Source organism: Geotrypetes seraphini, chromosome 1 (assembly GCF_902459505.1).
Source record: "Geotrypetes seraphini chromosome 1, aGeoSer1.1, whole genome shotgun sequence".
Lineage (NCBI taxonomy): Eukaryota > Metazoa > Chordata > Amphibia > Gymnophiona > Dermophiidae > Geotrypetes > Geotrypetes seraphini.
This window is the reverse complement of record NC_047084.1, coordinates 421605824-421750002: the sequence shown is the minus strand read 5'-3', so window position 1 is coordinate 421750002 and position 144179 is coordinate 421605824.

Here is a 144179-nt window from a genome sequence, read left to right as displayed (position 1 = left end):
ATGGGTTTTGGATGTATTTCTAAATGACCTAGGCCTTCAAAATGCCACTGAACGACCAAAGCTAAACAGGGCATTTTGGGAGGCGTGTCGAGGGCGGGAGTTGGGCGGAACGTGGGTCGTACAGCATGTATAACCGAAAGTTTTACAACAGAGCTTAGACGGAACTTGGACGTTATGACTTAGACCATGTAAAACATGATCTAAGTCACAAAAATCCACCTAAAGTCACCAGATAAGCACTGCAAACACATAAAACAGACCGCCACACACTACCCCAGTGATCACCAACCCCCCATAAAAATTTTAATCATAACTTTAAAATTCAGCCTACAGACCACCATTACTTGGCCGCCTGGCATAGGAAAGCCTAGTCATCCAGCACAGAGGCAGCTTAAGTCATCTTGGGGGTGGGTTAGGAACTTATGGATAGGAAGACCCATGCTCATAAGCCCCTGTAATCACTGCATTGATACTTAAACATGTGCACTCCCCTATACACCACAAAACCCTTTTATACTGGCATATATGTGGCTCCTGCAGCCATAAAGGCTATTGGGGTGGTAGATAAGTGGGTCTAGGGGATTCTGGAGGTGGTTTGGGGGGCTCACCGTAACCTATAAGGGAGCTGTAGGGAGGAGAAGACATGACATCCTTTTTGTTAAGTTCACAGCAGTGCCCTGTAAGGTGGCATGTCTGGGTGTGCAATCCATCACTTTGCAGACCCTGCCCACGTCCAGCAGGGCTTGTTCTAGGCATTGTGGACTTGGACAGAAAGTTGGACGAAAATGTGGTATAAAGATAGATGATTTAGTGGCTTGGACGATCAGATTGGCAGGACATATAATTAGATGATTTTTGAAATGAAAAAAATTTGGACGTATCTTTCAAAAATGTGTCTTAAGCTGTTTTTTTACTTTGGATGACTTGCGAGATGGACATAAACGGTATTAGACGTCCCTTTCAATTATGCCCCTCCACGCATTTATAAATGAGTACTTTAAATATTAACATACTAAACTGACTAAAAAAGGAGGTTTTTCTGCCTATGAGGTTTCTCCTGAGTTATAGCCTACCTGCACATGTATAGTTCAGATGGGCTGGAGTCTGAGGCTTTTCCTCCTCTTCTGAATAAAGTTGGTTTGAGTGTGTGTATATACATGTGATTGAGGCCATTGAACATTCCTTTCTGAGAATCCAGGATTATACAATTAAAATAAAAAAGGTGGGTAGGTTGTAAACCCCACTATTTATCCATCTCTATTGAGAATATTGGCCATTTAAACCTACTATCTGTTTCTGGTGTTTCAACCAGTCCTTAGTTCATAATACGATGTTACCTCCTATCCCTTGACTTTCTCATTTCCTCAGAAGTCTTTCATGAGTTATTTTGTCAAATGCTTTTTGAAAATCCAAATACATAATATTAACTGGCTCACCTTTATCCACACGTTCATTCACCCCTTCAAAGAAATGCAATAGATTGGTGAGGCAAAATTTCCCTTGACTAAATCCATGTTGGCTTTCTCTCATTAATCCACGTTTACGTCTATGTTCTATCATTTTGTTCTTTATTATAGTAATTGGCACCAAATGGTGTGCACTCTTTCTGAAGAGTTTGCTCCGTATTTCTAGTTGTCCCCGCAGAAAGTATGGTTTTCCCCTGTGTTAGTGCCAGCTTCAACTCTCCCTCTGACATCACTTACTTTTCACAGGACCAGGAATTGACTTAAGGGACTGGGACTTGTATACTGCCTTTCTATAGTTTTATAACCACACTCAAAACAGTTTACATACAGGTACTTCAAGCATTTTCCTGTCTGTCTCTGTGGGCTCACAATCTATCTAATGTACCTGGAGCAGTGGAGGATTACCGGTAAGTGACTTGCCCAGAGTCACAAGGAGTAGCGTGGGTTTGAATCCACAACCTCAGGGTGCTGAGGCTGTAGCTTTAACCGCTGCACCACAAGGGTGCAATCAGCTGGGGTGAGCATGGGTGACAACTAGAAGAGGTTCAGAATGCATTTCAGAGACCCACACACACACACTACCAGAGGGAATGCCGGGCCTGGGCTCCAGCTTCCTTCACTATGCCACTGTGCACACTGGAAAACTGCACACTTTCAATAGAGTGCATACTATTAACACCTTATGAAATAGCCAAAATGTTATTTCTGGTGGCATTTCAAATGAATTCAAAATGCATATTTACTGACTACCATAAACTGGGCACAGCATACCTTATGTTATGATTTCCAGCACATTGACTCCGATTCTATATAAGTTGCCTATAAAAATATATGCCGTCTAGTGCGGAGCTAAGCGTAATTCTATAATTGCGCTTAGGTACAATGTACATAGAATCATGCTTAGTGCCGCCCAAGAAGCATTTGGTGTTGCTAGGTGTCCTTTTAGCTGCATCGTATTTATGCCAGAGTTTTCTTGGCCTGCATTTAAGTTAGGAGCAAAGTGGTACCTAAGTCAAATATAGGCACCTAACTCCAACACATGCACGCAGTCCACCCCCTAACCATGCCCAGTTTTAGGTAAGCGCTGTGGACAAGATGCCTAAGGTTAAGAGAAAAAAATGATTGACTTAACGCCGATTCAATTCAAACTATCCTGTAATATCTTTTGAATACACCGGAGATCTTCAGAATGCCACCCATTCAATTAGATCAATGAGATCAAGCAGGTCAGAGTGGCAGCACTCCTCACAAGTTTCCCTTTTTTGGGGGTGTATATTCATATTAATTTCATTCGTGCTATAATTTAATAAATGTACTTTAAAAGTGAAAAAGTGTTTGACTATATTTCATCTTTTCATCCGTTGGTTGCATAAATATTAATTCGCTATATATCAAAGACTTAGCTTGTTCAAAATTGTTGCTGCACCATTCCCCCTCCGACGCGTTTCATACTTCTTCAGGGTCGGGGTTACTGTAAGTGCAAAAACTTTAAGCTATTCGCTTATTCCATAACACCGCTGATGTCAAAAGTTTGAGAATCACGCCTACCAAGTTAGGTGCCTGCCATTTAATTCCAATTAACATCAATTATGAAGTGTTAAGTGCCAATTTAAGGCCATTAATCAATCAAGTTAGGCATCGTCTTCAGAGAGGCTGATGTAGGGGAAGATTCTCAAAACTTCATGGTAAAAACTGATGGGTCACCATCGCAGCCGTTATTGTAGTGATTTCAAAAAGGTGAGTCATTCTCAAAAAAACTGCGCATGCAAATGAGGTTGGCAGAGAGTAGCAAAGGTTTGATAAATTTACTTGCGATGAGTCACTGGTGATAGCGATTGGCACATGTGTAAAATACGCCACAAAAGAGGCGTAAAAGTGAGCATGTGCCAGGAAAAGCAACACCATAAGTACACATATTATGTGCGTGCCTTATTGGAACATAATAGGCGTGCCAGTGCTATTGGATGAAGGGGATGGGAGGGGAGATGCAAACATCAGTTTTCAACTACTATATTTATTTATTAAAAAATTTATAGACCGCATACAGCTATGCGGTTTCCATATTACATACATAAAATCTTGTTTCCCTACAATTATCACATATAACATAGACATGTCAAGACAACATCGTTAATCATCCCTGTTATAATAGGGATAGAGCACAAATTCAATCAATTCAGAAGTACAAACAAGCTTTAAATCATACATAGATGTCAGAAAAATTCTAGAAGGCTATTATCAACTGTAAATCTTGTAATTTGTTTTTAATGTCAAATTTTATCATGAGCCACAGCCAGAAACACATAAACAGGGGGCATGCATGACTACTTTATGTGAATGTAAAAAAAATCTGTTTGTTTCATTAGCCAAAGTGAAAACATGCCTGAGATGCACTTTTCACTGTGCTGGCATCCTCGGACTAGTCGCTGATTTTTGCTTGCTGAAATCCGACACCATGCTTGGGGAATCACTTGACAATGACGGAAAATCAACCGGAGTGCTCATTTAAATATTGATCAGCCCATTTGCATGGCAGAATCAGAGACTGCTAGAAAGCTTGGAAAAGACATTTTGATAATCCACCACTAAAATACATGCACAATAAACAAGCTGGAACCAGTTTAGCAACCGTGTTAAAGGCAATGTTAAGTTTTGAGAATCTTCCCCGTAAGCACCTAACTTTAGGCAGACGTTATATCATTTTTTCCATTATAAGTAAATTAATTTGTGTAAGTCCTTTGCACAGTCTTTTAAACAGGTTTTATAATCTATTTTATACTAGACTTGAATGATTTCTTATACTATTTAATTGTCACTTCATTAGTGACACTGGGTTATTGATTGGTAGGAATATGTGGTGAAGTGTTTGTTTTTTTTTGCATGCACCAACAGGCAAAGATAATAGCATGCAAATGAGCACAGAAGATAAAGTATATATGCAGTTTACATAAACACTTATCTTAACACTAAAACATTTGCAAAGCAGCTAGCTCAAGTAGTTTATCAATGAGCTAACAGGTAATAAGATGTTCTGCATAAATTAGCATTCCACTACCTTATTAGTACAGCTTTTGTGTGTAAAGTATGTGCATTAAGGGGGATAATTCTATAACATAGTTGCTAACATTTTGCACTAATTATGTGCAGAACTGTTTAGAATAATGGCATTTATTGACATATGTGTATACAGCGTATACGAGGAGGGTGCTGAAAAGTTCTCCGCCCAACCAACCAACTTCCTAAATTCTGAGTGTTATTTTGCCACTGTAGCTGAAAAGAGTGCTATCTTATTTTGTTAAGTGTAAATTTGCAAAAACAAAATTGTATTAAGACTACGTGCTCCTTTTATCAAGGTGCGCTGGCGGGGTTAGCGCGTCAGACACTTCATCATGCATTAACCCCTGCGGCAAGCCCCAAAACGAATGCCTCATCAATGGAGGCGTTAGCGACTAGCGCGGCAGGCAGTTGAACGCGCGGTATTCTGCGCGTTAAACCCCTTCCACACCTTGATAAAAGGATCCCTATGTTCAGGCTAGAGCAGGGATCTCAAGTCCCTCCTTGAGGACCGCAATCCAGTCGGGTTTTCAAGATATGCATGAGATCTATGTGCATGCACTGCTTTCAGTGTATATTCATTGGGAGTGTGTGGCGCGGTGGTTGAAGCTACCGCCTCAGCACCCTGGGGTTGTGGGTTCAAACCCCGCACTGATCCTTGTGACCCTGGGCAAGTCACTTAATCCTCCATAGCCCCAGGTACGTTAGATAGATTGTGAGCCCACCGGGACAGATAGGGAAAATGCTTGAGTACCTGATTGTAAAAACGCTTAGAAAACCTTGATAGGCGGTATATAAAATCCTAATAAACTTAAACTTAAAAAAGAAATCCTGAAAACCCGACTGGATTGCGGCCCCCGAGGAGGGACTTTGAGATCCCTGGACTAGAGACACTAAGGCCCATATTCTGTAAATGGTGCCATATATTAGGAGGGGGGGAAACCAGAAGACAACAAATCATCCGCTGAACACAAACAGACAATACCACAGTGAAGGAGATGCAAACCAATGGACTATAATTACATAGAAACATAGAAATAGACGGCAGATAAGGGCCCACGGCCCATCTAGTCTGCCCACCTTAATGTCCCTCCCCTACCTTTGCCCTGTGAATAGATCCCATGTGCCGATCCCATTTGGCCTTAAAATCAGGCACGTTGCTGGCCTCAATCACCTGTAGTGGAAGACTATTCCAGCGATCAACCACTCTTTCAGTGAAAAAGAATTTCCTGGTGTCACCTCGTAGTTTCCCGCCCCTGATTTTCAACAGATGCCCTCTTGTTGTCGTGGGACCCTTGAAAAAGAAGATATCTTCCTCCGCCTCGATGCGGCCCGTAAGATACTTGAACGTCTCGATCATGTCCCCCCTCTCTCTGCGCTCCTCGAGCGAGTATAGCTGTAATTTGTCAAGCCGTTTTTCGTATGGTAGATCCTTGAGTCCCGAGACCATCCGGGTGGCCATTCTTTGCACCGACTCCAGTCTCAGCACATCCTTGCGATAATGCGGCCTCCAGAATTGCACACAGTATTCCAAGTGGGGCCTCACCATGGATCTATACAATGGCATAATGACTTCCGCCTTACGACTGACGAAACCCCTTCGTATGCAGCCCATGATTTGTCTTGCCTTGGACGAAGCCTGCTCCACTTGATTGGCAGACTTCATGTCCTCACTGACGATTACCCCCAAGTCTCGTTCTGCTAACGTTTTTGCTAGGATCTCGCCATTAAGGGTATAAGACTTGCATGGATTCTGGCTGCCCAGGTGCATAACTTTGCATTTTTTGGCATTGAAGTTGAGTTGCCATAATTGAGGAAATTTATTTAGTGATTATAAATGACAACACGATTTGTGTTTCGGCCAAAGGCCTGCATCAACCTATCTGTCTCATCACTTCAAATTTCCAGGCACAACTTGTATACGTAGGCCCTGTTTCTATAACCGGTGTCCATGTTACAGACGCCGGTTAGAGAATCGGGTTAGAGTAGACGCAGCCGCTACACTTATTGTGGCAAGGGATCTCCCTGCCGCAATAAGTATGGCGGCCGCCTGTCCGATTGCCGGCAGGAGAGTGCCCAACCCCTACTGCCGGAATACCACTCCCTCCAAAACTCCCGATCGCTGGCAGGAGGGTGCCCAACCCATCCTGCTGGAAAGCCGCACCCCCCTCCAGACCCCCCAAGCTAATGCCCCCCCTGCACTACCACCCCCTCGATGGGTGTTAGCGCAGGGGGGGCACTAGTGTGGGGGGTATGGAGGTGGTGCAGCTTTCCAGCAGGAGGGGTTAGGCACCCTTCTTCCAGTGATTCAGAGTTTCGGGGGGGGGGGTGGCGTTCCGGCAAGAGGGGTTGGGCACCCTCCTACTGGTGATCAGACATGCGGCCACAGCCACTATACTTATCGCGGAAGGGAGATCCCTTGCTGCGATAAATATAGCGGCCGCGTCTACTTACAATGCTGACCTACATTGTAAACGTCTCTTCCTTTAGTAGGGAGATGCATAGGGCCGCCTAGGTTTGCCTAGGCTTCCGGAGGCACCTTCAATATAGGCGGCCTGCCTGGGCAGCATTTTTTAAAAAGCATGCATCCCGATTGGCTGATTAGACAGCTGTAGGACACCTACAGCTGCCTAAAATCAGGACGCACTTTGCAGAATCAGGGCCGTAGTGCCTACTTGTTCGCTTTTCCATCCTTGAACAGCTGTATCTACAAGAGATTCCTTGATTGAACATTATCATTCCAAACAGGCAGATGGAATAAATGTTTAACCAACTTTATTTCAAACGTACTCTCTTATCAATCTTCTAGGAAGTCAATCAAAACTTATCTCTTTGATAAATTTCTCTGACTTCCACTTCTGCCTTGATGTATTTCTAAAATACTTCCAAACTAATTTGATTAACCTTAACATGCTAATGTAATTTTGAAAGTTTTCTGTAATATCGTTGTCTGTATACAATCTCTTCCTCTGTAAACTGCTCTGAACTGTTTGTGGTATTGCGGTATATAAAAATAAAGTTATTAGTAGTAGTAGTAGTATATTTGGAGCCAGTAGGCATCTAGATCGTATTTACCTGGAATTGTTCCTACAGCATGGTGTCTAATGGCACCTAAGATCAAAGTAGGCATGGTTAGGCGCAGATATGACCTTAGGCACCACTGGGCGCAATTATCCTGGAAACTTAGATGTTGGTGATGTAGGCCTTTAAAAACCTGGTCTACATTACTGGCACCTAAGTTTTTTTCTTAGGTGCCGGTAGCCACAATTCTGTTAATGGTGCCTATGTGTGATCGACACATAGAAACATGATGGCAGATAAAGGCCAAATGGCCCGTCCAGTCTGCCCATCCATTGTAACCATTATCTCTTCCTCTCTCAAAGAGATCCCAAGTGCCTATCTCATGCCTTCTTGAATTCAGACACAGTCTGTCTCCACCACCTCTTCCACCCTTTCTGTAACAAAGTATTTCCTTAGATTAATCCTAAGCCTATCACTTCTTAACTTCATCCTATTCCCTCATTCCAGAGCTTCCTTTCAAATGAAAGAGACTCAACATATGTGCATTTATGCCATGTGTTGAGACTAAAGGTCTTTAGGTACTTTAGTTTAGGTATTTAAACATCTCTTTCATATCTCCCTTCTCCCTCCTTTCCTCCAAAGTATACATATTGAGATCTTTAAGTACCATTTTAGTATCCTTCCTCTGGACTGACTCCATCCTTTTTATATCTTTTGGAAGGTATGGCCTCTAGAATTGTATACAATATTCTAAAAGATGTCTCACCAGAGTTTTATATAGGGGCATCAATACCTCCTTTTACCTACTGGCCATATGTCTTCCTATACACCCTAGCATTCTTCTACCTTTCGCCGTCACATTTTCAACCTGTTTGGCCACCTTAAGATCATCACATACAATCACACCCAAGTCCCGCTCTTATGTCGTGCACATAAGTTCTTCATCCCCTAAACTGTACTATTCCTTCGGGTTTTTGCAGCCCAAATGCATGACCTTGCATTTCTTAGCATTAAATTTTAGCTACCAATTTTCAGACCATTCTTCAAGCTTTGCTAGGTCTTTCTTCGTGTTATTCACACCATCCGGTGTGTCTACTCTATTGCATATTCTGGTATCATCTGCAAAGAGGCAAATCTTAACTGACAGCCCTTCAGCAATATCGCTTACAAAAATGTTTAAAAGAACAGGCCCAAGAACAGAACCTTGAGGCACACCAATGGTAACATCGCTTTCCTCAGAGCGATCTCCACTGACCGCTATACTCTGTCATATTCCACTCAACCCGTTCCTAACCAGCCCATCACTTTAGGGTCCATCCCGAGGCAACTCAGTTTATTTATTAGACATCTATGTGGAACACTGTAAAAAGCTTTACACCCAGGGCTGTATTAACAAATAGGCCCAGTAGGCACGTGCCTAGGGCCCAAACTTGTCAGGGGGGCCCGCTGAAGGAGGGCAAACAACAGCGACTCTGCTTTTTTTTTCAGACGGCAATGGCAGCCCCCATCTCCCTCCCCCCCAGGAGAAGCAGCATGGCGTGCGCGGGTTCTCCCCCACTTCTGCCACATAAATTGGGGGGGGGTCACATCAATCCATCCTTCCACCTGTGCTGCACAGCATCTGCTGTTACTCACGCTCATGCTGCCGCGGTGGGAGGAAGATGGCGGATGGTTTGATGCCGCTGCACACTGAGGGCGGGTTGGGCAATCTTCCTGCACTCGGGGTTCAAGTCGGAGGCCCGCACCAAGACACGCTCCTATGGCAGTTCAGCTAGGATGACAGCACAGCGCCTCTGGCTGAGAGCTACATGGAGCATCAGGTGGGTGACGGTGATACGCTGCAGGGCATCGCGCTCAAGTATGGAGTGACGATGTAACAAATAAAAAGGGCAAATAAACTGTTTACTACTGATTGAATATTTTTGCGCAGAACTTAAGGGAGAGAGAGAGAAGGGGCAGGGAAGATATGAAGTGGGGACTGGAGAAGGGGCAAATGATGGAAGTGGGAATAAGGGGAGAGAGAGAAGGGGGCATATGATGGAAGTGGGCAGAAGGGGAGAGAGAGAGAGAAGAGAGCAAACGGATGTCAGTTGAGATGAGAGGGGAGAGCAAATGCTGAATGGAAGAACATATACTGAATGGAACAAATGCTGAATGGGGAAAGAGAACACATACTGGATGGAAAGAAGGGATAAAGAAAAAGGGCAGAAATAGGGCATATGATGGATGGGGGAAGAAATCAGAGTTAGTGAGATAGTGGAAGGAGTGAAGGAAAGGGGTGGCAAGCTGTGAGTAGACACAGTGAAAAGTGGGAAACTGAGGGCTGAATAGTAAGAAAGAATTTAATTTAGACAGAGGCAGGAAATAGAGATTGAAGACCAGAGAAGGAAAGGGAAGAGAGAGATGCCAGAGATAGGGGGGAGGGAAGTAGAGATGGAAGGAGAGAGATGCCAGACCATGAGGGGATCAGAGGGAAGATGTGGATGCCAGACCAAAGGTGTGTGTGTGGGAGGGAGGGGGGGAATGGAAAGGAAAGGGAGACAGTTTCTGGAAGAGACATAGAAAGAGAGCAGATGCCTTACAGAAGAGGCAGAGAGAGGGCACACAGTGGATGGAAGGAAGAGAATGATGAGAAGATGGGGAAAGCAGAAACCAAACAACAAAGGTCGGAAAAAAAATTCTATTTCTTTTATTTATTTATTTTTGCTTTAGTATAAAGTATTATTGTAGTTGTGTTGATAATCGTTTATTAATAGAAAATGGAAATAAGGTGATCCTGTTTATTGGACTAATTTTAATACTTTTTTTTTTTTTTTACTAATTCAGAGACCATAACTCCTTTCCTCAGGTCAAGATAGGGATATTGTAACAGCAGTATAGTTTACTGACCTGAAGAAAGAGGTTTTAACTTCTGAAAGCTAATTGAGAAATGTATTAGTCCAATAAAATGACGGGTGCTAAATTTTTTTTGCACCTAGCCAAATGCAAAATATAAATTGGTGGGCTTCCCAAAGCCCTGCCAACTGAAGATCTCTTCCTCTAGGAGGGAAGGGGGGATTTGTTCAGAGATGTTTGGAGGTTGCATAGAAGAAAAACTGTACACTGGCACTGGTATGGTAATCTTTGTTGTTTGTTTTGAATTTTAAAATAAAAGAAATAAAGTGGAAATAAAGAAGAAAATAAGAAAATGGGGCGGGGCATGGTGGGGCACGGGGGCCCAGTGGACTTGTGTGCCTAGGGGCCCTCGACGAATTACTCCTGTCCTGTTTATACCACATCTAGCACACTCCCTCTATCCAATTCTCTGGTTACCTAGTCAAAGAAATTGATCAGATTTGTCTAACAAGACCTACCTCTAGTGAATCCATGTTGCCTCCGATCCTGTAATTCACTGGATTCCTGAAACTCCACCATTCTCTGTTTTAAAAGTGATACCATTAATTTGCTTACCACAGAAGTCCTTCTTACTAGCCTGTAATTCCCAACTTCTTCCTTACTTCCACTTTTGTGTAGTGGGATAACATCCACCCTTCTCCAGTCCTCCAATACCACTCCCGACTCTAGAGAAGCATTGAAGAGGTTAGTCATCGGAGCCACCAGAACTTCCCTAAGTTCCTTCAGCACCCTCGGATATACACCATCCAGCCCCATTGCTTTGTCTATCAATAATTTAGCTAGCTCTTCAAGAACACAATCCTCTGAAAATCAATCAGGGTCTACAATTTTTAAGTTTTATTAAAATTTGATATAATCACCTATTCCAAGGTTTCTAGGTGAAATACAAAAATAAAAACTGAACAATGTTAAAATACATAAATATAGTTTTGGGTTTACCAAACGTACAGGAACATTAGGGTAGGTATGGAAGAACTACATTTGTTAAAAGAAAAGAAAACACTCAAGATAAGAACAAAGGGGGAGGGGTTAGGAAAGATAAGAGAATAACTTTTATCTCTTACAGAAATCAATGGTTAGGTTCTAAGCTATCTCCCTATTCGTGTTTGTCTTCTGTGATCCCGCTACTGGTGTTTCACCCGTGAACATATAACAGAAATATTTGGTAAGCAATTCAGCCTTTTCTTTATCATCTTCTACATATTTCTCCACTTCACTTTTGAGTCTCACAATGCTACTTTTGCACTTTTTCCTATCACTGATATACCTAAAAAATGTCTTGTCTCCCCGTTTTACTGTCAGCTATTTTTTTTTCCATTTATATCTTTGCTTTCCTGACTACAAGACCAGCTTCTCTTAACTTTCCCATATATTTTTGCCTGTCTTCCTCTTTCTTTAATCTTGTGTAGTTTATGAAAACTGACATCTTATTCCTTCCTTCTCAGCCACTACTTTTGAAAACCAAAGCGGCCTTCTTTTCCTCTTACTTTTACTTACTTGCTTCACAAAAAGGTTTGTCGCCCTTTCAGTTTTGCCCACTGCATTTCTACTCCTTCTAGACGTTCCCATCCAGACAACAATTCCTTGACATAATCCCCCATCCGAACAAAGTTAGTATTTTTAAAGTCTAGAACCTTTACTCTTGAATGAGCCCTCTCTATACATGTTTATAGAATCTGGTCCTAAATTCTTGGGAGAGAAAATACAAATGTTTCTAGTTATTCCTAAAGGGACACATTTTAGGTGAAATAAGTTTCTAGACTAAGAACATAAGAATAGCCTTACTGGGTCAGACCAATGATCCATCAAGCCCAGTAGCCCGTTCTCATGGTGGCCAATCCAGGTGCCTAGTACCTGGCCAAAACCCAAGGAGTAGCAACATTCCATGCTACCGATCAGGGCAAACAGTGGCTTCCCCCATGTCTTTCTCAATAACAGACTATGGACTTTTCCTTCAGGAACTTGTGCAAACCTTTCTTAAAACCAGCTATGCTATCCACTCTTAAAACCAGCAATAGAAGCAACTTTTCAATTAAGATTTTCTTTAAATGATTGATTTCCTTACAGAATGCTAGATATATGTTTTATGAACTGTCATAACTGAGATTTTTTTTTTGGGGGGTGGGAGGAAGATAGAGGAGTCCCATTAATTATTGGTAGTTATACTACCTTCGTCTGTGTGTTGATTATCTGTATTAATGGTTTTATTTCTCTATGCAATGTAACTATTACTGTATGGGACAATGTTGGTTCCTATATAAGGTAATCTGTTATGATCTGTTTGTTATTCATAATTTCATAATAAAACTTATTGAACTAAGAAAAAAAAAGTTACTTCTTGAACCATAAGTGCATTTAGTCAGGCTTTTAATGAGTTTCACAGAAGTGTTATCTACTCATTATTCTATTTAAGTCCCAATGTAATATACCACTTCAACTTCCTAGCAGAGCAAAGAGGTTTGAAAAGTTAATATAAACTCAAAGGAAAGAACTCCAAATAACAACAGGAAAGAAAACATATTCAAACCAAATATCCCCCCTCCTTTATACCTAACAATTATTCATAAGCAAAAGAAATCATGAAATATTCCCAACCACCCCACCCCGCCCTGAACAAAAGGTAAAAAATTTATATTTATTCTATGCAGTAATTACGATCTTTACAGTATCTTGTTGCTCCCAAATAAACTGAAATTTCTTAAAATTTACCTGCTGCATGGTAAAACATTTTAATAATGTTGTCAACGAACTAATTAGTATGAAACAATGCTGTCATCTGGTGATGTTAATAATATTCAATAATCACCCTTGCATTTATTTACTATAAAACAAACTTAAAATATTCAAAAACCAAGGCCCTGTTTTACTAAGGTGGGCTAACCAATTAGCGCGTGCTAATCGATTTAGCATGCACTAAACCAGGGGTGTCAAACCTGCAGCCCGAGGGCCACATCCGTTCCCATGAAATATTTTGTGCGGCCCCGGTCGAGAGTGATGCAGTGTTTTCCTCTGCTGCCCCTGGGTGTTTATAGTCTTGCCGGCTCCCTCCTCTGTCTTACTGCAGCGTTTGCACATTTGTGCGGCCCCAGAAATATTTTTATGGGCCAATGTGGCCCAGGAAAGCCAAAAGGTTGGACACCCCTGCACTAAACGCTAACACGTGCATGTTAGTCTATGGATGTGTTAGCGTTTAGCACATGCTAATTCAATTAGCAACCCCCTCATTCTTAGACTGAGGTAAAAGGTATCCCTCTTGAAATAAGTTTTATTTTGTAGTCCTGCACACCGAGGGTTAAACTGATACCTTCCCCCAGGAGAAGGAGTGATTTACATAAACAAAATAATAATATATAATAATATGGTATAACCTTGGAATAAAAATATTCATTAAACATATAATAAAATAAATATAAAGAAGCACTAAGGATTCAAAATTGAATATAGAAATAAAATTTAATAAACAAATGCTGTAGATCAAATCTAAACAAAGAAATTCTACTTCCCCTCTGTAAAGTTCTTCTTTTTCTCCAGATTTGGGTATTTGAGGCTTTAAGTTCTTTCTATGTAGGGGTACCACGTAGGCGCGCTGTTGCTAACAGAATCTCTTCCTGGAACCAACCTACTACTCTGATTTAAACAAACCAATAAGGGAAAACCTTATCCTAATCTAATAACCCAAAAGTTGCCTAGAATACTTCCTAAGCTAGAAAAAAAACCCCAGATAATTGATATTCCCTATACTTTTTCCCTCCCCATAATTTCCTATATCTCAAAACACAAATAAAACCCAATTCTCAATAAACTTTACAGGAGATATTACCAATTTAAAATTTCCAAAGCAGTTTATCAACTTTTCTTCACCAATATTCCCTCACAACAATACTCAGAAATCTCACAGACTATTTCTAACACCCAATAGTCTCACAGATAAAACAATTCCTCACATCCGCCAGAAATAAATGTTTCAAACTTGGATAAATACCAAAATCTATGAATCAAACCTCAACTTCAACCAAAACCTACAATTCTTATTCAAAATTCAATAAAATCAACTATAATTACCTTCACAAGAGCCACACAAGCCAAAACACCTCCTCACAGAACCAAGTCACCCTCCCTACTGTCAAATCTAACAGTTAGAATGTTCACCCAGCTGATGCTGATCTCTGTTGAGGATAGCAAACCAGTGCAGGAAATCAGCAACAGAAAACCTCAGAACTGCACCAATACAAACAATACACAAACCAAATTTCTCAAAATAGGAAAAAATACAGATCTTACATTCCAGACTTTCTTTACTTTAAAAACCCTTTAAAATCTTCTTTAAACCCTGTTTTTCACACTCGAGTAACTTTTAAACTTTTAACCCTGGTTACATTAGTAAAAGAGGGGGCAAGTTCCATTAAATCAGTGGTCTGAAACTCATGGCCCGGGAGCCACATGCGGCCCACCAGGTACTATTTTGAGGCCCTCGGTGTGTTTATCATAATCACAAAAGTAAAATAAATGAGTTTTTTGATCATATGTCTCATTAGCTATAAATTACAATACTATTATTAAGACTTAGCCAAAATGAAATGTTTATAAATTATAAAGAATTTTACCTCATGCAAAACTGTCATTTCTTTAATAAGACATTAACTATTTTTTCTGAGGCCCTCCAAGTACCTACAAATCCAAAATGTGGCCCTGCAAAGGGTTTGAGTTTGAGACCACTGCATTAAATGATATAGTGTTGTTGTGAAGTGCTCAAACCCTCAACCATAATGCCAAGTGATATAGCATGGCGATGGTTGCCAATGAGACCATCATTGCCTTCACAGTCTCATACCATCAAATCAAATTAAATATACTCTGTGTGAACTTATACTAAAACATATCATAACCACTTATCTGAGACTCCTTAGTGGTGATGTCAATTTCTAACAGCCGCACCGGACTATTGTTGAATCCTTAGTGATAAAAGTAATACTGCTTCAGTGCTGTCCCAATTTCCCCGACCTCCCTATTCGAGTTTCATGAGATAATGCTTCTTTAGGAGAGGACCCCATTCACAGGCTTCCTCGACCGGGACTGGCAGACAGCTTCGACATTTTAATAGACAGCAAAGATAATAGATAGATAAGATAGCGTATCAGGAGTCAGAAAATAAGGGGACTAATTTAAAGAAGTTGCATATGAGGTCAGAATTGTGCTTGGGAATTCTCAGCTAGGGTAAGAGTGGATAAACGTGTCCTGCTATAGTATGTGTACCTGGTATCATTCATGTATACAGTATATAATCAAGTTAGTTTACTTCTTCCATTAAAGGGCTGGTTGAAAAGCAAAACTTTCACCTGCTTCCTGAAGTGGAGATAGTCTTTTGAACCCCCAGAGACCCAAATATAGAAAAAAACGTAAAAAAATGTTTTTGAACGTTCACATGTTGTTATAGGAGGCTTGTGATCCCTAAATCAGTGTTTTTTTTTTTTATTTTGACATTTTAGTAACTTTTGGGGAGGATGTTGTAAAATTGCAACGCTGGGCCTGTAAGGTAGCAGAATTTCAATAGTGTCACTCTCTCTCTGAACACATGTAAGGAATAATTAAAAGTTTATTTGTACTTTACAGCTTATAAAGACCCACCTAAGTTTATGTATATACACAACAACAATAGTATAATAAAGAAAAAAGTAATTTTTATTATCAATTTAATACAAAAAATGAGTATCATATAAAAACGCAAATTTTTCCCTGTGAAGCGCCCATTGACTTCTATCAGCGGTAATCAAGAAATTTCGTGTTTTTGCACAAAAAATTTCATGTTAGCGCAAATACGGGTAAAAACGGCCACGCTATGAAATAGCACTTGTGCTATCTTCATAGCACGGTTTTGTGAATCGAGCCCTATATGTGCATGTTTTATTTGTTCATTTATTCAGTTATGGTAGTTCCAAAAACAGTTATTTTGCTCTGAAAAGCACAGGCGAACATTGCACTTCCTGCAAAGTGTGTTGGTATAGCCTTTTGCACAGTGTCGGCACCGTCCTCTATCGGCTTTGATGGGAAAATGTCCAATCATGTCCTTGCAAACTTCCTTTGGAGGGTGTGCATTTGACTTTTTGGCTGTCATGGCAGCTGAAGAACCTCCATCATCTGTAAACTGCCTCTTTTTGGAAGTCAAGGTGCCCCCTCTTGATGAAACTGGGCTTGCAGATGGTCGCCCTCGCTTTGACACTGTCCCAGCCGTTCCGATCAGGATAAGAGAAGATGCCAACTGGGCCTGAAACATTCTCCTGTTTAGCATCTGTTTCTTTGGGATATCCAAAGCTTTGCAGTCCCTTTTGTACAGGAGCCAAGCATTGATCACAGCTAGGTTAATGGTGTGCCAGAAGATGTAAAGGTACCAGCGGTAGGACTTCAGTGGAAACTTGTATTTTGCTGCAAATGAGTCTAACAAATCCACTCCGCCCATGAATTTGTTATAGGCAGCCACGATATAAGGCCTCTCAACTTCAACAAATCTTTTGGCAGTTTTGTCCCAGCGTTGAATCTTCTCCACTGGTTGTGGGCCAGCAAAGGAAGACACAAGTGTAACCTGTCTGTTGTCAAACCATTTCACAGCACAAATGTTGTGATTTGACTCCACTCTGACATCAAAGCTTCCTCTTCCCTTTTTCTTCAAGCTTTTCTCATCCTCAAGATTACAGTTTGGAAGGCGCACTTGTCTGGCTGTTCCTGTGTAATGAATTCCACAATCCAGCAGCCTAACTATCAATGGGATGCTGGTGAAAAAGTTGTCTGCATAGATCTTGTAGTTGTGACTATGTGGAAGTGTGGAAGCAAGTTTCATCACAACATCCCCTGATAGTCCAAGTTCAGATCTTGCCCGTATTCCATTCACACTGCCTTGGTACACATCAAAATCACAAAGTATACCAGAGATTCCAGTCCTTGCCCACAGCTTGAACCCCCATGGGTTTGGCTTGCCACGCATGTACTGTTTGATGCTGCTGAATTTCCCCCTGAAAGGGATCATCATTTCATCAACAGAGTTATGTTCTTCAGGGACCACTTTTAGGCATTTCTCTCTGAAAGCATCAAGCCATGGTCTGAGTTTCCAGAGTTTGTCACTTTTTTGTTCCATCTCAGACACGGTTAGATTGTTCACAAAATGTAATGATGTCAACAGAGACTGGAATCTGTTTCGTGACATTACATCAGCGACAGGACTGTATCTTGTGTCTGCTTCCCAGTACATACGGACTCCAGGCATTTGGACAAGACCCATCTTCAGATACATGCCAATCATCTGCTCTATTTCCTTTGTGTTTGTGTTTATAGATGATCCTTTCTTCTGAAAACTGTACTGATTTGTGTTATCTGCCAGAGCGTTGATCATATCTTCTGTCACAAACTTCTGAAAGTACTCCAGTGGTGTGCAGAGGGAATGGACATCATTACTCCAAAGCAGGCAACAGGGTTGTATGACTTCATGGCCAGATAAACAGACCTATTTACACATTCAACCATCCAATGGTGTTGCAGAACTGAACAATAGGTTCTATTAGTAATGTACATGAAGTTTTAAAAAGAAAAAAAATGGGGGAGGGTTTATTTTGTAGCCTTAAATGTGATGTTGTAATATTACAACACTGGGTCTCAGGGGAGTGCAGACAAAACCTTGCTATCACTTTGACCCACTGTTGTAAAATTACAACATAGAAATAACCAGCTCTAAATCTCTTAAAATCAGTATATTCAATGATGTCATAAAATCTGCATGATCTACACATATTAATGATCACATAAAAAAATATTTCAAGCTTTTTACTTACTTTAGTCCTGATGTATCCCGTCCAAAACAACAAGATGATATACTCCAAAGCAGGCAACAGGGTTGTATGACTTCATGGCCAGATAAACAGACCTATTTACACATTCAACCATCCAATGGTGTTGCAGAACTGAACAATAGGTTCTATTAGTAATGTACATGAAGTTTTAAAAAGAAAAAAAATGGGGGAGGGTTTATTTTGTAGCCTTAAATGTGATGTTGTAATATTACAACACTGGGTCTCTGGGTGTTAAGCAAAGCCTTTCAGGGAGTGCATTCAAAAGTGTGGGGGCTACTCCGGAGAAAGATTGCTGGTAGGTATCACATCGTGTGATATCCTTTGGAGAGGGTGCGATTAGGGCCTAGGAGATATATATAGGGAGATCCTGTTTTTCAAGTACTCTGAGCCATTTTCTTTGAGGACCTTGAAGATCAGATAGATTTTAAAATTCTGCCCTATATTGTACTGGTAGTTAGTGAAGTTTTTGCTAAACTGGTGTGATATGGTCACATCTCTTACAACCTTCTGTTAGTTTTGCTGCAGCGAACTGGTACAGACCCTCTGCACTCAGGCCAGTGTAGAGTGCATTACTGTAATCCAGTCTTGATGTTGTTATGGCATGCATAACTGAGACAAGATTTGCCTTCTCAGTGCAAGGAGAGAGGCAGTGTAGTTGTTGCAAATAATAGAAACTACTTATGAAGATTGCTTGAATTTGAGAGATTAGAGTAAGAGTTAAATTTAGCAATATTCCAAGGTTCCTGACTCTTCAGCTGTGGCATATGAGACCCCAACAAGACCATGTGATGGTAATCTAGAGATCTCAAGGTGCATGACAGAGAGTATGGAATAGTTAGGGATGACAGGATGGAGCACCTTTTACTTTTTTCTTCTTATTTTGCCAACTTTCTTTGGACTGTGACATATGATCTCCCATACGGGGATTATTTTTTGGTTGCCTTATTCTTCCCATAAAGGTCTTTTGATATTATTTCTTGTAATATTGATCTCTGTTTCCCTTTCAAGGGGCATTACCTATGATTGCATTTTTTTAAAAAGCCAATAAAAATGCCATTTGTTTCATAAATAGCAATTAAATAAAAAATAAAAAAACTGTTTTAACAAATAAATGTTTTTATTAAATTGTTATTTGGGTTCTTCCCCCTCCCTTTGTATCTACCGTTTTTATTCTTTGCTATTGCTATTTGTTATGGATCCTTGCTTCTGTTTTTGTTTCTTTTCTTGTTTAATAGGGGGAAAACACCAGGAGATTAAAGGCTTAGACATCCCTAATCCCTTCAGTAAAGCAATGAAGAAAGAGCCTGATTCTATAAACAGTGCCTACATCAGGGATGTCTAACTAAATTCCAAGCACAACTTTTTTTTTTTTTTTTAAAATAGGTTAAATTGGCATGGTAAATGATCAAGCCATTAAAAAGCAATTAAAAAAAAAGACTCAAAAACATTAATTTAAGTTATGCATGAGTATAGGGCCCACATTAAAAAAGGATGAAGATGGCTATGTGTGAATTATTTTTGCTGTTTGCACTTTTGTAGAATCGTCTTTTTAGCATTTGCCGAGGACTTCCATTTACAATGGATCCCTACAAAGAGAAGACCAAGCTACAGAAACCTGGCAAAGAGTGTCCATAGCTGAATATTGAGGCCTAACATGGATCAGCATACTGTACAACACTAGGACTATTTCTTCATTGGATACCACAAGAGAACTGATTGACTGGATTGACTGTTGCCACCAGCCTACAATGACAGAGTGAATTTGATGAAACTGGACCTTAAACCTTTACAGCTTGTTTTGTTTTTCATGCTTGTTGATTTAGAGTTTTACCCCCCTCTTCTATTAAACTGCACTAGTAGTTTGTAGCACAGAGAGCCGCGCTGCTTCCAACGCTCGTAGGAACTCTATGAGTGTCAGGAGCAGCGCAGACTAATCAGCGCAGCTCACCAGGCTAAAAACTGCTATTGCAATTTCATAGAAGGCGGGGTTAATATTTTCTTTAGCACTTATGAAGTACTGTTTTATGTGTATTACTGGAAAGATTACTAAGGTTGTGCAATGACAAGACAGTGAATGGCCCATTGAAAGCCGGTATGTAGTTTCATTCTAATATCCCGGTGCCTACCACAAGAAAGCCCAGCAAAGCCTAAGCATGCCTAGGCACCACTAAGCATAATTCTATAAGTGGTGCCTAGCAGTTGATTGACAACCGTGCCGATTGGCACCTAAAATGTAGGCATGATTAGGTGCCATTTATAGAATCAGGCCAAAATTACTATTGTTGTCTAAGCCCAGTAATAGATGTAAATGTAAATGGGTGCATGTCCCCTTTCTGAAGTGAGGGGCACATGTATATCTTTCTACCTGCCATAGACTCACTCAAAATGTACCCGGACCACACCTCCTTGAGAGATACATATTTTTGAGTTTTGGATTTGCATATTTCCGATTTATTGAGATTTAGATGCATGGCAATGTATGCATCTTTATGCCAGTTTCTGCATATCCTAAATGCATATAGGATTCTAAAATTATCACCATATTTGTAATGTAATATGTCCATTGTATTATGTTGTTTTATTGAAATATGTGTTGCATGAGAAGTCTGTAATTTGTTATTTTTTATTTGGATGTTTCATTGTACTCCACATAGAATCAACAAAAACAAGAAGATCCAAGTTTCCAAAGGAAATGAAGAACAAGTCCAAACAAACGAGACTGTGGAAACCCAACATTCTCGAACCTTAGAGTAATTTTATTCAATAAAAACTGTTATAAAAATGCAATACACATTTGTCTTTTAGAAGGACCCAACACGGGCCGTGTTTTGGCTAAACTCACCTTCCTCAGGGATCCAAGATGTAAAGAACCAGTCTTTAACAGATGTGGAAAAAGTATACAAATTCCAATTTGAGAAGAACGAAATGCTGAGTGCGAAGTGCAGTGTTGAGGCCTCTTTATAGAGGACTCCACATAGAATTGCAGGATATGCGGAATATACATTTTTTAAATAAATAAAATATCACAGGGAGACATGCATGTAGCTGGTGCTTAGGGGAAGTATGGGCAGAACTCATACATATGCAGCTTACAGAATAAGTTACATATGTATCTCCAGCGGTTAGGTACTAACATATGCTGGCAAAAGTTCTCATGCCCAGATTTATTTTGATGAACATATTTAAGCAGTCATTTTAGTATTCTATAAAGGAACCTAGGTTCCCAACATACCTATATTCAGTTATGCAGATGACTTTACGATCATCATCCCATTTGCTAATTCTCTCTCGGAAGTTACTCCCAAAGCATCAGAAGCACTAAATTTGATGGAGCAATGGATGTCAGAATTCAAACTGAAACTTAATTCAGAAAAAACAAAATTTTTTGTAGCTTCGCCACATCCGCTTGACATCAAAACACCACTATGCATCAATATACTTAATTATCCTATTCAGACTACTATGAAGGTATTGGGTGTAACACTAGATCAATGCCTAACCATGAAAGACCAAGCGGACTCCTTGATCAAAAAGGCTTTTTTCACTTTCTGGAAACTTTGATCCTTGAGAGCATATTTTGATATGTCAGCATTTAGAATTCTGGTACAATCCCTTGTACTGAGTCAACTTGATTACTGTAACACCTCCTATTTAGCAATTTCCCAAAAGAATATGCGACGATTACAATTAATACAAAATTACATTACATTACATTACATTAGGGATTTCTATTCCGCCTGTGCCTTGCCGTTCTAGGCGGATTACAATATAGAAAATATCTGGGACATTCCAGTAGAATTACATTTCAGGATAGGAGTAAGTTACAGGAACAGTGAAGAGTTATGATATTACAATTTCACAGAAGATATTACTTATTACAGAAGATAATACATATAGCAGAAGATAATGCATTTTACAGAGGTAATACATGTCAACTCGATCAGTTAAGTCGGGTGTAGTGTAGAAGAGTTACAGTATACAGTGGTGCCTCACACAACGAACTTAATTCGTTCCAGGAGCAAGTTTGTTATGCGAAAAGTTCGTTATGTGAAACGCGTTTTCCCATAACAATACATGTTAAAAAAAATAATTCGTTCTGTAGCATAAAATATGCTAAGATGACATAAAAAAAGATAAATTTTTGGTTATTATTTTTATTTAGATACATCTAAAAACATAATTGTTTTTTAAAACAACACACATTTTTTAAATTTAAAGACAGACTAAGTAAAGTCTAATTTTACAGTGAGAGAGGGCAGATTCTCAGCGGCAAAAACTGGGACTTAACTGTTCATTTTTTTTTTTTTCTACCGTGTTTCCCCGATGATAAGGCAGGGCCATCAAATAAGACAGCCCCCCCTTTTTAGAAAAAAATGTAAAATAAGGCACCCCCCCGCAAATAAGCCACCCACCGATACCTGCGCTTACCCGAATCGGGTGGTACGGTGGGTGACTCCGTGTGGTCCCTGGCACCCCAACACGATCGGGGCAAGAGGGAGCTCAAGCCCTCTTGCCCCCCCGACTCCCCGACACGATCGGGGCAAAAGGGAGCTCAAGCCCTCTTGCCCCCCCGACTCCCCGACACGATCGGGGCAAGAGGGAGCTCAAGCCCTCTTGCCCCCCCGACTCCCCGACACGATCGGGGCAAAAGGGAGCTCAAGCCCTCTTGCCCCCCCGACTCCCCGACACGATCGGGGCAAAAGGGAGCCCAAGCCCTCTTGCCCCCCCGACTCCCCGACACGATCGGGGCAAGAGGGAGCTCAAGCCCTCTTGCCCCCCCGACTCCCCGACACGATCGGGGCAAAAGGGAGCTCAAGCCCTCTTGCCCCCCCGACTCCCCGACACGATCGGGGCAAGAGGGAGCTCAAGCCCTCTTGCCCCCCCGACTCCCCGACACGATCGGGGCAAAAGGGAGCCCAAGCCCTCTTGCCCCGCCGATTCCCCAACTCCCCGACAATATCGGGCCAGGAGGGAGCCCAAGTCCTCCTGGCCACGGCGACCCCCTAACCCCACCCTGCACTACATTACGGGCAGGAGGGATCCCAGGCCCTCCTGCCCTCGACGCAAACCCCCCCTCCCCCCAACGACCGCCCCCCCTGCCCCCAGGAGGGACCTAAGGCTCCCGGGCCTATTCTGATTGGCCCAGGCGCCTTAGGCCCCACCAGTAGGCGGAGCTTTGGGACGGATGGGCCAATCCGGCCTCATTCCGTCGTTGGCTGCCTGCCGGACAGGCGGGTTTGGCTCCCGTCTGTCCGGCCAACTACAGAAAGGTACGGGGAAGGGGGTTGGGGGTGTCGTGGGGGTCGGCCAGGGGGGTCGCGGGTCGGCTGGGAGGGCGGTCGGAGGTTCTTGGGGGGGGCGGTCGTTGGGGGGAGGGGGGGTTTGCGTCGAGGGCAGGAGGGCCTGGGATCCCTCCTGCCCGTAATGTAGTGCAGGGTGGGGTTAGGGGGTCGCCGTGGCCAGGAGGACTTGGGCTCCCTCCTGGCCCGATATTGTCGGGGAGTTGGGGAATCGGCGGGGCAAGAGGGCTTGGGCTCCTTTTTGCCCCGATCGTGTCGGGGAGTCGGGGGGGCAAGAGGGAGCCAGGCGGAGAGAGGGCAGTTAAGCGCAGTGCCTGCGCGGAAGGATGCAGCTCGGGCGACTTCGTTGTGTGAAACGAAGTTCGTTGTACGAATCAAGACATAAAGTTCGTTGTGCGCAGCGTGCGCTGTGCGAGGCGTCCGTTGTGTGAGGCACCACTGTATTCTTGATCACAGACAAAGAGATAATATGGATGAGTGATTCCGAAGTCGTTGAATGGGAACTCATTGGGCGGTGGTTAGAGTGATGGGAGATATTTTTTAAACAGTAGTGTTTTTATTTCTTTGCGGAACTCTTTTATGTCTGTTGTTTTGGTCAGTAATTTAGAGATGTCAGAGTCTATTTTGGCTGCCTGTGTCCCCAGGAGGTTGTCGTAGAGTTTCTTACGACAAGTACCGTTGAGTGGTGGATAGGTGAAGAGGTTCTGTGTTCTCCTTTTTCTTGGTGGGTGGTAGTAGTGAAAACGGTTATTTAGGTAACTGGGTGCCGTGCCATGGGTTACTTTGAAGATGAGACAGTAGAGTTTGAATTGTGTTCTTGCTTTTATTGGTAGCCAGTGAGATTCTAGGTATGCATTGGTAATGTGGTCGTATTTGCGGAGTGAATATATGAGTCTGAGGGCTGTGTTCTGGATGGTCTGTAGTTTTTTTATTGTGTTGGTCGGGCAGGGTAAGTAGAGGCTGTTGCAATAGTCGACGATACTTAGTACCAGGGATTGGACAATGATCCTGAATTGGTCTTTTTTAAAGAATTTTCTGATTTTTCTTAAATTTCGCATTGTGAAGAATGCTTTTTGGGTGATTTTTTGGATTTGTGTTTGCATTGTACAGCATCTGTCTAAGTGTATTCCAAGGATTTTGAGGGAGTTCTGTATAGGGTACTTGATTGAGTTTACTTCCAGTTCTGTTAGGGATGGTTTTTTGTCTTTCTCTAGTAATAAGAATTTGGTTTTGTCAGAGTTCAGCTTCAACTTGTGATCTATCATCCATTTATCCACTGTTTCCAATGTAGTTTTCAGGCGTTCTGTGGAGATTGGGTTATGTATGTCGAATGGAAGGAGGATGGTAATGTCGTCCGCGTAGCTGAGAGAAGTAATATTTTGGGCGTCTAGGGTGGTGCCTAGGGAGGATATGAATAGGTTGAAAAGTGTGGGAGAGAGGGGAGAGCCTTGTGGTACTCCACATGGATTGGACCATGGTTCAGATAGAATGTCTTTAGATTTGACTCTGTATGTTCTATTTTTGAGGAAGCCTTTGAACCAGTTATGAACTTTACCTGAAATTCCTATTGCGTCTATTATCAAAATGCAGCGGTCAAACTGATTTTCAGTCTGAGGAAGTTTGACCACGTGACACCTTATCACCGACAGCTACATTGGCTACCGATGGAGGCACGTGTAAAGTTTAAGTTCGCCTGTTTCTGCTTTAAAGCACTATATGGTCTAGCCGCTAAATACATAACTGACCTTTTTTCCTTCTCAGCCAACAGACATAAGAGAAGCACACACTTGAACTTCGTTTCCCCCCCAGTTAGAGGATGTAAACTCAAAAGACACCACCAATACCTTCTCTCACATCAAGCAGCACTATGGGGTAAGGATCTAGAACAATTGCTCACGCCTTCCAGTTATGGGGAATTTAGGAAACGCCTAAAAACACATCTGTTCCTGAAGTATCTAGACAGCTGACCCGTACAATTCTTTCTCGTCAATAACAGTTCCCTTGAACTGTAAACCACTATCTTTCACCTCTGTTAAGTTCTTTCAATTTGTACCATCTCTGTTGAGATCTTTCAATTTGTACCATCTTTTAATTTTTGTAAACCGCATAGAACTTCACAGTCCTGCGGTATATAAACTGTTATTATTATTATAGACCAGTGGCCTCAAATGCAAACTCTTTGCAGGGCCACATTTTAGATTTGTAGGTACTTGAAGGGCCGCAGAAAAAATAGTTAATGTCTTATTAAAGAAATGACAACTTTGCATGAGGTAGAACTCATTATAGTTTATAAATCTTTCCTTAATTGCTTCTGATAATTTCAGCTATACACAGCTGAAAGCAGTACAACATGCAGAAAGTGAAAAATTATCAAAGTATCAACTACAAGAGACAAGATTTTGGATCAACTATTTTGAGGCCCTCGGTATTATAAAGAATGATTCTTAATGAAAACTTGTGCCTTAACCTTTTCCTATCGTGTGTCCCGGATGACGGAACATTCCAAAAATGTCGTTGCCATCATGGATAAACAGTCTGTATGGACTAATAAAGAGCCAGGAACACAAAATATTTGAATTTACAGACTTATGACTTATTTACATTATGTTTACAATAACCATAAATGATAACAGTGAATAATACAAAACTTTGCTAAAATAATTACGATTGGAACCAGCATAAAGTAAAATTTATTACGATAGGAAAAGATTAAGTGTCTGGCGGTCATGTTCGCAACCGCCTTCAGCTCTCACCTCCTCCAGCACTGGACACACGCACAAGCTACACTGCCTCCAATGGTTACCTTACTTTCTGGAACTTTGCCCACTTCACTGCTGTAACCTCATGCAAGCGCTTTCCTGCGTCTATACACGATTTTCCTCTCCACTCCACTCACAATTGTGTACAGATGCAGGAAAGTACTTGCATGAAGTTACAGCGACCGCCGGACGCGACCGCAGGATACTTATGGCATAGGTTTTCCATAATGAATCATTCTTTATAATACCGAGGGCCCCAAAATAGTACCTGGCAGGCCACAGCTGTCCATGGGCTGCGAGTTTGAGACCACTGATAGGCAGTAGGTTTCTACCAGATGTCTTGCAGATACCTAATTATAGCTGCCCAGTTATAGAGCTGACCTCTAAAAACACAGTTAGGACATGACCACCAAGGCATTCTTTTACAAAAGTGAGGCAAAGATTTGAGGTTACAAGAATAAATACATTAATTAATCTATTTATTTTAAAAATAACCCACTCAATCTAAAAATCCTTGATGGCTCACAAACAATACATTCATAATTTAAAAACTGCTAAAGTGCACATATCTAAAATCAAAGTAATTAATATAGACTATAACCAAAAAATTAGGAGAACAAAATATATCAACTAAATTGTAGATTTTTCAGTCCAATAAGCATCTAAACCTAAGAAAAATCTCACTATTTGCAAAGAAAATATTTTGTGAAGTGCTCAGTATGATATATCAGCCAAGTAAACAGCGGTATAGTTAGATTATCATAGCACCAGCCCAACTTGACCAATCCAATAGTCAGGGGAAAGAATGTAAAACAGCATTTCAACCAATCAAACAATGAGGGCCAAACAAAGAGGGCAGTGAAACTCCGCATAGCAGAACACCTGAGATGCATTCGTCGTGGAAGAATGGAAGTGTCATTAGTAGCTCATTGGCAGGAGAAATATCACACTATTTCAGACTTGAAGAGAAGATCCCTCCTCCTGATGAAGCTATGAATGAAACACGAAATCGTGTAGAGGAAGAGGAAACATTATAAATTTTTAGACCTTTTAGCTTGTAACACAGTAACATAGTAAATGACGGCAGATAAAGACCCGAGTGGTCCATCCAGTCTGCCCAACCATAAATTAATTTAGCTTAAATGGCCCCTTTTCTTAGATATTTCTGGGCCAGAAACTCAGAGTCCCACCCAGTAGTGTGCTTAGGTTCTATCTACTGGACTCTCCATCAAAGCTCACTCCAGCCCATCTTAACCATCCTAGCCATCGAAACCCTCCCCAGCCCGTCCTCAACTGAATGTTCATATATGGGACACACGTTTTGTTTCTCATTTGGGGATTGATAAGCCTGGCATAGCAACGATGTTAACCAGCAGCTTCCAACCAGGATAGAACTGAAAAATCTTTAACAAGACTGAGATAAGTTTCTTCTTTTTTTCTATTTTTTTCTTGGTTGATATGCTGTTTTACATTCTTTCCCCTGACGGATTGGTCAGGTTGGGCTGGTGCTATGATGTTCTAACTATACTGTTTTGCTTGGCTGGTATATCATACTGAGCACTTCACAAAATATTTTCTTTGCAAATAGTGAGATTTTTCTTAGGTTTAGATGGAAATCAAAATAATGCCATCTTGCTGTATTTTTAACCCAATAAACAAACAAGTAAACAAATATACTTGCTTTTCAATAAAAACCAAAATATATAAATATCACACACTGTACATTACTATCTCAAACTTCTTCCTCGTTGTTATTGATCACAACCATAACATTGCAGAGGCAAAAATGTTTTCAGTTTTTGTAATCAATAAAATCATGCCATTTTTGTCATCTCAAGGGGCATTCCAAAGTTTTGGACCCTGAATTTTAAACATGGTGGCTCTGTTATCCTTCAGGCTTATAATACAGTAGTATGAGAGTTTTAATGTTTAGTCAATAGATCACAATACTCTAGACAGCTGATAAATCCTAAGATTGGCAGCAACAATAGATGAAAACTTTATTCAAAGCTTTATAAACAATACTTACAATTTTAAAACAATCCATGTTTAATCGATAACAAATGTACCCCCTCCCCCTTTTACTAAAGCACATAGCGGTTAGTAGCACAGGAAGCCATCCTGAATGCTGTGCGCTGCTCCTGACACCCATAGGAACTCTATGAGCATCGGGAGAAGTGCGGAGCATTTAGCGTGGCTTCCTGTGCCACTAACCGCTATGTGTTTTAGTAAAGGGGGGGGATGTAGTATTTTCAAAGCTGCAGTAATGTACAAAAAAAGTGGAAGATCTCCCCTGATATAGAGCAGTCAGTCACAAATTTGGCTTGGAGCTTTGGCAACTGAGATGGGGAGTGGGAGGGGAGGGGGAGGACAAAGGAGAAGAGGAAGGAAGGAGAAGGGACATTAGAGCAGGAAGGGAAAGGATTAAAATGGGAAGCAGGATTGACCAATAGGCAGGGGATATCTGTAAATGGGGATACTAGGTGGGGAAGGAGGGCATGAGGAAAGACTGCACAAGGAAACCAGCAAAGAACATGCGGGGTAAAATGCATGGCAGCATGGTGTTGGTCTATATAACAGAAAGATTTTTGGATATCTGATCCATGGTAATATAGGTCCAGGGAGGAACAAAAAAGCAAAAAGTGGAAGTGGAAGAAAAATACTTACCCACTACTTCCAGCAAAAGAATGGAGGATTACCACTGGTATGGCACTGAGTGTGTTGGTTTGCCCATGTTCTTGGCTGGGGTAAGTCCACAGCCTCCGATGGCTGGTTATGGTTTTTGAGGTTTCTGCCACATGGCCACGCGGCCACACTACCATGCATTGTGGGCTAGAGATACTACAGAGGGAGGGGGATCAGTCCATTAACGGATGCAGATCATGGGGAGCGTGTGGTGCAGTGGTTAGATCTACAGGTTCAAATCCCGCACTGCCCCTTGTGACCCTGGACAAGTCACTTAATCCAAAACAAAACAAAAAAATATATAGCAATTCAACTCTAAAAGATTTTTTGAAAATCATTTCATGCAATACTGCAACTACTGAATTTAATATAAGGAAGAAAAAAGCCTCAGAACCCCGTCTTGCTGAAAGACTGGAAAGGGTAAGTACCTCCTTAAACAGCGTTGATAAATGCTTGTTAAATTTTGAATGAAGTGATATAAACGTGCCCCAGGTACTAACCCCTCTCCCTTTTACAAAACTGTAGTGTGATTTTTAGCCATGGTGGTAGAATTCTGAACATCAGAGTTTCTACCATCACTTCTGGTGCTAAAAAACGCTCCACAGTTTTGTAAAAGGGGGGATAAAATAGAAATACATAGACAAAAGTTAAATTGAACCAACAAGAAGCTGGACTCTGCATACAATGCAACACCACAGAAACAGTGACCCTAAAGCAATAAATAAATAGAAAATTTTTGTTCTACCATTGTCTTTGCTGGTTTCTGCTTTCTTCATCTTCTTGTTACTCTCTTCCTTTCATCCACTATCTGCCATCTCTCTGCCCCTATATGGCATCTTCTCTCCTTCGAAGCCCCTTCCAGAAATTATATGCCTCCCTCTTCCATCTCTCCTTTCACCCTCATTGGTCTGGCATCTCTCTCCTCTCCTTCCCTCTCCCACACCTCTCATCTGCAATCCCTTTCCCTTTTTCCCTCATTTTCCTTTTCAATTTATTTTCTGCATCCATCTACATTACGTTCTTACTACCCTCTCATCAATTTCCTTTTTTATTGTCTACCTCCATACAGCTCACCACCTCTTTCCCTCACCCCCTCCAGTATTTCCCTAACTCAATCCTTTTCCCCCATCATGTGCCCTCCTTTTATTTATCCCCTCCTTCCATCATGTGCCCTCTTTCTCCACCCCTTCCATCTAGTACCTTCTCTTCTCTCTGTCCACTTTCATTGCCTGCTCCCCTCTTTCTCTCCTCCCATTTCCTTCCTGCATTTGCTCCCTTATCTATCCCATCCGCACTTCCATCCAGCATAGGTTTCCCCTCTACCCTCCCCACTACCATCCAATGTCTTCCCTTTCTCTCTCCATCCACCCGTCTTCAATCAGCATCTGCCCCCTTTCTTTCCCTCCAATCCAATTACATCCAGTATCCTTTCCCCTTATGCCTCTCTCCCCTTTCCCTGTACACCAATTCCATCAGTATCACCCTTCCATATCATCCTACCCCCTTTCTCTCCCTCCACCACTCTTCTATACCAGAAGTCCTGCTTCCTTCTCTCCCTTCATGCAGCAAGGTCCCGCGATGAGTACGTCTGCTGGCTCTGCTCCAGAAGAAGTAAGTTACGTCGGAGGGGGTGGATCTGGCAGATGCAGTCATCACAACTCCCTGCTTCTGCCGGGTCCACCCCCTCCAACGTAACTTACTTCTTCCGGAGCAGAGCCGGCAGACGTACTCATTGCGGGACCTTCCTGCACCTCAGCTCGGCTGCTAACTCTGCTCCAGAGCAAGTACATCGGAGGGGGTGCACCGGAAGCTGCGCTGAGGTGCAGGTATTTTTCAACAGTAGGGCAGGACGTTCCGGACCGCTATGTACCCCCATAGGGCGTGCATCTGGGCTGACCGCTCCCCCCCCCTTGGTACCTTGATAGTCAAGAGGAAAAAACCCTGCTCTAAATCCCTCAATCCCTAAAGCTAAGCCAGTTCAGCAGACAGAGAATAGGATTTTAGGCAAAGTAAAACAAGCAGGGGTAAAACAAGAGAGCCATCCACCAGGAAACCTAGTAGGGAGGGCTCCCAAACCACAGTCTAATTGCCATTATTCCTTTCCCAAGAGCAGAGAAATTTCCCTGCAAAACCAAGCTGTGAAACAGAGAATCAACCCAGAAATGGGCAGGGCTACACATGGGAAGCTGCAAGCACATAAGCCTTCAGATGTGAAGCAGAAGGGAAATAAATTAACCCCAGCTGAGGTTAGGGAGGGGAGCAGAACATCACATACAGCTCGAGGCTGGACCTTCCCTCCCCAGCAGAAGAAAGACAATTTTTTGCCATCTAAAAAAAGACAAACCAGCAGCTAAGGACTGGGACCTTGCAGAGGGGTTTGTCATAGGAAGGGCAAGGCTATGATACAGAGGGGGAAGGGGAAGCTTGGCCAGCCAGTTCTTCTATCTACCCTGAAGGTGGAGGGGAATGGGAAAATGTAAATGCAGAAAGCATGAAAATAGCTGATTGCGATTGTGATACAAGTAGTATGGGCTGAGATAGCCCTACTAATATTCCAGAATAATATAATTTGCCAGAAGAAGGCATGGAGTTGTAATGTAACTGCCCACCAGCACTGCTCTTTGCAAACGTTTCTCCAGCCAGAATATTAAATGAGCTAGGAACTTAAACAGCACTTAAATTAAGTTGAAAAGGCCATTTAAAAAATAGAAAAGCATGTTAAAAGGTAAAATGCAGATACCTCTGGCACCTTAAAAAACAGCAACTGCATCACATCTATGGAGGTGCTTTACGATGCCTAAAGCTACTGTAGGTTTAGCTAATGTTGGAAGTGGCGTTAGGCATTATAAATTGCCTCTGCAGGTGCAATTCACATAAAAGGTAGGCAATGTAAATGAAGGCCTTGAAAATACTGGCCTACATATCTGGCACCTATCTTTTCTGAAGCCACCGTTCTATAAATGGCGCCATTGTTTGATTGAAATTCGATCTATGTCCATTTTTAAGGCGGCCATTGACCATGGCACCATTTATAGAATCTGGGCCTGAGTTACTATTGCACATTATACTTGTTAATACGTGTTTAACAAACTCTCCCCACAGTTAGTAAAATTACATAAAAGCATTCCTGTAATATCATTCTAGAACCATCATCGGTAGACTTCAGACTCTCTGGGACCATGAATTTATTCCCAGTCCTCTTGCAAGACCTGTCAGTGACTGCATTAGCCCACATAATCATGATTTTATTTTTCCCCACTGTTACCAAAGATGTCAAGTCAGACAGTTAAATGGATTACGTTATTTCTTTTTCTTTTTTCTTTTAATTTCAGACAGTTAAAGGGCTTGTTTTTATTTCCCAATAGCATTTCTTCAAAGAGAATTCATAGCTTTAGATGTCTGTTTAATGACAACATAAAAAGAAATCTAAGCACATTCTATGTTTGATTTTAATTTTTATCAGTTGACTTTATATTTCTTATGGCAGCAGTAAATGTTCCAAAGTACTGCATATACTTAACATATACAATAAGATTACTTCAACAGAAGGCTTTCAAGAGCAAATATTCCAATTATAGAAAGATTGCAAGTGGGAGATCTGACAAGATAGTGGAGAGGTACCGGTAACCATCATTCTAAAATAACATTGAGGTAGCCACAGAGGCAACAATTTTCAGTCATATATTGGTAAAATAGCATTTTATTCACAGAAATAGGCTTTTTCAAACACCTCACCCTCCATATAGAACAACACAGTCAATTTTTCTCTCACTATAAGGAGGCATTTATACAAGAAGGGTTATATTAGAGAATACAATAAGTAATTCCTTCTGCCGGAACACCTGAAACAACCCCTCCAACTGTGATAGGCAGGAGGGATGCCCATTCCCTTATGTCAGCAGGCCCCCTATAATCCATGACCCCCCCCCCCCCAGGACCTGAAAACTCTACCCCCAAACCCCGACATCCCCCCATACCTTTTGTAGTATGGTGGGCCAGAGTGATGTCTTTCCCGGTGCATCCTAAGACTCAGATTGGCCAGATACCAAAGACCATGGGCATGACCTTTGGTATCTGCCAATCTGAGTCTTAGGTCACTCCCAATGCATCCCTAGAATGTACTATGAAGGAGGTGTAAGACTCTGTTTGGCCCAGGTGCCCAAGGCTCCTCCTATGGGGGGGACCCTTAGACTCCTGGGCCAATAAGAGCCTTAGGCCCCTCCCTGATGCATCCCAGGATGCATTGTGAAGAGGTGGGCCTGGCAGCCAGAAGGAGTATGCATCCCTCTGGCTCGCCATACTACAAAAGGTACAGGAGGGGTTGGGGTGGAAGAGTTGAATCTGGAAGGGTCATAGATTGGGTGGGTCTTGGGTTTGGGAGGGAGCCTGCTGGCAGGAGGGAGTGGGCATCCCTCCTGCCTATCACAGTTTGGGGTTTGTTTTGGGGGTTATGGTAGGAGGGAGTGGGCATCCCTCCTGCCAGGGGACTTCAAGGGGTGGAGTTTGGGGGTGACATTAGGAGGAACCGGGCATCCTTCTGGTGTTGAGGGGGTCACTGCTGCCACTCAGATGATCACAGCATGGAGATTCCCTTGTTGCAATCAGATCAGCGGCAACGTGATTGCCCCCCTTGCCACAGGTGCCGGTTAGAGAGTTAGAGAATCAGGGTATTATGTGGGACCTCTTAGGGCATTTGCTATTCTATATAGGATGCCGGTGTGCTTCTTAGGTGGCTGCAGAAACGAGTATCCTATACAGAATTTCTCCCTTTCTGTGTTAATTGGATAGCATAGCTACATTGCTATATGCTAACCAATTCGCAAGTATGCCCTTATCACCTACAAAATAGGTAGTAATAGGGGCTCACATGCTAATGGGCTATGGCTATGGCTATTAATAGAAAAAAAATAAAAAATCAGCAATTCGGGCATTTTATCCATGCAATAAAAATGACCTTAGCATGTGCTTACACAGGTTATTCCCACAGTTTGTTAAAAGGGCCCTAAAATAATGACACAAAATCTTTAATTTCAAAAGCAACTATCAAGATCAGATGACATCAGAAAATATTTTTAAACAGCTGAAGCAACCATGTCAGGATCTGAAAATAAATATATGGGACATCATGCTCGTAAACCAACTGCGAATAACAGCTGACAAGTACCCTGAATTTTAATTTTACACTTACCTGAATCCATGAGAAAATGCAAAGGTCCTAATGCTATCATATATAAATCTCAAGGGAGAATAAACGATAGAGGTGTGGTGTGGGCGGGACTAGGGCAGGCATATGATTTGGATGTTTTTCTCCAATAATCAAACATTTTACAACACGTTGAAGCCACAATATGGATATTTGAGGCTGGACCCGTTTTAACAATGAATAAGTGCCAAAAGGTACCCTAACTGAAGGGATGAAGGCATTCTTCTCCCCCCCCCCAACACACACACTGCTCCATGGTCATTGACCCCCCCCAGCGTGCCTGCTCCATGGTCATTGACCCCCCCCCCAGCGTGCCTGATTTTAAGGCCAAATGGGATCTATTCACTAGGCAAAAGTAGGGGAGGGTCATTAGGTGGGCAGACTAGATGGGCCGTGGCCCTTATCTGCCGTCTATTTCTATGTTTCTATGTTTCATTCACCAAAAATGTGAATGAGACAGTATATAGCTGACTGTTTGATAGCTTCAAATGTTATGGCCAGCCCTAGTAAAGCAGCAAGTAGCCCAGTTGGCAGTGTAGAGAACTACAGAGATGGGGACTCAGGCCCATATCCCACTCTAACTACTACACTTATGATATATTATATGAGCCTTCCAAAACCTACCAAAATCTCACCGTATGTACATATTTATTTCTTTATTTCGATTTCTATCCCGTTCTCCCAGAAGCTTAGAACTTTACAAGTAGACATTCCCAATCGTTTGAAAACAGGCTAGTCATGACAACACATAGGTTACAGTATACAATAACAGAGCTTATTCTAGAGACCAGACTGGTCATAGCGAAGAGTACTAGAAGTGTTTTGAGGAGGCAGTTTTTAATGGCCCAATTGGCAGAAGAGGAAGGTCTTTACTGCTCTGCGGAAGGTCATTAGTGAGTCTAGCGATCTGATCTGTGTGGGTAGTCGGTTCCATAGCTGAGGTAGGATCTTTTGTACGCCGTACTCATTCGGAGGGATCTCCCTGCAGGAATGCTGAGTCTTTGTTCTGCTTTGGAGCGGAGGGGGCAGTTATATAGGTAACACCTGAAGGCATGAGAGTATTGGTGTGGTGTATAGTTGGGTCCAGTAAGTAATATTAATTCTGGGCCCCCAAAATGCACTAGGTCTTATTTCCGGGGGGTATGCACATGATCATCTTTCACTTCTTCTCCTTCACCCCAATTCTTCCCTCTTTCCTTTCTCTGCACCACATGTGCAGCATCTTTCCTCCCCTCCCTCCCATCCCCCTGTTCAGCAGAAATTTGCCCAGCTTCTATCCATCCCTCCCATGTGCAGCATAACCTTGCTCAGCTTCTATCCTTCTCACCCTCCCATCCCTCGTGCAGCAAAATCCTTGCTCATCTTCTATCCATCTTTCCCTCCCTTCCTCCCATTCCTTGTGCAGCAGAACCCTTGAGCATTCCCCACTCCCCCACGCAGCTGAACCCCTGCCGACCCTCCATCCTTCCCTCCCCGCCCACCGTGAGTGGCCGTACCTTCATTGAAAGCAGTGTTGGGTTGGCAGCACTCTAAACAGGCTGCTTCGACCTTGTCTGTCAGGGATTTCACTCTACCGCATTACCGATGACATCATCAGTAACACAGCAGAGTGAAATCCCTAACAGACAAGGCCGAAGCAGCCTGTTTAGAGTGCTGCCAGCCTGATGCTGCTTTTGATGAAAGTAAGGCTCACTCAGTCGGCGGGGAGGGAAGGATGGAGGGTCAGCAGGGCAGATGGCTGTTCAGTGGGGGACGGGGGCGCGTCCGGTGGGGGGGGATTGAACAGTTGCTGCTGGCGAATCCCGGGACTAGGGCTTATTTTTGGGGTAGGGCTTATATTAAGACCTACCCCGAAAATGACACTAGGGCTTATTTTGGGGGTAGGTTTTATTTTCAGGGAAACATGGTAGAAGGGGGTTATGTTGAGATGTATACATGGGCTTTTTTATGTAAAGTGTACTGCAGTGCCCCCTAGGGTGGCCCATTACTCTGCTAGGATGTCTATGTAGCCAGTCTACCCCTTCCCCACAAAAAAAACCAACCACAAACCAAGCCCCTCCTACATCCCAATGACTTGTTTGGTATATTTTTCTTTCTTTCTTTTTTTTTTCAGAGTTCAAAAAGATAGATGCACTTAGGACAAACACATCTGAGAAATTAACATTTTTGAAACAAGACAGACAATTTTCTGTTTTGAAAATGGTCATGTTCACTATTGGATTTTTATATGTGTTCCATAAAACATCCACACTTGGATTTGGACCTCATATCAAAAATTCCTCTCATATTATTATCAGCTAATTACCGTATTTTTGCGGATATAACGCGCGCGTTATACGCGTTTTTACGTACCGCGCATACCCTTCGCGCGTTATATGCCTGAGCGCGGTATACAAATTTTTTTTTACATATTTCACACCCCGCCCGACGCCCGATTCATCATCCGGAAGGACGCTCGCACCCCCACCGCTCGCACCCCCACCCCGAAGGACCGCCGACTCCCCGACAATATCGGGCCAGGAGGGAGCCCAAACCCTCCTGGCCACGGCGACCCCCTACCCCCACCTCGCACTACATTACGGGCAGGAGGGATCCTAGGCCCTCCTGCCCTCGACGCAAACCCCCCTCCCCCCAACGACCGCCCCCCCCAAGAACCTCCGACCGCCCCCCCAGCCGACCCGTGATCCCCCTGGCGACCCCCACGACCCCCCCACCCCCCTTCCCCGTACCTTTGGTAGTTGGCCGGACAGACGGGAGCCAAACCCGCCTGTCCGGCAGGCAGCCAACGAAGGAATGAGGCCAGATTGGCCCATCCATCCTAAAGCTCCGCCTACTGGTGGGGCCTAAGGCGCGTGGGCCAATCAGAATAGGCCCTGGAGCCTTAGGTCCCACCTGGGGGCGCGGCCTGAGGCACATGGGCCCAACCCGACCATGTGCCTCAGGCCACGCCCCCAGGTGGGACCTAAGGCTCCAGGGCCTATTCTGATTGGCCCACGCGCCTTAGGCCCCACCAGTAGGCGGAGCTTTAGGATGGATGGGCCAATCCGGCCTCATTCCTTCGTTGGCTGCCTGCCGGACAGGTGGGTTTGGCTCCCGTCTGTCCGGCCAACTACCAAAGGTACGGGGAAGGGGGGCGGGGGGGTTGTGGGGGTCGCCAGGGGGATCGCAGGTCGGCTGGGGGGGCGGTCGGAGGTTCTTGGGGGGGGCGGTCGTTGGGGGGGAGGGGGGTTTGCGTCGAGGGCAGGAGGGCCTGGGATCCCTCCTGCCCGTAATGTAGTGCGGGGTGGGGTTAGGGGGTCGCCGTGGCCAGGAGGATTTGGGCTCCCTCCTGGCCCGATATTGTCGGGGAGTCGGCGGTCCTTCGGGGTGGGGGTGCGAGTGGTCCTGCCGAGGGGGGGAGAAGAATCGGACGTCGAGGGGGGGCATCAGGCTTTCAGGATGGGGACAGACCTTCAAGGGGGGACAGGACTTCAAGGGGGACAGGCAGACCTTCAAGGGGGACAGGCGGGGCAGTGCACGGAAAATCAGGGCAGGTGAACGGAGAGTCGGGACAGCGCACGGAGAGGCGGGGCAGTGCACGGAAAGTCAGGGCAGGTGAACGGAGAGTCGGGACAGCACACGGAGAGGCGGGGCAGTGCACGGAAAGTCAGGGCAGGTGAACGGAGAGTCGGGACAGCGCACGGAGAGGCGGGGCAGTGCACCGAAAGTCAGGGCGGGTGAACGGTGAGTCGGGGCAACCAGAGGAGAGTCGGGGAGGGCGAAAGGAGAGTCGGGGTGGCCAGAGGAGAGTCGGGCAGCATGCGCGGTATACCCATGAGCGCTGTATACAAAAGTTTCCGTACATACAAGTGTGGTTTCTGCGCGCTATACCCGTGTGCGCGTTTTACATGGGTGCGCGTTATATCCGCGAAAATACGGTAGTTAGAGAAAATGCACAAAGAAACCCTAATTAGTTTCTGAAGTGTAGGGCTGTTATTATTATCTTCCAGCCATGACATACATACATACAACCTAATAATGAGGTCTTTCCCCAGAGCGATGGAACAGGAGGTGATAGGCAGTTAGGAGATCACAGTAGGTCACGTGCAAGGAAGGCAGCTGGTAGAAACCTGAATGTAGCACTTTCAAGTTGAATGGAACATAAGCTAGCTCTTGGTTTACAGTATTAGGGGAGGCCTTGTCTATGTTCTAACCCTTTGATTCTTGGAACTTGATTTCGTTAAACAGTTCTTGGAACAGAGTGGCAAGATCACACCGTCATCTGTACCAAAGATATAGGGCAAATGTTGTACACATGACATGAACTTAGTAGTTTGGTTCCAGCTGAGGTGTAAACTTAGGTGAAAGTTTGCCACTGATACAATATATCCTTGGCCACCCAGCACTCTAGTGCATGCTTTTCTCCTCATTGCTAGCTGAATTAGACAGGCAAGATCATTAATTCAGTTTCATAATATTGCCTGTGTGATGTATTGCAGGGGATTGCATACTCCATTATCTGATATCCATGTATTGCAGGGGATTGCGTACTCCATTATCTGATATCTAGACAAAGCCTAGATTTCTACAGTTCCAAAATAGAATTGTCTTCTGAACACCACCTATCTATCTATGTCAAAATTGAAGTATTTTAATAAAAATTCATCACTTAAAATCTTCTAAACAAAACTCTTTTCTCTAAATTTGACTTAAATTTCTATAAACATAACACAAGAAATTGGTGAATGTGAAAAGCTCAGACCCTACAACCCAACTCTAGTGAATAAAGTTTCAAGTTTTATTAAAATTTTGATGTATCGCAATATCATTAATTCAAAGCGATTTACAATTAAAAACAGGGTCTTAATTATTAACTAAAACCAACACAAATGGACTTGATGTACCAATACATAAGAGAAGTAGGGAGAACTACAATAAGTATACTAAAGGATAAATACAAGAAAAATACAAATGGAGGGTAAGAAAGTTTAAAAGTATTTATAAAAGTATAGTAGAAAATTAAGAACTTTTTTTTTTGTTTTTCAAATTCTCAGAGCCTAAGAAAGAGGATTAAAGAGTTTAAGCATCAAATGGGATCAATAAGGACTCGATAATTAGGTCTCAAAAGCATCCTTGTACAACCAGCTAGTTGTTAGACACCATCACAGCTGATCACTATCTCATTCCACCGCAAATAGAGATCTCATTCAAATTCTGAGCAAACAGTAAGTACTTATCTGTAGAGGTGGGAACGTCTCAGAACTGCTCCGGTCTGACAATCAGAAAAGAATAAAATTTGTTGCTGTCTCAAAACTTCCCTTGACCCCCCAACTCGAGTTTCATGAATTGGAGCTTCATCAGGAGGGGACACTGCAATAAACAAACGTGCTAATAAAAAAACTATTCATGAACTAAAATGAACTACACAAAACTCAACTGAACTAAACCTACCCACCACATTCAGCCCAAAATTGAACCTGCCTTTAACTATACTAAACCCAAAGTAATACTGTATTACTTGACTCAATCTTCCTTTAATACATAAAATTTTAAAGTAATCGACTCAACCTTAGCGGGACTCCCACCCAGATTAACTGACAGCACAGAGGACAACGACTGAAGATCAGCTGTGGGACGGCCCTATTTAAACGCTGACGTGCTACAAAATTGATGTAGTATCAAAATCTCAGCTTTCTCAAGCCTACCTCAGGTGGTCATACAAAAGGAGAATCTGTAAAAAGCAAATATAAAACCAATATAAATAAACATATTTATGTATGTATTTATTTTAAAAATGTATACACTGCCTGAAAACCTAGGCAGTTCACAAAGCACCATACATAATAAAAATAGACATATAAAAACAAACAATCAAACCTTACAAATCGAAAGTCAGAGAACCTGTCACTGCAGTACCATCAAAGTCCTGAGTCAAATCTTATAACGTGCTACAGTCAAAATAAATGTCCTTGCAAAGAATTGAGTTTTCAACATTCTTTTAAACTTCCATCTACTGTAGAACTACATTGTAACAGACAAAAACTTAAGCCTCCTTTTACGAAACTGCGATAGAAGTTTCTAGCATGGGGAGCCGCACTGAATGGCCCGCGCTGCTCCCTACGCTCACAGTTTTGTGAAAGAGGGGGGTTAATCATGTCCTAAAATAACATGAAAATCAGTAGAGACCTTATCGATAAAAAATATCATTAAAAGTTATATTTAATACAATAACCCTCTTTTTATCAAGCCGCGCTATCAGGCAATGTAAGCTAAATGTTGAGCCACCCATAGGAATAGAATGGGCAACTCGGCATTTAGCTCATGCTACTCAGCAATGCAGCTTGATAAAATGAGGGGGAGAAGGGAGTGTTAAAATATGTATGTATGTAAACAATAACCCCATGAAAACATTCAAAAACTCAATGTAAATTTATTGCACAGAGATAGTATGCAAAAACCTACCACATAAGAGAACTTCACTGGTACAGGATGATAGCTATTGTCTGTATTTGTCAGCAAAACAAAAAATAACTAAGGAAACAAATATAGCTAAATGCAATGGCAGACTCGCAGGAAGTGCATCTGACAGAAAATATGTGGATATAAATATGAAATAACATACCAAACATTGGTGCAGAGTATAACAAAGACCAAGCATGTAAGTATACAGATCCATAGTGATGTCACCACTAATCATGAAAAATATATGCGTGTTTGTAATTGTTTAAATTAATTAACTACTTATATATCACGATATTAGAATTTTTTATAATCATTTATATCAAATAATTTCCTTTTTTCTTTAAATAATGCTTAGACCCACAGCCTTAGGTGTCCAAGTGTATAAAACGAAACACCGGCTGCCATCAGACCATCATAGCACCATTTATGTCTGTACCACTTTGTATCATTATAAATACCAGCAAGTTGTCATGAGTATAGGTTTCTGAAAATGCCACACGAAAGAATACATCTTTATCAAAATTAGTATAAGAACAAAAAAAAAAAAAAAAATTAGTATAAGAATACGTCATTTTTTTTTTTTAGCACAATAAGCATGCGCTGCTAAAACTAAGACAATCTCTCATAAAGGGCCCCTTTTTTAAAGCTGTGATAGAGCATTTTAGTGCAGGCTGGCGAGGTAATTGCTCTGACGTTCATTCAATCCCTATGAGCTTTGGAGCATTTACCTCACTGGCCTGCACTAAAACATTTTACTGCAGCTTGATAAAAGGGGCCAAAGTTATAATCGTATTACAAAAGTGTGCAGATACCTTCACCACCGTGTGCTTCAACAAACCATGGGATAAACCTGGCACCATGTGTAAAAGCCACTATTGTTTCTCCAGCCGCCATTGTGTATATGAATATGTAAATAATGAGGATGTGCATTGCCTGATAAACAAATACATGCACTGCTATCATGTTAGGGCTGAATGAAAAGAGTGAAGATAAAAAAAAAAGAGGTGTACTGTAAAAAAACACACAAAAAAACAGCAGCTTAAAATGATAAGCTACTAAAGAGATGCTATACCCTTGAAGACAGTTATACTATGGCTGGCACACTTCTTCTAATATGGACAAACAATGTAAATAAAAGATGGAACAATGAGTCAAAATTGTATATACAGTGCTCCCCCGCAAATTAACGGTCCGTGATTTGCGGTCCCGGTCATTTGTGGTATTTCCAACCGCAAATGACCAGGCAGGAGAGGGCAGCCGGAGAGTTGGCGAGTGAAGGAAATCACTCGCGGTATGCTCCGACCGCCTCTTCCTATATTAAAATCGGGCTTCACCAATCAGGAGCTGCGTGTCAAAGCAGTTCCTAATTGGTGAGGCCCAACTTTAGTATAGGAAGAGGCGGTCGGAGCATACCGCGAGCGATTTCCTTCACTCGCCGGCGATCCGGCTGCCCTCTCCTGTCTCCCCTGCTAAAAACAGTATTCACAGTTTTTCAACATTCGTGGGGGTTCCTGGAACGGAACCCCCGCGAATATTGGGGGAGTACTGTAAATAAAAACTGTAAAATCAAAAAATCAAAAACTTCAAAGAACTGCTGAAGAAACCATAGTTTTATAGCTAGCCCCCTTCTACTATCAGCAAACAATGCAAATTAAACAATGCATAACATGATATAAAAATGCCATATACTGTATATAAGAGTGGTTTGAAAGTTTGGTAAAAAAGCAAATTAAACAGTAAACAGTATACTTAGTCCAGTATATTTAGTCCGAGATTCCAGTTTTTTTCCATAAGCTATTTTCCCCATCTAATATAATAAAATGGTAGGCCGCGCATGCGCACTAAAAAAAACATGTTCCCTGATCTGTCGCGAAAACACGATTGCGCATGCGCGGGTTTTACGTCACCACTTGCTCGCGGCGGCTTTCAAATAAAAATAAAAAATTACACAGCTGCAGGGCCTTCCTCACCCCCGCCTCTCACTGTCAATAGTACCGGCTCCTCTCTCGAACTGCACCAGGATCGAGAGAGGAGCTGCAGCGCCGGCTTTCAACTTAAAACAAAAAAAATTAAAAAACCCCAACTGGAGATCGCCGCTCTCACCTGCTCCCACTGTGCAAACCCCCCCCCAACTGGAGATCGCCGCTCTCCCCCCCTTCCCCCCCAACTGGAGATCGCCGCTCCCACCCGCTCCCACTGTGCAACCCCCCCCCAACTGGAGATCGCCGCTCTCACCCCCCTCCCCCCCAACTGGAGATCGCCGCTCTCACCCGCTCACATTGTGCAACCCCCCCATGGAAGGATGCGCCGTAGCAAAGTGCTGCACAGGTACTGGAGGGGGAGAGACATATCGCTTCTGCACCGGTACAAACATCCCTCCAGCGTTGGCACTCGCTGCACGTTAAACAGGCTGCTTCGGCCTTTCTCCTGCAGTTGAGTCCCTTTGCCGCTTCACTGATTACATCATCAATGACGCAACAGAGAGCCTCAACGGCAGAAGAAAGCAGAAGCAGCCTGTTTAACGTGCAGCGACTGCCAACGCTGGAGGGAGGTTTGATATTAAAGTCTTGCTAGGAGGGTCGCAGAGTCAGCGGGGGTTGGGCTGGGAGGGGAGAGAAGCGTCTGCCTCGGGTGCTTCAGGCAGCAGCAGCGTTTACAATTCGCTGCTGTTGCTGGCTTCAGGCCTTCCTCTCTGGCCGGTCCTGCCTATTTCCTGTTTTCATGAAGACAGGACCGGCCAGAGAGAAAGACCTGAAGCCAGCAACAGCAATGAATTGTGAATGCTGCTGCTGACCAATGAAGTAGTTAAATGAGGAAAGGGAGCAGAGGGGGAGAGAATGCCTTGGAGGGAAGGAGGAAGGTATGCCAGACCAAGGCAAAAGGAAGGAAGAGATGGAGAGAGGCCATATGGGAGAGAAAGAGAGAGATAGAAAGAGAAGAGAGGGCAGTGAATGGAAGGGGCAACATAGAGGGTGAACAGTATTCTAGCACCCGTTAATGTAACGGGCTTAAAGACTAGTGTTTATAATAAGCTCACATTGGTGGAATTCTGTGTAAAGTGCCCTATTTTACTTTTGTTTTTATTATTATCTTTATTTTATATGATAATATGCTAATATTGAAGTAACAGCCATGTATCACCTGTCAGTGAGTCAATATTTTGATGGAGTAGAAAGAAATATAACATTGTTATAAATGTGCAATGTCCTGTTAATATCATTACTAAAACAAACTGCTTCTAGATCCCTAGGATATTTGTTTCAACTTGAGGAAAGCTGTTATGTTCTATGGAATTAGATGATCATCCCTTATAAATTCTTAATAACTGCATTAGGGCTTTAATTACATCTCACTGGGAAAAAAAATGAACTTTGACTAATGGTAATGTAACACTAATATGAATTTTTTTTTTTTTTCCTTTGTTGAAATGGATCAAATTAGAAAGACTTTATTAAACTCTGGACTCTCTTTTTTTTTTCTTCAGAAGGTGCTTTTCATTCCCCCTGTTGTCAAATTACCAACTGCTGGTTTAATTTGAAGTTGTACAATTCCTCTGCAAAACACAAAATCATTTGTATTTATTGACAGACATGTAAACATGCAAAAATATATAAAATAACTCTCTTTTTTCTCTCTGCTCATAGATATAATGTAATATTATAAATGTAGGGTAGGCAGAGATGGGCATCTGGAAAAGAAGCTACCTAAATATGTGCCTGCATTTTATGAACTGTGTGCTGTGAGTCTTGCTGTTTATGAAAAGTTTGAAGTTTTGGAAGTGTAAAAAAATATATAATAAAATTTTAAAAACAAGAGGAATATGAACTAATGACAAGAATGGCTTATAACAGCTTAGTAATAACAGTTTGGGCTAACTGGATATATCTGCTGAGTTTCAAACTATAGTTAATTCAATATGTGGATGATTTGTAAGGGAACAGTGTGGGAGAATGATGCTAATATCCCTTACCTCTGAGAAAGAGAGCGCTTCTAATTAGACTTTGGTTTATAAAATAAATGTATGCATGTACTTACCAACGGTATATGTTTTAAAAAAAGGATATATGCACATAGACTTGTATGCATAATTTTTGTGATAAATTTGTGCATCAGGGTAATCCAACAAATTGGCTAAGGCCTATAAGAGGGCCTTTAGAAGAATTGTTGAAATCGAGAGAGTATGAACAGGGAGGTAGGATCTTGCAGTTTATTTCCAAATGCACAGGATTGTCTGCACAAATACAACAGACCATTTGTCCATATTTGTCAGCATTGAAGATATATCCATGTTTAAGAGAGGTGAATATGATTTTCTCCTATGAATGAACTTGGGTGATTTAAGTCCTAATGTTGTACCAACAACACTGAGTGGGAATACTGCTGAGATGTATGGAAATTTTCACTGTGGCGATGTTCAATGTGCTGTATTATGTATGAGTTTGAGCAACGAACAACGCATAGAAACTATAAGTTGAAGAATCACACTACCTGCCTGTTGGTGGGTGTGATATATTTGGTTAAGTCCCATGCCCATTACTGTATGTGGGCCAAATGTCACACTCACTTAAAACAAGACCGCTAGAACATTGCTCATGTTTGAATACTCGGAGATTAGAGGAATTCTGAGTTATTCATTGTATACATCAGTATGAATTCATTCACTGAGATGCATCATGGACACTCAATACAAAAGGGGGATTGGCACCATTATCTTAGCAGGAGCAACACTGGATATTGTGACAAACCCAGCCCCCATGCTGGTTTTGCACCTAGAGCTGCCAAAAAGATCATGTGCAGAAGAGCTGACCAGGTCAGCTCTGCTGACCCTATTGAGACTGACCTCCCTTGTCCATGTTATAAGAACAGTAGTAATCTGGGTCAGGTTGTTTATGAGCAGGCAGAAACACAGCATTTGCACCCTGTCAGTACATCAGCTAGGGCAGCTAAAGCCAAGGTGGCTATGCCTGTAAGAATAAGGCAAAACAGACGGGGAAGCTTGAGCTGAGGCAGCCTGCAGTGGAACCACAGCACATCCCCCTCTACAGGCTGAAGGGGAGTGGCTTTGGTCTGGTTAAAGGCAGGCTTATGGAAGCAGTGAGGAGAGTGGAGAGTGACATGGCAGAAGCACTCCAGAGGCTAAAGCAGGGCAGGAGCCTTGGAGAGATCAGGCAGACCCTGGGGTCTTGGACTGGCCCATGGAAGAAGTAGAAGAAAGTCTCCCCAATTCTAATTTCCAGATTCCAGAGATTTTAGGGAGAATGGAAATCCAGGAAGCTGACCCTATCTCAGAGAGCCAGGCAGAGCTAATGGACATTAGCAAAAGCAGTGAGTAGCTGTGAGGCAGCTAGTGGTTTTTCCCTAGCAAAGTATGCTTTATGTTTTTTGTTTCTTGATGTTGAGTTGAGCATTATTTTTGGCTAAGAAGTTTTACTTACCTGGATTTTTGGCAGCCTGCTAACTTTATATTTAGCTTATCCCAAAGAGCACTGAGGCAAAGTGAATGGTTTTTGTATGCTGAAAAAACTCACTGTGTTTGCTGTGGTGGAGAGCAATCAAAGAACATTGTTCAGCTGTGCTGCCTATCAAAGGGTTGCTACAATGACCAGGGAGCCTTAAGAATAGCTTACTTACTGTTTGGTGTCTCAGAGAATGTTCAAACTGTCTGGTGCTGGGGGTTATAACTCTCCTATATGCATTGTGCTATGAATACCTTGTCCCTATTTTGAAGATCAGTTTATCCACAACATCAGGTTTCAGAGTGAGATTCTGGGATGGGCTTGCTTTATTGATTATATTTTTTGCTTAGGGGGGGTTCTCTTGAGGATCTCTTGCTTTTCTAAGAATATACTAATTCATGCCACTCCTCATTAAAGTTTGACATGACATATCATCAGACAAAGATAGTATTTTTGGATGTCATGGTGGAATTGGGGCAAGGTCAGTTTAACACAGTGCATACTGTACATTAAGAACACTGATCACAATTCTTTGCTACAATTTAGCAGTTTGTACCCTTATGCTATGAAATCTAGCATTCCATTTGCTCAGTTTCTTCGCTATAGAAGCATCAGTAGTACTAATGCCGAATTCTGCAGTCTGTTCTGTTACAAGAGAAATTTGATCAAAGAGGGTATCTGGCTTCTATTGTATCTAGGGCGGCCAGGAGAGCTTTGTACAACCACAGGGAGGATCTACTAGAGCAGTGATTCCCAACCCTGTCCTGGAGGAACACCAGGCCAATCGGGTTTTCAGGCTAGCCCTAATGAATATGCATGAGAGAGATTTGCATATGATGGAAGTGATAGGCATGCAAATTTGCTTCATGCATATTCATTAGGGCTAGCCTGAAAACCCAATTGGCCTGGTGTTCCTCCAGGACAGGGTTGGGAACCACTGTACTAGAGTACTGTAATCGTCAACCTCAACAAGATGTGATTGCATTTGTGTCTACATTTAATCAAATGTCACATACAACGGAGCAAGTTCTTCGTAGACATCTAAACATCTTGCGAATACATCCCTGTTTTCAACAAGTGAGGGTATTATTTTCCTATGGTCGAAACAGGAATTTGGGTGACATATTGAGTCCGAGTGTCCCGAGACCAATAGGGGGGGCACTGGATAGATGTGCACCCCCTGGGCATCGCAGTTATAGGAATTGCTCAGTATGCCCCCTGATGAGTGAGTCTGGGTTTATAAACTCCACAGGGCAACATCATGTGTATCAGAAGGGGTTGTGTACGTCATTGTGTGCCCTTGTGCTATGCTCTATGTGGGTTGAAAACCCGGCTACTGAAGCATAGATCGTGTATGAACACTCAACGTGTGTAGGAACCTATGGTTATACACTACCTTGAAGCTCAACATGAGTTTAGTTCCTTACGGTGTATCGCTATTGAACATCTGCCCTATTCATTTAGACGGGGTGACTGGCGCTGCCTATTAAGACAACGAGAACAATGCTGGATTTACCTGTTACAGTCTGTTCAACCTATGTGAATGAACGCTTGGATTGAATGGGCGGCATTTTTTGGTTGAGTCTATTTGGATTGGTTGAATGCTCTGAGCGGTGATTGGTCTAGGGACCCAGAGAGGTGGAGCTTGGATCAATAGAAAAAGCCACAGCTTTCCGGGGTTCCTGCCGCCTGTACCATTGAATGTGGAGGATGTGAAGTAGTCTTGCTTGGAGGGTCGTGTTGCCTTGGAGATTGGAAAGTTACACCCCTGACGCAGCGAGAGCAAGGTAATAATATGGTAATGCCATTTGCATATATATATATATATATATAAAACATTACATTTAAACTTTGAAGTAAATATGCCAAGGAAACTAAATATATGTTAAACAACATTGGAGATAAAGGAGAATCCTGCAGAACTCATAGTAACATAGTAACATAGTAGATGACGGCAGATAAAGACCCGAATGGTCCATCCAGTCTGCACAACCTGCTTCAATTTATTTTTTTTTTTATTTTTATTTTTTTTTAATTTTTCTTCTTAGCTATTTCTGGGCAAGACTCCAAAGCTTTACCCGGTACTGTGCTTGGGTTCCAACTACCAAAATCTCTGTTAAGAATTACTCCAGCCCATCTACACCCTCCCAGCCATTAAAGCCCTCCCCTGCTTATCCTCCACCAAACGGCCATACACAGACACAGACTGTGCAAGTCTGCCCAGTAACTGGCCTAGTTCAATATTTAATATTATTTTCTGATTCTAAATCTTCTGTGTTCATCCCACGCTTCTTTGAACTCAGTCACAGTTTTACTCTCCACCACCTCTCTCGGGAGCGCATTCCAGGCATCCACTACCCTTTCCGTAAAGTAGAATTTCCTAACATTGCCCCTGAATCTACCACCCCTCAACCTCAAATTATGTCCTCTGGTTTTACCATTTTCCTTTCTCTGGAAAATATTTTGATCTACGTTAATACCCTTCAAGTATTTGAATGTCTGAATCATATCTCCCCTGTCTCTCCTTTCCTCTAGGGTATACATATTCAGGGCTTCCAGTCTCTCCTCATACGTCTTCTGGCGCAAGCCTCCTATCATTTTCGTCGCCCTCCTCTGGAACGCCTCAAGTCTTCCTACGTCTTTCACCAGATATGGTCTCCAAAACTGAACACAGTACTCCAAGTGGGGCCTCACCAATGACCTGTACAGGGGCATCAACACCTTCTTCCTTCTACTGACTACGCCTCTCTTTATACAGACCAGCATCCTTCTGGCAGCAGCCACTGCCTTGTCACACTGTTTTTTCGCCTTTAGATCTTCGGACACTATCACCCCAAGGTCCCTCTCCCCGTACGTGCATATCAGCTTCTCTCCTCCCAGCATATACGGTTCCTTCCTATTATTAATCCCCAAATGCATTACTCTGCATTTCTTTGCATTGAATTTTAGTTGCCAGGCATTAGACCATTCCTCTAACTTTTGCAGATCCTTTTTCATATTTTCCACTCCCTCTTCGGTGTCTACTCTGTTACAAATCTTGGTATCATCTGCAAAAAGGCACACTTTTCCTTCTAACCCTTCAGCAATGTCACTCACATACATATTGAACAGGATTGGCCCCAGCACCGAACCCTGAGGGACTCCACTAGTCACCTTTCCTTCCTTCGAGCGACTTCCATTAACCACCACCCTCTGGCGTCTGTCCGACAGCCAGTTTCTGACCCAGTTCACCACTTTGGGTCCTAACTTCAGCCCTTCAAGTTTGTTCAACAGCCTCCTATGAGGAACTGTATCAAAGGCTTTGCTGAAATCCAAGTAAATTACATCTAGCATATGTCCTCGATCCAGCTCTCTGGTCACCCAATCAAAAAATTCAATCAGGTTCGTTTGGCACGATTTACCTTTTGTAAAGCCATGTTGCCTCAGATCCTGTAACCCATTAGATTCAAGGAAGTACACTATCCTTTCTTTCTGCAACACTTCCATTATTTTTCCAACAACTGAAGTGAGGCTCACCGGCCTGTAGTTTCCTGCTTCATCCCTGTGACCACTTTTATGAATAGGGACCACATCTGCTCTCCTCCAATCCCCAGGAATCACTCCCGTCTCCAGAGATTTGTTGAACAAGTCTTTAATAGGACTCGCCAGAACCTCTCTGAGCTCCCTTAGTATCCTGGGATGGATCCCGTCTGGTCCCATCGCTTTGTCCACCTTCAGTTTTTCAAGTTGTTCATAAACACCCTCCTCCGTGAACGGTGCAGAATCTACTCCATTTTCTCGTGTAACTTTGCCAGACAATCTCGGTCCTTCTCCAGGATTTTCTTCTGTGAACACAGAACAGAAGTATTTGTTTAGCACATTTGCTTTCTCCTCATCACTCTCCACATATTTTTTCCCAGCATCTTTTAGCCTAGCAATTCCATTTTTTATCTTCCTCCTTTCACTAATATATCTGAAAAAATTTTTATCTCCCTTTTTTACATTTTTAGCCATTTGTTCTTCCGCCTGTGCCTTCGCCAAACGTATCTCTCTCTTGGCTTCTTTCAGTTTCACCCTGTAGTCCTTTCTGCTCTCCTCTTCTTGGGTTTTTTTATATTTCATGAACGCCAACTCTTTCGCCTTTATTTTCTCAGCCACTAGGTTGGAGAACCATATCGGCTTCCTTTTTCTCTTATTTTTATTGATTTTCTTCACATAAAGGTCCGTAGCCATTTTTATCGCTCCTTTCAGCTTAGACCACTGTCTTTCCACTTCTCTTATGTCCTCCCATCATAACAGCTCTTTCTTCAGGTACTTTCCCATTGCATTAAAGTCCGTACGTTTGAAATCTAGGACTTTAAGTATTGTGCGGCCGCTCTCCACTTTAGCCGTTATATCAAACCAAACAATTTGATGATCGCTACTACCCAGGTGAGCACCCACTCGAACATTAGAGATACTCTCTCCATTTGTGAGGACCACATCCAATATCGCTTTTTCCCTTGTGGGTTCCATCACCATTTGTCTGAGCAGAGCCTCTTGAAAGGCATCCACAATCTCCCTACTTCTTTCCGATTCCGCAGACGGAACATTCCAGTCCGCATTCGGCAGGTTGAAATCTCCCAACAGCAGAACCTCCTCTTTCCTTCCAAACTTTTGGATATCCACAATCAGATCCTTATCAATTTGCTGCGATTGAGTCGGAGGTCTGTAGACTACACCCACGTAGATAGAAGTTCCATCTTCTCTTTTCAGAGCAATCCATATCGCTTCTTCCTCTCCCCAGGTCCCTTGCATTTCGGTCGCTTGGATATTGATCTTTACATAGAGCTCCACATGAGTTCTTCCATGAAAAAGAGTATTTATCTTCAGTAAACACTTCATATGTTTTGTTTGCATGTGGAAATTTGGGCATGCAATTTAATTGAAAAGCCCCTGAAGCACCAATAATTGGAATTTTAATGAGTAATTTTTGTTACTAATTGGTTCTAATTTAAATTCAGGCATGGAATTCACACCCAAATTCTGTACAAATCCAGAAAGAGGGCACAAAACTGAGAGGGTCATGGACAGAATAGGGATGTTCTTCCAAATTAAGTGCATAGTTATAGAATAAAGGGATATCTATGCTTAAGTTAGACTCAAGGATTTTACATCATGTTTCTGTTGGTGTAAACACAGGTGTAGTTCTCAGTGCTATGCACTATTCTATAAACAGCATGCAACTCTGAGCACCATATATATAGAATAGCACTCATTTTTTGGGGGGGAGGGATGAGTTTAGGCGTCATATATAGCATCTAGTCCTAAGAGTAGGTGTTATTTTTGATATATTGAAATCCACTTCTCAGTGTACAGCAGTGGTTAACAAAGCAAAAAGAAGGTTAGGAATTATTAGGGCAGAAATGGACAATGAAACAGAATATTACAGTATAATGTTACTGTATTGCACCATGGAGAGACAACACCTCAAATGTTGTATGCAAATTTAGTTATTGCATTTCAAAAAAAGATATAGCTGAATTAGAAAAGGTACAGAGAAAGGCAATTAACTTGATAAAGTAGATGGGATAAATCCCATATTAGGAAAGGAAAGGAGGTTAGGGCACTTCAACTTGGAGAAGAGACAGCTGGGGTGAGATATACTAAAGGCCTGTAAAATCCTGAGTGGAATGAAATAGGCAAAAATGATTAATTTATTTACTTTTTACAAAAATACAATGGCTGGAAGGCACACAATGAAGTTACTAAGTAGTACATTTAGAACAAATTAGAAAAAAATATTTCTTCACCTAAAGAGTGGTTAACTTCTGAAAAACATTGTGGGGGGATGTGGTAAAGTGTTTAGCACAGAAGCATTTACAAAAGATTTGGACAAGTTCCTAAAAGTCTGTAAACCATTATTAAGATGGACTTGAGGAAGCCAACTGCTTATTCCTGAGAACATCAGTATGAAGTCTATTTTACTGTTTTGGAATCCTGCCAGGCATTTGAGATCTGAATTGGTCATTGTTGAAAACAAGATACTGGGTTTTAATTACTTTGTGTAAATGATAGTTGTTTATAATCTATTTACTCTGCCTCTGCTTTGCCTAAAGTCTGCCCATACTCATTCCAGCTGGCAAAGACTGCACCATCAAGTTTATTAGGTATTTACAGTATACTGTGTACCACCTATCAAGTTTATCTAAGCTAGAGAGTTGCGCGGGGACAGAAATCCCACCCGTCCCGGTCAGGATCCTCTCCATCCCCACCCATCCCCGCAAGGAATTACCTCCATCCCCGTCCGTCCCCATAAAAAGCAGCAATTACTTCTGACAGGATAATCAATTCCACAGTTTCTTTTGTGTTTGCGCTGCTGTTTTCCTTGTGGAATCTCTTTGGTGGAACCCTTGTTTTGTTTTCTGTTCAGGTAATTAACTTATAAACCCCCTCTTTTACTAAGGCTGATGTGTACATTATATTATATGGATGAACCCTGCTTCCAAAGCCTTCCATCCCCGTGGGAGTCCCATGGGCCAGAGGGGTATCCCCTTGGGAGTCCCGTGGGTTAGGGGTGATTCCCGTGGGACCCCCGAGGGACCCGCAGGATTCCCGCGATCCCCGTTCCCGTGCAGACCTCTAATCTAAGCGGCTTTACAATCAGTTACTCAAGCATTTTCCCTATCTGTCCCAGTGGGCTCACAATTATCTAATGTACCTGGGGATATGGAAGATTGAGTGACTTGCCCAGGGTCACAAGGAGCGGCGCTGGATTTGAACCCACAATCCCAGTGTGCTGAAGTTGTAGCTCCAATTGCTGCACCACATGCTCCTCCATCAAATCATGGTGCCTATTTTGCTGCTAATACTTTAGAATAGGCCATTTATGTTCTTTCCTACCACCAAAAACTAGGTGGCTCCTTGTAGCAATGCTTCCCAGCCCAATCTCTGAGATACACCTAGTCCCATCAGGTTTTCAGAATATCCATAGTGAATATGCATGAGATAGATTTATATACAATGGAGGCAATGCATGCAAATCTATCTCATGCAGCTCATTCTGGATATCCTGAAAATCCGATGGGATTAGGTGTGCCTCAAGGACTAGGTTGAGAAGCCCTGCCTTACAGAGTAGTCCTCCTTGTCTCTGCTTGCACAATAAGGGGGCAGTTCTATACCTTGACATGTGCTGAGCGTCAATTCTATAATTGCACTTTGGCGTGCCTTTGCTTTTATAGAATACTAGTGTAAACTCACCTTGACATGCTGAAAGTTAAGTGAACTCACTTATGCCAGGTCAATGATAGATATGTGTTTGTACATAATATATTATTTTATAAGATGTGTGAGTTAAGTTGAAGACACACCCATGTGTATGACCCTTTGCAGTTACACCCTATAGCAGTTACACGTGCTTTTCTAGAATAACAGACAAAGGCAAAAACTGCAGTGGTGATGTACAAGATACCAAGTCTTTAATGAACAATCATAAAAGGATAAATATAGTCAAAAAACAGTTTGTATCCAAAAGGATTGATGAATCCGGACCCGACACGGTGCGTGTTTCGAAGAAACACTCCTTCCTCAGGGGTCCTAAATGGTATCATATGCAGGAAACCTGATGGATAACAACTGGAATCGGCGGTAAATAGCTGAACAAACTGTGAAAGCTCCTATGCAGTGCAGGACAAATTCTGTATATGGTGCCTTACTTTGTATGTACAAATTGGTGCACATAGACAATTTGGCCCAGATTTTCTAAAAGTGCGTCCCGATTTTAAGCAGCTGTAGGCGTCCTACAGCTGTCTAATCAGCCAATCGGGATGCACGTTTTTAAAAAAAAAATGCTCCCCAGGCAGGCCTGAAGGTGCCTCTGGGAGCCTAGGGAGACCCGCAAGATGCCTAAGCTCGTCTAAGGGCCTTAGGCGGGCCTTAGGCTGAACCTAGGCGGCCCTACGCGTCTCCCTAGTAGATGAGAAGCTTAAAAATGTAGGCCAGCAAAATGCTGGTCTACATTGTAAGTAAACGCGGCCGCTATACTTATCGCGGCAAGGGATCTCTCTGCCGCTATAAGTATAGCGGGCCATGGCCCCTGACCGATCACTGGCAGGAGGGTGCCCAAACCCTCCTGCCCGAAGACGCACCCCCCCCGACACTACCGACCGCCCCCCCCGACACTACCGACCGCCCCCCCTGACATTACCGATCCCCCCCCCGACAATATCGGTCGCTGGCAGGAGGGTGCCCAATCCCTCCTGCCCGAAGACGCACCCCCCCCTGGCGCTAACAACCCCCACTCCACCAAACCTGTTCTTACAGATGGGTCTTGCACGTCGAGCAAGCAGGCACGCCTCGTCGAAATGAGGCGGGCCCGCCCCTTCCCGGCCCATCCTGCTGAAGCCTAAGGTCTGATTGGCCCAGGCTCTAGAAGCCTGGACCAATCAGGCCTTAGGAATAGCGGGTCCACCCATCCCTACTAAGCCTAAGGTCTGATTGGCCCAGGCTCTAGAAGCCTGGACCAATCAGGCCTTAGGAATAGCGGGTCCGCCCATCCATACTAAGTCTAAGGTCTGATTGGCCAATCAGACCTTAGACTTAGTAGGGATGGGCGGACCCGCTATTCCTAAGGCCTGATTGGTCCAGGCTTCTAGAGCCTGGGCCAATCAGACCTTAGGCTTCGGCGGGATGGGCCGGGAAGGGGCGGGCCCGCCTCATTTCGACGAGGCGTGCCTGCTTGCTCGACGTGCAAGACCCATCTGTAAGAACAGGTTTGGTGGAGTGGGGATTGTTAGCGCCGGGGGGGTGCGTCTTCGGGCAGGAGGGATTGGGCACCCTCCTGCCAGCGACCGATATTGTCGGGGGGGGGCGATCGGTAGTGTCGGGGAGGGTGGTGCGTCTTCGGGCAGGAGGGTTTGGGCACCCTCCTGCCAGTGATCGGTCAGGGGCCACGGCCCGCTATACTTATAGCGGCAGAGAGATCCCTTGCCGCGATAAGTGTAGCGGGCCGTGTCTAATCTAACCCGATTCTCTAACCCGCATCTGTAATAGGTGTCTTGCGGGCCTCGCCTTCAATATAGGCGGCCTGCCTGGGGAGCATTTTTTTTTTTTAAACGTGCATCCCGATTGGCTGATTAGACAGCTGTAGGACGCCTACAGCTGCCTAAAATCGGGACGCACTTTTAGAGAATCTGGGCCCTTGTGCACACAACTTGTTTAATAAGCCTAATTGGCACTGATAATTGACAGTTCTCTCATAATTGGCACTAATTAAAAGCTACATGTATAATAAGGTGGTCCAAAAAACTAACACAGTTCAATTGTCCACAAGGCTAATTTTATTCCTTTATATAAAAATGAAAATCACAAACAATTTTATTTAAAAAAAATTTATGGGTTGCCCCACCTTGCTGGGTTTTTTTTAAACTACCACTAAGCTTAACAGTATATTGCAATTCTTGTGTACTCAACAAATAATCAACAATCTATGGCATAAGAGCCGCCATTGATACATAGGGAAACTTCTTTCGGTGGCTGGCCACTAGCCGAAGAACAAATTGCTTCTGCTCTTCCTCTTTTCTCAAACTATCATTGTATTTTTCAATGAGGCTTATCCTTCATTGTGCTGCATCATTAACTACAGTCAGTTTGGATGGCCAGTTCCAAAGTTCCTTGAAACCTGGATCGTCAGTCCATTCTGTGGAATGTTTCTTCAGGAATATTTTTGTTTTTATTGATCCTCCTTCAATCAAGAGATCAAAAATGACTGTATTCTCTACGTTACAAGAGTTTCAAAAGTCACAGGTTCTGTTTCATCTGCATTCATGAGATGTCATGGAATGTCAGGCAACTTCCTAATGCAAGAGTCTATGTGCTGTGTTGGTATCTTGGCTCGATCCCATACTGCCATTGCTGACTCATACACCAACTTATAGATTTACAGTAAAGCTTTTCCTTCATTATAGTGATGAATATGGACCAGTCGAAGAATATCCAGTCCACATGACAGTCTAGCAGTAGACAGCTGACAGACCGACTTCCCAAGGAACCAGATTTTGGGTGCAGATCGCAAACTAGATGATGCCATACAAATTAAGTATGCACAATCACCTACATATTGTCACTGGGCGTGGCTGTGCCCAAGCGGGACTGGCCAGAAATGCTCGGTGCACACAATGCTGACCGAGCAGAGTTCAGCTTTTGGCGTAGCAGATCAAGTGGTACTAATGAGTTTCATAATCTCTTGAGATTTAATTCAAGTAATTATTTCATTTGCAAAAAGGAAAAAACAAAACATTCTCAATAGTTCAAAACACAAGCATTGCAAAAAGTGTTCACCAAAATCACAAGCAGTCCCAGTCCAAAATTTCCAAATATGATACTTCTTTTCAAACTGGCCAGTTACACAAAAATGCATTCAATGTTTTTATCAGTGATAGAATTCAACAACAGAAGCTCCAGTAGTACCAAAAAGTGAAAACAAAACCAAAATAAAATGGCTTACAGTTCAAGTCTAGTAGACCTGGGCCTATCATAAGGCAGGACTTCAGTTCACCTCCAGCTGGGCAGCATACTCTCCAGACGGAACACATGCACTCAATCTCCAAAACTTCCAATTTATGGTGCTCCTTATTTTGCAGTGCTTGACTTGGCTTGCCTCGCTGAGCTTTCTTTATTTTAGCCAAACTCGGAGCAGAAAGGGGCCACCTCCCACAATGACCGTTGGCTGTGGTCCCTCCCCAAATAGGACCCAAAGCCAGGAACACAATTAGAGCTCACTGCACTGCTATGCCATTATAACTGACAACCCCAAAAGAAAAAAAAATCCCCACAAAAACCACTTTTTCTTCTTTGCTTTCTCAACAAAACTGTGAGAGCTTTTCAAAAAGGTTTTAAGGTTCTAGCACAGGCAGAAGTTTCAAGTTTATTAGGATTTTATATACCGCCTATCAAGGTTATCTAAGCGGTTTTTACAATCAGGTACTCAAGCATCTTCCCTCTCTGTCCCGGTGGGCTCACAATCTATCTAACGTACCTGGAGCTACGGAGGATTAAGTGACTTGCCCAGGGTCACAAGGAGCAGCGCGGGGTTTGAACCCACAATCCCAGGGTGCTGAGGCTATAGATCCAACCACTGCGCCACACACTCCTCCCTAACATAAGGTTTAATTTCTTTAAGCAGCATGCCACAGTCAGCCTGGCAGACACACAACTTTTGAGATACCTTTAAATACAGCTTTACTTTACTTTCAATGATTTAGCACAGCCCTGATTCAAGCACTGTCAGTCTCCATTAAATATTAAATTCCCTCAGAATTGGCTTCATCAAGCTCCAGCCTTCTTCTGGCCACACAGTTTCACTATTTTCTGATATACTAGCCAGGTAATCATCAGTCATTTCAATATCAGAAAAGTCACTGCCAACTTCAGAATAAGACCTGACCTGTATTTTGAGTTGTGCTGGGTTCCTTCTTTCTCTGGGAATGGGTTTCACCACTCCCTTCTGCATATACCTGGTTTCATGGGCAGATTACTTGTTCTTTATTGCTCACCAAGAACTCTAAGATCTAGTAATCAATTCCTTCTACATGTTCCTTCTAAAAGACACCTTTTCTACGATACCACCCGAAAACGTATTTTTTCAGTAACTACACTCGTACATTGGAACTCATTACCACTCTATTTAAGAGAAGAAGAAAACAGATACATTTAAAACAAACTTTAAAACTTTTTTATTTATTTAAGAATGCATATGACATATGATCTCCTTCTCATCCTAGACTATTGATTACTCTCATATAAATCAATAAATCAATAAGGAATAAATTCCCTCCCCCTTTGTTTTATCCCGTTCTCTCTCTTTTCTATACATGATTGTAGTTCTACCACCCTTTCCTAAGCATTTCAGTTTGTCTTGTCTTTGTCTTAAGTATTAATTATGTTTTCAGTACTTTTATATTTTTTAAATGTTTTTTTAATAAATCTTTATTAGTTCCAAAAACAAACACAAAGGCCCAAATTCTGTAACCAGCGCCTAAAGTTAGGTACCTATTTCGGAGTCGCCCAACTAGATTGGCGCCTATCTAAATTGAAGAACAAGCTCAATTAATCTTTTTAATCAGCACTGATTGAAACGTAGGCGCCTATCAAGAAAGCGCGATTCTGTAACAAGGCACCTCTAAAAATTTAGGGGGCCTTCAAAAAAATAAGTGCTATGCATGTTAAGCATGGGCGTGGCTACATGTTAGGCACCTTGTTGCAGAATCACTGCTCTTAAGCGTGCTTAAGAGCTCAAATAGGCGCCTATCAAGAAAGTACAATTCTGTAACAAGACGCCTCTAAAAATTTAGGCAGCCTTAAAAAAAATAGGCGCTATGCATGTTAGGCATGGGCGTGGCTACATGTTAGGCACCTTGTTGCAGAATCACTGCTCTTAAGTGTGCTTATGCGCTCAGCTAGGTGCCTAACTTTTAGTTGTGCCTAGAGCTGGCCTATTTCTTGGGCACCTCCAAAATAGGTTCCGCTCAGCGTGATTCATTAAACAGCACCCAATTTTACTTGAATCGCGCTGAACAGTGCCTAATTAGGTGCCTAACTTTTGGGCGCTTCTTATAGAATTTGCCCTAAAGTGCAATAGAACATATGAACAAATGATACAATAATCAGCACTTATATCTACCGAATAATAACATAATTACATATCATTCCACTTCCACCCCTCCCACCCTCCCTGGATGTGTGTAAAATTCATTCGGTTATCAAAGGCTTATACTAGAGATCAATTCTTTACAAACTTTGCTAATGGACCTCAAATCTCTAATTTTGTTATATTGGCCCAGTTGTTCCGAGTGCATTTGCTCATATTTATAAACTTGGCATAAGGTTTCCCACCAAAAGATATAATTTAGTAAGGTACACCAATTTGACAATTTTTAAGCGGTATGTCAAATTTTAGGAACCTTGGACTGTTGTTGTGTTGCTGCCCCCTTTCTGTTTCACTCTGCCTATTCTTATTGGGATTCAGGTAATAAGGACCAGGTGTGGGTTGTTTCCTAATGAGCTGTTCTCTGGAATATGCTGTGTGCTGCTCCAAACTGGTCCCCCGCTTGCTATCAGGTGGAACTCGCTGAGCAACACCTCTAGAAACTCTAACCTCAGATCTATTTTATGAATGAGTAAAGATGTTCGGATGTTTTTTTATGATTGAGTAAAGATGTTCGGATGTTTTATGATTTTTTTTTTAATGTGTATTGCTATTGCATTTTGTTGTTTGTCATTTGCTGATTTTGTATGTGTACAGTACATTGTTCCCCGCCTAGATTTGTAGATAGTTGGACTACAAATAATTTTAAATAAATAAATAAAATCTATTGGTTCCTTCAATTTCTTTTTTACCCTTTCTCATTTCAAGCCTAGGGGAATGCTGCTCACAGTAGTAACTTACATCTTGATTTCTTACTCTGGGCTGAGGTATAGGATGCTGCTGCCTAGAAAATGATTTTATTTTTTTCCTGCCTAACCCTAGGAACAGGCTTCTTTGGGCTGGCATTAAGACACAGGGGATTCCCTATGATGATATACAACATACAAGCAAACAGTGCATGCTAGGTGACGTCTAAATATTGTCTAATCAAGCTGAAATTTGACACATGAGTAAGACATATCAAGTAGACCACTGTTCTTCAACCACCAGTCCGCAGACTGGTGTCGGTCCGCAAAAAAATCTTGCCGGTCCGTGAAGGATTCGGGTCCCCGCCACAATGAAAGGTGCCAGCATCAGCTGACTTGCAACTTCCTGTTGCCGTCGCTGTGCCGGGACTCCTGCCTTCGCTGGGACTCCTGCCGCGTATGCTTCCTGCCTTGTCTCCGCACCTCCAGACTAGCAGCGGCAGCTCTATGTGCTTTTAACTTCGGCACAGAGCTGCCCCTAAGTAGTAGTTTAGCCGCGGTTTCATGAGGCAGCCTCGAGGCCTTTGCTAGGCTGGCCCACATTGCATCATCGAAGCAGGCCGGCCTAGCAAAGGCCCTGAGGCTGCCTCATGAAACTGTGGTTAAACTACTGCTTAGGGGCAGCTCTGTGCCGAAGTTAAAAGCACACAGAGCTGCCGCTAGCCTAAAGACTCTTGGGCCGCTGAAGGAGGTCAAAGAGCAGCTGTCCTGGAGGTCTCCCTTCCTCTTACCTCAGGTCCCTTCCTCAGGTCCCTTTTTTCTACTTGGCCAAAGCTTCCCCTTTGACATGAGCCACCCTCAGGGGATAGAAAGTGACCCACAAAGGTGAGGGGAAGGGGGCAGATGATGGAAGTGTGTGTGGGGGGGGGGGAGTGAGAAGGGGGCAGATGATGGAAGTGAGGAGAGAGAGAAGGGGACAGATGATGGAACTGAGAAGAAGGGAGAGAGAGCAGAAGGCAGATGGATGTCAGTTGAGAGGGGAGAGCAGATGCTGAATGGAAGTGGGGAAAGAACACATACTGGATGGAAGGAGAAGATAAATAAAGGGGGCAGAAAATAGAGTTAGTAAGATAATGAAGGGGTGAGGGAAAGGGGTGACAAGCTGTGGCTAGACACAGTGAAAAGAGAGAAACAGGACTAAATAGTAAGAAATAATTTAATTTAGATGGAGGCAGAAAATAGAGAAGGAAGACCAGAGAAGAAAAGGAAAGGGAAGAGAGAGGAGAGAACGATAACAGATCTGAGTGGAGGAAATGAGAAGAGAGAGATGCTAAAAACCAAAGGGGGGAGGGAAGGAGAGAGATGCCAGACCATGAGGGAAAAAGAAGGAAGATGATGGATGCAGACCAAATTGGGGAGGGGGGGGGGCAGGAGGAGAGATGGCAGGGAAAAACAGACAGTGAATGGAAGGGGCAGATGCTGGACTGAAGAGACAGAGGGCAGACGCTGGATGGAAGAGAGTAAAAAGACAATGAAAGCAGAAACCAGAGATGACAAAAGGTAGAAAAAAATAATTTTATTTCTATCTTGTGATTAGAATATATCAGATTTGAAATATGTATCTTGCTAGACATAACTGGGAAGGGCAAAGCCCAGGCAGTGATTCTTTAGCTTCCAGCTGGCTTAGGGCTCTCTCTTACCAGGGAGCAGTTGCCCTAGTTCCACTCCCCTAACACTATTCCTGCCATGTGTGACTGTGGTATTTTGTTACATGATATTTGTGTAGCATTCTGTAATAATTTGGCTTATTCAGTTTTCTTGATAGTAGAGGGGATATATGTGAAGGGGAGGGGAGACAGGGATTTTGTTGTTCTTTGCCCTATATTATTTGTATTTACAAAATGACAATTGTATAGAATATTGTTTCTTTTTATACTTTATTAAATATGTTCAATATAAAATCATAACTATTTGAGGCTTGAGCGGATGGGATCAGATGGTTTGTGGGACCGAGCTCACGGGGACGGGGCAGCAATGTTTTTTAAAAAAAATTTCAGTCTTAGTAGTTTGACGGTCCACAAAATAATTATTTTATTTCCGCCGGTCCATAGGTGTAAAAAGGTTGAAGAACACTGAAGTAGACAAAAATAAGCCTTATGGAGACAAGATTTGACAAGATTTTTATGCATACTACCATGGACTATCCCGGTATACAACTTGATAGGCATATTCTATAAAATGCTGCTCATCTGTTTTAGTGTGCAAAACTGAAAAGAAGGCATAGCCAGGGGAACAGCATGGGTATATCATGGTATTCCTAGAATATATATGCACTGCTATGGAATACACCCAATGCATGCACAAGTTAGGTGTAGGCATTTTGGCCTGGTTTTCCTTGGCCTAAATGGGTTCATCTAAAAGTTTTGACATGTACTGGCACTAAGCATGATTCTATAATATGCTCATAATTTTTATAGAATTGCACTAAGCGTTGTTCCAGTTGGCATCAATTTTTTGGGTGCTACATAAAGAATCAGGCATTTGTGCACATACATGCCAATTATTCCTACATTTATGTGTACAAGGTATTAAGAAGCTAGACATCTCTAGAAACTACTAATTATAATAGCAATAAATATCACAGATGAGCAGTTCAAACAATATTGAAGCAAACAATCTGATCTTTGCCCCTGGTAGCTTTGGAGATATCATAGTTTAGTTATCAACAACAAAGCTGTTATTAGTCTCGGTGGTTTTCCCTAAACTTTGATACACATAGGGCCAAAGTACAGCAGCCATTAAAATTACCAATATAATAATTAAGAAATGAATGCTTTAACCCTGCAGAAGCCAAATAAGAAGAGACTACTCAAGTTTTCTTTCAAACAACAAATGTTTTTATTGCATAACATTTATTTAAAATCTAGCTGATCATCCGACATTGCCCGGATATACATTTACTTGAGGATTAACATCAGATAAATTTTCAGTTTTCACTTTCTGTTTAGGCTTCACCACACCACAGCTGCACTTCCTTATATACTGTTGACTGTGACATCATTCCGACTGTGTGACATCATTCCCCAAGCATCACACCAAAGCAATATCTATCTTTTCCGATGATTCTTTACATGTCACCCCCTTCCCACCCCCACAGTATTTTTTCCCAGATAGTAATTGATATGTATACCAAGTTTGTTTGAAATCTGTCCATGCATTTCGGAGTTATGCTGGAACATACATCGGATTTTATATACATAGATAATTAATTTAACATACTTATTAAAATACATCTTTGAGATAATAAAGTGCAGTGAACAATTTAAAATTCCTTTGAAAACATCAAAACATTGTATTTAAATCCTACAGCTGCATGCAAACTCTACTTTTTAAAGTGCTAATAGAAATGACAATTGCATTGCAGGATTCAAATTTTAAGACTATTTTCTGCTACCAATTTCTCAAGAAAAAATGCATCACATAATTATCAGATAAAAATTGTTCTTTAAACTTAAATTTTTATTTTAAACCCAAAAAATTTGTTTTGTGGTAAAACCTCTTATTTTTTTCCTCTTCTCTTTCCTCAGCTTAACTACTTCTGAGTGGAGCATTGTTTAAGCTTTGAATGAGCTCTTTATTATTTAGTTTGTATGATCTGAAAGAGTGTACAACCTGATTTGGACTCCTGATGAAGCCAAATAGCCGATACATAGTTTGTGTTGAGTCCATTATTTGAACAGTCATAATAAAGAACATTTTTATCTAAGTCACCTCTCTATCTTCTCCCCCCCCCCCCAATACACACACCTTTTATAAAACCACAGAAGTAGTTCTTAGTGCAGGCTGACACACTGAGTGTCAGGAGCAGCGCAGAGCATTCAGCACGCTGGCTTGCACAAAAAGCTACTTTTGCAGTTTTGTAAAAGGTTTGTATGTGCTTTGCTTTTATACCCACTCATTTTGTTCATTAGTAACTCTCCCACATCTTCCTCAGTGAAGACTGAGGCAAAGAATTAATTTAAACTCTCTGCTGTGGCCTTGTCTTCCCTGAAAACTCCTTTTATCCCTTGGTTGTCTAGTGGTCCAACTGATTCTCTTACCGGTTTCTTGCTTTTAATATACCTAAAAAAGTTTTCAATGTATGTTTTTGCTTCCAGCGCAATCTTCTTTTCAAGGTCTCGCTTTGCCTTCCTTATTAGTATCTTGCATTTTACTTGCCTTTCCTTGTGCTGTTTACAATTATTTTCACTTGGATCCTTCTTTCACTTTCTGAAGGATTCACTTTTACCTCTAATAGCTTCCTTCACCTCACTTGTTAACCAAACAGGCTGTCATTTGGTCTTTTTTAATACATGGAATATATGTAGTCCGGGCTTCCAGGATGTTTAAAAAAAAAAAATAATATCCACACCTGATATATATTTTTGACTTCTGCAGCTAATCATCTGTTTCTTTTTTTTACCATTCTCCTCATATTATCATAATCTCCTCTTTAAAAATTAAATGCTGTTGCATTGGATTTCCTGTGTGAACTTATTCCAGGGATTATATCAAATGTGATCATATTATGATCACTGTTATCAAGCAGCCCCAGCACCATTACCTCCTGCACCAATTCATGCGCTCCACTAAGAACTAGATCTCTCCTTATACATCTCCCAGAGAACTCCGTTCCTCAGTTAAGTCACTCTTAGCATTACCCTTCTCCTCCACTGCCAGTTCCAGAGTTCATTCCTTTCATCTATCTGACCCCTAGGGCCTGAAATAAATTACCTGAGATTGTTCATCAAGCCTCTTCCCTTGTTTAAAAGCAAACTGAAAACCCACCTTTTTTATATATAGTTTTCAATCTTTAACCCTATTCCTATGCCCTCCCATCCAACTTGCTAATTAACAGTTCCCCTTAACTGTATCCATGACATCCTGTTTGTCTGTCTTGCCTGTTTAGATTGTAAGCTCTTTTGAGCAGGGACAGTTTTCTTATTCTTTGTGACTCTGTGTAGCACTACGTGCGTCTGGTAGCGCTATAGAAATAATTAATAGTAGTAGTAGATCTAGAATTGCTTCACCTCTATTCAGTTTCCTTAGACTACTCTTGAACTCTTGAGCCTATCACCTCTTAGAATAGTAAATTCACTGTCTTCATTTGTTTTATACTGTTCAACCCCTAGGACATGCTGTATTCTCACCTTCTGGTAGCCCTATGCAGAAATCTCTGGGGGCAACACGGCGAGCCTGTTCTTCTCCACAACACAATTATTTTTTAGACAAAGTTTGGAATCACCAACTTCCACACATCAGGAAACAGTCTCAGGAGTTATCCCCCTCCGATGAATAAGTTTCATTCTCAGAATTATCCTCCATCTATGAACAGATTTTATCCAGAGCACAGAGGACGAGGGAGAGGGCGGGCAGGAGCTATACCAGATATCCCTCTTAAAATCATAGACATAAGAACAGCCGCTGCTGGGTCAGACCAGTGGTCCATCGCGCCCAGCAGTCCGCCCATGCAGCGACCCCCAGATCAAAGATCAGCACCCTAACTGAGATCAGCCCTACCTGCGTTTGTTCTGATTCAACAGGAACTTGTCGAACCTTGTCTTGAATCCCTGGAGGGTGTTTTCCCTTATGACAGACTCCGGAAGAGCATTCAAGTTCTCTACCACTCTCTGGGTGAAGAAGAACTTCCTTACGTTTGAACGGAACCTATCCCTTTTAACTTTAGAGTGCCTTCTCATTCTCTCTACCTTGGAGAGGGTGAACAGTCTGTCTTTATCTACTAAGTCTATTCCATTCATTATCTTGAATGTTTCGATCATGTCCCCTCTCTTTTCAAGGGAGAAGAGGCCCAGCTTCTCTAATCTCTCACTGTACGGCAACTCCTCCAACCCCTTAACCATTTTAGTCACTCTTCTCTGGACCCTTTTGAGTAGTACCGTGTCCTTCTTCATGTACGGTGATCAGTGCTGGACACAGTATTCCAGGTGAGGGCGTACCATGCCCCGATACAGCGGCATGATAACCTTCTCCGAACTGTTCATGATCCCCTTTATAATCATTCCTAGCATTCTGTTCGCCCTTTTCGCCACCGCCACGCATTGCGCAGATGGCTTCATTGACTTGTCGACCAATACTCCCAAGTCTCTTTCCTGGGAGGTCTCTCCAAGTACCGCCCCGGACATCTTGTATTTATGTATAGGATTTTTTATACCGACATGCATTACCTTACACTTATCCACGTTGATCTTCATTTGCCATGTCGCTGCCGATTTCTCGAGCATGGTTATGTCACGTTGCAGATCTTCACAATCCCCCTGTGTCTTCACTACTCTGAATAACTTCGTATTGTCTGCAAATTTAATCACCTCTCTCATCGTACCCATTTCCAGATCATTTATGAATATGTTGAAGAGCACGGGTCCAAGCACCGAACCCTGAGGCATCCCACTGGTGACGTTCTTCCAGTCCGAGTATTGTCCATTTACCCCCACTCTCTGTTTCCTATGCACTAGCCAGTTTTTAATCCATGTGAGTATTTCACCCTCTATTCCATGGCTCTCAATTTTCCGAAGTAGTCGTTTTTGCGGAACCTTGTCGAACGTCTTCTGAAAATCCAGATTTATAATGTTGACCGGGTCACCCTTGTCTATCTGCCTGTTTGTCGAGCAAGATCAAATGTCGACTGGGTCACCCTTGTCTATCTGCCTGTTTGTCGAGCAAGATCGTCCTTTGCTTAAGCCATGCTGACTGGTCCTCATCAGATTATGATCTTCAAGGTGATCATTGATGCGGTCTTTTATCAGCGCCTTTTCCATCTTTCCCGGTACTGAGGTCAGACTCACCAGTTTGTAGTTTCCAGGATCTCCCCTAAAACCTTTTTTGAAGATTGGCATAACATTCGCCATCTTCTAGTCTTCCGGAATCTTTCCTGATTTGATTGACATATTGGCTATTATTTGAAGCAGTTCAGCTATAGTCCCTTTCAGTTTAGACCATACACACACAGACAGAATTGGCAACCAACCCAACCATAACTAGGTATGAGTGATGCAGAAATATAAGATTGGATTAGATAACAGGGTCAGGAGCACTGCCTTTTGATATTCTGATTATCAACATCTCAAACCGCATCTTGACTATAAATGAAATAAAGGTGTTGAAAAACATAAGAACATAAGCAATGCCTCTGCTGGGTCAGACCTGAGGTCCATCGTGCCCAGCAGTCTGCTCACGCAGCAGCCCAACAGGTTCAGGACCTGTGCAGTAATCCTCTATCTATACCCCTCTACCCCTTTTCCAGCAGGAAATTGTCCAATCCTTTCTTGAACCCAGTAGGGTATAATTTCTTTCAGACAAGAGTGGATCTATTTAAATTCATCCACAAGTTACGTATTATACAATCTTTCGCAAATACTACTAATACGCACACAGATATATCAGTCGTTAAACGTCCATCACACTGGATTCCACCAGATAATGTTGATCCCTTTATACATAGCTTTTCATCATGTGTGGAATGTGACATTAAGGGCTCCTTTTACTAAGGTGCGCTAGCGTTTAACGCATGCTACAATGCCACATGCGCTAACCCCGCGCTACACAGAAAATACTAATACCAGCTCTATGGAGGTGTTAGTGTCTAGCACGCATGGTATTGTAGCGCATGATAAAATTGCTAGCGCACCTTCATAAAAGGAGCCCGAAGGGATTAAGAAACAAAGGTACTATAATATGACAAAATTAGCGAGTGATGCAATCAAAACTTTGAGACAAGATTATAGTATTGTTATTAAACCAGCTAAGGGCAGTGAAATCGTAGTCCAGAATAGAGAAGATTATGTAGCAGAAATAGAAAGGCAGGTCCCCACAGAGACTCTCAAAGTAGAGATTTGTGCGTGTGCAGCTGGATATTTGACTGGCAAAGAGAGAGATTTTCTCATCACAAAGACACCTGTTATACCCACGTTCTATATACTTTCAAAAGTTCATAAATCCATGCTTAATCCATCTGGAAGGCTGATTGTTTCAGGAAATGGTTCAGTTTTGGAGCCCCTTTCTATTTTTGTAGATTTTTTCTTAAGACCATACTAGAGAGTTGCACGGGGACAGAAATCCCACCCATCCCCATCTGTCCCCGCCAGGATCCTCTCCGTCCCCACCCATCTCCACAAGGAATTACCTCCATCCCCGCCCATCCCCATAAAAAGCAGCAATTATTTCTGACAGGATCATCAATTCCAGAGTTTCTTTTGTGTTTGCGCTGCTGTTTTCCTTGTGGAATCTCTTTGGTGGAATCCTTTTTTTGTTTTCTGTTCAGGTAATTAACTTATAAACCCCCTCTTTTACTAACGCTGACGTGTCCATTATATTATATGGACGAACCCTGCTTCCAAAGCCTTCCATCCCCATGGGAGTTCCGTTGGCTAGAGGGGGGTCCCTGTGGGAGTCCCATGGGCCAGAGGGAGGTCCCCGTGGGAGTCCCGTGGGTTAGGGGGGTTTCCCACGGGACCCCCGTGGGACCCGCAGGATTCCCACAATCCCCGTTCCCGTGCAGACCTCTAGACCATACATACCACAGATTCAGTCTTATGTGAAAGACTCATCACATTTCATTAATCTGCTACACACTGGACATTGTATCATTATATACAAATATTCCACAATTAGAAGCTCTTATTATTATAGAAAATACAATTAGAAATAGAACCACACATCTTAGGATTCCTAATCATTTGGTGCTCACTATGGCCACTATAGCATTAACAAAAAATTATTTCATGTTCCAGGATGTAATATACCAACAAATCAAGGGGACCGCAATGGGGGCTTCTATGGCTCTGGATATTGCCAATTTGTATGTTCCCAACTTTGAAACTCTTCATGTACAAGCCCATAAAAGATAGACAAAATTTTTCTATTATGGAAGGGTGATATTAACATTCCGGATGAGTTTTTAGCCTGGCTGAATACACGTGACCCTAATTTAAATTTTAAAATGCAACACAACCCGTTCTCAATATCCTTTTTAGATCTTTTGATCAAGAAAGGCGATCAGAATTTTACAACTATGTCATATAGGAAGCCAACAGACAAAAATATTTTTCTTCATTATTCATAAGAACATAAGAACATAAGCAGTGCCTCTGCCGGGTCAGACCACAGGTCCATCCCGCCCAGCAGTCCGCTCCCACGGCGGCCCAAACAGGTCACGACCTGTCTGTATCACCAGAAGGGGCTCCCTTGCCACCTTGGTTTCTCATTTAAGTCCTGTCTTCCTATCGAGGTCCTAACCCTCCGGTCTTGCACATGCACGACCTGGTTTGGTTTCTATACTCATTACCTGGTTAGCTTTCTATACTTGTGTTACATCCCAGCTCCTCCCTCAGTATCCCACGATCCCTTTATCCTTCAGGAATCCGTCCAATCCCTGTTTGAATCCCTGTACCGTATTCTGCCTGATCACTTCCTCCGGTAGCGCATTCCAAGTGTCCACGACCCTTTGGGTGAAAAAAAACTTCCTTGCGTTTGTTCTGAACCTATCTCCCTTCAGTTTCTCCGAATGCCCCCTCGTACCTGTTGTCCCCTTCAGTCTGAAGAATCTGTCCCTATCCACCCTCTCTATGCCCCTCATGATCTTGAAGGTCTCTATCATATCTCCCCTGAGCCTCCTCTTTTCCAGAGAGAAGAGCCCCAGCCTATCCAACCTCTCGGCGTATGGGCAGTGTTCCAGCCCTTTTACCATTTTCGTTGCTCTCCTTTGGACTCTCTCAAGTACCGCCATGTCCTTCTTGAGGTGCGGCGACCAATACTGAACGCAGTATTCCAGATGTGGACGCACCATCGCTCGATACAATGGCATGATGACTTCCCGTGTTCTGGTTGTTATGCCCTTCTTTATGATGCCAAGCATCCTGTTGGCTTTTTTCGAGGCTGCTGCGCACTGTGCAGATGGCTTCAGTGATGCATCCACCAGCACACCCAAGTCTCTCTCAAGTCTGCTGTCTCCCAACAATACCCCCCCCAATTTGTAGTTGAACAACGGGTTCTTTTTCCCTATATGCATGACCTTGCATTTGTCCACGTTAAAGCGCATTTGCCATTTGTTTGCCCAGTCTTCTAGCTTGTCCAGGTCTCTTTGTAGGTCCTCACACTCCTCCCTGGTCCTAACTCTGCCGCACAGTTTGGTATCGTCTGCAAATTTTATAACCTCGCACTTTGCCTCCTTTTCCAGGTCATTGATAAATATGTTAAAGAGTAATGGCCCCAGCACCGACCCCTGTGGTACACCACTCGTGACTCCCCGCCAGTCAGAATATTGACCCTTTACTCCGACCCTCTGCAGTCTGCCCGACAACCAGTGCTTGATCCATCTGTGCACATCCCCTCCCACCCCGTGGTTCCACAGCTTCTTAAGCAGCCTTTCATGTGGCACCTTGTCGAAAGCCTTTTGAAAATCGAGGTAAATGATGTCTATGGGTTCCCCATTGTCCACCCGACTGCTTATTCCCTCAAAGAAGTACAGAAGGTTCGTTAGGCACGACCTTCCCTTACAGAATCCGTGCTGGCTTGTTCTCAATAGGTCATTTTTCTCGATGTGCTCGCAAATGCCGTCCTTGATCATAGCTTCCACCATCTTCCCTATAATTGAAGTCAGGCTCACCGGCCTGTAGTTCCCGGGGTCACCCCTCGATCCCTTCTTGAAGATAGGTGTGACATTCGCCAATTTCCAGTCCTCTGGTACCTCACCAGTTTTCAAGGATAGGTTGCAAACATGCTGGATTGTGCCCGCTATTTCTTGTCTTAGTTCCTTCAGAACCCTTGGGTGGATCCCGTCCGGGCCCGGTGATTTGCCGCATTTTAGCCTGTCTATCTGTTTGAGGACATCCTCCTTACTTACCTCTATGTGATCCAATTTTTCAGCCTGTTCCCCACCCATTCAAATTTTCATAATCGATCTTTGAAGAGAAACTTCTTTTTTGTCACTTTTTAAGATTAAAGAAAATTTGTTCTAATAATGAAGATTATATACAACAGTCTATGACTTTTATGAAAGATTTAAAAATAGAGGGTATCCTGATAAATGTATAAAAGAGGGATTTGACAAAGCGAGTGTACACCATAGAGATGCTCTACTGTCTACTTCAACCGCGAGCATCGAGGGTTTTACCAGATATTGTGTGCACATTAAAATTTTCACATTTGGCCAGCGACATTCAGAAGGTTATCAGAAAGCACTGGCACATTTTGGAAGGACATGCTTGCTTTAGAGCAGAGATCTCAAAGTCCCTCCTTGAGGGCCGCAATCCAGTCGGGTTTTCAGGATTTCCCCAATGAATATGCATTGAAAGCAGTGCATGCACATGGATCTCATGTTTATTTATTGGGGAAATCCTGAAAACCCAACTGGATTGTGGCCCTCAAGGAGGGACTTTGAGATCCCTGCTTTAGAGACAAATGACTTGTAGTTGCATACTCTAGACCAGGGGTAGGGAACTCTAGTCCTCGAGAGCCATAATCCAGTCAGGTTTTCAGGATTTCCCCAATGAATATGCATTGAAAGCAGTGCATGCAAATAGATCTCATGCATATTCATTGGGGAAATCCTGAAAACCCGATTGGAATACGGCTCTCGAGGACCGGAGTTCCCTCCCCCTGTTCTAGACAGAAGTACTTAAGGAACATTTAGGGCTCCTTTTACTAAGGTGCGCTAGCGTTTTTACTGCATGCTGCATTGCCGCGCACGCTAACCTCGCACTATGCACCAAGAACTAATGCCAGCTCATTGCTGGCGTTAGCGTCTAGCATGCGTGGAAAGGCAGCACACACTAAAACCACTAGCGCAGCTTAGTAAAAGGAGCCCTTAGTTCCATCCGTGTTGCCAGCTCTGTATGTAGATCTTCCAGTGCAGGTGATCGAGGCAGACAGCGTGCCAGACTTTAAGAATAAATGGGATACCCATGTGGGATCCCTACGAGGGTCAAGATAAGGAAATTGGGTCATTAGGGCATAGACAGGGGGTGGGTAAGCAGAGTGGGCAGACTTGATGGGCTGTAGCCCTTTTCTGCCGTCATCTTCTATGTTTCTATGTTTCTATCTTTCTACATTTTATGGACATCGCAAATGTAGTAAACTGTTTGCAAACATTGCCTGGAAATCTCAGAATATGTACATCCCATCATCAGAAAAGTCTTTAAATTTAGGCATACCTCAAACTGCAAGACTTTTCAGATCATTTATGTGATAGTATGCCCTTGCAATCTTTTATGCATAGGCAAAACAAAACATTTAGTTAAGACAAGTTTGATTGAACACCGTAGCTGCATAAATCCCAACATCCAGTCAGCCCATCTAGTTGAGCATTAGGCTAAAGAGAGACATGCTATAGATGACATAAAATTTTTTGTGCTTAGAGTTGTAAATAGAAGCAACAGAGAAGGTGATTTGGATAATACTCTGTAAGGAGGAACAAAAATTTATATTACAATTTAACACAGTGATCCCCAATGGTCTTAACTTAGAACTTGATTTCTGTCCCTTTTTGTGAGGTGTGACATACATACCTTTTTGTTCCCCCCCCTTTTTTCTTTCCATTTTTTCCTTTTCTCTTATTTTTCACATTTTGTTTTACTTTTTTGCTTTGTGTTTGAGTTGATTTCTTTTTCGCTACGAGTTTTCATTTGATCCAATGGTTCTTTGTAGCTGCTTCTCGTTTATTCTTTATTCTTTTGCACAACCAGCCCTTTGGTATGTTTTCATTTTTCATTGTTTATTTTTGGATTGTTTTATTATCCTTGGTGGTTCCCTTATGGGTACATTGTTTTTGGGTTCCTTTTTTGTTTTTTCCTTTCTTTTGCTCATTTTATAGGACACCCCCTTTTTTTTGGTTTTAGCTCCTACTGTGTTTTTTTCTAGAGTACCGGCCATCATGTCAATCCTTTAGGAGGAGTGGTTTCATGCCGGTATTTAACTCTCCTTTTTCCTCGTGTTTTTTTTTTATTGCTCGGTCAGTTTTTCAGCGCTCGACTTTTCGAACATTCCTGTATCTCAGGTAAGCTTACTGGCTTTAGTTTTACTTACATAATTGATCTTATTTGTGGTAGGGTTTGCACAGAATTTTTTTCCGGAATGGGGTTTTAGTGCAAGGAGCTAATCGGCTCTTTGCTTTGCTTTAGTTACAAACGCGCAGTATGCCGATACCATATTTTGTTCTATGGCACCATTTCATATGGTTGTGTTTATCCATTGTTTTAGTATTTGTATTGTTTTTTTAATTGATTACATGCCTCCGATGGAGTAATAAGGATTCAGGAGTCGGTGGCATTTTATGTCCAACTTTTTTTAGCTTTTGAAATGTGGGGGACGCTTTGCCTAGCACCTTATTTATATAGTCAATTCCATTTTTTTAGAGCCTTTGTAATCGCGTTTTGCTATAGCTTCAGTTGGAGCTTTTTAGTGCAGGCTACAGTATTTTTAGAAGATTTTTTAGCTTTAACCCTTGTCAGATTAACAGCTGCTTTATTGACGTTGGCATCACGTATTTTGGGAAATTGTTCCGATAGCCCATTCTGAGTCATTTTCGTTTTCATTGGGGGGGGGTTTTGTTTAAAAAAAATTTTTCCTCTTTTTTCTTTCTTTTTTTCTGGTTCCCTTTTCAGTCCTCTTTATCAGGTTATTTTTTTTTTAGTTTTAGTTTAACATTTAATTTAGGTGAGTGTTTGTTGTATCTGCCTCGTGGCACTTAGTTGCATTATGAGATAGTATCATTTGAAGTTTAAATTACATTTTTTTATTGCATCTGTCTTGATCTGTTTGTTGCTATTCCATTTTACAGTCAAATTGTGTTATTTGATATTTATTTTGTATTTTTATTATTTAGCCTCAAATTAACAAAGGACTTGTTCACCAGTGTATTACTACATCTCAGGTTGGTTGTACCCTCTTTGTTAAATCCCTCACAATTCCCACCTGGTTCCTTAATATATACACATACACACATATATATTTTTTTCATTTTAATATCCCTGCTTTGCCCTCTTGATGTTTCTTCATCCTGTTGTATTTATGTGGTTACAGTTCATTATTTATATTATGTTACATTTTGTAACTTGATGTTTTTGTTATGATTTTATGCTAGTGGCCCCTGATGCAGGTTACTTGCGTTGCCGAAACACAGTACTGTGTCAGGTCCACAGTTGATAAGGTGGGGGAGACATGGGGAGCGCAGTTTGCATGTCATCAAGTAAAACACTATGTGAGATCCATCGACAGAGCACAATTGAGTTTGCACTTGGGGGCCAGGCTGCGGGAGTTGTTTGCTCGAAAGGAGGGGACGTCTCTTACTGTCTCTAGCATTTATGCTAGTTTGCAAGATTTACAACCTGCCAGGGACTACCAGAGCATCAAGGGTAAATGGGGAAAAAAAGGAACTGCAGATTAATCTGGGACATTGGGATGTAGCCCATACTTTGAAGGCGATGCCTGGGGTGACCCCGTGTGCTTGGTTGCGGGAAACGTATTATAGGGTGACCTTACGTACTTATTACACTCGTATACAGATGTTTTATAGTGGAGGTCTTCCTACACCATTATGTCATAAATGTGACATAGGGGGGGTCATACTTTGGGACATGCCTTTTGGTTCTGCCCCATTATTCAGTGCTTCTGGAGGTGTATAATCTCTTATATGTCAGGGTTAATTGGGAAAGTCTTACGCAGTACCCCGGACCACTTTGTCTTGGATTTTCCAGAGGCTTTTGGCCATTTACCTAGGGGGCATCGAGCTTTGTGTAGGAAGATGAGTTTACTGGCCAGGAAATGTATTCTTCAGTGCTGGACGGTTCCGGACCCTACGGCATATTGGCATTGGCGGAACCAATTGCATCAGTTGGTCATTTGGGAGGCACGAGAAGCCGGAGGGTCTAGGAAATGAAAGATGTTGTTTTTGAATATATGGGAGACTTATCTGCAAGTCTTACATCCTAAGGGTCGCAGTGCAGTTTTAAGATGGGTGTTCTAATTTGTTAGTTAGTTGGGTTGGGAGAGTAATGGTGAGTACTGGTGGGGCGGGGTGGAGAGTATCATTGGGGGGGAAGAGAGGGGGGGGTTTGAGGAGGGGAAATGGGGTGTATTGAAGGTTCTGGAAATTAGTCAAAGATAGAATAAGTGGTTCAGGTGGGGGGAAGGGGTGGTGTGACATTTTTGGGGTTCATAAGAGTACAGGGCTGAGTTTGGTTGATGTAACACTTTTATTGTATATGCTTGTTCTATTATTGTATATGATGCATTATTATTTGTACTGTGCACCTTTGGGGGTGCGCTGGTGTTGTATTTGCTGTGTTTGCATCAATAAAAATTGTTTGAACCTAACCTAAACAAGATTGTTTTCACAATTTTTGTTCTTGGAGTGTTCATTGTCCGATCCCACTTTTTTTGTTTGTATTCTCAAATATTACATAAGAATCCTAACAAATGTTCCAATTGATCCCATGTAATTATGTAGTTTTGTGAATCATAAAGCTTTACTTTTATTTTTTATAAAGAAACAGAGAAACATAGAAACATGATGGCAGATAAAGACCAAATGGCATTGTTGAGTGTATGTGTTTTTAACTGGAATGGGTACTGTAAGTACTGATGATTTTGGAAGCGGATGACTGGGATAAAATTTAATGCACACAAGGGGATTAATTCTGTATGGGGGGAGTCTCAGGGGGGGGTCTAGAGGGAGGTGTCACCAATTGAGGGGAGGGTTTGAAAGTTCCAGGGGGAGCATTCTTGTAGAAGGTAGTGGGCATCCCCCTTACCAGAGGACTTTGCAGGGGTCCCCTGCTGCAGCCACATAGCTGATTTTGGCAGGGGTATTTTACCCCAATCAGTTGAGCCAGCAGGACTCTACTAGCTCAGATGATCAGGAATTACCTTGCTGCGATCAGATCGGTCAGCTGCATCTAGTTTTAAGGCACACATCTGTATAGGACACCAGTCTCAGCAGCTACCTAAGAAGTGGCTGAGAAACGCACACTGGCGTCCTATACAGAATTGTGTCTGCCATAACGGACAGACGCCTCCCTCCAGTTCTCTGTGACATGTGTGCTGGTTAGAAAATCGGAGGGGGGGGGGGGAGGATGGTGAATGAGGGGAGAGGTGTTAAGCGGGATGAGGCATCTGTCCGTTAGGGCAGACACAATTCTGTATAGGACACCAGTGTGTGATTCTCAGCCACTTCTTAGGTAACTGCTGAGAATGGTGTCCTATACAGAATCAGCCCATCATTTTTCAAAGAACCTCTGGACCCCATGGTGGAGGACCAGGAATAGGATAACAAAGGTTTAGTTCTGTTGCAGTGCTTTTCCAGGTTGTTTCTAGATAAACAGTAAGTCAATTTTTATATGAATTTTATATAAACTTACTTTTTGTTTCATACTTCTATAAAATTATTTTTTAACATATTTGTTCAACATCCAAATAAAATAACCAAGGACTAGTGTTGGTTTATATAATGCATTTGGCTATTATTTTGTTATTTCTGGTCTCTTTAAACTGTGGTGCTTCTATAATAATTTTTTTTAAAAAATTAAACATTAAAAAAAAAAAACACACCGAACAGTAAAATAGCAATAGGACACTGTGGAAATTAATTATTACAATGCAATGGGTTAGGTTATCATTTTATTCTATCCTTGCATGCATGCAGTAAATTGTATGAAATAATCAATTGTGGTTGTGTACACCAATAATACCTTCATAAGATAGTGCATCAAAATGTCCATGAGCTTTTCTATAATATGTTGTAGTTTTGTCCCAGCAGGAAAGACAACATGAGGTTACATCAATATATCCAGTGTATTCGAGAACTAGGTTTTCTAAAGGGCACATAAAAACTAGCCCACAGTAATAATCATAGCACTTAAGGTCTGTTCAATTTTTTATTATTGCTTTTACTTTGCACCTGCTGTGTTCATACTGTGAGGTATAGAGACTGCATTAGCTGCAAACACTAATACTTCCCCACAGTTCAGTTAACAATACATTCAAGTGACCAAAATCTTTAGTGCTCAAACCACAGTATTAACAGACACTGAGAAGACAAGACAACATTGACAATTCAAGGGATAAGAGCTGGGATAGTTTTCTTTGTTTTACTATTTAAATACATTAGTATGCATTAGAGGGGCATTTTTTTTTTTTTGTACACATAAACCCCCCCGTCCTTTTTACTAAGCCGTGGTAGAGGTTTCTATCATGGCTTTATATGAGCGTTCGAGCATTTAGCACTTTTAGAAACATTTAGAAACATCTACCGTAGCTTAGTAAAAGGGGAGGGGGATAGTTTTTCCCCCTATGAGTACAACACTCCAAATCCAATCCTTTTATGTTAAAATAATAATAATAATAAATGCTACAGAAGTTTTTTTCAGACTGCTTATGGGCCCATGACATGAAAAATCAGCTGTTCAGAATATCTTGGATCATCTATTTTAGTAATCTTTTCTCACAGATGATCAAATATATGCACATTTTATAAATTATAACCTCAAATACAAATTCCTTCCCACTCCTACTCCAGGAACATTACTATTCACTCCATATAGTTACAGGTGTACACATACTTTTAGAAGGATTTTGTAATTTTTTCCCAAGAATAGAGTCTGTTCTGAAAGCTATATTGTGCAGTGAAGAGGAACAGGAGAGAAAAATTTAGTGGAGAAGATATTGAAGATCAGTAGTGAAGGAGATGAGAAGATACAACTTAGAGACAGCAGGAAAACACCATCCATCAACACTGAGGCAAATACACTTACCCAATTACTTGACTGGAGGTCATAACAACATAAGAAACGCCTTCACCGGATCAGACCGAGGTCCATCCAGTCCGGTGCTCCGCACACGCGGTGGCCCATTTAGGTACTCCTTTTTGGAGACCCGACTTTACTGTATCCCTCAATATGATTTACAAGAAGGTGTGCATCCAACTTGTGCTTGAATCCCAGTACAGTAGTCTCTGCCACAACCTCCTCTGGGAGTACATTCCAAGCACCCACCACTCGCTGTGTGAAACAGAACTTCCTGACATTTGTCCTGAACCTGCTGCCACTCAGCTGTACCTCTTGTCCGTGTCACCTCTGAATATGTTAGCAATGCTGCTTCCTGGTCTATTTTATCAAATCCTTTTAATATTTTAAAAGTCTCTATCAAATCCCCTCTCATTCTTCTCTTCTCGAGGGTAAACAGTCCCAGTTTCCTGAGTCGTTCTTTGTAGCTCAAATGCTCCATTCCTTTGACAAGTTTCATGGCTCGCCTCTGCACTTTCTCCAACAGAGTTATATCCCTCTTGAGATATGGAGACCAATGTTGGACACAATATTCTAAGTGCGGTCTGACCATTGTTCTATAAAGTGGCATTATGACATCTTCCGATCTACTCGTGATCCCCTTCTTAATTATGCCTAACATCCTGTTTGCTTTCTTCGCCGCCGCCGCACATTGTACCGATGGCTTTAGGGTACTGTCAATCAGTACCCCCAAATCTGAGCCTTCTCTCACCTGTACCATGACAAGAATAGAGATGAAGGTATTTCTGGACAAGGCCATGGTGATTCCAGACTGACCATCACACACCCAGTCCAGAGAAAGGTGTGTAAAAATGATAACTGAGACTGCTGGTTATGTGTACAATCAGGTGAGAAAGGAACATTATATTAGGGGTCAGTTGGTCAGCAGGGAGCTCATGAACCAGAGCAGAGGCAAACAAACTATGGCCTCTTTGCTAGATTTTGTTAAATAACATTAAATTAACTGCATAAATGGCATGGTAAAGAAAATTATGTGGCTACAGATGTAGGTCAGAGTGTACATTCATATAAATATTACTTAATTTCTACATATTTCAACTGCAATTTAATGTAGGTAAGACTCAATTTAAGCAGTTTCTGAAGATAGCTTTAGATTCAGCATGCAAAACTGTATAAATTGATCACTACCCACTAGAAGTTTGTAAAATTTGAAAAGGTAAAAAACAACAACAACCCTAAAACTGACACCCTATAGATTCAAAAAGGTCATTAGCATGCAGAATTTAATTCAATAATTGGCTATTAATTGGTGTTATCAGCCAATTATTGACTTAAAAATTTGTGTTAATTAGCATTCATTGAAACCTGCTGGCAGTTGTTAGTGCACTGACCTTAGTCACTAATCTAGAAGCTGTGTGCTCCTTTTCTGTAGTGTGCAACTTCTAGAGGGCATGGCTATGAAAGGGTTAGGGGCAGGTAAGGGGCATGCCTAGAATTTCCATGCACATGCTATACAGTAGAATACTAGAGGTTATGTACCAAACTGTCAACTGCTAGATACAAGCAATTACACCAGTTTTTGACAAAGCATAAGTGCTTGTGTTGAAAGTTAGACACAAAACTGCAAACTTATTAACGGTGGCTCTGCATGGAACTATCATTATAGAATCCATGCTCAGCAAGAATCATCCTGACATTACAACACCATTTACAGAATTTACCCCATAGGATATAGCTCTAAAAAGAGTTGTTTAGTTTTAGGTGACTGGAAGATATGTAAATGGCAGTATTATAGTCATTTATACACAGGAAAGTATGCACCATGCTTTGATGGCAGTTTACCAGTGTGTGTGAACAAGGGTGGAGTTTAGAAACATAGAATATGATGGCAGAAAAGGGCCACCGGCCCAACAAGTCTGCCCACGCTAAGAACCCTCCCCCTTAAGCACTTCTTCGAAGTGAACCCATATGCTTATCCCATTTTTTCTTCAAATCGAGCACGTTGCTTGCCTCAATTACCTGAAGTGGAAGATTATTCCAACGATCAACCACCCTTTCGGTGAAGAAATACTTCCTAGTGTTGCTATGAAATCTTCCACCCCTGAGTTTCAACGGATGCCCTCTTGTAGATCCTGTAAGGTAAAAGATATCTTCTTCTACCTCAATTCGGCCAGTAACATATTTGAACGTCTCTATCATATCTCCCCTCTCTCTGCGTTCCTCGAGAGAGTATAGTTGCAACTTACCTAGACTTTCTTCATATGGGAGATCCTTGAGTCCTGAGACCATCCTGGTGGCCATTCGCTGAACCGACTCCACTCTCAGCACATCCTTTTGATAATGTGGCCTCCAAAATTGAACACAATATTCCAGATGAGGTCTCACCATGGACCTGTACAACGGCATTATAACTTCGGGTTTCCGGCTGACAAAACTTCTTCAGATGCATCCCAGCATTTGCCTAGCCTTGGATGAAGCTTTCTCTACTTGATTGGCAGTCTTCATATCTTCACTAATGATTACTCCTAGGTCCCGTTCTTCAGCAGTTTTTGTTAAGGTCTCACCATTCAGAGTGTAAGTACTGCATAAATTTCTGCTGCCAAGGTGCATAACCTTACATTTTTTGCCATTAAAACTCAGTTGCCAAGTTGCGGACCATAGTTCCAGTAAGAGTAGGTCCTGCGTCATACTGTCGGGCACTGTACTTTTGCCCACTATGTTGCACAGTTTAGCGTCGTCGGCAAATAATGCAATTTTACCTCAAAGTCCATGAGGGGGTCCTTTACAAAGATATTAAATAGGATGGGACCCAAGACCGAGCCCTGCGGCACTCCACTGATCACTTCCGACGTTTTGGAGGGAGTACCATTTACCATCACCCTCTGAAGTCTGCCGCTGAGCCAGTCTTTAACCCATGCCGTCAATGTTTCCCCTAATCCCAACAAACTCATCTTGTTCAAAAACCTACAGTGTGGGACACTGTCAAAAGCCGTACTAAAGTCCAAGTACATGACATCCAGGGACTCTCCCATATCTAGCTTTTTCGTTACCCAGTCAAAGAAACTGATTAGTTTAGATTGGCAGGACCTTCCCTTTGTAAATCCTTGTTGGTGTGGATCATATCTAATTTGTGTTTAATCAACGTTTCCATAAGTTTACACGCTATCGATGTGAGACTTACCGGTTTGTAATTTTCAGCCTCTGTCCTGCATCCCTTTTTGTGCAGCGGAATGATGTTAGCTGTTTTCCAGTCCAATGGGACTCTTCCTGTACTCAGGGAAAGATTGAAGAGCGTAGCTAATGGTACTCTGAGATGTAGTTTATCCGGTCCCATGGCTTTGTTCACTTTGAGCCTTGATAGTTCTTAGTAGATGCTGCCGGTGGTAAATTCAAAATTCCGGAATGGGTCGTTTGAGCTCTCCCTTGCCTGCAGTTGTGGACCGGATTCCGGCCTCGCAGGTAAAGACTGAGCAGAAGTATTCACTGAGTAGTTCAGCTTTATTGGAGTCCGATTCTACATATTTACCTTCAGGTTTCCTAAGGCACACTATCACATCTGTGTTCGTTTTACTGTCACTAACATACCTGAAAAAGGATTTATCCCTTTTTTTGATATTCTTTGCTAGATTCTCTTCCATCCGAAGTTTGGCATCTCTGACTGCTGTTTTGACAGTTTTAGATTTCGCCGGATAGTCTTCTTTAGCTTCTAGTTTTTCTGATTGTTTGTAGGATACAAATGCTATTTTCTTCTGTTTCACGAGTTCCGAGATCTCCACGGAGAACCACTGAGGTTTATTATTTCTCCGCTGTTTACTCACTGTTTTTATATAGAGGTTGGTAGCTTCCTGTAGTGTAGATTTTAGAGTAGACCACAGTACCTCCACATTATCTGTTGTGTCCTGGTTTTGCAGCACCTCATAGATGAAATTTCCCATGCTCTTGAATTTAGTACCTTTAAAGCTAAGGACCTTTGTGGATGTGTTTGATCTAGTAAAACCTTTCCTAAGGTGAAATCATACCATGTTGTGGTCACTGGAGGCTAACTCTTCACCCACTGAAACCTCTGTGACACTATCTCCGTTGGCGAGTATCAGGTCCAGTATCGCCTGATCCCTAGTGGGCTCCAATACCATCTGTTTGAGTCGTGCTCCCCGTATGGAGGTTAGTAGCCTTCTGCTGCCGCTGGTCATAGCGGAAAGTTTGTTCCAGTCTGCATCAGGCATCTTGAAGTCCCCCAACAGTACCTTCTTCAGTGTCTTCGATTAATTCTATGTCCACGTCATCCTGTTGCCTTGGAGGTCTATATACAACACCAAGATACAGGCATTTGTCATTTCCCCTGGCCAGGTTAACCCAGAGGGATTCCCCGGTATACTTGACACCTGCGATTCTAGTAACTTTGATGTCCTCTTTGATGTATAGTGCTACCCCTCCTCCTGTTTTGCCCTCTGTCTCGACAGAGCAAGTTATATCCTGGTATGGGTTGAGAATGGGTAGAATATGTATGTAGATACATAAATTACAGATTACTATAGTGTATGCATGTTTAAATATCACATTTTTACCACAACTTAATTTACCATGGGATTCATTACCCTGATGTAACTAAAAAAACACTGGTTATTGATTCCTAGAGTAAATGAATGATATGACTTGCATTGAACTTGCCAAGCTGTGCTATTGTGGAAAAATAATAACATCTTTGAGCTGTCATTATTTTCCCTTCCTGAGAACATCAGGTTAATAATACATGGCCCAGTGCTCCTGAGGGCTATCTTAAAGCTGCAGGAGGTAAAATACTTGCTGTATAGCCCCCCTCTCTACCCCCAACCTTCTCCCAGCAAAGACCTCCATTCCCTGGATCCACCCATCTCTCCCAGTAAAGATCTCTAATTTTCTGCACTCCCATCATTTCCTAGCAAAAATCTATTTTCTAATTTTCCCTTCAGCAAAGATGCCCACCCCCTGAAATCACATCCATTCTTCCATCTAAGTCATCCCTAATCCTACTGGCTTAATCCCTCATACCTAGCAGTAAGGGCAGGAGTAATCTCCAGTCCCCCCTGCCCCCTAGGCTTCCAGGTTAATAATGTTATTAACCCTTAGTGGTAGTTATGTGGTAGTACTGCTAGTATGAAAATGCCAAATAAAGGGCACATGAACATAAAGTCGACTCTACCTAAGTGCACGTCGGTTAGGGCACGCTTCAGTCATCCGCAGCCTACCACCATGGTCTCATTTTTTTTACTTTAAAGTCAATGAATGTAAACTCCGGATAATTGCAGTTCTGATAAGCACACAATCCACTTATGCGCACTGATGTTATAGGTCCCACTTCTATTCGTTCACGTTACATTCACTCCAGTTAAAAGCAATCACGTTCTCAAGTGGATGAGCCACATGTTTCGGATCAGCAGTCTAGGCCTGGCCGGTATTCAAACTTTCGGAACTGCACCATGGCGTCATGTGGAGAAAAATCTTTGTTTTTGGCTGAATGTGTCCAACACGCTGGTCAAAAGTTATTGACTTTGGCTGAATGTGTTGATGTCTTAAAGAGACTTGACCAACTGGAGAGTCAAGTCTCTATTGCAAAACATTACATCGTTCATCCTAGCCAGATTTCTTGGATTCACAAAAAAAAAGCAAGCAATATTGAAAGACTGGCAAAACAGCAATCCTACCAGGAAACGGAAAAGAATTGGGAAGGCTGGAGATGTTGAACAGGTATTGCTGCGATGGTTTACTGAAGCTAAAAGTCATCAACTGCCAATCAATGGGCCTCTGCTGATGGAGAAAGCAGTATAGCTATCTGAAGAACTGGGCGTAGAAGACTTCAAAGCAACAAATGGATGGCTAGAGAGGTGGAAAGTTCATAGCGGCATAAAATTTAAGATGACGCATGGCGATAAAAAAGACGCGGATGAGTTTAGTGCAGAAAGATGGGTCATGGAAGTGTCGCCATCAGTCATTGGTGGATATGAACCATGCAACGTTTTCAATGCCGATGAGACGGGCCTGTACTGGCATGCCATCCCTGATAGAACATTGGCTTTCAAACACAGTGAAACTGTTGGCTTCAAGGTACCAAAGGAGCAATTGGCATTGCTGCTCAGTTGCAATATGGATAGTAGTGAAAAGCTCGAGCCACTGGTGATTGGGAAGAATCAATATCCTCGGAGCTTCAAAAATATTAAACGCCTGCCTGTTGAATATGAAAGCAACAAAAACGCATGGATAACAGCAACACTGTGGATTGAATGGTTGCAGAAGCTTGACAATCTGATGAGAAGACGTGGTCGGCACATTGTAATGCTATGTGATAACTGTGCAGCACACAGCAATGACATAAGACTAACCAACATCAAACTCGTGTTTCTGCCACCACACATGACATCTTTGATCCAACCGATGAACCAGGGGATAATCGCCAACTTCAAACTTCATTACAGGTCACTCGTCTTAAGATATGTGATGGCAGTGATTGATGCAAGCATGGAATCCAGCCCACAAGCTGCTGAGCTGGTGAGATGCCTTTGTGGCACCCTTTTTGTGAAGTTCACAGTACTGCCCTGTAAGATGCTCCACTGCTCTGTTGCAATGTCTGGGTGGCCAGTTCATCACAATTCTGGCCCCTCTCACGTCCAAAAGGTCTTGTTCTGGATGTTTCAGACTTGGACAAATTTTTGGTGGAAAATATGGTATAAAGATAGATATAGTGGTGGTCTGGACGATTAAACACCTGGACATACAGATAGACGATTTCAAAAAATATATATATTTTTGACGTACTTTTTGAGAATGGATTTTTTCTTTTGATTATGCCCCTCAACATGTACAGCCCTTGATGGAGGCTGCCCCAACTTTATTGGTTAGGCTGAGAACTTTTCAGCAGCCCCTCGTATATATATTAATTGCTACCTGTTTTTAATTAAATCATAAGTTGAGATAAAAGCACTGATTATCTTTATAATAAAGAAAATAATTTCTTCTTCAATCATGGCATCAACATGATCATATTTTGCATGTCAATTTGCTCTGCTTCAGGGTCTGTTCACTAAAGAAAGAAAAGAAATAAGAGTTAGCTCACAAAAGCATATTTAAAGCTTTCATATATAATCTATTCATATCTGAAACTTGCTCCTCTGATAGTCTTAACTTTGTGTCAAAATGACACCCAGAGTTAAATTAAAACTCTCATTCAAAATAGCTAATCACATCTTAGAGCCAAGACTGCTCTAATTGAGGCTGCTGTCAATCACTTGGCGGACCAATCAAATACACCAAAGATTCTAGCTAAGCTTGTTATATAAAATATATAGATCTATATGAATTTACAAATCATAATAATGGTAACTATTCAATTTCTTCATTTAAACCCCCTTGAAACAAGGTTTTTAGGGCATAGCTCTAGTATTGGTTCTTTTATTCTATTTGACATTCTCTATTTCCTTTGCTATTTGATTGGCTGGCCAAATGATTGACAGCAACCTCAATTAGAACAGTCTTGCCTCTAACTAAGATGTGTTTGGGCATTTTGAATGAGAATTTGTATTTAACTCTGGATGTCATTTTGATGGGGTAAATTACCTGACACACAGTTGAGACTATCAGAGGAGTAAATTTCAGAAGTGAATAGATTATATATGAGATCTTTAAATACGCGTTTGGGAGCTTACTCTTGTTTCTCCTCTTTAGTGAATAAATCCTGAAGCAGAGTGAATTAACACGATCATGTTGATGCCATGATTGAAGAATAAATTATTTTCTTTACTATAATGATAATCAATGCTCTTATCTCAACTTATGCTTCAATTAAAAACTGATACCGATTCACATATACAGTATAGATTAGTTGAGTAGCAGATTTTTAAAAATCTATTTATCTATAGACCAATGCTTAGATCTATTCCTCCGGAATGAACATTGAGGAAATGTTAATTTGCTTTCCTCTTGAATGGTCATTGAGGAATATTTTGTGAAATGGTCAACTCTAAGAGTCATTAATAAGATTTCATTATACTCCCATACATCTAGGTATGGGCATTTATATCAGATGTAGCAGTCATGTAAGTGTCGTGCCTAGATGTATGCAGAAACAGCACCAGCAGCGTGTAAATCACACTTAAGTGGTGTTTATAATTTATTTTATTAAGATTTCTGCATATTTTACAATATTTGGAAATCATAAGAAAAACAGAAAAAAATACCATTATTACATAAGTAATAGGAAATTAAAATAAATATCAAGCCCACATCATGGAGGAAGTGGCTAATTCACATGCGTGACAGGAAATTTATACTTCATCCCATTTAAACCCACAGGTAAAATATTTTCTTAATCATCAACTTAAACAACAACGGTTTTATCAGCAAGAAAATTTTTCCAAATGCAAAGGTTCCAAAAAGACATAAGAATTTGTTTCCCATGTTACCAGACATTTGCAGGGAAATTTTAAGAAAAAAGTGCCTCCTCCAGCTATCATCATGGGTTTTAGATGGAGGAAGGCTTTATGCTGAATTTGAGTTTGCCTGGAAACATCTGGGAAAATAGAAACTGTTTGTTCATAAAACAAAATTGGCTTTTTAGAAAAATATGCTTTCATAATTATCCTTTTCTTATCTACAGATGCCATTGTTACTAACAGAGTGGATCTCTTTAATATAGGTTCCTGCGTATTCTCCAAAACATTGGTGAGACCTAGACTGTCAGGAGTATTTAGAACATCAATACCTCCCTCTTGCCTTACTTCTCTAGCACCAGATGGTAAATAATAAACATTAGAAATTTCCTTTTCATCTATCTTCAACTGCAAAACATCCTTCAGACATAATTTGAAAAATTCTTTGGAGACAGAAAATGAATAACAAGAAAATTCAATATTCTTAAATTTATTTAGGTGGTGTTTAAAGAATCACAGCTATTGGCACCTAACAGAAAACATAGGCATCTGCAATATAGGCCAAGGTTTTACTGGCCTACATTGCAGGCTCCTAAGATCGAAACATTCAAGATAATGAAGGGAATAGACTTAGTTGATAGAGACAGGTTGTTCACCCTCTCTAAAAGAGAACGAGAGGGCACTCTCTAAAGTTAAAAGGAGATAAATTCCATAAAAACGTAAGGAAGTTCTTCTTCACCCAGAGAGTGATGGAAAACTGGAACGCTCTTCTGGAGACTGTTATAGGGGAAAATACCCTCCAGAGATTCAAGATAAAGTTGGACAAGTTCCTGCTGAAGCAGAAAGTACGTAGGTAAAGCTAGGCTCCGTTAGGGCACTGATCTTTAAACCAAGGGCCGCCACGTGTGCGGACTGCTGGGCACGATGGACCACTGGTCTGACCCAGCAGCGGAGATTCCTAAGTTCTTATGTCTTTTGACAATTGCATCTAATGGCTAAGGTCATCTTCACCCCTAACCATGCCTACTTTGAGCTTAGGTGCTGTTAGGCGCCTTACATACAATTACAATGCTTACCTTTGTAGGCGTCTACAGGGGCCTAACTTTTTTTTAATGAGTTTTTAATGTTTTAAACAGCTTGGACAATTACCATGCCAATTAAAATTAATTAAAGCAATTAACTTAGGCAGCAGTATGGCACCTACTGCTGCCTATCTTATGCCATTTATCTGCTTCTTGTGCTGGTTCAGTGAAAAGATAGATACGTGCTTACTTTTCTTTATGGAGTAGGCTGAAAATATGAGCCATAATCAAAAGCTATATGTGTCCTTTAATAGAATTACCCTGCTTATGCCTACGAGGGGGCCGCTGAAAAGATCTCAAGCCCAACCAAAAAGAGAATGATCTGGAGCCATGAAACTTACAAGTTATTCCACACTTTTCTTGACACTTTGGGCTCATTTTACTAAGCTGCGATAGCGGTTTTAGCGCACGCTAGACACTAATGCCAGCATTAAGCTGGCTTTAGTTCTAGCCGTGTAGTGCGGGTTCAGTGCGTGCTAAAATTCTACAGGCACTAAAAACGCTATCGCAGCTTAGTAAAAGGAGCCCTTTGTTTCAATGATATGAAGTGAAATGAAGAGTCAAGAAAAGTGTGGAATGACTTGTAAGTTTCATGGCTCCACATCATTCTCTTCCTGGTTAGGCTTGAGAACTTTTCAGAGGCCCCTCGTATGTTGTCTTTATAAAATAGACTTTTTGAACTGTTTATATAAGTATTCTCTCATTAAATTATCCCCTTTTGTGCATTTTGTAGGTACAATGTTATAAGCACTAATTTGCATTCATGAAGAACTTTAGAAATGTCTTTCAAAGTTGTCTTCCAATTGTATAGAACAGGGGTAGGGAACTCCGGTCCTCGAGAGCCATATTCCAGTCGGGTTTTCAGGATTTCCCCAATGAATATGCATTGAAAGCAGTGCATGCAAATAGATCTCATGCATATTCATTGGGAAAATCCTGAAAACCCGATTGGAATACAGCTCTTGAGGACTGGAGTTCCCTACCCCTGGTATAGAACCTAGATGGTGAACGTTTTTTCTATAATATTATCAAATTGATTGTCCTGCTTTTTCCTCTCATGTCTTGCCTCTCACTGAAAGTAAAGATTATATTATCCCATTTTCTCTTCCTTTTTCAATAGATAAATACTATAATAATGTCTGCTTTAGATTAAAGACAATAACTTTTTATTGAAGGCTCTTTTCTCTCCCACACTTCATTTTGGATTTAAAGATATTTTCCTCTTACTAATTGTTTAGCATATTAAGTCTTTAGTTAAAAAGATGGGGATGTGATTACAGCCAAGTGCTAAAATATCTTCTCTCCGATATTCCTGAGGTATGATCTGTTTAACTCTCTGATCAAAGCCTTTAAAAAGACAATTTGAACCAATTATTGTAAAAGAAATCTCTCTTCTGGCTGATTTTTCCTTGTGCGTATGCCTTTTATATGTTGGGGTTTTTTTTTTTAAGGGTGGTATTATAGGAGAGAATATAGGGTTGCCCTCCAACACATACACTCCATTCCTCATCCATTTAACCAAACTTTTTCTGGTGACACATTAATCAGGGCTTTTTTTCCCCCCAGATTACTAAAATAAATATGCAAGATGTATTTGCATAATCATTCTGAAAACTTCACTGCCTCCAATTAATAAAATGTCCCCTGCCCTCAATTAAGCTCAATCTAAATTGCAGAATACTGTTATAACCTAGCTGAAAGTGATAATTCTGGGTTTCATATGGAGTCTCTGGATATAGGGTTACTAAAGTGTGATAAAAGTTGGGCTTTTACCATACATTAGTTTACTATGGAAATCACTAACCTGCCTTACCTTAGGTATCAACCTCACATGAGCATTGGGCCACTAACTCACATCTCATTGCTCTTGGACAACACCTTAAAGCAGCCAACAGATGACAAAGAATCTGTACCACCTTTCCCATAAAGACCCCCCTCTGAAAAAGCTTCCCAAAGCCTGCCCCAAGATGGCAAAAAACACTCAATCCTCCCATGGGCCTATCCCCAGATCTAGATGTCCAAATCCTTGGATTCCAGGACAGAAGCAATTCCTGGTTTTACCTACTCTCTGCCGATGTTCATTATACTACCAGCAGGTGTTAACCTGCCATCTAAGAAAATAAGAATAGCCATACTAGGACAGACTGAAGGCTCATCAAGCCCAGTATCCTGTTTCCAACAGTGGCCATCCCAGGTCCCAAGCACCTAGCTGGATCCCAAGTAACAAAACAGATTCTATGCTGCTTATTATAGAAATAAGCAGCGGATTTCCTCAAATCATCTCAATAATGACCTATGGACTTCTCTTTTAGGAAATTATCCAAGCCTTTTTTAAACCCTGCCAAGCTAGCTGATTTCACTACATTCTCTGGCAATGAATTCCAGAGTTAAATTACACATTGTGTGAAGAAATATTTTCTCTGGTTTGTTTTAAATCTACTACTTAGAGGCTTCATCATGTGACCCCCCCCCTCCTCCCAGTCCTAGTATTTTTGGAAAGAGTGAATAAGCATTTTACATCAACACTTTCCACTCCACTCAGCATTTTATAGACCTCTATCATATCACCCCTGACCATCTCTTCTCCAAGCTGAAGAGCCCTAGCCACTTTAGCCTTTCCTCATAGGGAAGTCATTACAAACTTTTTATCATTTTTATTGCCCTTCTCTGTACCTTTTCTAATTCTGCTATATCTCTTTTGAGATACGGCGACCAGAACTGCACAAGTATTCATAGTGATACAAGAGCATTATAACATTTTCATCTTTGTTTTCCAATCCTTTTCTGATCATTCCTAACATTCTATTTGCTTTCTTAGCAGCCACCACACATTAAGCTGGGGATTTCAAAGTATCCTCAGCAATGACACCTAGATCCTTTTTCTGGGCAGTGATTCCTAACACAGAACCCAGCATCACATAGCTATAGTTCTTTCCCACATACATCACTTTGTACTTGCTCACATTAAACTTCATCTGCCATTTTGGCGCATAGTCTTCCAGTCACACAAGGTCCTCTTGAAATTTTCACAATCCTCTTGCAATTTAACAACTTTGTGCAATCAGCAAATTTAATTATCTTACTAGTGGAGTAAGATGAGAATGCTTTATTTAATTGTCAAAATGACTCGAGTTGTGTTTTGGCCAAAGGCCTGTATCAGGAGCCAAAAGCCTGCAGTTGTTCAGCTAGTTAAGTGGCATATGGCACTACTGCGTTCTGAAATCAGTGCTTTACAATTCATTGCTCTGGAGACTTTATAACTGGGACCTAATCAGAACAGAACTTTCCTGAACAACTGCAGGCTTTTGACTCCTGATGCAGTCCTCTGACCAAAATTAGACTTGTGTTGAGTCAATTTGTGACAAATAAAGCCTTTCCATTTTACTCCTCTTGCTTTATCTCCTTCACTGTGTCATTTATTGGAAAATGTATATTAGACATTTATTTAAGTATACTACATATTGTGACAGAGAAGCCCCTGTCACTGGTTTAAAACCTGCTTTAAACCCTGCCACTAAAACAAATGTGCCTATTCCTAAGCCAAGACAATTGCCCATTAACTCTGTTCCCAGTGCTAAGATCAGACTGGCAGGGCAGAACAGAGAAGGGATGGCAAAGAAGAACAGATTACCTGTTCCAAGTCACTATAATCCCTTTTATAAATCATCTGTTAATTCTCTAACTAAACTTCTGGTCAGGCAATCTGACACAGAAAGGGTTAAGGAAAGGGGTGGAGCTGACAGGCAGAATGTGGCTAGAGCTCCAGTGAAGGTTACACAGCAGAATAAATCAAAGCCAGCTGAGAACACCCACAAGCAATCAGGAACCTGGAGGGAAGGACGTTCCTCACAGAACAGGGAACTGAAGGCTAGGAGCTCTGTCTTACTGACTTCTGCTAAGAAACCCCCTGTTACAATGCACTTCCATACTAACAAAATTTTGCTTTCCAAGCAGAGGCTAATTGGAAGGGAAAAGCTCCATGAGCAGGGCTTGCCAAATGCTGTTTCAGAAGATAGCCTGTATCCAGCTTCAGAGAGTGAGGAATCTCTTATGGAGGTAGAGGGAGATATCTCTGAAGGAAATGAAATGGATTGCAGCCCTGAAGCCGTGGACTATATGTCTGAATGCAGCATGAGTGAGTAAGGTACTGTGTGGAGGAAGGGAATGCAATGGTCTAAAGTACTTAAAAGAGGCATTTCTGTCCTTAGGAGAGACTGTATAGTGAATAGGAGTTTGATGTTTGAATGTGAGGATTGCCTAATAGCAGAAATTAAACCAGAATCCCTGTATGCAAGCATAAGCATAGTGAGTGGGAGAAGGGTAATGCTAACATAAGAACATAAGAAATGCCTTCACCGGATCAGACCTTAGGTCCATCTAGACCGGCGACCCGCACACGCGGAGGCTAAGCTAGGTGTTCCCTGATGAAGACCTTGTTAACCCGTATCCCTCAATGTGATTTGCAAGAAGGTGTGCATCCAATTTACCTTTGAATCCCAGAATGGTGGTCTCCGTCACAACATCCTCCGGGAGAGCATTCCAAGCATCCACCACACACTGTGTGAAACACAACTTCCTGACATTTGTCCTGGGCCTGATGCCCCTCAGTTTCAGTCCATGACCTCTTGTCCGTGTCATATTTGACAATGTGAATAACGATGTTTCTTGCTCTATTTTGTCGAAACCTTTTAGTATTTTAAAAATCTATATCATTTCCCCTCGCAGTCTTCTCTTTTCGAGGGTAAACAAACCCAATTTTCTGAGTCGTTCCTTGTAGCTCAGATTCTCCATACCTTTTACTAGTTTTGTGGCTCTCCTCTGTACCCTCTCCAGTAGGGTTATATCCTTCTTTAGATAGGGAGACCAGTGTTGGATACAGTATTCCAAGTGTAGTCTGACCATCGCTCTGTAAAGCAGCATTATGACGTCCACCGATCTGCTCGTGATCCCCTTCTTTATCATGCCCAACATCCTATTTGCTTTCTTTGCCGCTGCTGCGCATTGAGCCGACGGCTTCAGGGTCCTGTCTATCAGTACCCCCAGGTCTCTTTCTTATTCGCTCTTGCCCAAAGTTACACCTAACATTTTATATTCATGCTTCTTGTTTTTCCTGCCCAGGTGCATCACTTTGCATTTTTCTATATTAAACTTCATCTGCCACATTTCCGCCCATTTTTCCAGCTGGTTCAAATCCTTCTGCAGTTCTTCGCTGTCCTTTTGTGTCCCAACTGCCCAACCTAGTTTTGTGTCATCTGCAAACTCAACCTCTTCCAGGTCATTTATGAAGATATTGAATAATATGGGCCCGAGAACAGAGCCCTGGGGCAAACCACTTGTCACCATCTCCCAGTCCGAGAACTTCCCATTTACGCTGACCCTCTGCAATCTGTTCTCCAGCCATTTGCCTATCCATCTTAGTATCTCCCCTTCTATTCCATGGCTTTGTAGTTTCCTCAGAAGCCTTGCGTGCGGAACCTTGTCGAATGCTTTCTGGAAGTCCAAGTATATTATATCCACCGGGTCTTCGCTATCGATTTGTTTGTTCACCTTCTGAAAAAATTGAAGTAAATTCGTCAAACAAGACTTCCCCTTCCTGAATCCGTGTTGACTGGCTCTCATCAGGTGATTATTTTCCAGGTGTTGTACTATGCTGTCCTTGATTAGTGCTTCAACCATCTTCCCAGGAACCGACGTAAGACTCACATGTCTATAGTTGCCCGGTTCTCCCCTCGATCCTTTTTTGAAGATTGGGATGACATTCGCTGTCTTCCAATCGTCTGGTATTTTCCCGGTTCTAATTGACATGTTAGCTAGGGTTTGCAATAGTTCTCCAATTTCGACCTTAAGCTCCTTTAGCACTCTCGGGTGAATTTCATCTGGCCCAGGAGATTTGTCACTTTTTAGCTTGTCAATTTGGTAGTATATTGGTCCAAATCCACGTTCACTGTGGTGAGGCATTCCTCTATTTCTCCCTCGAATACCCTTCCTGTTTCGGGCATTGTTGCAGTGTCCTCATTGGTAAAGACCGAGGCACAGAATGAATTTAGCCTATCTGCAATCTGTTTGTCTTCCTTGATGCACCCTAAAGCCCGGAGTGGATTCAGTGACCTGACATTGCACATCCCTGATAGGGGGAACTTTTGGGAGGGGAATCTTATACCATTTAAACAAGGGTAGATGATTCCCAGCACCCTGCCCAGAAATAAGAAGAGTAGTGGGGGTATTTATACTTCAGGTAGGCAGGAGGGGAGAACTTCCTGAAGAAACAGTGGGCTCAATACAATAATTGTTCCAAGCCTGAAAAGAGTGGAGCTAAAGCCTAGGGCCGGCTGGTCCATGGGGGCTCTTGTATATAAGTTCTTGAAACCAGAATGCTGCCCATAACTGTGCAAAGCATGGCAGCTGGATTGTGAGAAAGAAATCCTGGTTTAAAGGAAAATATTTTGGGGTTTTTTTCTTTCCTGATTGAGGCAAGGACTTGCTGTAAAAGAGAACTTTTGTTTGTGATAAATTTCCTCCAAGCACTATCAGCAGATGTGGCTGTATTAGAACCAGTGCAAATTGAACTGGATAATAAAACTTGGAATTGGAAATTATTGGTGGAAAATTGTTTTTTTTTTCCCCTCTCTGTGCTTATTCCAGAGTGGTCCTCCAAAGAGTGCTAATACTTGCACCTGGGGTGGGAGCCGGGTTGCCAGCACTAGGCTTACCCCTGGCCCCGTCACAATATCCTCAAGGAAATAATTATTAGCATGCAATTCAAACATGAAATTTATGCATCAGTTTAGCAGAGAATAAAAAGATAATCAGCCTAGAGTGATGAAATTAATCATCTAATCAGGTAGCCTATGATGTCAAATGTTGTAAGAATAATGAAAGATTTGTGTGTAGAAACTGGTGTAAACCACTCAAAAGATTTGAAATGGAAAAGTATACTATTAGGGGCATAATAATAATAATAAAACCATTAAAAAAAAAAATATATATATATATATATATATATAAGTTGGCACTTGGACATCCTATTTGCCAGGGCATCCAAATGCCGATAATAAACCATTTTTTCTGGACATCTAGTGAGACATTTCACCCACTGTGTGTCCAGAGTTCAAGAGGGCATGTTAAGAGGCATGTTATGGGTATACTTTGGGCAGGCTAAACTTGGATATCTTGTGAGAATAATCAAACCTTTAGCAAAATGTCCTGGATGAAACTTAGACATTTTGGGCTAGACCTCTTTTTGAAGCATCTATGTGACAAAACAGTACTCAAACCGACCACAAGACTTCTAGAGGGATTAAGTAATGACCACCCGCACTCCCCCAGTGGTAACTAGAATGCTACAATGCAGAATGAGAAATGGACATATGCAGTCTATAAAACCATGGTAGCATTATGAAAACATTGTTTGAAAAACAAACTTTACAGAATTACACAATTACATGGGTATACCAAATTTCCAAGTTGATTTAAAATGTATTAGTCCACTTATTTAGGCTTCTAGGCGGAACACAATGTTAAAATGGTGGGTGATACATAAAATATATTTCATGCATATATGAAAAGACTAGCAATAGACAAGACAGATATATTGGAACAGTAGGGAAGGGGGGAACTACATTAGTTAAAGTAAAGAAAAATGATAAAGGTAAGTAATTAAGGGAAGGGGATCCTGTCTAAGAGTTAAACTGAGGGAAAAGTATAATGTGTGTCCTTAACAGGATAGTTATAAGTCATAAGCATCCTTAATTAGAAATGATTTTAGTTTTGATTTAAAATGGTCTAAGGATGTCTCATCCTTTAATTACTGTACTTACTTTATTATACAATGCCAACTTCTGCTAGATCAACCATTGGAAAGAGACAGCCTTACAGCTCCAGAATAACAGTAGAATATGACTTCCGCCTGATCACCCTCTGGTGCAGAAGTCAAGGCTGGTAGGTCAACTTCTGACACATCAACCTCTGGAGAGGGACAGGTGTGCAGCTCTAGAATGACAACACCTGTAGAAGATGACAACATCGATGCTGGTAGGACAAATTCAGCCTGATCAACATCTGCCACATGAGTCAAAGCTGACAAGTCGACTTGTGTCACATCAACTTCTTGCACATGAGTCCCGCCATTTTGGTTGATTGAAAAAAACTGTGTCATCCTTGTCTACTTGGCTTTCCTTCTCAAATATCTCAGCATAAGGGGCAAATGCAGAGATTTCCAGAGGCTTGAATTTTAGTCTATGCTCAAGCACGGGGTCACATTCCTCTATGTCATTGAATATTTTCTTTTTCCAAAATTGATGCCCATTTTGCTATTTTTACTGACATAGGTAAGAATTTTTGGAATGTTTGACACTTCATCATCATTGGCCCTGATGACTTGTTACACCATAACTCACCCAGAAAAAAGATGCAGAGATCTAATTATGAATCATAACCAACTTGAGTATGATCTCAGAAAACAATCCAAGACTAATGCTTTAAGTCAGAGAGGAAAAGATCTCAGAAACCCTGCAAACAATCCATTCAGGATCAACTTAGTCTGCATGAAATTGGGTTCCAGTCTCTTTCATTGATCAAAAACCTCTCCGTTTTACCACATCTCTATTCAAATCACTTTGTGCCGGGGGTGGGGGCATATCACTTCGGCGCAGGGGGTGATGGCAGGAGGGAGTGGGCATCCCTCCTGCCATATTCGTGGGGGAGGGAGAGTGTGTGGTAACAGGAGGGAGTAGTCTTCCCTTCTGCCATTTTTGGGGGTTTGGGGGAAGGAAGGGGTGATTTGTCGAGGAGGGTTTTTTTTCATTTTTTTAAAAAATTGGGCAGATATTTTGTGTAATACATGCAAAATATCTGCCCAATAAAAAAAAAAACCGGCAGAAGCCCTGACAGCAGTGACAGGAGGCTACTTCTCCTGTTACTACAGTTAGGGCTCTGCACCGACTCAATCTCTCACTGAGCAATTGAGTTGGTGACTTTGCATGCAAATGATTTGCACCTCCGTGGAAAATGCGGTTGTTGGCCATTTTGGAGCTATGCTAAAACATGGTCTCAGCATGTAGGAAATGCACTTGCTAAAAACAGTGTCAGATACTTTTTAGTGCACCTTAGGGGTCCTTTTACAAAGGTGCGCTGGGGCCTTAACGTGCGCAATAGCATGCGTTAAATTCCCGAGCGTGCTAGCCACTACCGCCTCATTTTTAGGACGTCTTTAAAAGCTATGTATTTATGACTTAAGCAATTGACAATACAATGTTCAACAATGTAAAAAATTGAGTTATGAACAAGTTAGAATCTTTTTCTTTTGGGTGATTTAAATATGTACAGTATTCAAATTCTATCTATGGAAAAATATGCACTGACCAGATTGCTAAAACCATTCAAAGTGGAATTTTAAGTAAGATAATCTTGTATATTAAATATACTTCTGTAGTCTGATTTTTTTTTTTCAGTTCAAGCAGCAAATTGGTTAGTCTATAAGAACCCACCAATTTCAGCTCTGTTTCTAGAGAGTGTGTGTGTGTGTGTGTGTTTTTCAAGAGTTTAGCATTAGATCAAAATAATATAGCTTCAAACCTGCAAAGTTTTAATGATCATAAAACTTTAAATTAATGGTTTACCTAAGGTTTTTCTTGCAAGCTATTGAAACAATTAGAATTTCATTACATTTTTAATAGCTTTCCACTTAAACAATTATTCTTAGTTGTGTGAGGGAAGAAATAATGATATTTGATTTCTATTCCTATTCTAATTACATAACATTTATAATTTTAATCTTTAAATAAATGACTTAAACTTGGCATTGAACCTGTAATAATTGTGCTTGTTTTAATTAAAAAGCAATAGAAACAAGAATATTATTTACGGTCTCTTTTACAAAGTCGCGCTAGTGGCTGCCGTGCGGCAACAGCCCCGAAGCCCTTTAAATTTCTATGGGCTTCGGGGCCGTTAGCGCGGCTTTGTAAAACAGACTGTTAGTTTCCAGCCTAAAAATTAAAAGTACAACCCCATTTAAGACATTTTACATATCTAGTTTAGATACTACATTATTGTTAAAATGCAAGAATTGTCTAACCTTTCTAAGAATTCAAGAAATGCCTTCTGTAAAAATAAGATTCTGAACTAAAGTTGAATTAGAATGAGCAAATAGTGAAGCAATGCTTTGAACAAATGCACAATGTGTCAGTGCACTGACCTGGAAGGACTCAATGTGCCCTTTATAAGATAGCTTATTGATTAGGGTGCTTGAATATTGATGTCTTCCCTAGATACATAACATGGCATTTGAGTCATCAGTGCAGGTACTTCTTTCACCAAAGGGTGCATGGCCATTGCCAACAGTCAGATACAGATTTTTTTTATTTTTCTGTTTGGTGTTTAATTTCTTTTTTTTTAATACATAGCCTGCATGAATAATCAGTTGATCTTCAACTAAAACTGGTATAACAACAACAAAACGGTATTCCTCCAATGACACAGTGTGTCAAGCATGATAAATGAACAGAAATCAAACAGCTGCTTACACAACAGATGTGGCCCAGGAAACAAACCCTACAAACACCAGTTCTTAGAAGTTATCTTAAAAGTAATTAAGACAATGAAATGGGGAAACTCAGACAAATCCAGTAGAGGTGACAGAAGCAAAATCAAAGACAGAATTCAAACATATTTGGGAAAGACAGAATGATTAGCACAGAGAGATGAAATGCTTTGATATAAAAGAAGGTAACTATGTAGATAGAGGGAATTGGGCAGATGGGAGAAATGATTTTCAAAATCATTGATTTATTTAGATAATTTGGTGTGTTTTATAGCTGCTCTTCTCTTAAAATGACCAAATTATATGGTAAACTTGACTCTCCATGCATGTACTGTGCCCTGAGAGCGGGGCAGATAGGCAGGAGAGAGTTGGCAGGGAAAACAGGAGAGAAGAGAAAGCAGCAGAAAGCGAGGGACAGTGGTGAGAGGTAGCTCCGCCCACCCCTCCGACGTCAGTTTCAACTGATCCGGAGCTCCCCCTTAAAAGGGAAGGGGCCAATGGCGCTCAGCCATTCGGCGCGTGAAGGCAAGTGTTAAAGGCACTTGCCTTAGCAAGAGCGCCTTTGTAAAGGGCCTTAAGAAGAGACAAATCACTGCACTAATGAAACACCAGGGAACGAAACCTACACAGGCAAGTACCACAAAGGCAACAGGACAGACATAAACAGCAGATAACTAAACGCAGCAGTCGCAGAGGACAAACACAAAGGTATATAATTAGGAGAGGGAGTGCACAGTAACAGCACCAAGGACGCTACACAGATTCCTACATAAGGAGAAGCCACTTCAGACAACACTGAGACATAACTTGCATGCAGCAGGAGAAGGCATATAGGACCTAGGAAACAAGGGGAAGCCACTTCAGACAACAGGCCAGCAAGCAGACGGCAATGGAAGCAGCAGACAGAAGCAAGATGTTGAGCTACCCATTTTTCTGCACTGTTTGTCATATGTATGACTACCTCCCCTCTGGGAGGCAGTCTTATGTATACACTTGATGCGAGGAACTGGAGAGCCTGAAGAAGCAAGTCAGACTACTGGACTACTGGAGGGCAGAGTACTAGAACTAGAAGCACTTCGAGCAGTTGAGGAGGAGATCAGAAAGGCAGAAAACTTTGTGAAAGAGAGGAACATTGAGGAAGAAGTCAGGGAGTTAGAGAAGTTCATTGAGGAGGCATACAGAGAGGCGGTGGAAAATCACCAACAACAGAGGAACTGCCAAGATACACCTCAGTGAGTGAGGACCACCTGGAGAATAATCACAAGAAAGGAATGGATGACACAACAGCAGGACCTGGAAACAGCGGAGGGAACCCACAGGAAGAAGAGTCCAGTGCAAGCCAACGCCAAGATGAGGAAAGATGGAAGTGCACCGAGGATATGGACCTGCAGCTAGAGAGACAAGAGAAAACAGCAATCGTCATAGGGGACTCCATCATCCGACAAGTCGACAGCCACATAGTGGGAGGAAAAATTAATCAGCTGGTGACTTGCCTACCAGGAGCCAAGGTGGAAGATATAGTGAGCAGCATCAACAGGATCATCGACAGTGCAGAAGGGGGAGATACGGCGGTGGTGTCCACGTTGGGACAAACGACGTGAGCAACAGGAACTACAGCAGGGAAACACTAAAAGACCAGTTCTGGATGCTAGGAAGGAATCTGTAGATCAGAACACTGAAGGTAGCGTTCTCAGAGATCTTGCCAGTACCCAGGGCCGACAGGAAGAGGCTGATGGAACGCAAGCAGTCAATGCATGGATGAGACGCTGGTGTGAGGAAGAAGGATTCCACTTCATGTGCAACTGGACAATATTCTGGAGGAAGAGCAAGCTAAACAGGAAAGATGGACGCCACCTCAGCGGAGACGGAACATGGCTACTTGCACGCAACATCAAGCAAGAAATTGAGAAGTTTTTAAACTGTGAAGAAGGGGAAAGCCGACACTCGACCAAGAGTCAATGTTTCAGGAAACGGTATACCCAGAGGATACTGTGCATGAAGATTGCAGGAAAGACTCACCAGATCATAGGCAAGATAGAAATCCCAACGGATCGAAAGGGAGGGAGACAGAAGAAGGAAGGGAGTGCAAGAAAGTAACAGGCTGCAAACTTAAGTGTATGTACATAAACGCAAAGAGCCTAAGGAATAAAATGGGGGAATTGGAAGCTATGGCAACAAAAAATAACCTAGACATCATCGGCATCACAGAAACATGGTGGAACAAGGACAATGTCTGGGACACTGTACTACCGGGATACAAGCCATACCACAGAGACAGAGTAGGGCAAAAAGGTGGGAATATTGTCCTATACATAAAAGAGGGAATTGAGTCTACCAGAGAGAACACACCGGAAACAAATAATAGGGTAGAGTCTCTATGGGCTAAAATACCGGGAACAAATGGAACGGATACAAAGATCGGCATCTACTACAGACCTCCAGGGCAGTCCGAAGAGACTGATGGAGAAATGATGGACAAAATCAAATACGAATGTAAGGGAGGCAACACAGTTATCATGGGTGACTTCAATTATACGGGGATAAATTGGAACCTATGCAACTCCAGCTGCAGTAGGGAGACCAAGTTCCTGGATGCTGTAGTTGATTATTTCCTAGAACAACTTGTCATGGAAAATACAAGAAGAAATGCAATTCTGGACCTAATTCTAAATGGACTACGAGGACCGGCACAAGGTATAGAAGTAGAAGGGACACTGGGGAACAATGATCACAAAATGATCCACTTCAAACCTAGACACAGGAACAAAAAATTGATCCAGAATGACTGCCACGGTCAAAAACTGGTAAAAGCACAAACAACATCAAAGCAAGTGTCATAAGGAGGTAAGAGGAGACAAAAGAGACTACAAGGAAAAAATAGCCAAGGAGGCAAAAAATTTCCATATATTAAGGGGAAATGACCTGCGAATGAAGCAGTGGGGCCGTTAGATGACCATGGAATAAAGGGAGTACTAAAGGAGCACAAAGCCATCGCCGACAAACTGAACACATGTTTTGTGTCTATATTTACCGAAGAGGATATATCCAATATACCAGAAGCTAATGAAGATGGTTAATGGTCAATCTAGAAGAGGTATGCAGGCAGATTGATAGGCTTACAAACGATAAATCCCTGGGACCAGACGGCATCCACCCAAGGGTAATCAAGGAACTGAAAGGGGTTATAGCTGAACTGCTTCAACTTAGGGGTCCTTTTATTAAGGTACACTAACTGATTTAGCGCATGCTAAATGCACACCTTAATAAAAGGACCCCTTAGTCTTAGAGATGTATAGGGTTATAACCTCTCCCCGGCTCTGTGATGTAAACAAAATAAATAAAAAAAGACTTTTCCTCTCTTTTAGGTCCTAGTTTACACTTGCTGTCTAACACCAGCTCTGGCAGGATACACATTTCAAATCCGACATATTGTAATCACAAAACAGAAAATAAAATTATTTTTTCTACCTTTTGTTGTCTGGTCATTATTCAAATCATATTGGTCCCAGGCTCTGGTTGTCTTCTGATAACTCGCTTGCCAGGGTCTCCTTCCCATTTGTCATTTTCTTATTTCTCCTTGTTAACCATCCATCTTCCATTTCTGTCCTCCCCTTTTGTTTTCCTTTCCCTCCCCCGTAGGTCTGGCACTTTCTTTTTTTTCATCTACTTCTTTGCAGCTGCACCGATGAACGCCACCATCTCCCCTTTTCTTAACTACCCTTTCATCCAGTATCTCTCCCTCCTTCTCCACCAACCCAGGGTCTACAATCTCTCCATTTTTCTTCCCAACTACCCTCCTATCCACTATCTCTACCCCCTACACACACACACAATCCCTTCTGTCCAACTTCTCTCCCTTTCTGTTCCTTCCCTCCCTCCATCCTGTTGTCCACAATCTATCTCTCTCTTCCCCTACCCTCCACCCTCAGTTCAGCATATGCACATCTGTTTGGATCCCTCCGTCCCTTCCTCCCAATACTTCTACACCAGGGCCTGCCACTGCCCCCCCCCCCGACCACTGCCCGCAGAAGGCCTACATCTTCTTTCTAGTCCCTCTTCTGATGTACAGGCTCACGGCAGAGGGAAGGTGCTGCGGAGGTCAACAGCAGCCTGCTTAGGATAACTACAGCACCGGTAATCCTCTGCAGGGTGTTTGAAGGTGAGACTTGGATGGTGGGAAGGTCAGAGAGCTAAATCGCGGGCCACATCACGGGCCTGAGTTTGACACCCTTAATGTATGCCAACCTTGTAACCTGGTCTGAGCTCGTTGGGGGCGAATTGGATATACAACTAACCAAATAAATAAACAAATAGAGGGGCATAATTGAAAGGGACGTCTAAGTCCATTTACGTCCATCTCGCAAGTCGTCCAAAGTTAAAAAGAGCTTAAGACACATTTTCGAAAGATACGTCCAACTTTTTTTTGTTTCGAAAATCGTCTAATTATACGTCCTGCTGATCTGATTGTCCAAGCCACTAAATCGTCCATCTTTATACCACATTTTCATCCAATTTTCCGTCTAAGTCCAAAACACCTAGAACAAGCCCTGTTGGACGTGGGAGGGGTCTGCAAAGTGTTGGACTGCACACCCAGACATGCCACCTAAACAGTGGGGTACCTTAAAGGGCATTGCTGTGAACTTTACATAAAGGGTGCCATGGCTTCTCCTCCCTACAGCTCCCTTATAGGTTATGGTAAGCCCCCCAAACCACCTCCAGAATCCCCTATACCCACTTATCTACCACCCCAATAGCACTTATGGCTGTAGGAGCCACTTATATGCCAGTACAAAAGGGTTTGGGGGGTGTATAGGGGAGTGCACATTAGAGAATAACACGGGGAAAAATTCTATCCCCATCACCGCCCCATCCCTGGACCACCATCTTCTGCACCGCCCAGTCCCCGCTGTCCCTTTCACCTCCCCGTCCCCGTCTCTGCCGTCCCCTTCACCACCCCGCTGTCTCTTTCACCGCCCCGCCCCGTCCCCATCTTCAGCGTCTTCTCCTCTCCATCCCCCCCAGCACCCTTCACACAGTCCAGCAGCTCCCTCCCGCCGGCCAGCCGTGCATTTTCCTCCTTTTCCCTTACCTTTTCTTCTTAAAATGGCGATTGAAGTCGCATCGGGTTGCCTGCTAGAAGTCTCCTCCGATGCAACCGGAAATAGGAAGTTGCGTCAGAGGAGACTTTTACCAGCAGGCAACGCAACACAACTTCAAGGCTCCGGCTGTAATACAGCTTCTAGCCTTATAGAAATCGCCATTTTAAGAAGAAAAGGTAAGGGAAAAGGAGGGAGGGAGATACATGGACGGACGGCGGGTGAGAGTGGGCTGCCGGTTGGAACGCTCGGTCACCGCACGTTCAAGATTGTTCACCGCCCCGTGCTACCATTCACCGCCTCTGTGCAGCACAACTAGGCTTTCCTATGCCAGGCGGCCAGGTGATGATGGTCTGGAGGCAAAATTTTAAAGTTATGGATTAAAATTTTAATGGGGGTGAAGGGGTTGGTGATCACTGGAGTAGTGTGTGGAGGTCTGTTTTATGTGTTTGCAGTGCTTATCTGGTGACTTTAGGTAGGTTTTTGTGACTTAGACCATGTTTTACATGGTCTAAGTCACAACATCCAAGTTCTGTCGATCGTGGGCTGTATAACTTTCAGTTATACATGCTGTACGACTAAGTCTAAGCTGGCCCACATCCCGCCCTCAACACGCCTCCCGAAACGCCCCGTTTAGCTTTGGTCTTTCAGCAGCACTATGAAGGCTTAGGTCATTTAGAAATACGTCCAAAACCCGTTTTTATTATCGGCACTTGGATGTTTTTGAGAAATGTTCGTCCAAGTGCCGACTTAGGCTGGTTTTTGGATGTTTTTCTCTTTCAATTATGAGCCCCACAGTGTTTCCAATTGTAATGCATATACTTTCCCCTTTTGGCCTAAGTCGCTAAACGTTCAACTCAGAAGCAGGGAAAGTGTCAATAACCAAAACAAATGTCCATGTTTTGATTATGGCCTTCCTCTGCCTAAACGCCCAATCTCCACTACGTCTACAAGTACCCCCACAGCACATCTACACTTTTTGGCCATAATGAAACAAAAACACGCCTAGGCCACAAACGTCCAACAGAAGGGCTTTTAGGCGAAGGAGGAGCCAGTCCTTCGCCTAAAAGCTGGATTCTGTAACCGGTGTCTGTCAAAAACAACACCGGTTACAGAATCCCCCCCCAACGATCCAGGCAGGAGGGTGCCCAAGCCCTCTTGCCATGTCAAACCGCGACCCCCCCCCTCCCGACAACAACGGGGCAAGAGGGAGCTCAAGCCCTCTTGCCCCGCCGACTCCCTGACACGATCGGGGCAAGAGGGAGCTCAAGCCCTCTTGCCCCCCTGACTCCCCGACACGATCGGGGCAAGAGGGAGTCCAAGCCCTCTTGCCCGCCGACTCCCCAACTCCCCGACAATATCGGGCTAGGAGGGAGCCCAAGCCCTCCTGGCCCTGGCGACCCCCCCCCCCCCGCTAGTTGTTCAGGCCAGGAGGGAGCCCAAACCCTCCTGGCCCAGTCGATCCTGCCCTCCCCCTACAACATCAGGCCAGGAGGGAGCCCAAACCACGGCGACCCTCTACCCCCACCCCGCACTACATTACGGGCAGGAGGGATCCCAGGCCCTCCTGCCCTCGACGCAAACCCCCCTCCCCCCAACGACCACCCCCCAAGAACCTCCGACCTGGGGGCGTGGCCTGAGGCAAATGGGCCCAAACCGACCATGTACCCAAGGCCCCGCCCCCAGGAGGGGCCTAAGGCTCCTGGGCCTATTCTGATTGGCCCAGGCACCTTAGGCCCCACCAGTAGGCGGAGCTTTGGGATGGATGGGCCAATCCGGCCTCATTCTGTCATTGGTTGCCTGCCGGACAGGCGGGTTTGGCTCCCATCTGTTCGGCCAACTAAACAAAGGTACGGGGAAGGGGGGTGGGGGTGTCATGGGGTCGGCCAGGGGGGTCGCAGGTCGGCTGGGGGGGGGGGCGGTCATTTGGGGGAGGGGGTTTTGCGTCAAGGTCAGGAGGGCCTGGGATCCTTCCTGCCCATAATGTAGTGCGGAGTGGGGGTAGGGGGTCGCCGTGGCCAGGAGGGTTTGGGCTCCCAAGAGGCCTGATGTTGTGGGGGGGCAGGATCGGCTGGGCCAGGAGGGTTTGGGCTCCCTCCTGGCCCGAACAACTAGCAGGGGGGGGTTGCCAGGGCCAGGAGGACCGGGTAGCGGCAGTTCGGGTAGAAGAGTGATGTCATCGCGGTAGGGGAGATGAGGCATCTCTCCTGCCGTGACGGTTAGGTTGCTGGGCCGCTGAACTGATGGCGCCAGCGGCCATCAGCTCAGCGGTCCCTTTTTCGGCACTTAGACCTGGTTTTATTTTGTCTAAGTGAAAAAGGTCTAAGTGCCGACTAAACTGTATTGGTTATACCTGTTGTACGGCTAGGTATAGGTCGGCCCACCTCCCGCCCACCACCCGCCCTTTCCCCTCCTCTAAACATGCCTCTTTTCTTTCTGTGCGTTTAGAGGCAGGGGAAAGGCCTAAGCTCTTTTTAGATACGTCTAAAAACCAGCTTTGGTTATGGGTACTTGGACGATCAGGCTTTTTGATCGTCCAAGTAGCCATTTAGGACACTTTTTAGACATTTTTTTTTTATTATTATTACCCCCATAGTGTTTGCCTTTCCTGGAAACAATTTCATATTTCCTTTTTGTACATTTTGGGAACATTACTATTAGGGATATTTTCAAACCACAAAAATGTCCAAAAATTGACACCTGGACATTTGTCTATGCAAAATGTCCAAGTGCCGATAATCAAAACAAAGAACTTAGATGTTTAGTGGGACATTCACCTTCCAAAGCGTCCAACTCAGAAAGGGGCATGTTGGGGGCATGTAATGTGTGGGATCTGGGTGGGTTATGGGACGGTTTACACTTAGACATTTTGTGGCGATAATCAAACCTATTGCAGGACATCTTAGATGGGACTTAGATATTCCAGTTAGACCTGTTTTAGAATTGCCTAAGCGCCAAAAAGGTACCCAAACTGATTAGATGACCACTGGAGTAATGTCCCTTCCACACACATTCTCTCAGTAGTCACTAACCCACTCCTGCCCCCGCCCCCCCCCCCCCCCAAAATAGAAGAAATATGAATAAAACAATACATACTTGTCTCTGCTGCGGTATGAGAAAGGTTAGTAGAGCATCACACAAGTGGGTGGACTAATGAGCCACAGAGTGGAAGACCCAGGCCCATAAGACATTCTAACCACTACATTTATGGTGGAAAGTATGATGCCAAATTGAAAACATCCAAATCTAGACTATTTGGACATGGAAGGGACAAGCATTGTAATGCATTGGCCACATAGACATCCTAATAGAGCAGTGGAGCACCCTAGAGGGCAGTGCTTGGAACTTCACATAAAGGATGCCAGATATACATCTCACCATAACCCCCTTATAATTTATGGTGATTCCTTCAAAACACCTTCCAAGCCTACTATACCCACCTGTCGCCCACTCCTTATAACTGCAAGTTGCACTTATATGGCAGTATAGTAGGATCTGGGTGGGTTTTGGTGGCCTCATATTTTCCACCATAAATGTAGTGGTTAAAGAGTCCTATAGGCCTCGGTCCTCCTCTCTATGGCTCATTAGCCCATCCACTAGCCTACTTAAGACACCTTTGTGATGCTCTACTAACCTTTCCCATTCCAGATGCTGCTGTTCTACAGACCGGTATGTACTGTTTTATTAATATTTTGGGGATGCGAGTCTACCAAAACCCATCTAAATCCTACATGAAGCCTTAAAAGCTAAAAAAATAATAATTCTCTCAGACTCTGGTAAGTTTGTTAAGTAAGTGAAACCTAATTAAAAATTGGTACCAGCATAAAGTGATTTTCTCTTCTTTAAAATCAACCATAAAGCATTTGTATACATTGTTTACTTTTAAGGTTACTTTTTATTTATTTATAGTATTTATATACTTATAGCCTAAGTGGTTTATATTCAGGTTTCCTTGCAAGTGTAGTGGCTTGGATAGGTACTTGTACCCATTAGTTTATGAATAACCTTTTTTTTTTTTTTTTACTGAATCAATGTTCATATACTTTTTCTTTACATTTCCACGGGAGACTTAACTACTAGAAGGATTTCTGGATCTCAGATCTACATAAGTAAAACCAAGTAAGTGTTATCCCAATATCTTTAGATAAGTGATTTCCCAATGTCCTTTAAAAATTTAACTTAAAAAAAAAATGAAGTATGCACAGTAAAAGAAAATATTGTAAACAAAAAAAAGGGCCTCTTCTTTTGTTCTAGGCCTTCACTGTTTTCTTGTATTGGAGCTCAGAGAAGATGGAACAAGGTCCTCACACTGTCAACAGACTGGCCTCTTTCAGGAACTTTCTTCCAGTTTAAACAGGACTTCAGACCTTCACAGGACTTCAGACCTTCTTACTGTCTGTCTTTAATAAATAAATCTCCCTCTGCGTTACTTAAATATGCCCTCTCTTCCAGCTGGAATCTGATGCGACTCTAGCTGAATCGTCCTAGACCCTGCTCAGGCCCCCTCCTCTGTTACTCTTCCTGAATGTGCACAGCTAGCTTGCACATGCTTGTGCAGCCTGTTAGGCCCCCCAAAAAAACCTCTTTGGACCCTGGCCTCCTACAGCTGGAGTCCCAATGTGCCACTGCCATCTCAAATGGCCCCAACAAACCCCAACAATAACCCAGGCACCCCTACTGAAGCTGACACTCTCATGTGCACCCGTCATGCCTCCCAGCTTAGCCAAGCCTGACTTTCCTCAGCCAGGCTTCAGACACATCTTTGCCACCAATGGCAGCCCTCCTGAGCCCCCTCAGGCCCTTCTCTGCTCTTTCTGGCCCAGACTGCAATGTGCTTTAGTGTACACCCATCACCGGCAGCCAGAATTTCTCTCTGGCCTACCAATCAGCGCTTGTATAGCCATGCAAGCATGCATCTAAGGCCCTCCTCCTCCCAGTTTCCAGGAAATCAGCTGATTGTTGCACCACCAGGGAAAAGAAAATGCCATCGGAGCAGCCGGCCCAGAGCACTAAAACAGTTGTTGGCACCAGGTCGTTGCAGATCCATAACGCTGCTCCTCTTTCCAGGCTAGCTCTCAACATCGGAACCAAAACTCAGGCCTGAACTCGTAGGGACCTGCTAACTTCCCAGGTGAGTTTTTAAAATAAAAAATTAGTAAGTTGGTTACACAGAGATGCTTTCTTTTTAGATCTGAAATTCATCAAGTTGCTAGGACGTGAGCACAAGTTGATAGCACCTAACAACATCACAGGGATGCTGGGTGAATGAGGTTTATGTGGCCAGGGCTGTGTCAACATAAAATTCCAACAACAAAGAAAGCAAAAGTTACCTTAATATCTTTCATCTTAATAGTACCGAAGGCAAAAAAAACCACCCTCTTTGGCACAGCTCTTATTTCTTCTAAGTTCCTCATGACTCCAAGGAACATGCCCTAAAACAATGGCAGCCCGCTCTTATGGGGAGTGAAGGAGCCAAGTCTCCAATGACATCAGATGCCAAGACACAGGAGGCAACCAATGGAGCTTGCAATGCTGTTCACACTCCTCTGGAAAGCCCAACACTGTTGCTGCTGGGATCCATTAAACAAGAATTAAAAAACTTTTCTTTTTAGCGATGCTTTTATTTAACTAAAATTTGTAGATTTGCAGCAAATTGTTGAAAAAGAAATTACAAGCACATTACCTCAAAACTTATGTTTTATCAATTCCCCTCTTTTCAATGAATATAATTTAATTATTTGTCCTCACTGTCTGGTCTTTAAATTGGCATCTCCCCTAAATACTAGTTAGAATTGTAAGCCGTCAATAAGATTTTACCATCATGTGCGAGATAGAAAGTCTTAATAAATTTGGAAAACTTGGACTTCTGGAAGACCTCTATTCCTAGACGTGGGCATCAAATTGAAAATACCCCTCTATATCACATTATAAGCACCATCAGTACATAATTATACAAAAAAATAGGTGATATGTCCTCCATTATGAGGAAGATAAGAAAAATAAAAAAAGAAACCCAGAATAAAAAAGCAAGATGCATACAATCAATGATTTGTACTTCATAGAATCTCAAAGTCCCTCCCATACTTGATATCTTTTCAATTGTAATGGATTAAAAAAATATATATATATAAAAGAAAGCAAGCCTGCTTCCTTTACCAAATTGTCAAACAATTACATGGGAACCTTAAACAATAGTACCTCCTTTTTCCAGAACTCTAGATCTCATATCAAGAAACATTTTCTTTCTTAGCTGTGTGGAACGAATCCCATCTGGGAATATTTGGAATCACAAAATAAGAAATCTTTCTATTTAAAATAAGACTTCAATATCAATAGTTTATCTTTCTTGGCAGTGCAACTTGGTGTGTAGCTCTACTGTAGAAGAAATAATATCTGAAGAGCTTTCCAAAAAATGTATAAAATTGAGACTACCCTCTTCAAGGGAGTCAAAAGCCCCCTCATTCACATCTTCCACATATGATTGAATAGACACATATAACAAGAGGAAATTTGAATGTCTGGAGAGGAGTGGGAGGCCTGAGCTGAATCCTCTCATTGTGTGCGGGTCTCAGGGGAGCAAGCTTCGACTGCATTGCAGCTACAGTGGCTGTTGAATTCTCTGCTCTGGGGATGGATGAGAGATCCTGGATACTCCTCAGCCCACATAGGGGGAAAGGGGGAAGCCGGCTAATTTTGACACCGTACCATTTCTTCGGTATTCCCACTCCCCCACTTTGCTGCACAGCTCTTCTGGGTACTGGTGGGGTAGGGAAGAGGAGGGCCGATCTATGACAAACTAGACTGTTGTGTGCAGCCAAGGGGGCAGGTGTTTGGTAAATTTGTGCCCTGTGATTGCCTGCAAATCGGTTTGCTGCCTCACTACTGCTATTGTGACTGTAGTCTTATCTTCTGAGTCTCAATAGCAATAGCGGAGCAGCAAACCGATTTGCAGGCAGCTGGAATGTTCTGCAAAAAGGTAAAATTTCAAAATATCAATGTCCTGGTCACAAAAGCAAAGTTTGAGGGGAATGATAGTCACTTTCTATAGTTTTGTGACATAGGCAATTAAAAAAGAACACTTTTTACCCAGGAACAAAAAAAAAAAGCCAACAACATTACATAGTTTATCTATCTATCTATATATATCTATATAAAGTACATATGTAATATCTGTGGATGATCTCATTTTCTTCCAAAATAAACCCAACCAGAAATGACTCCAGAAGGTATGTTATTCATTACATGTGCTACCATTTAGAACAAAACAAATCCCAGCACAGCCAGAGTGACTGCTTTTCAGATCTGTTGTCATCTGATAGAAAGAAAAATACAGATAGAATTACCTGACCTGTAAGGATGAACTGGCATACCTTATGCAATCAATAGACAGACAAGCTTCTACATTTCTACTTCAGATCCAAGTTAAAAGAGAGAATTAACAATGGATGAAAGAGCCAAGCTCCTGAAAAACAAAATGGGATTGGAAGAGCTCTTTCAGTGCCAGATTTCTCTTGACCAGGTTTGAAGCTTTTCTCATTCAGAATGACAACTGTTACAGTTCGGAGCAGTCAAAGGGCAAAACATCCAATAACGTTATTCTCTTGCTGGAGCCCAACAAATACTTTACCACCAGACATTGAAGCTGGTCAAATTTGAAGCTATTATCCAGTCTGCTGCAATTAAACAATGATTTAGCTTTTTTTTTTTTTAACTTGGCAAAAGAAACTTAAGGAATTAATATTTAGACTGTGGCATGTGATGTATATTAAGTCTGGTTTTCTATTTTATATGTGTCCTTTATTTTTATGTTGCATTAAACAATAACAGATACAACTTAAAATAGCAATAAAAGATCCCCTTTTATTAAAAAGCACTATGAAATGGGTTTAAGGCCATATTCTACATATGATGCCTAAAATATTGGTGCTAAAAAGAATGGTAAATAGTGTCCATTCTATAAAACACCTCTGAAGATAAATGCAGTTTATTGAATCATGCTTAACACCCGTCCGCATGACTAACATTTAGGCGCCCATTTAGGTTGATGAAAAACAGGCCTAAATACCTGTAACTGTTCAACGCAGATCGGGGATATTCTATTACAACAGGCCTATAGGGGCATTCAAAACACTAAGGCCCCGATGCACAAACACCATGATTAAAATAAATACCATGGTTGGAGCTACTTGTTTTTACCGGGTGATGCTCAGCACAATAACATGAAAATTTATATATATGCTATTCATGTAGAACAGTGGTTCCCAACCCTGTCCTGGAAGACCACCCGGCCAGTCGGGTTTTTGGGATAGCCCTAATGAATATGCATGAGAGAGATTTGCATATAATGGAGGTGACAGGCATGCAAATCTGCTCATGCATATTCATTAGGGCTATCCCAAAAACCCAACTGGCCTGGTGGTCCTCCAGGACAGGGTTGGGAACCACTGGTGTAGAGCAGCCCAAGTAAAAGGGTGAGGAACTTGCTCAGAAAAGCAGTCATTAGCACATCTCCTCCCTCCTGTCAGACAAAAAAATATATATATTCCTGCCACTGCTGTTTCTCCTTGATGAATCATCCGATTGTGGTAAGGGAATCCCTGATTCGGCAGGACTCCCCGAAGCTTCCGATCAGATGCACCAGGCAAGGTCAAGGCACAATTTTGAAGAGATGAGCTCAGAGGCAGGAGGGAATGAGCAGCCTTCCTGCTGATTTTCGCAGAGTTCCTATGAGCGTCAGGAGTAACGCAGAGCTGTCAGTGCTTACTTGCGCTAGAAACTGCTTCTGCAGTAAAGGGGAGGGGGGAGGGGGTTAAGCAGGATTTCTGTAGAAATGCACATATGGTCAAAATCAAAGCTTCATGGTAAGAACAAATACTAGATTCCACAGATAAAATTGAATGTTCACAGTGTCTTTTTATTAATTCTTGATCTTCTGAAGAGAAATTGTTGATAGACTTTAAGCCACTTTGGCCAGAATAAAAATCTGATGGTATGTGGCATTCAGAATCATAAATCCAAATATTGCAAGTGTTAAACGCCATAGGATAGAATAAATGAACATCTAAAGATAACAATAATAAAAGAAATGTGAAATGAATCAAGGAAAACTGACAAGAATACAAGGAAATAAGTGACATCTAGAAGAAAGAAACATGATGGCAGATAAAAGCCAAAAATGCCCATCCACAGTAACCATCATCTCTTCCTCGCTCTAAGAGATCCCACATTCCTATCCCAGCCTTTCTTGAATTCAGACAGTCTGTCTCCACCTCCTCTTCCGGGAGACTGTTCCGTGCATCTGTTCTGTAAAAAAGTATTTCCTTAGATTACTTCATCCTATGCCCTCTCATTCCAGACTTTCCTTTCAAATGAAAGACTCGACTCATGCACATTTATGCCACATAGGTATTTAAACGTCTCTATCATATCTCCCCTCTCCTGCCTTTCCTCCAAAGTATACAGATTGAGATCTTTAAGTCTGTCCCCATTTGCCTTATGACGAAGACCATGTACCATCTTAGTAGCCTAAGTCATTATTCTCATCAAGGCAGCCATTGTACTTCTAATGGCATTTCGATAAGACACCACCATTTCTTGCAATGGTGATACTTGTGCATATCTAGGCTTACCTACAGTAAATAACAGAGCACAACTTAACATCCATTCTGAGAGTTCTTTTAAAAAGTATGTCAAAACACGATGTATCATAAGCTAAAAGTCACAGTGCCTGCATGATTGAAACCTGTGTTTGCATCTTTGGAGCCTTACGTGGTTCAGATATTGTTAGTTTAAACTTGAAAAGAATGAATGTTGAACAGCACGGGCCTCCATGGATGCAGAACCTCATGGTCTTGACACAGAATTCCATTGCAGACATGACAGTTGTCGAAAAGAAGAAAGGACTTTGGTGCCCTGGGAGTGGTAGTGGGGCTACAGCTCTCAGGACAGACCAGCTTCCAGGTAATGGTTGATTCTGGTTAAGGTGGCACTTTCCATTCCCTAGCACACCTATGTCATAAGATGTATCTGACCAGTGTCAGGCCTTCTTTATGCAGGGCCCCACCTACTGTGAAGCAACTTCAGGTTTTCAACAAAGAACAACTAAGATCATAAAGGGGATGGAACTCCTCTTGTAAAAGGAAAGACTAAAGAGATTAAGGGCTCCTTTTATCAAGGCGCGCTACGGGGGTTAGCGCGTCGGACATTTCATCACGCGCTAACCCCCGCGGCAAGCCTAAAAACTAACACCTCATCAATGGAGGCGTTAGCGACTAGCGCGACAGGTGGTATTCTGCGCGTTAACCGCCTACCGCACCTTGATAAAAGGAGCCCTAAGACTTTCAGCTTGGAAGAGATGGCTGAGGGGAGATATGACTGAAGTTTACAAAATCCTGTGTACAAGTGGATAGATTTTTTACTCTGTCAAAAATTACAAAGACTAGAGGACACTCGAAGTTACAGGGAAATACTTTTAAAACCAATAGGAGGAAATTATTTTTTTCACTCAAGAGAATAATTAAACTCTGGAACGCATTGCTAGAGGTTGTGGTACAAGCAGTTAATGTAGCTTTATATTTTTGTCCTTTGATATTTACATTTTGGAAGTCAATTTGGGGACAAGTAAATCTTGTTCCATTAACATATGAAGCCATAATATGGGGAACAATACTACATGTTAAGCCCACTTTAGACAAATATAAGAGCCGTCTTTTTATGATCATGACAGGTATAGCTATCCAATTGATCACAAGTAATTGGAAAAACCATGACAGAATAAGTTACACTTTTTGGTGGGTGAATGTGTGTACTACGTATAGATATGAAAGAATGAACTTGGAGTGTGGGGGATTCAGTAGTTCATTTAATAAAGTGTGGAGCCCATTGACTAAATTTGTGAATTTATTATAATGTTTATTTATCTTTTCTTTTCTTCTTCTCATTTACCTTTACACATCCAGGGTAGGGTGTGGAGGGGTGGGAAATAAATCTTGATGGTTACACTTGGGTAATTTAATCTTATCATTACATATTATGTCCTATGTTATGTTACTAATAAAAGTAGGAAGGATGGGAGGATTTTGATTGATATGTGTTACCTGTATAGCTAATAGTGCAATGTATGTAGTAATTTTTGCTCTTTTGTTTGTATTGCACTGTTTTAGTTTGAAAATCAATAAAGATTTACAAAAGTTTGGACAATTTCCTGCTACTATTTGCATTTTTGTCAGGTACTAGTGACCTGGATTGGTTACCATGAAGATGGGCTACTTGGCTAGATGTACCATTCCTCTGATCCATTCCTCTTATGTTTTTATATTCTACACAGCCATGCATAGAGAAGGCCCCAACCAGATACAGCTTATGGTAATTGCTACTTAGAATGGGGATGAAAGACAATGGGGAGAGGTAGAAGGGGGAGAGGACGAGGGAGAGGCATGGTACCCATGGTGAGCAGTGGAGAGAGAAGAGATACAGACTTTCACATTCAAGGCTGAATTTGCCAATAGAGGGGCCCCAGGAAATTGCCCCTTTTACCCATTTGTAAAAGCATCCCTATCCTTGTGTAGTAAATGCAGGGCAGATTCATGGCACAGCCACTGCATTTATCACATATCTTTGCTTTTATTCCACAGTAATTTTTGTGTTAACTGTGCAAACTTTACTGGAGCTTGGTAAAAGCCTATGAGAAAATTTAAAATCCCCCAAATAGAAATACTTAAAACTATTCTCTATTCTGGGATCTCACCATAACCAAAAATATCTCAGGAAGGACATACAAACCTCAATAAACACTAAAATTATGTCCTATTGGAAACCACCAGAGGGACCTACCTAGACACTACAAGGTCTACTCACTGCACTCATACACAGACCCACTCACTCAAACAAGAAAAAAGTGGAGAAATAGCCTCAGTTCGTCTTCATATGGCAAAAACTCCACTTATGAACCACAAACAAGTAAGGTCCAAAAATGTATCAGTCCATTCATCAGTGAGAAACACAATAGTAGCCCTCGTAGGAACCACCCCAAAAAGAACTTCAGCACGCCAAATTACAAAACTTCCAAAAATGTCAGTAAAGCAAGCAGCCACTCCTTCCCTGCGGGGCCAGGGCAGGCTTGCACTTTTGGATGCGTGGAAGACAGCCTGGATACCGTCTGCAGCTAAGTGTTTGGTTTTTCCTGCTTGCCATTGACAGAGTTTGAGACTCACATATGTCCTGCTTGCTTTACTGACATTTTTGGAAGTTTTGTAATTTGGCGTGCTGAAGTTCTTTTTGGGGTAGTTCCTACGAGGGCTACTATTGTGTTTTTCACTGCTGAATGGACTGATACATTTTTGGACTTTACTTGTTTGCGGTTCGTAAGTGGAGTTTTTTGCCATATGAAGACAAACTGACACTTTTTTCTTGTTTTCTTTGTTTGTATGTTTGAGTTGCGTTAGAGGAGAAGCTTCCGCCCACACACACACACACACACGACTGCAGGCAGGCTTGGTCGGCTTCAGCATGTTACTTTACTAACGCGTCGCAAAGGAAAGGGGGGAGGGAGATAGTTTTGGTAGTAGTAAGGAGGGAGGTGACTGCGCGAGTTCCCTCCCTTAACTGTGGGGACAAGGCCATTCACCGCTCCACAGGGTGGTGGATGGCCTTGTCCCCGTGCCTGCAGTGAACACTTTTTCTCAGGCCCCCCCCCCATTTTGGCGGGTTACCTGCAGCTAGCCATGGGTATCAGCCACCGTGTCATTCTCTACTCAACACACCCTATAGCTACCATAAACTGGCTGCTCCCTTCATGCTTTCTTAAGTAATTGCTTTTAGGACCCTTTTACTAAATTCTGTTAAGTGCTAAAGCACACTTAATTCAGGTAAAATGGCTGGTTGTCCCCAAGGACAGGTTTGAGAACCACTGAATACTTATAGTCTCTGAGAAACTGTGAGATCATAGCCAATGTTCTTTGACATTTTTGTATAGTATACATTGTTCAGAAGGTGCAGACATTACACCTGTTCAACAGCAGAGTATCCTATTGGTTAGTGCAATGGATTGAGAACCTGCGGAATTGTATCCAATTCCCACTTCAGCTCCTTGTGACCCTGGACAAGTCACATAACCCTCCATTGCCCTAGGAGCAAAAATCTTAGGGCTCCTTTTACTAAGATGCACTAGCGGTTTTAGCGCACGCTATAATGCCGCATGTGCTAAATGCTAACGCCTCCTTAGAGCTTGCATTAGTATTTTTCGTTTAGCACGTGGTTAGCGCACGCTAATCTGAAGTGCGCTAAAAACGCTAGCGCGCATTAGTAAAAGGAGCCCTTAGATTGTTAGCCCACCAGGAACAGAGAAAGTACCTGTATATAATGTGCATATTGCTGTGTACATCCAATAATGCTATAGAATTGAGTAATAGCAGCCAGAATTATTAGCTGATCTATTATACGCTTAAGCAGTATATTAAATTCCTAATAAATTAACATTAGCACATACTTTGCACATTTATTTTAAAATATGTGCATAAATTATGACTGCATCCAGGCTCCACCCAAACCTATCCCCATGAGCATGCTTACTGTACAAATATAAACTAAACTAAACTAAACCTTAAGTTTATATACCGCATCATCTCCACGGATGTTGTGGAGCTTGGCACCAGCTTGTACCATGTGAACTTTTAGGCATTTTTTAAATAACCTCCAGTAAGTCTAAATTGATTTCAGAACATCATTTATCTTCTACAACTCAGGAGTAGTTCTGAATTACTGAAGATGGGGCTTGGGAGAGGAAAGTGCTGGGAGAGAAATCTCTCCAAATATCTTGAATCCAGAGGAAATATTTGATTGCAACACGTTTTGATCTGCTAATTTTAAAAGTTTAGCCATGTAATTATTTGTCTGCCTTTCAACTCTTTTTTGATTTCTCTTTCATGACAAAAGGATAGACTGGGGTGGGAAAACTGGTCAGCAACTAAGAACAAAGAATGGAAAAAGGATAGATCCACAGAGCAGGTGACGGAGCTTGAAGTTGAAAGTGTTGGCAAAGAAATCCCATATCTTTGTAGTCAACACATAAAAAGAAGGCAACCCTTCAGTGCAGCCTTCATTTAAATTTTCCAGAAACACATTTGAAATGTATTTCATTTGAATTTCAAACGCTTGCAAGTCATTGAAGCTCAAATGGAATATATGTCATGTTAATTTGTGAGACAAGTATGCTTTTCCCGTTGTAATGGATTTTACTATTGTAATATTTGTCATTTATGGTTATTTCCTCACAACAAAGCAAAGTTTAGGCCAGATATGCCATATGATGGCAAGTTTTGAAATCTGTGCATGGTTTACAATTAGTATAAACCTGTGAGATTTTGACTAAAATGCAGAGTTTGGGATCCAAGGCTAATTCTGTACCTGCAAACTTTGCTTTAGAGCAAGGAAGAAATTGGCAACTTAACGCAGATATAGCAAATTTCCAATTAAGGGTCCCTTCTATTAAAATGTGTTAAGTTCTGGGCTTAATGAACTATAATGCAGGATTTTAATGTATGGCCAACCCAAAACTATTGAGAAAAAAGTCCAAGAGAAACCAAAAATGTGGAAAAACGATGATCCTGTGATGGACTTTAATGAAAAAAATCAAAGTTCCAAATATACATAGAAAATCCAATTTTCAAACAAGCAGAATAATCCACTTCAAAAATAATCAACATCAAAAATCAAAAATCAAAATCCACATACATATCAAAAGGACCTAATCCACTAATGTTGCAGGACCCAACATGGTCTGCGTTTCGACAAGATGTCTTCTTCAGGAGTTCCTAAGAGTCCTATAATGATGAATATGTGGAAAAACTAATTGATCCAAGGGAGACAAATACAAAAGGAACCCAAACTATCACTGCATCATAAAGAGGTGTTCCCACTGTGTGTTACCTCTGGTTGTATGTTTAACATTCAAATAAATATGTGGTACTTGTTCCTAGATAACAGAGAAGTACTTAGGAGTAGACTTAATAGGTGTTGGGCTACACTCTAAACAGAAATTCTATAATGACAGCTCTGCACAGAGCTTATTTTGACAAACTCATTTTGATTGTTAGTGCAAGCTTTGGTTCAGAGCCAACTTGACTATTGTAACATCATGCATCTTGCTGGAGCCCAAAAAAGTCTGCAGAGACTATGTATTATTCAGAATGCAACGGTTTGCTTCATCTATAATCTGAAGAAGCATGATCATATTACACCTTACTATCGTCAATTGCATTGGCTACCGATTAAAGCACTGATTAAGTTCAAGTTTGGATGTTTCTGTTTTAAGGTTTTGGCAGGCTTAATTCCAGAATATCTCTTGGAATCATTTACATTCAATAACTCCAAACATTCCAGGAAATCACATGCACTATTCTCTTTTCCATCTGCAAAGGGTTGTAAATTTAAAAGATTTCAACATCGGCTGTCCTTTCAATCGATATTATGGGATAAGGATTTGAATTCCTTAATTGCGTCAACTGACTTATCTACAATTTCAACCCGTTTTTAAAAACATATATTTTTACTGAATGCTTTGAAAATTAGGCAAGCTCTGCCTCTTTTCTCATCTATTTGCACTCATAACTTTTTGTGGTAAAAAGTAAGTTTTATGTTATATTAAAAGAAATAGAGCTGGCAAATGAGAGCTCTGAAATTCTCCTGTTTGATGAAGCCAGAAAGCTTCTTCAGATAGCAGCATTTCTGAGCTCTCATTTGTGGTGCCAAATTGAGTTCAAACTATAACACCAGATTTCCCTTGTGGTACATTAGACCCCTGATGAAGTCCGTTTGTTGCTGAAACACTGGAAACGTTGGGTCCCTTGCATTTAAGAATAAATGTTTGTTTGACTTGTGTCCCTTCTTCCTTAACTAGCTTAAGTCCGCATTTTCATACATAGCTGTAGGCATGAGCACTTATGCCAGCTAAAGGGGTTTTTTGAAATCTATCAACCCAGAAAATGTTTGAGATCTGAAAACAGTAAGAAGCTGAGTTTGGTGGGTAAGATTTTAGTCTCTCATGTTAAGATTGGGGCAACAATGCTGTCTGTAGCAGGTGCCAAGCTCTGGAATTCGCTGCCTGGTATTCTGCGATTCTGTGAGGGGAGACTGAACTTTATGAAAATGTTGAAAACACAATTATTTGTCAATGCTTTCATGTGCTAATGCTATTTGCTGTTAATGCTTTCCCGTCCTATAAATGTTTTAATGGGATTGTGTCTTTCCATCTTGTAGGATGAACTTAAAAGGTTTTAATAATGATATTGTTAATGTTTTATTGTGTTTGTCTTGTCGAAACATGTACAGCATTTTTAATATGTATGCATGTAATTTTGTAAACCGCATAGTTTTTATCCGGTATATAAAATTTTAAATAAATAAATTAAGGCAGGCCAATATAAGTATTCAATAAAACTGTGCCTAAATACTGAGCATACTCCTTTCCTGGCCATGCCACCTTTGAAGTTGCTCACCATAAAAACTAGGTGCCATTCATGAGGGGGTGTTGAAAAGTTCTCAGCCCTGCCAAGAAGAGAACGGCATGGCTACGGTTCAATCAAGGATCTGAAACAATGTCAAAACATAGGACTCCTTTTACAAAGGTGCACTAGCTGTTTTAGCGTGCACTAATCTTGTACGTGTGCTAAAAACGTTAGCGCACCTTTGTAAAAGGAGCCCATAGAATTTTGTTTCTGCAAATTGTCACTTAACAAAATAAGATAACTCTTTTCAATTACAGTGGCAAAATAACGCTCAGAATTTAGGAAATTGGTTGATTGGGCTGAGGAGTTTTCAGCACCCCCTTGTATAGAATTAGCATTTTTAAGGCTAGTTATTGATTAGTTATTGCTAATTAAGTCAATTAATTTACATGCAAAACTGACCCTGCTCTATTACTGCATGCCCAACTATGTGCCTAACCTTGGGTGTCATTTATAAAATTTGAGGGTTAGAGCCTTGTATTTAGGAGGTGAAAAGTGTTCTCACATTAACTCTGCATTAGCTAGTTAATGTATGGCAAGTGTAAGGCCATAGCTGACTAACCCTTTCATACCTACTACCTTTTTGTGGCACTCCCAATAACTGAAAAATTCAGAAAAATGTATTAATGCATGGAAATGGACAAACATGTTTCCTGCTGGGTCTTCACTTCCCCACTCCCAGACTTGCTCATTTCAGACTCAGGATAGTTTTACCAACAGAACGTCCAACGTCCCCATCTCTTTCATAATCAGAATCCTGGGTTTAGATAGACAACTGTCCATGTCTGCCCAAGTCAAGCATGTCACATGCAAAGGATTCAACATACTCTGGAATCCCAGATTATCGATTATCAGAAAATACTTTGACCATGCGCCTTTCAAACTCCTAGTCCTAAGCATCTTAGATTACTGCAACATCATCTACCTAGCAGGACTACACAAACACTTCCGGAAACTAGGCGTCATCCAAAACACCACCGTGAGGCAAATATTCAATCTGAAAAAAATTAATCACATCACACCTTTCTACCAAAAATGTCATTGGCTGAAAATTGAGAGTCGAGTACTTTTCAAATTCGGATGTCGCTTCTACAAAGCTCTGTACAATCTACTGTCCAACTACCTCACTAATCAGTTCACATTCGCCAGACCTGGACTATCTACTCAACCTCATTCTTTGCCTTCCCCTCAATTAAAGGATGCACCCATAAGAGATTCATCAACAGACTCCTACCCTACCAAGTAGTCTCCACAGATCCCAAATAGAGCCAACTGATCAGAGCATCAACCTCTTACATGCACTTCAAAAAGCTCCTAAAAAAACTCTCTTCTTCCTCAAACAGGCCAATCCACTTTAAATTTTCCATGAAAAGACTCCCGACCCACTGCCTCTCTATTCCACATTATTGTTCTAAGACTATGAATATTCCTACCTATTTATCTCCCTCCTTCTAAAACCCTACTTAACTTCCCTCTATGCAATCAATACAATTTTCAGTCCTCTCTCCATTGCTGTAACTCACTGATTTTCCCCAGTCATTTTTCCAGTAAACCGTCACAAACCAAAAGGCTTTCGTGGTACAAAAATAAAGATTAATGTTATGTTATGTCCTCTTACCCAAGATGGAAGCTGATCTCTCTTCTGCTTAACAAGAAAATGTTTCAAAAGCATTGTGCTAATTAATTTAACTCTTGAGATTAATACAAAACAGCAGAGAAATGTATATGAATTCCCCATCTTATCACAAAATTTCAAACAACCTAAATAGACTTTATAATTTTCCATAGGATTAAAACATGTATTATGCATTCCATCTCAAACAAAAAAACCAGTGATAAATATTAATGAACTTTTAATAAGAATTATAAGTGTTATATTAGCATCAGAGACAAGGAAAGCAATCAGCACAATCAATCAGTTGTTCTAATCAATTTTCAAAATGAAAGTCTATCTGTATCTTGTGAAAAAGAGCCTCTGTATCAAATAATTCATTTTTCTTCTGTTGCAGGAGAGATAAAATAGCAAGTTAATACGTGGAGGGGCATAATCAAAAAAAGCGTCTAAGTCCCCTTTTGGCCTAAGTCCTTAAACGTTCAACCCAGAAGCAGGGAAAGTGTCCATAGCCAAAACAAACGTCCTTGTTTTGATTATGGCCTTCCTCTGCCTAAACGCTCAATCACCACTACGTATAAAAGTACACTCACACGACGTCTACACTTTTCAGCCATAATAAAACAAAAAAACGCCTAAGCCACAGATGTCCAATAGAAGGGCTTTTAGGCGAAGGAGGAGCCAGTCCTTCGCCTAAAAGCTGGATTCTGTAACCGGTGTCTGTCAAAAATAACACAGGTTACAGAATCCCCCCCACACACACAACCATCCAGGCAGGAGGTTGCCCAAGCCCTCCTGCCATGTCAAACACGACTCCCCCCCCTCCCGACAACATCGGGGCAAGAGGGAGCTCAAGCCCTCTTGCCCCGGCCAACCGCGGCACCCCCAACGATATCGGGGCAAGAGTGAGCCCAAGCCCTCTTGCCCCGCCGATTAACATCAGGCCAGGAGAGAGCCCAAGCTCTCCTGGCCCCAGCGACCCCCCCCCCCCCCCCGAGCGACTGGCTTGGGCCAGGAGGGAGCCCAAGCCCTCCTGGCCCCGGCGACCACCCCGCCGCTACTCGATCGGCCCAGGAGGGATCCCAAACCCTCCTGGCCCTGGCGCCCCCCCCCCCCCGCCGCTACTCGATTGGGCCAGGAGGGAGCCCAAACCCTCCTGGCCCTGGCGACCCCCCCCCCCCCCGCTACTCGATTGGGCCAGGAGGGAGCCCAAACCCTCCTGGCCCTGGTGACCCCCCCCCCCGCCGCTACTCGATTGGGCCAGGAGGGAGCCCAAACCCTCCTGGCCCTGGTGACCTCCCCGCCGCTACTCGATTGGGCCAGGAGAGAGCCCAAACCCTCCTGGCCCTGGCGACTCCCCCCCCACTACTCGATTGGGCCAGGAGGGAGCCCAAACCCTCCTGGCCCCGGCGACCCCCTACCCCCACTACATTATGGGCAGGAGGGATCCCAGGCCCTCCTGCCCTCGATGAACCCCCCTCCCCCCAATGTCCGCCCCCCTCAGAACCCCCGATCTGCCCCCCAGCCGACCCGCAACCCCCCGGCCGTCCGGCCGGCAAGCAGCCCACAGCAAATTGGGGCCGGATTGGCCCAGCCGTCCCAAAGCCCCGCCTACAGGTGGGGCCTAAGGCACCTGGGCTAATCAGAATAGGCACGGGAGCCTTAGCCCTCACCTGTAGGCGGGGCTTTGGGACGGCTGGGCCAATCCAGCCCCATTTTGCTGTGGGCTGCCTGATGGATGGACGGGTTTGGCACCCGTCTGTCCGGCCAACGTTAAAGAGGTACAGGGAAGGGTGGTGGGGGTGGTGGGGTCGTGGGGTCAGCCGGGGGGGGTCACAGGTCGGCTGGGGGGGGCCTATCCGGGTTCATCGAGGGCAGGAGGGCCTGGGATTCCTCCTACCCGTAATGTTGTGGGGGGTGGGGGTAGGGGGTCACCTGGGCCAGGAGAGCTTGGGCTCCCTCCTGGCCCAATCGAGTCTGGGGGGTGTTCACTGGGGTCAGGAGGGTTTCGTCTCCCTCCTGGCCTGCTCGTTCTCGGCGGGTGGGGGGTGGGGCACGATCGCCTTGGGGCAAGAGGGCTTGGGCTCCCTCTTGCCCCGATATCGGCGGGGAGTTGGCGGGGCAAGAGGGCTTGGGCTCCCTCTTGCCCCGATGTTGTATGTGTGTGTGTGTGTGGGGGGGTGATGCATCACGGTAGGGGAGATGAGGCATCTCTCCTGCCGCGATGGTTGCGGTAGGTCGGTTGCCGGGCCGCTGAACTGATCGCACCAGCGACCATCAGCTCAGCGGCCCCTTTTTCAGCACTTAGACCTGGTTTGACTACGGCTAAGTCAAAAAGGTCTAAGTGCCGACTAGGCAACCTGTAACTGTTTTGGTTATACCTGTTGTACGCCTAGGTATAGGTCGGCTCACCTCCCGCCCACTGCCCGCCCTTTCCCCTCCTCTAAACACACCTCTTTTCTTTCTGTGCATCTAGAGGCAGGGGAAAGGCCTAAGCTGTTTTTAGATACGTCTAAAAACCAGCTTTGGTTATGGGTGCTTGGACAATCAGGCTTTTTGATCGTCCAAGTAGCCATTTAGGACACTTTTTAGATGTTTTTTCTAATTATTATTATTACCCCCATAGTATACAAGTACTAATTTTCTCATTTGTAGGTCAAGCTGCCTTTGAGAGTAATTACATAAAACATTTTCTACATGAAAATCATACAGTATTTTAGAAGCAGAAACAGGCTCTGATATGTTTATCTATATAAATAAAATCGGAGGTATGTATGTGTGTAGGTGTGTGTGTATGTGTGTATGTGCCGCGATCACGCAAAAACGGCTTGACCGATTTGAACGAAACTTGGTATGCAGATCTCTCACTACCTGGGATGATATGTTCTGGGGGTCTTACGGCCCACCTGCACACGTGGGCGGAGCTACAAACATAAAATCAGATTTCACCCATTCATGTCAATGGAAAAAATGTAAAAAGCTGCCAACGCAAAAACGGCTTGCCCGATTTGAACAAAACTTGGTATGCTGATCCCTCACTACCTGGGGTGATATGTTCTGGGGGTCTAGTGGCCCACCTGCACACGTGGGCGGAGCTACAAACTGAAAATCAGATTTCTACCATTCATGTCAATGGCAACAATGTAAAAAGCTGCCATTCTCACAGTAATTCCAACTACCTGGGGTGATATGTTCTGGGGGTCTCTCGGCCCACCTGCACACGTGGGCGGAGCTACAAACAGAACATCAGATTTCACCCATTCATGTCAATGGAAAAAAAGTAAAAAGCTGCCATTCTCACAGTATTTCAAAAACGGCTTGACCGATTTGAACGAAACTTGGTATGCAGATCCCTCACTACCTGGGGTGATATGTTCTGGGGGTCTCACTGCCCACCTGCACACGTGGGCGGAGCTACAAACAGAACATCAGATTTCACTCATTCATGTCAATGGAAAAAATGTAAAAAGCTGCCATTCTCACAGTAATTCAAAAACGGCTTGACCGATTTGAACGAAACTTGGTATGCAGATCCCTCACTACCTGGGGTGATATGTTCTGGGGGTCTCGCGGCCCACCTGCACACGTGGGAGGAGCTACAAACAGAAAATCATATTTCACCCATTCATGTCAATGGAAAAAATGTAAAAAGCTGCCATTCTCACAGTAATTCTAACTACCTGGGGTGATATGTTCTGGGGGTCTCGCGGCCTACCTGCACACGTGGGCGGAGCTACAAACAGAACATCAGATTTCACCCATTCATGTCAATGGAAAAAAAGTAAAAAGCTGCCATTCTCACAGTACTTCAAAAACGGCTTGACCGATTTGAACGAAACTTGGTATGCAGATCCCTCACTACCTGGGGTGATATGTTCTGGGGGTCTCGTGGCCCACCTGCACATGTGGGCGGAGCTACAAACAGAAAATCAGATTTCACCCATTCATGTCAATGGAAAAAATGTAAACAGCTGCCATTCTCACAGTAAATCAAAACCGGCTTGACCGATTTGAACGAAACTTGGTATGCAGATCCCTCACTACCTGGGGTGATATGTTCTGGGGGTCTCGCGGCCCACCTGCACACGTGGGCGGAGCTACAAACAGAACATCAGATTTCACCCATTCATGTCAATGGAAAAAATGTAAACAGCTGCCATTCTCACAGTAAATCAAAACCGGCTTGACCGATTTGAACGAAACTTGGTATGCAGATCCCTCACTACCTGGGGTGATATGTTCTGGGGGTCTCGCGGCCCACCTGCACACGTGGGCGGAGCTACAAACAGAACATCAGATTTCACCCATTCCTGTCAATGGAAAAAATGTAAACAGCTGCCATTCTCACAGTAAATCAAAAACGGCTTGACCGATTTGAACGAAACTTGGTATGCAGATACCTCACTACCTGGGGTGATATGTTCTGGGGGTCTCTTCACCCAAGAATTTATATGTTCTTGCTCCTGGAGGTGAAACTAAAAATGTTGTTTATAATCAAGTTTTGTGTTAGTTGTATTGTATTCATTTTGTCAAATATTTCACATTATAATTTGAATATTGTACTTTTTATAAAGCTGTAAAAAAATAATTTCATTCACCACTATAAAGTATCTTTATTTGAATCCATTTACAGTGTTATTGCTATAATTAAATATCCGTGCATCGCCGGGGCATCAGCTAGTATTTAATAAAATTTGATATTCTACTGAAGCTTATGACAGATCATAACAGCTTACAAAACAATAATTTAAAATAAGCCATAAAAAGATAGAACAGCATGACAGATTTTTTTTTTTGTTTGTCCAATAGGATAAACTGTCATAAAATTAATATATATGATCCCTTGAAAAATTTTTTACCAAATGCTAACCCCCTAAAATACATCTTTAACAATATTTTGAAAGCTTTAAAATTACGTTCCAATCTTATATGATTGGGTAATTTATTCCATAATGCAGGTGCCAAATATGTGATCTTAAGGTTTTCATAGGAACATAGGGAATAGTCAATGAATTTAAATATCCTGGTTGTAAAGTATATAAAAATTTGCAAGTTAACCTGAATACTTTAAGTTTTATTCTGTAAGCTATTGAAAGTCAATGATATTGCAAGTACAGAGGAGTAACAAGATCTTATTCAATAGATCATAATGTTATGCTGTGTAGATTGAGTGCTATTGAATTGTGTAGAAAGGTGTTGAATTGGTTTTCAGGTTAAGGACAAGGTGGTATTGTGTTAAAGGAATTAATGTAAATTCAGAGTACTGGAGTGTAAATTGTGGTGTTCCTCAAGGGCCACTTGTTTCTCCTTTGCTTTTTAATTTACATATGAACTCTTTGGGTGAACAGTTGACAAATTTAGGCATTTTTATTTTATCTTGTGCTGATATTTTTATCTTAAGTCCAGCATTTGATAATCTGGAGGAGGCTTTAAGATTTGTTCAAAAGGTAGAGGTAGGTTATAGAAAAATAGTCAGGGACCACTGCTCAGGCAATAGGCCTGATGGGCCGCCGCGGGAGTGGACCGCTGGGCGAGATGGACCTCTGGTCTGCCTCAGCGGAGGCAACTTCTTATGTTCTTAGGTAATTATGTCAATAGATAATTGAGCAGCCAATAATTTCTTACGGCTGAACAAAAAACTCCCCCCCCCTCCTTTTTATGAAGCTACGTTAGATTTTTTTTTAGCACTGGCCATGGTTGTATAAGCTTCAACGCTCATAGAATTCCTGGAGTGTTGGAGCTAATACAACTGCGGCCAGCAATAAAAAAGCTTTATGTGGCTTCATGAAAGAGGGCTGTTAGTTTCTTGTGTTAATATACCGTATTTTCACGCATATAACGCACGCGTTATACGTGGTTTTTACAAACGCGTGAGTGCGTTGTACAAAATTTTTTTTACATAGTTTCCCCCCCACTGACGCCCGATTCATCACCCGGAAGGAGCGCTCGCACCCCCACCCGAAGGACCGCTCGCACCCCCACAGCCTCCCCCCCTCCCCCATGGAGAAGCTGTCTACCTTGTTTCCGGATGCCAGCCCAGCTGCTTCCTCTGCCAGCGGTCCTGCCCCTTCTCAGAGCCCTGTGCTGTGCTGCTTCCTCTTCAGGCGGTCCCGCCCTTTCTCTGACGTCAGAGAAAGGGCTGGACCGCCGGAAGAGGAAGCAGCACAGCAGGGCTCAGAGAAGGGGCGGGACCGCCGGCAGAGGAAACAGCTGGGCTCGCTGGCATCCGGAAACAAGGTAGACAGCTTCTCCATGGGGAAGGGGGGGAGGCTGTGGGGGTGCGAGCGGTCCGTCGGGTGGGGGTGCGAGCGGTCCTTCGGGGTGGGGGTGCGAGCGGTCCTGCGGGGGGGGTGAATCGGACGTCAGGGGGCATCAGGTTTTCAGGGTAGGGACAGGACTTCAAGGGGGAAAAGAGAGTCGGGGCGGGCGAAAGGAGAGTTGGGCAGCATGTGCGGTATACGGGTGTGTGCGATATATAAAAATTTCTGTACATAAATTTGTGTTTTCCACGCGCTATACCCGTGTGCACGTTTTACACGGGTGTGCGTTATCTACGTGAAAATACGGTAGGTTGGCCTTAGAGCCAACACTATACTGTAAGTATATTGATTTTTGTAAACAATATTGTTTTGTGAATTGCTATTGGGGCTTTTTTTTATTTTTTTTTTTATATATGTTTACTGAATGAACAAAGCACAAGAGAAACAGACAGTGGCCAAGCCGAAAATATCACCATAGTAGCAGCAATACAAATAAACAATGCAACTAGGCAATAATCAAACAAGCAAGCAGAGAACTCTCATGCAAAGTCCAATTTTTGTTATATACAGAAACAATCTGTTTTGTTCATCATTTGTTATTATTTGAAAATTCTAATAAAATTTATTAAACTTTAAAAAAAAATAAAAGGGGGCCTAAATTAGTTTGTTTTGGTAATCCAAGTAGGTTTATTGGGCTGAAAATAGTATAGAGTACTAGAAAAATTCTTACGATGGAAGAAAAATCTAGGGGCTTCTTTTACTAAGGTGCGCTAGCGTTTTTAGCGCGCGCTTAAGATTAGCGAGTGCAAACCACACACTAAACGAAAAATACTAACGCAAGCTCTATGGAGGCATTAGCGTTTAGCGCATGCTACGCGTGCACTAAAACCACTAGCGCACCTTAGTAAAAGGAACCCTAGGTTTTTAGAAATTATTTTGGATTGTGATTTAACATTTGAGAATCAAATAAATGGATTGATAGTATTTTTTTTTGTTTGTGGTAAGAGCTATCGAACTGCCTCAGAAGGATTACTGCAATTATTTATATTATGGCATTACACTACATTAAAAAAAATAGGCTGTAATTGCTTTAAAACACAGTTCTTCAACCGCCGGTCCGCGGACAGGTGCCGGTCCGCAGAAAATTTGTGCCTGTCCATGCAGGGCCAGCGAGATCAAGTCGGCAGTTAAATTTCCTGCCGACTGCGTTTCCTGCTCACTAATGTTCCTCCCAGCCTCAGGCGATTAAGACAGTCTGCCGACGTCGGGGCCTTCCCTCTCTGAGTCTCGCCTGTTCGGAAACAGGAAGTTGAAACAAAATAGGCGGGACTCAGAGAGTGAAGGTCCCGACGTGGCAGCCTGTCTTGATCGCCGCCCCTGCCGAGTTGCTGAAGAGGGCCGCGGGGAAGTTACAAGTAGAATGGAGAGAGCTGCAGATACAGGTGCAGGTGGAGGGAGATGGTCAGCGTGTGCGAGCAAGATCAAGGGGAGCCTTCACAGTGACTTCCTCCCCTCCCACCAGCTCTCCTACTTGCCAGGGCAGTGATTTACCGGCAAGTTCCTGCAGGCAAGTACTGAGAGCTGCTGGAAGGGGAGACAGCCACTGTAGGAGGCAGGGACACTGCTGGATAAAGGGAGAGCTGTTACTGGACTTGGAGAGAGTTAGAAGGAAAGATGCTGCTGGGAGGGGAGGAGGGAAAGGGATGGGAAGAGAAGAGAGTTAATGTTGGATAGAGGGAGGAGGGAAGGGAGAAGAAGGAGAGATGCTGCTGGTAGGGGAGGAGGGAAAGGGAAGAGAAGAGAGTTAATGTTGGATAGAGGGAGGAATGAAGGGAGAAGAAGAAAAGATGTTGCTGGGAGGGGAGGAGGAAAAGGGATGGGAAGAGAGTTAATGTTGGATAGAGGGAGGAGGGAAGGGAGAAGGAAAAAAAGGAAGGAGGGAAGGGAGAAAGAAAAAAGGAAGGAAACAGCTGGCAGGGAGATTACAGGAGGGGAAGGGGGTCAGGGTGGAATGGAGACATCAGATGAGGGAAAGGGGAGAGAGAGGAATGAGAAAGTAGAGAGACATTGATGCTGGAAAGGGGTCAGCAGAGAAATGAAAGAGGGATAAAGATACTAGATCTGGTATAGGAGAGATAAAAATGAAGAAGGCAGTGAAGCTGGAATGAATGATGTAAAAAGGAGAGAGGAGGAACAGGCTGGATGGACAGGGAAGAGGGGCATAGAAAGAAATCAGATACATATGGAAGGGGGGAGGGCAGACATTGGATGGAACGGGCAGATGCTGGAAGGAAAAGAGTGAAAAGAAGATGAAAGCAGAAACCAGAGACAACAAAAGGTAGAAAAAAATAATTTTATTTCTATTTTGTCATTAGAATATATCAGATTTGAAATATATATCCTGCTAGAGACAAGGGACTGCAGTATTCTTTTAGCATGATATTTCTATGTAGCATTCTATAATAACTTGGCTTGTTCAGTTTTCTTGATAGTAGAGGGGATATATGTGAAGGGGAGGGGAGACAGGGGTTTTGGCTGGTCCATGCTCTGTATATTTGTATTTATAAAATCACAATTGTTCAGAATATTGTTTCTTTTTATACTTTAATAAAATATGTTCAATATAAAATCATAATTGCAGCTTGTACAGATAGGATCAGATGGTTTGCGGGGACCGAGCTCGCGGAGATGGGGCGTAAACGGGGTTTTAAAATTTTAGTCCTAGTAGTTTGCCGGTCCACAAAATAATTCTTTTATTTCTGCCGGTCCACGGGTGTAAAAAGGTTGAAGAACACTGCTTTAAAATATAACTGGGGGGAATTTGGAGAGGTCTTACCTTAATGTCATCTGTTCAGTTTGGGTACCTTTGTAGCACTTAGAAGCTTCTAAAATTGGTCTAGCTCTGAGGCCTGGATTCTGTATAGGACGCCGGTCCGGGAATCCTATACAGAATCGGGCCTACACCCGCCCAAAGTTAACCCGATTCTGTAACTGACGTCTATGTTGCAGATGCCGGTTACAGAATCGGGTTTAACATGCCAAACCCCCCTTACCGCCCCCCTCAATGGCCCCCCAAAGATCGCCGTCAGAAGGGTGCCCAACTTCTCCTGCCGAACCCCCCAATGCCCTCCCTATGATCGCCGGCAGGAAGGTGCTCAATCCTTCCTGCTGACAGAACCCGCCCCCCCGACGATCACAGCAGGAGGGTACCCTACCCCTCCTGCCGACCCCAACGGCCCTCCCGACAATCGTGGCAAGAGTGTGACTAACCCCTCCTGCCAGTCCCCCCAACAGCTCCCCCTAAGATTGTCGGCAGGGGGGTGCGCAACCCCTCCTTCCAGACCCCCCATGAACCCCCCACACCAGAAACCCCCCCTTAGACTTACTTTCTCAAGTTGAACCGACAGCTCTTCGCACGTCCGGCCAGCAAGCCCGCCTCCGTCCAAATGAGGCAGGCCCGCACCTCCCCTGCCCAACCCACAGGATCCTAGGGCCTGATTGGTCCAGGCTATAAAATCAGGGCCTAAATGTCTAAGTTCCATCCAGGATGTTTTGGGAAAGATTTGATTATCGCTGCAAGATTTCCAAGTTACGAATGCCCAAAACACAGCAATAACACATTTTCTAACATGTCCCCTTAAACACTGGATGCACAGTGGGAAAAAAATGTCTTTGATAGACGTCCAGGTAAACAGTTTTGATTATGGCACTTGGAAAGCCCAGTAATTAAGACGTCCAAAGCGGTTTATTGGATGTTTTAGTTTTTTTTATTATGAGCCCCACAGACAGCTACAATGTTATCGGCACATACTGAGCAGTCACAGATTGATGCAGATAACATAGAAATTGAGTCATGGTCCCCTGATTTTGGTACAACTGTACTCGTCCTTGGTAAAAGTCTATAGAAACAGTTTAATTTTCACCTCACTCTCACTCTCCATGTTAACACACCTAAAATCTTGATGCCAAGAGAGGTCATCCAAGATCTTTTTGTCCAGTTCTAGTTTAAATATTGCTTATTACATAATTGGAAGAGACTCAGTAGACAATGGGACCTTTTTCCAAGTAGCTGAGGGGAAAAGATGACTTTAGGGAATGGTAGTGACTTGCTTACCACATGAGAGATGATCTCACTTCTGGACAATACCAGTTTAAGGAGAAGGGAAACGTTCTCTGCTGTTTTCCTGCTCTCAACCTCAAATAGTGAAAGTGAATTGTACTCTGCTCAATAATTCTTTTTTTCATGACGCTTGATGTCATGCTTCCTCAAAATCAAAATGAATGTCAAGGAATCATTTTTGCATAGGATTTATTTATTAACAATAACAATTGCTCTAAGGCAAAAAGGAAGACTGAAGAAAAGAATAATAATGAGGGAGCCTGAATCACAAGAATATTGTCTAGAGCAGGAGTCTCAAAGTCCCTCCTTGAGGGCCGCAATCCAGTCGGGTTTTCAGGATTTCCCCAATGAATATGCATGAGTTCTTTGTGCATGCATTGCTTTCAATACATATTCATTGGGGAAATCCTGAAAACCTGACTGGATTGTGGCCCTCAAGGAGGGACTTTGGAGACCCCTGGCCTAGAGAGAAAGAAGCATCCAGTCAGGTTAGTGGCAAAAGTATGATGAAGTGGGGTGAAGGGAAGAAGCCTTGTTCAGGTCAAATAAAGGTCAAGCCTTGTAAATTTTTCCTTAGTTGTGGAAAAATTACTCTGCATTAGCACTTTTAAATGTTATCTCTCACTATTGTGACATCCTGGTATTCAAAGGCAATCACACATTAACACTCTATTAAACAGACCTTTTTAATCTTAATAGAATGGAAACCAATTAGCTTCAGAATTCTAGGTTAGCATAGAATAATGATATGTGTGTTATAAATGAAATAATTTTCCTGTACCATAAATTATCAACACCAACATTATTAAATTTCCATATACCTCTGTCAAGAACAATTAACTGTAGAACATTACAGTTATCAAGTGTATTAGAGTCTTTATACCATTTGTAAATTGCATTCTTCATAAACACATTTTGATGAGCTGAATTATATATTGATAGCAGTCACTATTCTCTTGAATATAAATATGGTATATAAAATATCACTAGGCAAAAAAAAAAACAACCAAAAAACCCCCCAAACTTATAAACAGAGATACTGAGCACTTTTTTTTTTTTTTTTTTTGCTTTGATTAATATGGTGGCGGATTTAGGAATGACATCCATGGCATCAACTTCCAGACATGAGTCTAGTCCTGAAAACGGCACTCTGTACTTTAGCAGCCATAAATTACACTCTTTAACTTACTGCTAAGCAAGCACTTTCAGCCCTATTAAAATTTAATTATGTATGTATCACATTTAATAACTATAATTAGAACTATAGCAGGTACATGGTTCAAAGCATTGCTGCTAAAAGAACCTGTGTTGTTGCAAAAGAATAAAATGCAGTAGCTTGAGATTTCATTCATCATCTACTCCTGATACAGCCCCACCTATTTTATTCCCCTCTTATACATGTACTTTAATCATTGTTGATCACGGATATCAAGAAAAAAATATATATTTTGCTGTTCAATGTGATACTGATGGCACACATTGCCTCCTGCCACTTACTTGCAAGCAACATTTGAGAAAATAGCCTTAGTGAACTCATCATAACAAAGGGATTGCTGGAATAATAGCTCCTGGACTGGAGCTAAAGCTTTCACAGGGTACAATCACAATACTAGTAATACAAAGGTATATTTCGGCTAAATGAATGCTTTACTAAACAAAGAAGAACAGAGAATACAAATTAATGCATACAGACCTATTCATTTCTATGTGCTATATCAGGTAAGTAAATTACTGAATGCCTCTACATGGATGAGAAAAGGGAGCAATGTCTGGAAAGCAGTATAAACTAATGCTAGAAGTATGGGAAACAATATTCTGGATCTAGAAACAGTGATGGAAGACGAGTTGGATATAGTGGCGATCATGGAGATGTGGTTCACGGAAAACCATGACTTGGATGTAATTATACTGGGCTATAATCTGTTCAGGAAAGACAGGGTAGAAAGAAAATGAGGGGGAGTAGCGTTATATGTTAAAAGCTCATATTAAAATCACACAATTGCTGGATCTTCAGGGCAAGGAAGAAGCACTGTCGGTCAATTTGGAAAGAGGGAATTGTAAATATATTTACAATGGTGTGATAAACAGGCCTCCTTCACAGACAGAAGAAGTGGACAGAAATTTAATATTAAACATTCAGAATATATCAATAAAAGGGGACATATTACTAATAGGTGATTTAAAAATGCCGGACATTAATTGGGGTATTCCTATTGTGGGGTCTTTTAGAAGTAAGGAGATCCTGGATTCTCTACAAGGAAAATTGTTCCAGCAGTTAGTAATAGAACCCAAGTGAGGGGGGGGGGTCATACTGGACTTGGTGCTTACATACGGGAAAGTGTTTGTTACAGTGGGTGATCATCTGGCATCCAGTGATCACTACATGGTACAGTTTAATATTAAGATGGGAATAGAGAGGACTCATTCAAAAGTAAAGGTTCTAGACTTAAAACAAAAACAAACTAACTTTGATTGGATGGGGGATTACGTCAAGGAATTGTCTGGATGGGAACATCTGGAAAGAGTAGAAATGCAATGGGCAAAACTGAAAGGAGTGATTGTAAGGGTGACAAACCTTTTTGTGAGGCTCCTTTTTTTTAGAATAGAAAAATCTCTGATGAGTTTAAAGAGAAAATAAGCAGGTGTCAAGCAAACAGGAACATTTATGGCAGAGGCAGTCTAAATGCAGAGTAGCCAAAACTTTATCCACAGACACTACCTTCAATTTATCTTGAGAACCATTGAATTCTCCACAGAGTATATTTTCATTCCAGCTATACAGCAGAGTCATCATTTTGCGTATTAATAAGGAATTTATATACTTACAGCAGTTGCTACCTTTGAGGAATTGGGAGGCCAGTATAATATTCAAATAAGTGCTGGTGTTTTTGTTCAGGATAACTGCCAACTAGTTATTTGTGCTGCAACAGGATCTGCAGTATTTGATGTGTGTGTGTGTGTGTGTGTGTGTGTGGGGGGGGGGGGGGGGGGTCAGGAGCTAAAATATGCCTGGTGGTATAACATAGATGAGATGCAGGTACTTTCTTCTCCTTCTTCTAGTATCAGCTCAAAAGTAATGAGATGGATCCATGATTTGCAGACTCACACCATGAGCAAAAAACAGAAGTCAGAGGTCTGAGTTCTGTCTGTAAAAAGAAACAGTTTAAATTTGTTGACTGGGTTAGTATAACATTGCTATATTTCTTCTGTGTCTAAAAGGTTGGAGACATATTGCTGGAGGGCTCTCCCTATCACACAGGTCAGGGCTCAAGAGGTAGAAGCCAAGAGACAAAATTCAAAGTTAGGAGCTCCCTTATATATTTTTCCAACTTTCCTACCAGGGTTAAAACTTCTAATTCTCCAATTTTCTTCAATTTCTAAAATTGTTGATATGATTTTGCAGAGTTCCCTTCTGCATAGCAATCAGTTAGAATAGATCATCAAATTTTCCTTTAGTTGACAATGAAGGAATCTAATGAAGGAACCTAACGGAATTTTCTATGAACAAGGTCTGTGTGAAAATCCCAGATTCCTACAAAAAGAAAAACACACTCACACAAACTGAAAAACAAAAACACAAAACAACCCACATAAACTGGATTCATTAAACAATACTTTTATTATTAAATTCAAGTTTTAAGCTTATTAAAATTTGATGTGCACGCAATGTCAAATACAGTCAAACCTCGGTTTACGAGTGCACCGGTTTGCGAGTGTTTTGCAAGATGAGCAAAACATTCGCAAAATCGGCACCTCGGAAACAGAGCTTGACTTGATTTACGAGCGGCCCCCTCCCCCCCCGCTCGCGTCGTCGCCCCCCGCAATCTGGCATCCCCCGCTGAGCACCCAAACAGCATCCCTTACCCCGATTTGGCACCGGCACCAGTGGCACATGCTGGTGCCGGTGCCCGAAGATCCTCCCTCTTGGCTGGGCTGGGTCTTAAGCATCTGCGCATGCTCAAGGCCTTCTGGTCTCGCTCTTTCCAAGATCTCGGAGAGAGCGAGACCAGAAGGCCTTGAGCATGCGCAGATGCTCAAGGGTCCAGCCCAGTCAAGAGGGAGGATCTTCGGGCACCGGCATGTCCTGTACGTTGGTGCTGGCGCCAAATCGGGGTAAGAGATGCTGTTTGGGTGCTCGGTGGGGGATGCCGGATCGCGGTGGGATGTTTGCTGGGAGGGGGTATGCGATGCCGGTTCTTGGGGGGGGGGGTAATGGAGCAGCGTTGGTGGCCTCCGAGGGGGGAACGAATCAAGTGAGTTTCCATTCATTCCTATGGGGAAACTCGCTTTGATATACGAGCACTTTGATTTACGAACATACTTCTGGAATGAATTATGCTCATAAACCAAGGTTCCATTGTATTTCAAATTATATATAGGGAATCTTACTAAAGCAACTTGCTACTGAGCAACAGTAAATTTTGCACTTATCACATGCTTAATACAAAAATTGTCATCAGCATGTTCAAAAACTATGAGGTAAATACAGGGAGGTGGGCCCTGCACCTGGCCTTCATTTACCATAGGATAGATTATTTATTCATGACACTGTATTACCTGGAATGACAGAGTGGGACTATCTGGGCTATCTTCCATATAAATCAGTGGCACAACAGTACTCCATACCTCATATCTCTCCCTGACAGCTGATTCCCTGATGTGCTGATTCCTCTGCACATCTTCTTGACACCCCCCCCAATAAAAATAAAAAAATAAATAAATCAGGTCCCTTGATACAACCTGATCCCCTGAACACCATCATAAATATGAACCAAAAGAAGGATAGGTACATTGCACTCCAATTGAAGGGTATCTGAGGGGTGCCAAGCCCAGGGGTAGGCAGTTCTGGTCCTCGAGAGCCGGAGCCAGGCCAGGTTTTCAGGATATCCACAATGAATATGTATGAGATGGATTTGCATGCACTGCCTCCTTGAGATGCAAATCTATCTCATGCATATTTATTGTAAATATCCTGAAAACCTGACCTGGCTCCGGCTCTCGAGGACCGGAATTGCTTACCCCTGGCCTAGCCTAATTGCAGTATTCATAAATAGATAACAAACCAAAGACAAAAAGGTAATACTATAATTTATTCAATTTTCTATACTGTTCTCCTAAGGGAGCTCAGAATGGTTTGCATGAATTTTAGGTAATCAAAACACTTTTCCCTGTCTGTCCTGGTGGACTCAGAGTATCTAATGTATCTAGAGGAAGTGGGGGGGGATTAAGTGACTTATCCAGTGTCACAAGCAGTGTGGGTTTAAACCCACAACCTCAGGGTGCTGAGACTGTAGCTTTAACCATTGCACCACACTCTCTCCTAACAGGGGAGCTTAGGATAAAAGGGTATGCAGGCACATATTTCAACCATATTCTGTACAGAAATATAGATGCCTACTTTTCTTTATAGAATACTAATGCAAGTGGCAAAATATATGCTTACAATTAAGGCATGCAAAAAGCAACTCATTATTATGTGAATTGAATAAAACAGCTTATGTTTAAATTTGAACACTGAGTTTCAACTTCCTGAAGGAATCAGGTCACAAATTCATTTGCATGTATGCACACTCTGTTCATGCTCCACCCAAACTCTACAGATGCACATAACCACACTTACTTTTTCAGCAATCAGTAGTCTATAAGACATCATTTGCCATGCATAAATAGCCATTAATATGCTACAAAAACACAATGTGTTACAGAGCTTGATTATATCATATCTATGTACATCCTATGCAGCTCACAAAATCTGCAAGTGCTTTATGTTAAAACTAGTTTTTAGACTATTACACTAACAGGTGCTAGAATAGATGTGTAGACTTAGGCATTTCTTTCTTTCTTTCTTTCTCTATGTCTGTCTTTCTTTCTCTCTCCCTGCCCCCTTTCTTTCTTTCCATCTGTCTGTCTCTCTCCCTTCTCTCTCCCCCTGTCTGTCTTTCTTTCTGTATCTCCCCCGTCTTTTTTTATTTCTCTTCCCCCTGTCCAGCAGCAATCCCTTCCCTGCTCCCCCTGTCCAGCAGTAGCCCTTCTCTCTTCTTTTTACCTCCCCCGTATCCAGCAGCACCCGTTCCCTGCTCCCCCTGTCTAGCAGTAGCCCTTCTCCCTTACTTTTACCTCCCCCTATCCAGTAGTACCCCTTCTTCCTTCCTTGCTCCCTTTCCAGCATCCACTAAGCCGGGCAGCCTCAGGGCTTTTGCTAGGCCGGCCCGCCTCGCATTATCAAAGTGGGCTGGCCTAGCAAATGCCCTGCGGCTGCTTGATGAAACCGCAGCTACTGCCGCTGCTGGTCCGGGAGTGAGAAGAAGAGGTGTCCTGGCAGCTGCAGCATAGTTAGAAGGCAGAAAGTCAGCCGGCGTTGGAGATCAGGGCAGGAAATCAGCTGAGGCAGGTACTGCACATGCGCAGCATGGAAGCACGGATGCAAGGAGTTTGAAGTGCACATGCGCGCTAAGGGTTTTATTATAGTGGATAATGGAAAATTTCTGCTCAGACATGCCTTTCTGAAGGAAGTTACTTGTGATCCTGTTGCAATTGTTGTACATAGGCTGAAGGTGAAATGGGAGAGACTCAGAAGTAACCTGACAAAATACTTCTTCAGTGGAATGGCCTCCCAGTGGAGGTGGTGGAGATGACAACTGTGTGCTTTTGGTGAGATCATCAAGAATTTGTCAATATGTGGTGTCAGTGTAGGGACCAGTATTATGGAATTTGTTACCTAATGAAATTAAGCAAACCTCTAATATGTTATAATTTAGGGAAAGTGTTAAAGCAATGTTTGAGAGAGAATATACAGTATATAAGCTCTTTTATTAATATCAAACAGGTTTCCTTACATTTATTGCATTTCTTTTAAAAGGTATAGATAGTAATAGTTGAGTGAGAATTTTATAGAAGTTTTATCTTATATGTTCTTTGTAATAATCTTATTATGTGTGTTCTTATGTAACCCACCTAGAGCTTGTGGGATGCTGCAGGCTATAATTTTTTAAATAAATAAATTTAAGAAAGCTTGGAACAAGTATATAAGATATCTAAGAGTGAACGGGAGAGTAGATGACATGGAAGGGTGAACTGGATAAGCCATATGTTCTTTATCTGTCTTAATTTTTTTTTCTGTTTTAAATACATGTGTAAGCCTGCGGGTATTTTAGAAAAGGCTCTGAAAAGGCTCTGCATTGTCTCCATTTATATATATTACAAATTAGTAAAAATTGTTAAACATTATTAATTTAAAGATAAATGGTTTGAATTGGCGCAGAGCAGTTTGGATGAACTCTGTAACAATGAATATCTTTTTTATGTTGTCATAATAAACTATTTAAAATAACATGGGGTCCATTAACAAATTTTGTTAACTCTGATTAGTTGTATAATGCCTTTATTTCCTATTTGATTTGCACACACATCCAGGGAGGGTGGGGGGAAATATATTTTTTATTATTCTTTGATCAAATGTAAGTGCTGTTCATGATATTAATTGTATGTAAAATTTAATGCACTTTGTACTAGAATTGAAAATAAATAAAAAATTATTTAAAAAGAGTAAGAAAAATATATGACAGCGAAAGAGATAAAAAAACATACTGGGGAAAAAATGAAAAGAAAAATAAATGCGAACTTGGAAATTAATAATTGGCATACATATACATTTATTATTTGTTCCATTCTCTAAATAAAGAAACCTGTCCACACTAGGGGCTCCTTTTACGAAGCCGCATTAGCGGCTTTATCGCACGCACCTTTTTAGTGTGCGCTAGCTGATAAACTACCGTCTGCTCAAGAGGCTGCTTTAGCGGCTAGCGCGGCTGGCAAATTAGCACATGCTATTACGCGCGTTAAACCGGTAATGCAGCTTTGTAAAAGGAGCCCTAAATTTGTTGGATCAAAAACAATCCTAAAAATAAATGTAAAATGTATCAGAGTCTGTAGCAGTGCATGTTTAGAAACATTAAACACATGGAGAAACATATGTTCAACATACAACTTGATTAAGGCTGCTTCTATGAGGTAAATATTCACATTATGGAGTATATTGACTTCGTTGAGTTAGCTATTTAACATGGAAACTGCAGCTTCCTAATATCACAGCATGTTAGCATGTAGTAAGTCCTGTATTAAACAAATAACATTGAAATTCGTTTTTAGGGGTAGATAAAAGGTAGGGACTAGATCAGACATGGGCAAACTACGGCCCATGAGCCATATCCGGCCCGTTTACTGTTTTAATCCAGCCTGCTGAATTTGCTCTGCCCACAAGGTGGAAAGTTTGCACACGCTTCGGGTCCAGCATGAGCACGAACGAGCAACCACCTCTGCACCTCTGGCGTTTCCAGTGCGCAGTGAAGCAGAGTACCTGCAGCCACCCGCTCGAGTGGCTCTTTTTGGTGGTGGCCAATATCCATGTGGAGAAGCTCCCAGCTGTGCGAGCTTGCTCCGGGCTCTTCTTGCAGAAACAGCAACGGTGCCTCCACCTCCTCTTTCTTTCTGCATTTTTTTTTTAAATTAAGGGGGGGGTGGCACTGGAGAGAGGATCCTTCCTCAGCCACTGCTTTCTAATCACAGCGCTGCCTACTGGGAGAGATCCCAAACTTGCTCTGTCAGCAGCCAAACACCTGGCACTCCCTTCTCCTCCCAAGCATCAACTTGGCTCGCGCCTCCACAACCTCGCTGCTTGACGTCTCTGCGGGAGCCCTGGCGAAAGCCTTGCAGCATGTTTGAAAGAAAACAAATAGTTAAAGCAGGGGATCATTCACTCAAAACATCACAAAAACAGGACCGTTGACAAAATCATAAATAAACGGAGAAAAATAAACCTCAATTGTGGGTCGCCAGGACTACACAAGTACCAAAGCTCACCACCTCATCACGGGTTTATGAAAAAAACTCCGTACAGTTATAAATTACTTTCACACTTCAGCATCACTTTAGAAGAATGTTTATCAAAAGATTCTCAAAGGATTTGAAATCAAACGTCCTGTAATTTTCTATAAATCAGAGAGACAGCCCCAAACTAACTAAATGTATGGCAATCAGCTACAGCTGTAGATAAATTCTAAGCAACGTTTAGTAGCGTGGCTAAACAATTATGTATCTTAGCATGAATAAGAGAGTCAAACACTCATCTGAAGAAACATCTTCGTCCCGATAGATAAGATCTTCTATTTCGCCTGCGAACAGGCTACTTCAGGGGATTATTTAACACTGTAGTCTCCACGCTGTCAGCTGTATAACGGGCGGCCATTTTGAGAGTGCCTGGCCGCCCGTTATACAGCTGACAGCGTGGAGACTACAGTGTTAAATAATCCCCTGAAGTAGCCTGTTCGCAGGCGAAATAGAAGATCTTATCTATCGGGACGAAGATGTTTCTTCAGATGAGTGTTTGACTCTCTTATTCATGCTAAGATACATAATTGTTTAGCCACGCTACTAAACGTTGCTTAGAATTTATCTACAGCTGTAGCTGATTGCCATACATTTAGTTAGTTTGGGGCTGTCTCTCTGATTTATAGAAAATTACAGGACGTTTGATTTGAATAAGAAACCAAAGACTGGTCTTCGTGACATTTGGAGAATTGAGATAAAGCATCAGATTACTGCGTCTCAATGGCCACGAATTTGGACTTTGAGAATGAAATGTACGGTGTCTGCATCTATGAGACCAACATGGTTTTTCTTATTACATAGAGCATTTTGGAACCCAGTTAAATTACAGAAATTAGATAGTTCAAAGTCTAATAGATGCTGGCACTGTCATCTCGAAGCTGGGACGTTGGATCATTTATTATACTATTGTACCTTGATACTTAAATTTTGGAGATCTATCTGGGATCAAGTGAACAATATACAGTGGTATCTTGGTTTACGAGCATAATTCGTTCCAGAAGCATGCTCATAATCCAAAGTACTCGCATATCAAAGCACATGTCCCCATAGGCCATAATAGCAACGCTGACAATTAGTTCCAGAACCAAAAAGGTCTGAGGAAGTGGCGAGGGGTGACCCAGGGGTGTGTACCTGTCAGGTGCTGCAGCACAATCTCCTCTGTCTGCCAGCTGCTGGAGAACCCCGCAGTGACGCTTCAAGGGAATGGAGAACCCTGCAGTGCCGCTTCGAGGGAATGCCTCTTCTGTCCACCTGCTGCTGAAGAAACCCTGAGCCCACACAGCACCGCTTCAGGGGGATTCCTCTGCCATCTACCAGCCAGCCTTCCACGCCGGGTGCCTTCGGCATGTTGGAGAGCCTATTCAAGTTTCAAGTTTATTAATTGGCTTGTTCAATCGCTTAATCGGATTTCTAAGCGATGTACAATAAAATATACATCCATAAGGAAACAAAAACATTACATACACTTAATTAATTATAATATAAACAAAAGGTAAGAGGGGATGAAATACATTTTTTATAGTAAAGAAAGAACATACAGGGAAAATACAAAAGGAAGTTGAAAAAACAAAAAAAAAAGCAGAATAATTCACTAAAATAACACTTTATAATAAAATTTAATTAATTTGCAAATGCATCTTTAAACAGAAAGGTTTTTAATTCGCTTTTAAATTTCCCAAACACCTTCTCCTCCCGTAAAAACATGGGAAGCGCATTCCAAATCTGGGGAGCTGTACATGAGAAGATAAATTGTCTCCTTGTACTAATAATTTTTAACGAAGGAATTGATAAAAGGTTCCGTTCACTAGATCGTAAGGTTCTTTTAACTGAATATGGGATAAGTAACCTAAATAAAAATGCTGGAGTCTTATTTTCTAATGTTTTAAAAATAATTGTACATAATTTATGCGTAATTCTATGAATGACTGGAAGCCAATGAGCCTTTTTAAGGAGTGGTGTCACATGATCAAATTTTTTAGATTTTGTTATTAATTTAATAGAAGCATTTTGAATAATTTGTAATCGTTTAATTTCTTGTTGATGACTAACGTTGTGCGTGATCATACGCAACGTGCAGGTGGGACAGCACTCGGCTGCGTGGGCTCTCATAGGCTCTCCAACATGCGGAAGGTACCCGGCATGGAAGGCTGGCTGGTGGACGGAAGAGGAATCCCTCTAAAGTGGCGCTTCAAGCAGTGTGCTCGTTTATCGGGGCAGTGCTCGGTTTGCGAGACGAAAGTTTGATGAGTGTTTTGCTCATCTTGCAAAACACTCGCAAAATGCGTTACTCACAAACTGAGGTTCCACTATATTGGAAAATCCAGTACCATTGATGTATGATACCATCCTATTTGGTACATTAATGAGAGCTAAAAGTCAAATATCTGCTAGGAATAACAAACTTCTTTGTAATGACAGGGGTTGCCATACAACTTATTTGGAAGAATTGGAAGAACTGGGATAAGTTAAATTACACTTTCTGATGGGAATCCATTTGTTATACTTTTAAAATGGAACATATGATGGCTATACAGCAGGGAAGGTACAGGAAATTTTGTAAGGAATGATAACTGACTTTATTTTACTGACCTTAACATACACATCCAGGGTGAGAAGGAGGGGGAGGGGTTTGTACTGGAATTGTTTTGAGGAATTTTAGATAGTTTCTTGAGGGTATTTTTTTTTGTTAATAGGTGGGAGGGTGGGGAAAAATAATTGCTTATTACTATATGTAAGTTTATTGTGCTTTTCTTGTAATATTATATGTACATGAATTATTTGTATGCACAATTGTAGTTGGAAAATTTAATAGATTATAAAAAAAAAAAAGCCATGTCTGCAATCAAATAATAATTTTTTAAAAATAATAGTGATTCTCCTTGTTTCTGAATTGGCATTTCCAGGAGAGTAGGAGTTGTGCTCTCTCAGGAGGCTATGGAAAAGGAGGAGGCCGGAGCTAAGATGGAGGTGCTGTTTGTCCGCGTGAGTACCAGAAAATTGTCTACTGGCCCGGCTCCCTGCATCCTCTGCCGTCACAGCTGCTCCTTTACCTTTCCTGTGGTTTTTTTTTTGTTTGTTTGTTTTTTTTTAATTGCTAGTGTTCTAGGCTAGTGAAAGTTGTACGAGCTTGGTGTTGTGACTGGGTTTTAGAAAAGCCCACTCTCCTCCACCTTTTTTTCCCCCTTTCATTTTCTTTGAAGAGCCCCCTCACCCCACCCCCACTCTTTTTCCCTTTCATTTACTTTGAAGACCCCCCCCCCCATGCTCTTGGTCCAGTCTCTCTGTCAATTTGAGAACCCATTATGGCCCACGAGTCAAAAAGTTTGCCCAGCCCTGGACTAGATCTTACAGATAATGCACAGCGCATTATCATACAATAATTGTTAATGTAGTAGCATTTAATCACCTTACCCCTACCTTTACTAACATGTAGCGCAGGTTTTAGTGCCAGCAGCGTTGGTAACTGATACGACACTCAGAATTCCTATGAGCTTCGGAGCAGTTACCGTCACTGCCGTCACTAAAATCCGTGTTATGCGTTAGTAAAGGAGGGGGTAGTGACTTTTCTCTGATTAACTTCATGGCAACCATCCAAAAGATTCTGGGAACCACCCCCAAAATTAAAAACAGAGTTTTTGTAGTTATACATTATTTTTGGTAATTACTATGATTCGATTTTGCATTTAAGATGCCTCAGAGGTTAGAAGCCTGCTATGTGGAGCTGCTGAAAAGTTCTCAACCCAAACCACAAAATTGGGGCAATCTCCATTAAGGGATATACATTTACCCCCCACCCCCCCCCCATTTACAAAATCACAATAACAGTTCTTAATGCAGGCTGGTGCACTGAATGCTCTGCGCTGCTCCTGACGCTCATAGGAACTCTATGAGTGTCAGGATCAGCGCAAAGCATTTAGCGTACTAGTCTGCGCTAAAAACCGCTATTGTGGTTTTGTAAAAAAGGGGGTTTAGTTCAGTGATTTTCCACTTTTTTTTATTCTATTGGAAAAATACAGAACGATAAAAAGTGGAAAATCACTGGACTACGTGTATAGCCCTCGATGGAGACTGCCCCAACTTCGCTGGTTGGGCTGAGAACTTTTCAGCGGTCCCTCATAGTAGCTTGACCAACATGCTGTCACAGCCCCATCCCACATCAGATCCATCACCAGCTGCTGGAATAGTTCTCCATGTAGGGCAGGGGTGTCAAACTCAATCACATAAGGGGCCAAAATCAGGAAAAAAAAAAAAAAAAGCAAAGTCACAGGCCAAATTTTTAAGATAATTAGAGGTCCTTTTATTAAGGTATGCTAACCGATTTAGCTTGTGCTAGATGTGCACCTTAATAAAAAGGACCCCTAAGTGACTAAGGCTTAGTCTTAGTAGAAGTATAGGGTTACAACATCTCCAACCCCACACCGGCTCTGTGGT